This window comes from Silene latifolia, chromosome 8, assembly GCF_048544455.1.
Source record: "Silene latifolia isolate original U9 population chromosome 8, ASM4854445v1, whole genome shotgun sequence".
Classification (NCBI taxonomy): Eukaryota; Viridiplantae; Streptophyta; class Magnoliopsida; order Caryophyllales; family Caryophyllaceae; genus Silene; species Silene latifolia.
Window position 1 is genome coordinate 55,884,672 of NC_133533.1, and position 126,090 is coordinate 56,010,761.

At 36.3% G+C, this 126,090-nt stretch overlaps 3 protein-coding genes and 1 long non-coding RNA gene across 4 annotated transcripts; 3 read left to right on the forward strand and 1 right to left on the reverse strand.

Annotated features, from left to right (window-relative positions):
• Positions 1 to 436: 436 nt before the first annotated feature.
• Positions 437 to 3,851, forward strand: LOC141596872 (uncharacterized). Its single transcript, XR_012522621.1, has 3 exons — positions 437 to 552; positions 1,116 to 1,245; positions 3,763 to 3,851. It is a non-coding gene; the product is annotated as an uncharacterized LOC141596872 (long non-coding RNA).
• Positions 3,852 to 4,021: 170 nt separating this feature from the next.
• Positions 4,022 to 58,285, reverse strand: LOC141596871 (agamous-like MADS-box protein AGL12). Its single transcript, XM_074417140.1, has 5 exons — positions 57,860 to 58,285; positions 29,360 to 29,450; positions 24,257 to 24,318; positions 14,212 to 14,311; positions 4,022 to 5,468 (listed from the first exon to the last, which is right to left on the reverse strand). The coding sequence occupies exons 1-5, from the start codon at positions 58,039 to 58,041 to the stop codon at positions 5,352 to 5,354; spliced, it is 552 nt and encodes a 183-aa protein (XP_074273241.1). The 5' UTR covers positions 58,042 to 58,285; the 3' UTR covers positions 4,022 to 5,351.
• A 52,912-nt stretch (positions 58,286 to 111,197) lies between these two features.
• LOC141595214 (uncharacterized) lies at positions 111,198 to 111,956 on the forward strand. Its single transcript, XM_074415183.1, has one exon. The coding sequence runs from the start codon at positions 111,198 to 111,200 to the stop codon at positions 111,954 to 111,956; it is 759 nt and encodes a 252-aa protein (XP_074271284.1).
• Positions 111,957 to 113,172: 1,216 nt separating this feature from the next.
• Positions 113,173 to 114,211, forward strand: LOC141595215 (uncharacterized). Its single transcript, XM_074415184.1, has 2 exons — positions 113,173 to 113,471; positions 113,569 to 114,211. Exons 1-2 carry the CDS (start codon positions 113,173 to 113,175, stop codon positions 114,209 to 114,211), a joined length of 942 nt encoding a protein of 313 aa, XP_074271285.1.
• Positions 114,212 to 126,090: the final 11,879 nt, after the last annotated feature.

Consider the following 126,090-nt stretch of genomic DNA (forward strand, 5'->3'; position numbering starts at 1 on the left):
GCATCAATAGCAAACTTTGAAGTAGGTAAATGCACCTCATCATGTACTCCCCTTAGAAGTGAAAAGACACCATTCACATCTTCATCAAAAATAGGTGGTAGTTCGAGATAAAAGGAAATATTACCCTCCTCTTTAGGGTTGAGTAAAAAAAAATCGATCTAAATTTTTTCCCCGAATCCGATCCGAAATTCGAAAAAAAAAATCCGAATATACGGATACCATTTAAATTGGTTATCCAATCCGGTTTTTTCCTAATAAACTGGATCAAATGTGGATTGAGATTTTTTTATAATCGGATATCCGAATACGATCCAATTTTTAAAAAAATAAAAAAAAAAAAAAAAAAAAAAAAGGAACACGTAAAATGTAAAACCCGTCCGCTTAAAGACATCGGGCAACATATAATATATTTCACACAAACACAAATTACACAAACCCTAGCCTATATTGCATCCCTCTATCGTCTCTTTCTCAGTTTCGACTTTCACCCAGATGTCAAATTAACTTTCGCTCTATCCTATTTCTCCTCAGTCATCATCAAACATCAATAAGGTAATTTATTTCTCTTTCATGACTTTTTTTAGTTTCAGTTTTGTCCTAATTTATTACAAAACGTTTTATGGATATTTACACGAGTTCAATTGAAATCGTTTACTGATTTTTAACGAGCGGTGAGCTCTGCTATTTCTTCCTGTTGTTTCATGTTTATTGACTTAAACTTGAATATACGACATGAATCTTACTCTTTTAGTTGATTTTCTAATCATGTCGTGAAGTTAGATCTTGGTTCGTATCAGTCACGGAAGATTATGTTCATTTTTCATAGTTTATTATTTGAATTAATACTTTTAATACGCACCTTGATTTTTAATTATACTTGTGTATATTATGCTTTGGATTTGGGAGCATATTGTTTGTAGATGCAGAGATTCTCAAAGTTAGAAACTTGTACTAGTATATATGGTCCAACTCCTACCCTTCTATGTATTCACTTTGTATTTATAAAGTTCACCTCTTGTGCTTTAAAAGAATGGATGTTTTTCTATGGCAATATATTTGTAGTTTTATGCTTTTTAAATCGTCTAATTTTTTTTTTCTTTCTTCATTTTATGCAGATGAGATCAAGTTATGATGACAATAGTGATGCAAGATTCATCAATCTAGAAGATGATGATGCTGGTGAAGAGCATATTTCCACTAAGAAAGCGAGAACGAATACTCCACAATAAACGAGCAAAAAGAGAGGTAAACCACCAAAAATGTCCACATATAGCACTGTAACACAGGGAAGTAACTTCAGAAAAAATCGATCTTCTTTCTGGATCATTTTGAAAGAGCTGATGAAGGAGAAACTGCAACTTGTATATACTATGAGGAAATTATAAATTGCAAATCAACTAATGGGACTAGTACTTTGTCTGGCCATCTTAAAATGTCTTCAAGTTTGTCTGTCAATGTTGATATCAAACAAAAGTTGCTTAATTTTGAGACGATGACCATTGTTAATGAAGATGGTTCCACCCATGTTAGTGTTCCGACATTGTGGGCCTATGAATATGATAGAAGTAAAAAGTCACTTGCTAGGATGATAAATGTGGATTAGTTACCATTTCTCACTGTGGAGAAATATGGATTTAGAGGATTTTGCAAAGACATGAATCCTCATTTTACCGCTCCTTCTCGATTTACTACCACTAAATATTATTACAGTTCAATCATTAAAGAAAGGAGAAAGTTGCATGATTTCTTTGGAACTATGTCTTCTAGGGTGTGTCTTACTACTGATTTGTGGACTTTTGGTCAACACTTAGGCTATATGTGTCAGATGCTCATTTCATTGATTGTGATTGGAAGTTGCATAAAAGAGTCATTAACTTTTGTCAAGTTTCTTGTCGTACGGGAAAAATAATTGGTCAAATGATTAAAACGTTTTTTGTCGGAATGGAATTTGAAAAATATATTGACTGTGACGGTAGACAATGTTAACTCTAATGATGTTGTTGTTGATTAATTGAAGAGAAAGTTCAATATTTCTGAAAGTGATGGAATGCAAGGAAAGTATTTAAATATGAGATATGTTGCCCATATTTTATACTTAGTAGTTAAAGATAACTTACATGATCTTTTAAAAGCAGTTGAAAAAGTTCGTGCTTTAGTTAAATATGTAAGGTCCTCACCCGATAGAAACAAAAAAACATTTAAGGCATATGTATTAGAGGAAAAATAACAAGTAAAAGAAGTGTATGTTTAGACGTCGAGACTAGATGGAACTCCACTTATTTGATTCTTGAGTTTTCTTTAAAGTTTAAGAAGGTATTTGGCCTTTCATATGTAAAAAACTCCACTCTCCGAAAAGAATTGAGCTAGTTTGGTGATGATGTTACGACTAAGGAGTGGAAACAAGTGTCCTACTTGTTACCTTTTTTGAAAGTTTTCTATGATACCAAATTGAAAATTTCGGCTTCTCTTTATGTCACTAGTAGTTCCTATGTTGAGGTGATATTTGGTGTTGATGAGGTGTTCTCTAAGCATCTCACTCAGGAAGATGACGGTATTAGAAAAATGGCATCTAAAATGAAGGTCAAGTACGACAAGTATTGGGGTAAGATTGAGAACTTAAATTTGATTTTGTTTATATCATTAATACTTAACCCAAGATGGAAGTTGGTTTGTGTGGACTAGATGGTGAAAAAAGCATATGATGTAGAGAAATGCAAACTTTTAAGCTTGAATATCCCATATTTCTTCCAGTCCTTATTTGAGGAATGTGCTTCTTCTATTCCTCAATCAAAGGAGGTGACTCTTCTTCTAGTTCCACTAAAATCACCAGAGCGTTCATCCAAAAGATAAAAAACAAGATGATATTTTTAACTTTGGGGCTTTTTTTGGTAATGAGTTTGAAATGAAAATGGGTGATGGAGATGTGGGGAAAAATAGAATGGGAGAGGTACTTGGTTAATCCTCGAGAAAGTAGGGAATCATCTTTTAACATCCTACAATGGTGGAAGGATAACCAAAAAAAATATTTCGTACTTGCCATGACGCCTCGCGATGTATTCGCCATTCCGGTCTCTACGGTGGCTTCATAGACCGATTTTAGCACCGAGAGTCGGGTTCTTGATTTATTTTGTACCTGTTTGTCTCCAAGAATGGTGGAGGCTCTTTTATGTGCACAAGAAAGGCTCCGTACTTCCGGCAGTCTACTTTGCATTGAATACACATTATTTGACATGGAGAGAATTGAAAAGGGTGAGTCCATTTTGTTTCCTCTGATCTCTGGCTGGTTTTGTTTCTAGCTTCTTCTTTTTTATGAAAAATGATTTAAATTTGATTGAAAGAGAGGTGATTTAAGCAATGGAGTAAGTAGTACAGTATTATTGCATCAGTTATCCAATCGTGGGCGCGGGTGTGATGCCATATATCGTCCATTTTTTATTCTCTGATCTGAAAGTGCTGAAAAGCGTTAATGCTTGTGTTCACGTAAATAGGAAACGTGGTTGTCCTCACTTCTCACTACCATATGTCCTAAACAAAATGGTGCCAAATCTGATGAATCAGACAAAAGTTTATCACCAAGAATATAAAAAAGATAATTTTAAGAATGTCACTAGAAGAGAGTCGCCTTCTGGAAAGCTAACATTCGACATAGTGTTGCATCATTTTTTCCTTGTAGTCTTGTACATATTTTTCTCATACTTTGTCTCATTGTTCTCCTCTTCTTATGTAGTATTTATTGAAACTATATAATATATATAATGGCAGGAATGGAAACTAGTACAAAAATTGGCAGGAATGGAAGACTTGGTGTTGGAGCAACCTGAGATCGTTGTTGATGAATGATGATATTTGAATGCACATGCAGGAATTGTTAGCTCAATGCGGTTTTTAGACTTGTTTTGAAACATTATGTCTTTTAGACTTATTTTGAAATTTGTAATAAAAACTTGTAATTTATGCCACTAGGACTTGTAATTTATGCGACTAGGACTTGTAATTTATGCGACCAAGACTTGTAATTTATACGGTCGACGAAGTTACCTTTTTTAGTGGGGTGAAAAATGCGAAGTGGACGCTTTTAGTTTTAGTTTGTCCGGTGTCCATACTACTGATACCAGCCTCAATAGATCTTTTACTGTACATTTAAATTCGGATCTTCAAAACTGGTTTTCCGAATTTTGGGATTCCATATTTCCGGATATCCGAATTATTCGGATCGGATGTGGATCATGAAAATTGATGATATTAAATTCGGATATCTGATGAGGATTTGAAATGCGAATCCGATATCTGGTTTTGCTCAGCCCCACACCTCTTACAAGTCATCAAGAAATAATGAAGACTTTATTCCAAAAGGAAAGGAAAGTGTCTTTTTTTATGCAAATATATGAAGTTTAATGCCCATGTAGGACCGTCTTAGATTTAAGGAAATCAAGAGTCAAAACTCTGATACCATATGATACAAAAACGGATCCGTAATATGAACTTGCAGCGGAGACAAAAAACTTGTTTATGTGTTTTTGATATGGAACGAAATAAGTAGTGAACTGATTTGAAAAACGGAAAATAAAGGAGGATTTTACTCTGTGGTTCTACCTCGAACGCGATTCTAATAAAGATGAGATTGCAGGCCAATCCTCAATCGCCAATTCGAAGTACACTCCCAAATTTTAAAACAAATAGCTACTCCAATATCCGTCTAAAACAATAGCTGTTGTTCGATTTATAGAGGACTCCAACAAGGCTATCGTTTAGGTCACACAAACTATCTACTAAGGATATTATTTCCTAAAGACGATAGCAAAAATAATGGAAAGAAATAACAACTAATTAAATCTGATACAATGATCCGTTTTTATTTCGTATCAAACACCTTTGCCAAAACATTTGCCATCAAATAAACAAGGATCAATTAATATCAATACGAATTACACTAATTGGTTTGAATAAAGAATATTTGGCATGTGTTTAGCTAAAAGGAATCATGACCTATGCGGCTTTTTAATGTTGCTTACAAACTCCCTGTAAGGATGACTAAATTTGCTAGAGTAGTTTCATTCAAAGAATGCATGAGTAGATACGCTTGTTACCATAGGCGTCATCGTATCTAGATTGCCATTGAAAGGTGTCTTAAATTTTATTTAGTTATATTTTATCATTATATACATTAAGATCAATTTACACTATATCCGATGGTATGTAGTGGTTGTATAAGATAATGATACAAAACATGTGTACAGATAACTTTCATCTAGAAATACAAAGGCAACGGTCAATGTCAATATTATGATATAGAAGTATTTTGAAAATTACTCAAAAGGTTGGAGAAAAAAATACTTAAATTCAAAATTATCCTAATGGCTTGCGTTAATATTAGTTAAGCATCTTATATAATATGGGAATGGTACAAATTTGGAAATAGAACTAACCTTGTTCTTCAAAATTTGAATTTCTTGATACATAATATTCATCTGACAATTGACATTACAATATTAGCATCTATCTCAAAATATGAAAATCGGAATTTAAAAAAGCCATAATAGTAATATGCAATAAGCAAAAAATTGTTCTTTTGACCTAGCTATAAACATCGCGGTGTGCTGACAATAGATAATGCATCATTTCTCTCCATGTATATCATGTTTAGTTTTTTCTATTTGTTTATTTTTTTAGTCTTACAAAATAAGCCAATATTTTTCTTAGAGTGAGATTATAAAACACATGATGTAGATACGGGCTTAAAGTTATGATATCCTGTATGACCATATGTTATATTGGTTTTTATCTTGGTTCTTTTTTTGGTGAAATGGTTTTTTTCTTGGTGTGGAATAATATTAACATGTCTTTTACTACTTATCCTTTATTTACTTTTCTCACAAGATTTGTATGTTAAGTTGTTTATTTACTTCTAATGTTCTTACTTAATTATGATGTAATATGGCTAAAGGACTCTTGAGTTACTCCTCCTAATCATGACATACATTGTTAATGAATGAACAGGTTGAATTCAGTGCTTACTTGGCTTTTGATGAATGAGCTAGCGAGTGTTGTACTTACAATGATTTACCTTTCACATTGTAGTTTAGACTCGTATCTTACATTCGTAATCATGCGTTTTGAGGGGTCGGAGTCCTTTATATTCATTTACGTTATGTTTTGTATATAAATTTTCGAACCTTATGTTTTATGTTTATGATTTAGTGATTTCGTGGTTTTATTATTAAAGTTTTTAAAATCTCGCATTTCCCGCTGCAATATTCATGTTTATTTTGTTGTGTAACCACGAGATTTCACATGGTCAATTATTTTATATCCCTTTAAATCTCTTTTGTTATTGACTGTCATATTGGAAGTTTATACATGTTTCTCTAATGAGGATTAAATGTATGACACATGCATTTAACAGAGGGCTTTTTTTTTTACGTAATATTGAATTTTATGTTTGTAATAGTCACATTAAGGTGGATGTTACTATTCAATGCCCATTAATAATGTATTGAATTACTCTAATTAATCACATTTAGTATGTGATTAAGTAGTCTTTTATCTCCCTTGTAACTCCCTATGTGGAGAGATTATAAGGAGAAAAAGCTTAAAAAATGTAACTCATGGACACACACAACACACACAAACATACATACTCTAGAGGCTAAGTCCACCATCAATGTGACTTGGGATTTGGGGCGTGAACATATTTTGGGAACTCTAGTAGCCGCCGGAGGTACGATATACGGTAGTGGGCAGTTAGCAAGCACAACGATCCGATCGCTTCCACATAAAGGTTAGTCCTTATTTTCCTATAGTGGTATAAGAGCAAATGTGTTTTGCTACTATCCCCAATTATGATTAGTTCATGTCATCTATAATCCCACTCTTGTGTGAATTGTCCGCATTTGACTATATATCAAAATGTTTTGATTTTTTCCCATGTGTAATGTGGACATCTGCACATGTCAATGCTCAGATTATTTGTTAGTTAGCCATGTATACATGCTTATTGCGTGATGTGTGGGAATGAAATGCCCAAATATGATCAGTTCGTTTTAATCTTACCCTGCAAAAAACACTTGTGTGTTTTTCAATCGGCCTATGTGGCTGTCGTCTTATTCTCTGATCCGTCGTCGGACCTAAGTGAAACTGTGGTTAATGGACTGTGTGTCAGCCATGTTGGAATTACGTCGTGTCTTCGTCGACTAGTGTATGTCACTTGTCTGCGATAAAGCGGTATCCCCACTTTTAAGGCAACGGTTGAATATCGTTCATCATTCCGACATTCATACGCGGCCGATTCCATTTAGATGGCATGTGTGGTCATCTCTCTTTTCCCTATTTCTTTTATAGCGGGTGGGTCGTGACTCGTGTACACACCTGAAATTAACGCCATTGTAGTTGTGTACTGTTTGATTCGTCCATCGAAATGTCAAAGACGATTGGCGGATGGCTCGTGGGTAAGTAGCCGGAATCAAAGCGTGTCGAGGTCATTCATCGGCTACGGTGAAGGTTCATCAATCACTTTTTTTTAAATTATTATGTCTTCTTAGTGAAGATGAGAAAGCTTAAAAAATATTGGTTGGAGTTGTATAAACAAATAGAATGGGTTTTTTTAGTTTGCTTGTTTGAGTGCTGATTGATGGAGACTCATTGGTGTGAAAAGAAGATGAATAAGTTTCATTCTTCTCTTTGTTTCTTAGCATTCATTGAGGATGAAGTTTTTTTTCTCAACTGAAATGGAAAAGGAGAAAACGAGGCGGATTTTATGTCTTGTTTTTTAAATATTATTCATGCATATTGTAATTGATGCCATATAATCTTCCGTGTGAAGATAGAGGGTGATTAACATCTGAAATGGAAATGAGTTCTGTTTTAATATCTTTATTTATTTCTTTTACTAAAGTTATTTAACTATAAACTCTCGACATGGTGCTAAATCGGTTAGCTAAAATTTATAGCATATGAATATGTTTCGTATGAAAATTTTAGCATGGATCACATAAATTTGTTTTATATACGATTTTGTATTGTCCATATAAATATGTTTTATATGTATGATAAATATCTTTGTGATTTTAATTATATCCTATAACATTTTATGAATATGTCATAAAATTAATTTTTTCGCTAATTAGTTTAGCAAGTTTTATAAGTACATGAATATGTTTCGTGTAAGATTTTGTATCGATCATATAAATGTGTTTTATATGTATACAAGTGTGTGGATCATATAAATGTGTTTTATTTGTATAATTTAATTTCTTAGTGATTTTAAATTATACCCTAGTATTTTATGAATATGTTTCATATATAAAATTTATTTTACGTGTAAGTGATAAATATCTATGTGATATTTTATAAGTTACATGAAATTTATCCTTGTATGTAAATTTTGTACGTCTTAGTGACATTTTTTTTGGTTTGAGCAATTGGCTAGAAAAATTTTGAGTATGAGAAATATTAATGTTTGACTCCGTGTTCGATTTGTATATGTTACTCATAATTTTGTGTATGTTATTTTTGCGAGATACATTTAGAACTTGCGAATTCGTTTCGTTTATTTTGTCTTGTAAAAATTGTGTAATTTTGTATTACATAAAAAAAAATATCTTATTCACATTTATTGTTCATGAGATTTTATAACTTACATACAAGGCATATATCTTTGTGATATAATAGTAATCGTAAATTTGTTTTACGAAAAGATTTATATCTTTTTGATATACTTGGACATGTAAATTCGTTTTACATCTAAGACCCCATTATATCTTAGTGATATATGATATCATGTAAATTTGGTTTTTACATGAGAGATGAGAAATTTGAATACATATTAGTTGTGTATAAATAACTCATTAAAATTGTCATATGTGTTATGGTCAGGTTTTAATTAATTTTAACGATGTGCAAATTTGTTTTGCATAGTATTTGTTTAACGGTATTTGTAAGGGTGAATGACTAATTTGTTTAGTTGTTTATTAAAGATTAATGATTTCGTTTCGTTTATTCTTAAGAGTTAATTAAATTGTTGAAATTTCTCGTTTATGGTGTTTGTGATGATTATGAGCTTAGCGAAATTTTAGAACGAACAATATAAATGAAGGAATTTTGATAATTTAATTTGGAACTGTGCCTTAATCCATATACTTGTGTATGACAACAAGGGTTTTTGGTGATTTGTTCACCATAGTGAAGCGGTTAGAACTTTGATCACTAGACTGATAAGATTTAGTATCTTATTAAAATCACGATTTGAGAAATTGTGATCACTATTATATGATCGAGGTTAAATATCTTTCTAATGAGTAGGATAATGAGAATTTGTTTTTCTTTACCAGTATTTGTTCAAATATAGTAAACTTTATGCATGTAAAATTGTGTTATTTTGTATGTATACCTATTAACTAATTTTGAGACATGTCTTACCGCATGTGTAGTGTGAGACTAATGTGTAAGTCAGATTCGATTTGACGTAGGGTAAAAGATTGTGTGTCTTGACCCAGAGTATTTGAGGATTGTCACCGTGTTTTATTTATCTTACGTGAAATGATTTTTAAACACGCGATTGGCTGACGTAAGAGTTTATTTTTTTTTTTCCATGGCGAATTGTTTGCCATCCGATTCTGGGATTAGAAAAAATAGCAAACTCTTAATGGGTCATATTCAACACGCTCAATCCTTAGTAAAAGTCTCAAATTTTATCGAGACGGGAAAAGAGGGCCTTTTGGCGCTAATGTCTCTTGATATGATTGTTAATGGTTTAAGTTTTTTCTTACGATGAGTACAAATATGTGGTATTGTTTAATATGTCGGACTTAGTGTCGGCAAGAGAATAGTATAGAGATACTATAAATTTGGTTCATGTTAGTTTCGAGCCAAATGACATCCTTCTCCATCAATTCGAGTTATATGGTTGTTTCTTGCATCTCCTGCTAATTCTTGCCCTTTGTGGATTTAGAAACGGAGTGAAAATTTTTTATAACTCGTTGTTTAATCCATTGTTTGTCGATGGATAATTCAAAGAGGCTTTGTGCTACTTTGATTTGTTAAGTCTCTATGCACTTAGAGTGCGTGGTTATTTTTCAATAATTAGTTTATTGGAAATTACGAATTCTACTTATTAAACCTCTTGTTAATAGTTTGTTATGGCTATGTGTTTGGTCATAATATATATGTTCACTGTGTTATTTTTTAATTTGATTCATCTCTTTGATTACATTTTCATGTATGTTCATTGTCTCAAACTTTTATATTTCAATCTTTTTTTATTTTTAATTGTGGGTGGTTAAATGTTAAGGAGCATCATGAGACTGTTATTTTTCCTCTTCTTTTGAGATGATTCACACAATGGGTTTTGTATCCATTATTTTGTCATTTTATAAAGTGTTTGATATGTTCAAGCAGTTTATGATAAAGGCGAAAAACCGTCTTTCAACTTAGAATCAGAACTCTTAGTAAACATGTTGGTTGTGAATAACTATTTGATATGTTCAAAGTGTAAATGAGGAAAAATATGTGCGTAGATCTTACAATTCCTAATTGATAAGACAAGAGATTGTTTTAGTTGAGGAATTTACATCACTTGACATGGTTAAGTGAAGTCTAACGCTGATCAATAAGTTCTCCTTCCTTGGTTTAAAGGAGGATTCCTTAAATATGTTTTAAGGAAATTTTGCTCGTTCTTATTAATAGATTGATCATTCATACCTTAACATTTGTCAAACTTTGTGCTTACGAGACCCACAATATTTATTCACTTGGATGTGTTTCTAAGTGTTGGCGACGGCTAATAGACTTATGTATTGTGTTCGTTATAATCTAGAACTATCTATTGGTGAGTGGGAGAATTTTTTGTGAACCCCGTTGAGACACCAAGAATAGTTTTAACTTCTCTCTATGTTTTGGATAGTGGGAGTAGTTTCATGATCCAAGGTAAAGATGAGAGTTTGTCTACTAATGAGAAAATATTAACTTGTGTGTCAAGTGTTTTGCTCATTATGGAGGATATTGGGAGTTGCTCCTTCTATTCGTTTTTTGAACCACTTTTAGTAAGTGGGAGATATCACTTTTAGTAAGTGAGTTTTTTCGCCAAGTAATAAAGAATGGATTGTTATTATGAGAGTAGATAGACATTGTGACAATGAATGATACGGTTATGGCAATAAAGTTTAAGACTATTTTGAGATATGTTCTCAAATGTTGAGATTTGTTCCCATTTCTTCTAAGCTTTGATTATCTATTTGAATTTTGTTTTCAAATGGATGTAAAGACTATTTTCTCGTATCATGTTGCTCGAGAAAAGCCTATATGCATAGATTGTTCAGCTGAGTTCGTCTCAAATGATTAATATAATAGATCTTTGTGTACTTCAAGCTTATTCATATGTTGAATGATCTATATTTATTTCAAATTTCATAAACCATTTGTGTGATGATTTAATTGGAATGGTAAAATAGTTTTGGTTATGGCAAAATTATATAAGAGAATAAGTTTCTCTTTGTTAATGGATGACATATTGGTATTTAGAAGAAAAATAAAGTTTGTATGTCTAAACAAATGCTCAAAAGTAAGAAACAATTAAATTGTTTCTTATTCTGGTATAGTTGGCATTTTGACGTGTACCTTGTTTAGTACATGGTTGAAAGGCAATTTGTGATTGGTAAGTATTTGTTACCTAATCAATCCTCTACATGTACAATGATATGAATGATTTTTACTTTTACCTTTGTGGTAAGAGTAAATTAGTTCTTGTGTGGGACTAAGAGTTGTCATCAAGTAAGATTAACTAAAAAGATGGTTGGCGCATTATTTTATAAGATGTGTTCTTAATTAGTTCATTTGTTGAGCTAATTGTGCGAAAGAGTCAGCTTAAGTTTTAATCTTGTTGAGTTGTAGATGTGTTTGATGATGGACATTTTTTGGATAAAGATTTTGTATCTTTTGGAAATGTTCATATGCATTTGTTGCATGATGAGGCACAAAAGATATCACCAAGTTTTTAGATTGCCTAATCACACGGGTAATCGCCTTGACACTTGTGTAGTAGGCAAGATGAGACTGAGTCACGTTAACACTTAGTGAGTGTTAGATAAAGATTATCTTTGTACATGGGTTGTATGGGAAATATATTGACTCGTTATACAGTCGCCTTAGTAAGTCTAAGATGAGACTTTTGTAGTCGAAGTATGAGAAGACACCCTATTTTCATACTAAAACTTTTAACCGAATCACAAGTGTGGGATTGGATATTGTGTATATCAATATAGTGGCTTGGGTTAGATACTTGAGTAGTATCTAGACTTATGATTCGCACGACATAGAAGCGTGATATGTCCTTCGTAGTAGGAGCTATGTTGTGACACATATATCATACTATGTGTGTTAGTAAGTCGACGGTTAGGAGTGACAGATGGTTCCCTACTTTGTCATTGTGTGATCCTATGGACTGTGTTGTCCAACTTTGTTCGATGCCCTTTGACTTGGAGCTATGATATGAAGTTAATTATTGATGTTGCTACTTTAATATGAATGCTAAGGACATAAAAGATTAAGGTTCAATGGATCATGTTAGGAAAGCAATTAAGTTGAGATGGATTATTATTAGTGCCTAAGGAATGATCAATTCCGCTTCAGCATAATTTCCTGGCCAGGGGTTATATTATGTATATAACTAAATGATTATGATAGCATATAGGGACTGTGTATGCTAACGGTGATGTTTTGAATGATTTGGGATATTGATAATGTGAAAGTGTTATGTTAGTTTTAATGGTAGCTTAATATGGCACTACTTTGTTACGTTTTGGTCGCACACCCCATTTCCCGTATGAAGCATGCGGGTTTGTTTATGGAGTACTGTGTTGTGGTAAACTTGATTATGTTATCAAGTTGATGCGTTTCTTTATCTTTGTAATTGAGGAATAAAGTTTACTTGGTTGTGTACCAACTTACTATAATGCCTTGGTTAAGTGGCAAAGTGGGAGCATTGTTTACTCGTTTGTGTGGCCGAGTGGGAGTATTGAATTTTATGTTTGTAACGGCCACATTAAGGTGGATGTTACTATTCAATGCCCATTAATAATGTATTGAATTACTCTAATTAATCACATTTAGTATGTGATTAAGTAGCCTTTTATCTCCCTTGTAACTCCCTATGTGGAGAGATTATAAAGAGAAAAAGTTTAAAATATGTAACTCATGGACACACACAACACACACAAACATACATACTCTAGAGGCTAAGTCCACCATCAATGTGACTTGGGATTTGGGCCGTGAACATATTCCGGGACTCTAGTAGCCGCCGGAGGTACGATATACGGTAGTGGGCAGTTAGCGAGCACAACGATCTTATCGCTTCCGCATAAAGGTTAGTCTTTATTTTCCTACACGTAATATGTGCCTTAAAGCTTAAACATGCATGAACATTCATGAATTAACCTATTTGACTGTATATATAAGTTGTATTTTACATGAATTTCCATTTTTCTAGGGGAATAAAAAATAACTTCCTATATTTTGAGAGTATTAGAGTTTTTAGAAGGTATCAATTAATATAAATTGCCTGAAGAAACAACTTGCAACTTTTGTGTTTACCATGACGTATAGTTTATGTGTTTTTTTTATGGGTTAATCAAAGGGTACTTTATTAGAAGATAGTTAACATTTACACTACTTTTCACACGGATATCTTACATTTTATCCTTTCTCCAATAATACATAAAATGTACACTTTATTTGACAAAAATACCAAGTGACATTTTACCTAATAAAAGTTTGATAATTAGGAGTAACATAAAATAACTACACACTTAACTCTACATACTTTATCTTCATTGTTTAGTACCTTCCTTTAAAATAAAATAATGATGAAATAAGAGGATTAGCAACAAGGTTGTCGTTTAAGCTAATGGAATTTTTGCATAAGCTTAAATAGAACAATTACTTGGGTGTCTGTCCACTCTCACCGGTTTAAAATAAATTATGGTAAACTAACGAACTAATTATTTAATTTTAAAATAAAAACTACTCGTATCAATTGAATCATTACACATTGATTTGGAAAGCTATTAACTGCTTTTTTATTTTTCCGTCGATATATTTACTTTTCAGAACTGAGTATTTTACATAAATTTAACATTAATGCGCGATAGGATATATTTTCACTTTAACCGATAACCTATTGAAATTCCAATTTACAAAATTACTTAAATGTTGAAATACCTTGGTGGCTCGAATTTGGTAAATCCATGACTCTAGATGCTTTTCTAAAGAATGCAACTCATCCAGTGTCATTGCTCCTTCACCCCCTCCTAAAATAGACCTAAGAAAAGATTTCTTTTGTTAGTTTTACTAGACTGTAGCTAAAAAGATAACACACAAATACTATGCCATATTTCAATGTGATATCACATACAAAACAAAAAATACTCCATATAATCATCTATCCAGTAATATTAGATAATTAACAATAATGTGTAAAGTAATAATAACTTGACCTACCACAATGACTCAAAACCCATACCAATACCCTCCATAAATTAACTTCACTATAAAATAGTGTTAAATATAAAAATGGTGTCAATACAATGTAACTAGCCCAAACTACAACTCTAAATTCAAAACATAGAATAATTAAAGAATACAAACAAGTACCCTCTAAACCACCAATATAACGTGTTTACACCACCAATAACACTTCTAGACTAAGCCTATAAATTATTCTTGAGAAGACTTATTATAATACCTCAACACCACCAATAACACTTCTAGACTAAGCCTCTAAATTATTCTTGAGAGGACTTGTTATAATACCTCACACGCTTAACCACTTGAATTATTACCCGTATCCCCAGCCCTCAAATTATTTTATGTGAATATTTCACATATATCGCGTGAGATTTGCCTTATACATATACAAAACCTATTAAAAGATAGTACCAAGTAATTTTATTTTACCCTTCCCTTTACTCTTGTTTTCCAAAACCATGTAAGAGGCACATCCATATATGGCCCAAAACATTGCCGTCTTAGTAAGGAATTGCAACTTCGGAACAATACATCTTGCGCCATTATTAATATATACACCTCATGGTACTCTAACCTGTGTACGAGTGTCGGACATAAATACATATTTGAATGTCGATTTTACATAACATAGGGGACCTTCCTAATTGAGATATCATTAGCATAGCATCATCACTTTTGAATAATTAGCCAATTTGAATTTCATAGTCACCCTTTTTGGAGCTTATCAAAACTACCTTTCTTGATACAAATATGATCGCAAATATTATCTAACACTCATTATTTTTTGGAAGATGCATCGTGCACATTCGTTTTCAAAAGAAATCTTCTTAAAAAAAAAAAATTCCACCCCTCACTAAATCCGAAGTTGGTGTGTATATTAACTTTATTCGACACCCTTCTTGGGACAATTACGCCTTATATGTGCAATGTTACCAAAATAAGAACACTTCACATCAATAATATTGTAAGTGTTCTTGGATCGAGACTTGTCGTGTTTCGACTCAAAATCCATGTTAGATAATTGACCTCTCAAATTCCAAGTAAGCAAACCTGTTATGTAAATATCTCAAAAACACATGAGACTTGCCTTATATTTTGGCAAAACTATTAAAGTACAATACCAAGAAAAAAAGTAACTCATTGTGTCCCTCTAGAAAGAAACACGCCTTTTTACACACAAAGTTCTTATAACAGAACAAACAAGTAAAACAGACAAAATAAAATTAAGTGGTTCACTATAGATGTAATAGTTACGTCAACCGGCAGAAGAGAGAGATATTTTATTAGTATTGAAAAGTAATAGATTTTTAAGTTAGATTATAGAGGTTATGATATGCATAACAACGATAGTGAGGTAAAGAGAGTATATATAGAAAACTCCCTAAACCTAATCGGAATTATGGGAAGTCCATAAACATAAGCCTAGCCAAAAAATATTATTAGGAAATTCCTAAACGGTTATTGTGAAGGTTTCGGGGGCATTTCACCCTTGGACCCTGACTCACTAACCAGGCAATGAGGGATTCGTGGTAGTCGTTCAAAGTCCGCAAGGAACAGACCATGTAAGAGTCACTACCCTATACGGCTAAGACACTGTGGTCTTAGTAGGGAATTGTAACTTGAGAACAGTATATCTTGCACCATTATTATTAATATATGCACCCCATGTTACTCTTGACTTTGGTACGATTGTCAGATATGTGTACATATTTAAATGTCGCATTACATAACATGGGGGACCTTTTCCAAATTGAGAAATCTTTATTAGAGCACCCACAATAGAGAGGATGAGAGATCCTCTTAACAATCTCTTTCCTCTAAGAAGACATTCTCTCTATTGTGAAGCACATGTTACATGTTCTCTTAGCAGGAGAAAGATGCTTACTTCCTCTAGTTTTAGAGGAAACTAGAGGAAAGCGTACCTTGGCCCTAGTGTCCACCAACCAATTACTATTTGTCTTTTACACAACAATACTCTTGTTTTTTTCTTTTTTAAAATTTTAGAGATTATTTAAAATATGAGAGGTAATATAAGAGAATCCTCTCTATTGTGGGGAAAAGAAATGGAAGAGGATGGTGATGGTGAGAAATGAGATGAATGAAAGAGAAAATAAGATGTCAAAAAAATAGAAAGAAAGAGAAAAATTAAGAGAAAGATAACATACTCTCTATTGTGGATGCTCTTAGCATGACATGGTCACTTTAATTATTGACCAAATGCATTTCATGGTCACTCTTTTTGGAAATCATCGAAACTGTTGGATTAATCTCCCAAAAACTCCAACAATTAAATGGTGAAATAAAATGTATTGATGTTTCCAAATCCATATGCGTAAAGTGTGTACGTTTTGCAAGATGAAACATATAATGCATTAGAAGTTATTGAATTGTTTTAATGGGAACAATTAATAAGTTATTATAAGTTTTGAGAATGTGTAGTATAAAAGGCAATTGGTGCTAATAGTTTTAGACACACAAAATTAGAAAGACAAATTACATTATATTGGTGAGAATATTTCTTGTTCTAGAAGAGAGAAAAGAGAGTGTTCAACATCCATTAGAAATAATAAGAGTGGGGCAAAGTTCGAGAGAAAGAGACAATACTAGTGTGAGTGATTGTACTTTACAAACTTTGTAATATCTTATTAGTGAATTAATTTGTTGAGAGAGCCGTGGTTTTCCCTTAGTTGAGAAGGGTTTCCACGTGAGAAATTGCGGTGTCATTTCATTTGTTGATACTTACGTTTGTTGTTTGTGTTCCATCCTAATATCGTTGTTGGGTGAGACTTTATTCCTACACCAGGTTTACAGGACGCTTCCCCAATAGAAACTACCTTTCCATATACAAATGTGATTGAAACTACTATCTAGCACTCATTCTTCTTTGAAAGATGTACCGTGCTAATTCGTTTCTGAAAGCATTCTTTTTAATAAAGGAAAATATCAATCCTCCTCTTACTGACAACTAAGTTGGTGTCTCCATTAACTTAATTCGGCTGCTTTCTTAGGACAAGTTTGCCTTTATGTGTCTAATGTTAATTACCAAACAAAGAACACTTCACATCATTAATTTGGGAAGTGTTATTGGATCAAGATATATCATGTTTCGACTCATAATCCGCGTTAGATAATTGACTTCTCAAATTCCAAGTAATCTGAACTATTTAGAGCATCCACAATGGTAAGCTAGTTGCTACTAACTTACCTTTGCCACATCAACTTTTTAAGCCACAACAATTTCAAGCTACAATTTGCTCCAATGGTTAAGCTAATTTACTAGTAGCTTAATTGAACCCACTTAACACACCCTCTATTTTTCTATTGGTTAATTCTTCTCAGAGACCATTTGAGTTACTAGCTCCATGGAGCTACTAGCTCAATTTAAGCTAGTTTATATACATCTAAATGGTTAAAAACAAGAAATAAATCTTTTTATTTGCAGTTCGTTCTTTTGCGAACCATCGGGAGATCTTTCTTATGTCGCTTTGTTCCATGCTTGTCCTTCTTACTCCCATCAAAGAAAAATAATGTTATTTGTGCTTGCTCTCTATATTAGTGGTATCATTTCCAAACTCGTTGGTTAATGTACAAGGCAATCGTTCATCCTCCTTTGCCAATGAATCTAATTACTTTTACCATCAAATTTTGGTATTCCAAACTAAGACTCTATATTTGACATCCATCTCGATCAACACACAAAACCAATTGAACAGATATGAGGTGCCTCTAATACTAGTTGTTGAGAAATTAGGACTAATCTCCTACATCATATGGAAACACAAATCAATCAATTATGTAAAAATAAATAAACCGCTAGCATATAATCAGTTCAGATAGGATATAGAATCGGAACCCACGAAAAACCATGCTAGACTAAGGTAAAATAAACTAATAGCCCACGAGTGTAGATGAATGAACTCTAAGTAGTGCAACCATAAGTAGTGCTGGTATTACATAAACGACCCAAATTACAACACCGATTTTAGATGTTACTATTATCTAAAAATACACAGAAGTACCCTCTGAACCTCTCTAATGCAGTTGATAAAAACCACTAATAGTATTTCTAAAGTAAGTCTCTTAAATTTTGTGTGAGAATAACTATTATACTTGCCTCACACGCTTAAACTCAAGTTAAAACACTACATGTAAACTAGTTACTTTAACTTATGTAAATATATCACAAACACGTAAAATTCGCCTTGTATTTGGGCAAACCCATCAAAATAGGACACCAAGTAAAAAAAAAAAAAAAAAAAAAAAAAAAAAAAGTACTTCCTCCTTTAAAATAAATCTCATATGTAATAACAATTTCATATGTTCTTCATTTTCACGACATTACTTAACAAAATGCAGTACCATCTTACTCTAAAATTGCAACTTGACAACAAGAAATACATGGACCGATCATTGAAATAAATTGTCTACCATCACTATTCAAAAACATATGTGAACCTTGAACCAAATCGGTTGATCACAAACCACACAAAAATTGTAAAATTTTGGGTTTGTGTAAAATACTGGCGGGGAGTTTTTCAAGTTTGGAAAATACAAATTTATACGAGTTTTAGGCTAGGTTGGAGTGAAATACGGATTGAGAAAAGCTTTTAAAATTTTATTTATTTTCTTTTGTTATACATTATCATATTCGCGAAAGTGTTTATTAACTCCCATAAGTTTGCTGAATAGTAAAAGAAGCTCCTTAAGTTGAAATATAGTAATTAACCTTCGATTTGCTGTTAATTTGATCTTGGATTGCAGGTAGACCTGTCAAACGGGACGGGCGGGTCGAGTTCCGGAGTCGAGTCAAAATACGGGTCGGGTCATAAGGGTCACGGGTCGGGTTAGGGTCGAAATACGGGTCATAAAATAATCTCTAACGCCTTTTTTTTACAATTTTTTACAACAACATCTGAGCCTTAATCTCAAAATGATTTGGGGTCGGCTGACATGAATCATCCATTAGAATCGTCCAATGGTGAACGCACACCTAAAAATGCAAAAAAAATAAAACAAAAGGGAGTGAAACATTATACAAAACCCAGGTAAACTTATAGGTTTTAAAATCGAAATCCTGATTTCTTTTATAAAAACTTAGAATTTAAATCGAGAATAAAGATTAAAATGATTTTGAAAACCGAAGTAAAACTTAAGGGTCCGGAATACCTTAAAAGAGAACCAAGTATTAATATATAAGAAAGTTGTTAAAAAGATGTAATAAATCCGAAAAGAACAAATAAATTTAAAAAATTTAAATAAAAACATTAAATATTTCAAATAACGTCAAATACTAAAAATCCACATGTATCATTGCCCTCCATTGTGCCCTTTTCCTCACCATTCCCTCATCAAGCCCGAGAAATCTCATGTCGTGTTGTATCACTCTCCTTCTACCCTAGCAGCCTTTTCTGTACCGCAGGTCTCGAGCCTCCTAACTGGTGCGTCCATAGATCTCCTTCTCACATGGCCAAATCATCTTAGTCAGTTTACCATCATCTTGTCCTCTATTAGCGCCACTTTCACCTTTTCCTTAATCACCGCATTCCTTAATCAATCTTTCCTTGTACGACCGCACCTCCACCATAACATACGCATCTCTGCCATGCTCATCATTTGAATGTGACAATGTTTCACGGCCCATGTTTCAAATGTGACAATGTTTTACAATTTTTTAATCAAAAAGATTACTTTTTAAAAAAGTAAAATCTTTTTAAAATTAATAATTTAATTATATTCAATGATTACATTAGTTATATGGACATAATTATGAAAATAAAGTTTATTTAATAATTATGTTATTATTAAATATAACAAAATTTATATAAAATTGATTTTTTAATTGTGTGTGTACTTTTAAGTACTAAAAATAATATTTTTTAAATTATTATTTCAAATATAATAAAAAAAATATTAATCTTTTAATAAAATTGTTGATTTACCTTTGACCCAATGGGTCAACCCGTTCGGGTCGGGTCTCGACTCTAAAATAACGGGTCATTTTGGGTTCGGGTCGAACGAGTCAACGGGTCAAAATTTGCGGGTCTTGACCCTTGAAAAACGGGTCTGGTCGGATTTTCGGGTCGGGCCAAGTTTTGATAGGTCTAATTGCAAGGAACTATTAAGGGACTCACAATCTTTGAAGATCTTATTTGCGCCGAGGTGTATCAACGCCCTTGTCGATGCACTTGCAAAATTTTCTTCTAAAGATGGCGGTTCTATCATCGAAACTTTATTTGGAACAATGTTCCTTCTTTCGTTGAAAATCTTTGTAATTTAGAAATTTCTTAGTGTAATTTGGAATCGATGGGTTGTATCGAGCTCCCCTTCCGCCTCCCAACACCCCCCCCCCCCCCCCCCACACACAACACCCTCTCCTTAACTCGTCTTCTCATTTTGTAAACTCGGTTTTTTAATTTAAACTCCTATTTTTACCAAAAATAAACCTTTTACTTTAAATAAAAGTAAAAATGAACCTCGCTTATTATTTTTTCGACTTAAACGTAACTTCTTCGATTTCTTTAAGATGTTTCACATTGCTTATGGGGAGAATTGAAGAAGGATAAAAATATGTAAGAGAAAATAAAATGAAGGTGGAGAAAATATATGTCGACAACCGATGTCTCCTATGAACATAAATGTCTAACTTCGTGAATGAAATGGCCAGATTTGTATTTATTTAACAACAATTACTTCGTGTGTATTTTTTATGTAGTAGATAAAAAGGATAAAAAGTGGGTTAAAGTGGTAGAGTGATTAAAAAGGAAAGAGATGAAAATGAGTAAAAAATAGTAGCAAACAAAAAATTTTAAAGACTTGGAAACAGAGAAGTTACAAAGGCTGGGAAGTCATGTAAAGACAACTAAAGAGGGAAATGAGTATGGCGCGTAAATGGAGTTGGAATGGGTGACCTGCTGTAGGAGGTTTAAATTATGACAAGTGCATTTCAAGAAGACATGGCTAAAAGAAAAGATTATTATAGGAATAATGAAAGGTCGGATTATTTTGAGAAGAAATTATAAAGGTGGATTATTCCTGTCAATTAATCCTTTGACAATAGACAACATTACAATGTGAGGAAAGAAAGAGTTGTGGCTCTTCGAATAACGACATGCCTATAAAAAGGTAGAAAAAGATCACAATTAAAAATAACAATTTAAATAATGTGGCTGGATATAAAAAATGACAAAAACAGCTAAACTAAATAAAATAATAAGTAATAAAACTAATAAGTACTCCGTACTATATAAGCAAATAAAATCAAATCAAAAGGAAGTTTAACTTTACGATTATAATTAACTTATTTACTAACCCAATGGGTGTACCCTAACCCGAGCCAATTTTAACGTAAAATTTCGGGTTATTTTTTAGAACGGTCATTTTCAAGTACAACTTCAAAACTTCGGGTCTATAACGAGTTAAAGACGGTCGATTTCAAAGAATTCTCCTTGTGAAGGTCACAATTTGACGACGCAAAATGTGACCACTTTTTGATAAAATGTAACCACTCAAGTATTGTTCATAAAATGTCACCTATAAAAAAATGGTCACATTTTCTCAAAAACTCGTCACATTTGACCAATCCATGAAATGTGAACAGTGTTTGTGAATAATCACCAACAAGGAGAATTTGCGAAATTTATATTAGCCTATTTTATTTTTTAGTATATATATACCAATTTAATCTTCTTACCCATTTCTAGCTATAGTTTTTTTTTTTTTTTTTTTTTCTAAATTTACACAATGGGTATATGTTAACGATTGTTTATGTATAGATTAGTTTTTATCCTATCATTAATTTAATCAAATTTTTGAAATTGTATTGATTACAATTTTCATCTGTCCTTATTTATATCTACCCACAATTCAATTCGGCACAAAAGTTAACTTCAAAGTTGACTAGTTCTCCGTACTCTAATTTGTCATCACCCGCTAATCAGCCATTATTCCCAACCATCACCTATACCACCAATATCTCCACCATTTGAATCGCCAACAATCATTGGTCTAGTGGTCAACAACGACTATAGTGAAGGTTGTAGGGAAGGTGTTAAGGGTTTCATTTTTCGACAGCCCACCGGAAAACTCAATTCATATACTCTGTTACGGGATCATTCCCGATGGATTCGCCATAAACTCAAATTCTATACTCTGCTACAATCCAGTACACTTTTTTTGGTATGGTGTGGTTGTATATCTTTGTCAAAATAATGGAGCCTGAAAAGAATAGGCTCTTAATCAATTGGAGAATGAAGCAAGTAAAGTAAGGAAGGAGGGAGAATAAGAAGGAATGAAAAATCTTTAAGTTGAAAGAGAAAATGTTTGAGGAGAGAATAAATTAACTTGGAGTAGAGCTGATCAAATGGCCCATTGGCCCTACCCGGCCCGACCCAGTTTTTTGAAGGGCTTGGGCCTTTAGTTTTGGCCCAAAAAAGCCGATGGGCTGGCCTAAAAAGACCCAAAATATTTTGGAGCCGGGTTTGGGCCAAGCATTAGGCCCAAATTTTGGCCCGACCCGGCCCATATTTATTAATAATGAATAAAACCTATTAAAGTAGCGTTAAAATTTTATCCAACTCTTTCCAAACTCAAGTATATTTTTTTAGATTTATAAAACAAAGTATACATAACATAAATCATATCTAAGAATGTATGATTAAGCATTCTAAAGTGGCGATTTTTGTCATTATTTTATTTTAGAGAGCAATTCATATGCATTTCATCATATTTTGTGCAATTTTATACACTATGTATGTTTTAAAAGTTGTAACTGAAGGTATTACGCTAATTATTTCCTAGGGTAAATCGTAAATTTCAGGCCCTGAAAAAGGCCATTTAGGCCCAAAAGCCCGCATTAGCCCATAAGGGTCGGGTTTGGGCTTGCTAAATAAGCCCACACACATGGCCCGACCCGGCCCGCCCCACACAAATGGGCCGTTTTTGTTAGACAGGCCCGGCTCAAGCCTGCATTGACCCGGCCCATGATCACCTCTAACTTGAAGTATTACGTTGAATTTAGATAAGTTTATCATGTGACCAACGGGTACTAAAACCCATTCTGTATTTTTCGTTATATATTTCATACAAACAAATAAGATGATTCAGGGTGTGTTTGGTTGCCACAGAACATTCATGTAAAATTTAAATTTAAGTTTAGATGTTTATTTAGTAGCCAAATTAATAGAAAAACTTCCTTCTAAACTTCAATTTCTATAAAATGGATAAAACCGCTTACGTACATATACATAACCTTCATACAAGTGAAAATAACCCGTAAAATGCAATTCGCATAAATAGAACAGTAATGCAACTTAATTTTATGGAAATTTATCTTTTGATAATTAATTAAACAAAAAGTAGTCGTGTACCTGAGTTTTAATTCAGTTAATGGATTATACAATCGGTTGTATATACAACTTATTCAGTGTTGTCGAGCTTTGTTACAAAGTTGGCGAGGTCTATTAACAAAATTATCGAGTTATGATACAAAGTTGTTGAGCTTAACAGAATAATTATTAAGCTCAATAACTTCGTAAAATAGCTCAATAACTTGTAAAATAACTCAACAACTTTGTGTGAGAGCTCGATAACTTTGACGCGGTTGTACATAGCTCTTATACAACCAGTTGCAGGATAATATTTGTGGTTTTAATTTGGTTTTCACCGAATTAAATTAACTTAAGAACATGAGGGCTTGGAAAGAAATAAAACATTATCGTAGTAAGAAAGTTTTAGTTTTTACCATAGCCCTTTCTCAAGTAACTTGATCTCTTGAGCCATCATGTTGACCTCGTCTTTGCATTCCTATTAGAGAAGGAACACATAAGAAGGTTATTAGAAAATGATGATAGATACAACGTTTGCTTCTAATATTACTTTTGTTATGCATCTAAAGTTGGCATGATCAAATTCAATAAAATATGTCATATTTTGTTTTGGGTATTGATTTTCACAGTACGCATTTTACTCAACATATGAAACTTTTTACGAAATTACTCCTCACTTCCTCACCCTCTAAAAAATTGTAATGTGTGCTGTGCAAAGAAAAAAGGAAAAAAAAAAGAAGTAAAAATGCATTCACCAACCCTCCCATACCAGCAACCACAAATAAGATTATACATCCAGTTATACCAGAAGCATTGTACAACCAAGGTATAAGAATCCGAGCTTATATTTATTTTTTCTGAGCTAATTCAAAGTTCATGTTTTTAATGTGTAAATGGATGTGTTCAATACTTTCTAATAAAGTTCATAATATTTAACATAAAACTCGAATATTTTATCACAAAGCTCAGATTATACACCGTACAACATATACAACTGGTTGTATAATCCATGAATTGACCAGCAACCTCCACAACCACTCATCACACCCCCACAACCCAACTTTGCCTACTGTTAGCCACCGCCTTGCTAATCGTCGGAGACACGCCAGCCTCCGCACACCAGAGACCCCACAATCCCTCCCCAAATACCGAATCATGCGTCCTATCTCAACCACTTCTTTCTTACTTAATAATGTATACATAATTGTTATTAGCTACCTTATTTAGAAAGATGCTTTTTGGAGGGAAAATTTGTGAGGATGCTTATTCATTTAGTAGATAGGAGATTAGTTCTTTTTATTATATTACTTACAGATTTATTGACAATTCTTTTTTTTTTCATGTTTTCCCTTCTTTAAATTTTATTTAAGAAAGTAAATTGAAAATTAAAATTAATCAAGAGAATTAAGTAGTCACATGAAAATATTTTTCACATGACGCTAATGAACTAATTTTATAATTTTTCGGTAATAGTAAAATTTTTAGCCACAACCTTTTTATGATAAAATTGTAATGCATTTTCAATTCTAAAAAGTTTCAAATCTAATATTTTGGCACGACCTCCTCATATTGTGACCTTATGAATGTTACAATTTTAGCTTGGGTGTTTTTATTAGGATATTAGGCCCATTAGGGCTGACTATCATCTAGAGTTTATGCTAGTAAGTGTATTATATATACACCCCATGTATTAGAATGACATCATTCAATAATACAGTTATCATTTATGAATTCCTCCCACCTCTATAATCTTATCATATTAGGATATTAGGCCTATTAGGGCTAGCTATCATCTAGGGTTTATGCTAGTAAGTGTATTATATATACACCCCATCTATTCAGTTAGAATGATATCATCAATAATACAAATCTCTACCTTTATGAATTATCTCCGTCTAGATTTTAACATGGTATCATAGCCTCTTTTTGAGGACTCTAGAAAATCGCTTCCACTTTCTTGCCGGTGGGCGAAAATATATGCCGCTCACCGGCGAGATTTTGTCGTTTGTTAATCCAAAATAAAATACGCCTTTCTTCTTTACGGCAGAAAAGAAAACAAAAAAATACTTTTGAGTGTGTATTTGTGCAGCGAAGTGAATTAAAAATGTCTGATGTGGTGCTCATCCGTGTTATATACAAGGATTCAGACTTGTTTTGACGACTGATTCAATTCAATTGCATTGGCTACACTATTGGTTTATTTGTTTCTTTTGCAAATAAATCTACCGGAGAGATTTTTTAGCAATGAAAAAAAAAGTCCCTTTCTCTTCCGAATCTGATTTAATGTCTTCAGTACTGTACTGTTCAAGGTGGTACCTAAATTGATTCATTATTTGGAGTTCGAAAAATGTAACGTTCTCCAAATCTTGAAATTGACGGATAATTTTCCGTTTTATTAATATTTGTCAGGTTCTATTAAGGTTCCTGCAAATTAACTCATACTTTCGACAAGTCCAAATTAACGTTATTGTTCGAAGAAATTTTCTAGCGAGTTTTATACTCGTTTATCTTACCAACCAACCTTGCGGAGATGAAGAGAATTAATGAAGATTGAAGAAGATGAAATTGAAGATTTCATTTTTTTATGTCCTTTTTTCTTTATATTTCTCTAATCGTAAAGGTACTATGTATTATGTATTGCCTTTATGATTGCGGGAGTATATTAGGATATTAGTCCCATTAGGACTGGCTATCATCTAGGATTTATGCTAGTAAGTGTATATATATACGAGCCCGGATTCTTGAAAGGAACTGGTGGTCCAGTATCTGCCTTAATCTAAAGGCACGTGAATAGACAAAAAAGCAAGGGCCAGATTTTATCATCAAATGGAGGCCCACAATTAAACTACTCACGCTCACCGTCTTCTTATTTCTCCTCACCATTTTCGTTGTAAATTCCATATCTATAGCCAACTATTACTATCATCTCGCCTCGTAATTCTCGTCATTTGCATTTCTAACTTAACTTCAAGGAGGGGAATAAGGTTATGCACAGATTAATGGTGACGAATGCGACAAGGGATTATGATTTTCCCGTAATTTAAATTTTATCATTTGGTGGTGGTGGTGGTGGTGGCGGGGGTTTTGTGACGGGAGAGATGGGATAAGGCTGACTTTTCTTAGTGTGACGGTCAAGGAGAGGTGACGGTTCGATGATATTCCCGTCGATCTCAGGGGGTATTTGTGATGGTGGTAAGCTGTGTGGCTATATGATACAAATTAATGGATCACCATTGATGAATAGAGGGGGATGAAGCCTATCTAATAAAATTGGGAAATGGTGAAAGTTAATTTACTTTATCATGGAATATGGCTTGGAAATGAAGGAGATGAATTTCTGGGCTGCTAAATGGTGCTAACGGTTGTATACGATGCAGTGCATGGTGACGGAGGGACGTTGGTGGAATGGTGGTTGTCCTGGTGGCAGCCATGGATGAATTGTTGAGCTATGTAAAGTAATGGGAAATTGGGAAGAGAGAGGAAGAAGGATATGTTCTTTATCACTTTACCAGGTTGAAATATAAGAAACTCATCTCACCCATTCATTTATGCCTTGTCCATGTGTGTTCAGATAATGAGGGTATTGGACCCTCCAGTTCTTTTAAAAACTGGAGAGGATCCCAACACTATTATATATATACACCCCATTTATTCAGTTAGAATGATATCATCAATAATACAAATCTCTACCTTTATGAATTATCTCCGTCTAGATCATAACAGTTTTACACGAGAAAATTTTAGTCCAAATATATTCATTAAATAGACTAAAATGGCACAATTTTAGTCCAAATATATTCATTGAATAGACTATTAATATTTCAATTTAAAGAATAGGCCAAATATTAGTCCAAATATATTCATTGAATAGACTAAAATGGCACAATTTTAGCTTTGGTGTTTGACACGAGAAAATTTTGAGCTTTTCTCAATCTTTTACAGTAGTAGACAAGGGAGACAATTAAAAATATAATAATATGCAAAGAAATGATTAAAATAAAGGGACTACTATCTTTTATGTATCACTTTTTATAAGTTATTATCGAAACTTACTATCAATAAAAACCTTTTTTGTGTTACTAATTGCTTCCATAAACGAGTTAAGATTTGCTTTTTGTATATTTTCCAACGAAATTTGTAGTTTTTATCCAAAATATATGTAAATTCTTCTTTTCTTTCAAAAATACCTTCTTAGCATTTAAGTCCAATTCATATTTCCTTCTCCAAACAAAAATAAGTTTAGAAAGTTGAAGTCAATTTCTTTCATCCAATGTTAGTTATTATGTACTCCCTCCTATTCTTAATAACCCTCCTCTTTCATGGAGGGCACGGGAATTAAGGGAGAGGAGTATTATATGGTAAAGTATTGTAGTGGGGTATGAGATTGCAGAGAGGGAAGGTATTGTGTGATTAAAATAAGGGGACGTTTGGTACGGGAAAGGGAAAGAGAATGGAAAAAAGAAAGAGGAATAAGGGGAAAGGTATGGGTTACCCTTAGATTATATTAGTTGTTTGGAACAAGAAAGGGAAATTCAATTCCACACCGTCATACACCCTTAACCCAAACCCGAAACCAACCTAAAAACAACCTCCACAACCCACGAAACTCCCTCCCTCACCGTAGTAAACACCAGATCTGGTGTTTTATTGTGGTTGGCGGAGGCTTCGACAGTGTTGGGGTGTCGGAAAGAGAGGTTACCGGCGGGGGAGGGAGTTTCGTAGGGTGGGATAGTTATTAAAGGTGTTGGTGTGGTGTTTAGTGGTTAGGGATGTGGAGTCCGAATGAGTACGCGGTGAGTGGGCGGAATGATGAGGGACCGCCGACGTCGGCCGGTGGTGGTTGTGTCGGTGTGGTGGGTGTTGGTGATAGTGGTTGACGGTGGGTGTACGGATGTAGTGGTGGAAATAGAGTAGGAGGAAAGGGTATGGGCTTACCCTAGGGGGGGTAGGGGTATGGATGTGGATGGTTTTGGGGGTAAGAGAGGGTATGGGTTACCCTTTGTTTGTCTCAAACAAACAACAACAAAAGGAATCACCCATTTTAATTCTCTTTCCCTTTCCTAAAGGCTCCGAACCAAACGCCCCCTAAGTATTATTGTGGGGTAAGGTGATTAAATAAGATAAAGTATGAATATTGTGGGGGTATTGTTGTGGGGTGAGGTAATTAAAATAAGTATAAAAGTTTGTCAAATAAGGAAATGAGAAGAGTATTGTGAATAGACGAAAAAGAAAATATGGAGAGTTATTAGTAGGAATTTTAATAATTTAGCACATATGTTAGCACATGCTATGCCATGGGTTCATGGTAATCGGTTTTGGACGTCGGATTTGCCAGCTGAGTTTGGTATTGTAGCTCTCTCTGATGCTCGTAATATAATTTAAGGCCTTTAATGGTTTTTTACAAAAAAAAAAAAGAATAAAAAGGGTACTTTATTAATACCCGTCACAAAAAATAAAAAAAGTAAATAAATAATTAAAACAACGTAGATGACACGCTTATTTGAAATTTGTCTACGTACCAAGACTTGCTTCTCAACAGTTGACTCTGAATCTGATGCCTGAAAAGTCTTTGTGCATTTCATGTACCTTTCAATGAGCTCTTGCATAGTGCTGTTATAGAGAGATTAGACATCAATTAAAATGTTAGGAACATACTGAGCTAGCTCACTTAGAGTATTTAATGCACTCACAAAGTTGGGCATATTAGTTATATTACTCACATACTCACTCCATTCCGGTCAATTGTTGTCCTTTGATTTTGGCACAAAAATCAAGAAAAGAGAAATTTGCCAATTACCAAATGATAAGTGGAAGAAATTGAGAGTGAATGATCAAATTATTCACCAAATTCATTCTTATAAAATAAAAAGGACAACAACTCACTGACACACCCTAATATGAAAAAGGACAACAAATAACGGGGACAGAGAGATAGTACAATTTAACTTATACATGTTCTAACATATCCTCATTATTTGATATTAGAGAAAATTATCGTAGACTACCTTAGCCAGGTGGAATATTAGAACCTATGAACTATTCCAAAGTTAAAGGGTCATACTTAATATGAATGCAAAGTTTAGAAAGTTAATAAAGTTAATAATTCCTTTGTCCCCCCGGTCATTAATTTAGCTTTATTTTGACATAAAGATTAAGGAGAAAGGAGAGACTATTTATGACTTACGTGAATGATTAAATTACCCTTCATATAATATAGAGGCGGGATCTCGTGAGTTTAGTAATTAGTTCTTACGGTGAATTTGTGCTCACAAATCTCATCCATCGGATAAAATGAATAGATGGGTGAGATTGAATCTAACAAAACAAACCTGGCGATTAACAAAACCAGTACGCCCCATCCCCCCCTCCCCCCGTCTCTTCCTGAAGCCAAACAAAAAAACTCCCAAATTTTGTTGAAGAAACGATTAATAATAAAAAAAAACCCTAGAATTTCGCCCACAACGATTACAATAGCATTGATTTATTTTCTGGATTTACTTCAGGTAACGAAGATCTACCGAAGTCGGCGGTGTTGCGACAGCGAGTGCATCAGCGTCGCCCTATAAATCAGATTTTCCGTTATTCCAATTAGCGTACAAGGCGGTTAATCGACGTTTGAAGTTTTCCAAATTGATCTGGTAGGGAGTCGATTGCGGTGCTGGCGGCTGCTTCCCGTTCGCATTTCTGTCAGACATCGCAAAAATAGGGTTGATGGAGGAGATGCGACGATGTCGAGGTGTGATAGTCATGGTGATGGTGAATGGCCGAGATTGAAGGAAGTGCTACTCGTTTCCAGGTGGTGTGAATGGTGACTTCTCGGTGAATTGTTGTTGCTGGTCTGGTGGTCCGTTAATGTTGTTAGTGGAGGAAGGTGTGGTGAATGATAATGGAGGGAGATTGGTGACGGAGCTGGGGGCGGTTTCCCCCCTGCATTTAATGACTTTGAGCTAGCTTGATTCTTGATTAAATTAATTGGATGTCCCGTGATGCTCCGGCTGGTGGTACGGTAGTGGCGATGCGAGCAGTGGCGGGGTGGCAGCGCAATAGTTGTGCTCGTTTAAGTATCGGGGATTGAGAAAGCTGTTGTTGTACGACGGATGGGAAAGTTAGCTGAGTTAATGTTACTCCTTTGCTTTATTCAATATGAGGTTTTTCGAAAATATCCTTCCCCCTAGTCCACCATAGACACGAGTCTGACTCAGTTACTGCAATATAGTAGATCAGTTATTCAGTCCTTTTTAGGAAATCATGTTTTGGTATCTATGGTCAGTTTGCGCCTCATTATGAAATGTATCAGTTCACAATCAGTTCATTCAAGCCATTGAAGTTACAACACATTGTAAGTTTTGTAACTACATGACTAATACAATTGTCTTGGTCTTTATGGGCTCTCTTTGTAAGTAACCATCACGTCACGAGCCAGTGAATCTAGTGAAAAGTTATGGCCTTCAAAATCTGGTAGTCTTGAGTGTGAAAGTTTTGTGTAATTTTTTGTACAATATTTACCTGTAGTTTTAAAATACGTACATTGCTCCCAAGTTAGGTGTTGAAATTGTATACAAGTGTGGTTGCGTCCACTGTGTTGATGATAATCAAAGAATCGGAAGATGTAAAGTAGAGGTAATAAGCTGCCTATGCGAAAGAAAGCAGGTCTTTTAAAATGGACCACCCATCTGCTCTCGGGAAAGATTGAAGCTGACCTGACTCATTTTAGGTCATTAAGCTGCCTATGGAATTGTACCTGGAGCTGTCTCTGGAACTGTATGTGAGTACCGTCTTATCTTAAGACGATATTAAGCAAGAATTTGTGTGTAGCTTATAGCTTATATTGGTTAATGTTGAATTCTTATAATATACTCACTCCGTTCCAATTATAATTTTTCTTATTTTGTCATTTTAGGTTTCCTCTTATTTTCTCATTTCAGAATATTCTCCTTTTCGCCTTAAGGACAATGGTCTGCGATATGATTAACACATAAATAATAATTAGACTTGGCAAAAGCAATCCGACCCGAAAAAACTGACCCGAGATCCGAAGTGACCCGAACTACATCACCCGAAAGTGACCCGAAAACCCCAATTGACCCGACCCGACCCGAACATGACCCGAGCTTTCTCGATCCGAACTGGCCTGACCCGAAAATGATCCGATCCGAAACCACCAAACCCGAAAATGACCCGACAAAATATAACTGTAATTGAACTGAAAAGACTTGAAATGACGATTTCTCTATTTTTCATTGACCCGAAAATGACCCGACCCGAAACAACCCGACCCGCTTGACCCAGAACTGACCCGACCAATAAACCCGAAACATACCCGAAACCCGAAATGACCCGTCCCGACCCGAGTTAACCCGAAATCAATGAGAAACCCAAACTGACCCGACCCGAACCCGATCCGTTGTCCCGTTTTGCCAGGTCTAAATTAATAATGAGAAATGTAGAGTAACAATGGAATAACACCACAATAACAGTACAATAACATCAAATTAACACCACAATAATAGTACAATAACATCAAAGTAACACCACAGTAAGAGTACAATAACATTACAATAACACCAGAATAACACTAGAATAACATTGGGGGGAAAAATAGTAAAAAAAATCAAAGTGACACTGGAATAACACCAAAATAACAATATCACTAGAATAACACAATAACACGTGGTAAAAAAAGAGTAAAAAAAATCAAAGTAGTAAAAAAAAAATCAAAGTGACACCGGAATAACATCACAATAATACCAGAATGACAATAACACCAAAATAACAGCACAATAACATGTGGTAAAAAAAAAGAGTAAAAAAATCAAAGTAGTAACAAAAATCAAAGTGACACCGGAATAACATCACAATAACACCAGAATAACAATAACAGCACAATAACACATGGTAAAAAAAAAAAAGAGAAAAAAAAAATCAAAGTCGTAAAAAAATCAAAGTGAAAAGAAAAGGACAATAACAGCATAATAACACTAGGTAAAACACAGAGTAAAAAAAAATTAAAATAAAAAAAATCAAGAGTAACACAAATGGTACAAAAATAAAAATAAAAAAAGATAACATAATGAGAAAAATAGAGAAAAACATAACAACTTAAGAATAACACTACAATGAGAGTGTGAGCACAAACTCACCATAAAAACCAAACTCACAAGATTCTATATATATATATATATATATATATATATATATATATATATATATATATATATATATATATATATATATATATATATATATATATATATATATAAATTAGGATCACATGAGTCCACCCTATCTTTTTGAGTCCGTGAGTCCAACGAAACAATATCACAAGTTATACTAAACAATATCACGCGTCATATTAAACAATATCACTCTTCTTTGAACTAGATTCGCCCTCTGTTATTAACTTCTTTTCTCATACTTTTTCTTACACCCATCAGTGCTAGGGTCGGAGCTCCAACAAATACCATCATTCTCACGCACTTTCCCGCCGGTGAGTCGATTTTGGCGACGTGTTCGTCGGAGTTATTGCATATTACTTCTTTTATATTTTTTCCTCTCTTGTTCTCTTCTTTATATTCGCCTATTTTCTTCATCACCGACGATGAGACCCCTAATTTAACAGCGGCGACGTTGTTCTTTAATGGATGTTAATGGAAGAAGGATCGTTGATTGTATGTTAGTGAGGGGTGGTAGCGATGGTCGTGAGACGAACTTGTGCGCCGTGGTGGTGGTTGGTGTGGAGGTGAACGTGTGGTGGTGGGTCGTGGGTGGTGGTGAGTCGTGGGTGGTTGCCGTCGACGATTAGTGTCACTGACTATAGTTTTAAGCCTTCTTTTTACTGTTTTCGTTGTATATTTTGCGTGATATTGTTCAGTATAAGCAGTGATATTGTTTCGTATGTAGTGTTTGATATTCTTGTGTATAGGCTGTGATACATAAGTTGACTCACGGGACTCAAATATTTAGGTGGACTCACCGGATCTTGCCCCTCTCTCTCTCTCTCTCTCTCTCTCTCTTTCTCTCTCTCTCTCTCTCTCTCTCTCTCTCTCTCTCTCTCTCTCTATATATATATATATATATATATATATATATATATATAGAAAAGTAAACAAATAAATGAGATACCCATAAATTAAATAAGCAAACAAATAATCGGGATGGAAGGAGTATCATTTTGAATGATATTTTAATGGATCGTTAATATGTTAAAAGTCAGATCATGTTTTGATACCTTAAATTTAATAAACTAAACTAGTACTAGTATCAGCCTTCGCTCGGACTATCTAATTTTATCATTTAAAATTCATTTTTTGTGAAATATAATTGCGTTGACTTGTCTAATTGATCATATAGTTACCATTTATAATACATTTTTATGACAGTTCTTAAAATTATGATTAAACTAGGTACTATCCAACGCTTCGGGCGACCTGTTTGAAACTTTTATTATTATAATTGAAGAAAAATAATATAATTCATATACGGGGAAGTGACAAATAAGCCCCAAACTTTTGTCACTACGTGCAAATTAGCCTCATAACATTTTACTAGTGCGAATTAGCCCCATTAGTTATACCCGACGTGCAAATCAACCCAAGTAGAGATATCCGAGTAAAATTCTCGCCGGAAAATTGTGACATGGCACCGGAAAAATGAATAGGATGGATTAAACTAAATAATAATTAAAAAAAAACATATTGCCAGAATTTAGGTTTTCTATCTAGTTTTATTTCTTATGTCTGTTTATCTTCTTCCCATCTCAGCTCCTTCATTACTATCTTCATTCTACAATAGTTCTCCTGTAGCAGCTATGGTTATCCCCATGCCAAAAGGTAATTTTTCCAATTAATGACGGTATATAATTGTAGTGTGTATAAATTCAATTTTCCCCCAATTTCATTTTTTTTCCAGTTTTTGTGAATCTTAGTAAATTTTTAATCAAAAAATTTTTACAATAAATGTCGACACAAAAATTGAGGTGGAAAAAAATTGGTTAGAGGTGTGAGAATTGAAGGAAAAACCATAAATGAAAGAGATAAGGGAGGACGTAAGACCACATCAAACAAAATTGAGGTGGAAAAAAAAGAGAAATGGTTAACCCAATCAATTGTTCCCAATCATAATTATTATATACTTTTATTTAATTTTTTTATTATTCAACCAATAAAAAGTGTCCACTCTGAAAACCATATAAGAGGTGGTCAATTTGTTCAACAATGGTCACAAATTGACCTTTTAATGTAAAAGGTCACAAATTAACCATCAAAGGTCACCAATTATACTTACTTAATTATGTCATTAGCATGATCAAGCAAGGTCATGAGATAATAGGTGTTTGAGACGTAATTAGATAGTGACAATTCATCAATATGTTTTTTTTTAATTATTATTTAATTTAATCCATCCTATTCATTTTTTCGGTGTCATGTCACAATTTTCCGGCGAGAATTTTACTAGGATATCTCTACTTGGTTGATTTGCACGTCGGGTATAACTAATGGGGCTAATTCGCACTAGTAAAATGTTATGGGGCTAATTTGCACGTAGTGACAAACGTTTGGGGCTTATTTGCCACTTCCCCGAATTCCTATATGACATTTAATATTTTTGTTTATAAATAAAATAAAGGGTTTTCTATATAGTACCCTTGTGTTTTTTCGAATTCTACGTGGTACCCCTCGGTTTTCAAAAATATCACTGGTACCCTGAACTTAATGAAAATCTCTTAAAATACCCAAAATGTTCTAATTCACCCCTTTTAAATGTTAATTTTATGCATTTTTTATTGATTTTTTACATATACTTTGCCACACTATTAACATAAATATCATTTACTCAATCGCAAAAATGTTTTCTTTACAAAATTCAACTGTTTAAAAATTGGGGAGTGCTAGGGCGATACCCGGTGTTACCGAATTTCGGTAACACCTTAATTAAAAAAAGTAGAAAAATATAAAAAATATTAAAGTTGTTTTTGTTTTTGTGCCAACAATGTAGGGTAAGAGGGTAATTCATAATCTTTTAATTATAATAATAATAATCAAATATATCAATACTAATTAAAATTAATCTATATCTAATATAGTAATATAATAATATTATAATTACCATATCATAACAAACTATTCTTTATCTTCATCACTAACATTCAAATGTATCATCACTATATCATACAAAGTATATGTATGATATTAAGGGGCAAATTAGGTCGCGACCTGATTTTTACAATTCTTATCAATATTACGGCCATTTTTACACTACATGTCTCCATCCTCTTATAATTGTTTCAATATATGTATGAGATTGGTCTTTCTAAAGAAAGTATTGAGCAAACAATGAATTCATCATCAATTCTGAAATTTTTTATCCATTGATGCCAAATTAATGGGATGAATTTGACAAATTAAAGTGAATCAAGAAAAAGCATAAAAAACGTGAAGTTCCTAAATTTGCCAGGATATTATTGTTACAATTATTTAATTAACATTAAGTTCCTAATTTGCCCCTTAATCCTAATTAGTTTGAAATTCAAATTTTGATGGAGGGAAAGCAAAATATCTAAATAATTTACAATAATAACCCGGGTGTCGCTCAATTTGAGTCACACCCGGTGTCGTCATCTCCTTTTCCAATAAAAATTTGATTTTTAGTAGTTTGGGTATTTCACGAACTATTTACTAAGTTTAGGGGTACAAGTGATATTTTTGAAAACCAAGGGGTACCACGTAGAATTCGAAAAAATACAGGGGCACCACGTAGAAAAACCCTAAAATAAATTAATCTTTCTCAAATCTTATTTTTTTTAGGTTTAACCTCAATGTATTAAAATAAAATACATACAATTTTAATTATACGGAGTAACTAATAAGTGATAATTAGTTATGCATGATCAACGTTTTATAAATAATTTTGTAAGTAATCAAATATCATATTAATTAAAATAAAATGTATTCGAATAATGTAACAATCAACATTAAGTTCTTAAATTAGATTTATGCTCCAAATTAGTTAATATATGTTCAAAATAATGTGAATCTAATTTTAGGCACTTTTCAATTTTTTTATGTATATCGTGTGAAATTTATGGAGCAAACATATCAGTTTCAAATTAAACTTATTCGAGTGTTTGGGTTGTGTCTTGCATGTGTTATGTGTCAAACATATCTATTAGAAATTTGCACTTTTTTTTAAACAACTACGGAGTATATATAATGATGTTTAAGATTTTACCTATATATAAAATAGGGTAAACATTCTCAAATATTATTTTTTAAGGTTTAACTTCAAAGTATTTAAAAAATACGGAGTAACATATAAAATATAAAATATTTAACTAAAAGTAATATCTAGTTAGCCATAATTAATCAATATCGTTTTATACTTGACGTTATTCTCTACTCCCGTAACTACTATTCTTACTTTCACTACTCTTCACGTTATTATTACTAATACTTTTACTATTTTCGTTGTTAGTACTGTTATTTTTACTAATCCTATTGTTATTATTACTATTTCTAATACTCACCTACTACTACAGTTTTTTTTGAAGGTATACTACTATTTTTATTACTACAGTTTTTAACTACTCATGTTGATATTATTATAACATTTTTGAAATTATGATCTACAAAACTATCAACCAAATTATGAGATATATTTATTAGTTTTTCTGTAATGCTACTTTCACCGCTTGTTACTTTACTTTCACTCCATTAGCCGTTACTATTGTTACTTTCACTATCCCGCATGGCTACTGAAAATTATTCTACTATTGTTACTTTACACTTTTTAAAATATACCATTAGCCGTTAAACTCAATTTTATTGTTACTTTCATTTATTATCCCATGACATATGGACTACTAGTGTTATTTATTGAAAATAAATTAAATCATAGAGATCACAAAAGATGGATATTGAACCTAATAGATGTTATCATCTTTTTTAATCACTTAAAGAAAGTATAAAGTTTAGTAAATTTAATTTTTATGTTTTAAAAAATGTATCTTATTCCAATTTCCCCTAGAAAATAAATTAAATCATAGAGATCACAATGATGTTATCATCTTTTTTTTATTAAGGAAAGTATGTAAATTCAATTTTTTCATCTTATTCCAATTTCCCCAAAATATGACTGCACCCTAGATTATAATTGCCTTTTCTTAATCAGTTACTTTTCTAATATTATTATAAAGTATATTATGAACTTTTATACATTTAAAACTATATAGTATAATGAAATATTATATATTGTCCTTCATTAAAGTACTTAATTTTCGGTTTATATACAGTATTTTATGTATAATACTCCGTATTAAATTAGATTAGATATCAATGTGGAAACTTGATGATTTTAGATTATTTTCATTTCTTAGTTAGCATATAAAAACTGATCGACCAAAGTAGAAGATCCTTGCAAGTCGAAAGTACCTTGTTTCAATATATGTGTTTTAGCTAAACTCCTCTTCAAGCTCACTATGTTGCCATTTTTGCTTTCTAAGTTGCAACAATCGGGGTCATTGTTTTCACGTAATTTTTTTTTCCTATCAAAGTTTATAACTACAAAATTTAGCTCTACATATACTCAAATCTTGGTTTCACTCCTGTCTACAAGTTATGTTTTACATTATCTGATTCAATTTTAACACAATATTTAACAATAAGGATCAAAAGGGCAAAGTAAATAAAAACAAATTTAGCTACATTCGATTGCTTTTCAAAAGTAAAAGAATAAAGACAAAAGACCAAGAACAAAATAGTAAAGATTCATTGAAAGACAGAGAATAATAATAACTAAAGGAAATGTCTCAAATAGAAGAGTGGCATGAACAGATGTAGTTTATTGATTCCTTGCCAAATTATCACGTTCAAAGATGGATATTGAGCCTAATAGAGTCCTTATGTCATGGGATAATAAATGACAAGTTTGGTTACGCGTCCAAGTCATTACCTAACGCCTAAAACCGAGTTTAATTGATGGAAAATAAAGTTTAGGGGTACACCTAGTGATAATGACAACAATTAGGGGTACCATGTATGTTTTAAAAAGTGCAGGGGTACCATGTAGAAAGTCAAAAAATTGAGGGGTACCAAGTAGAATATCCCATCATTTTTTCTTCTAAATTTTTTAGAGTTCTTCAAGAATCAACCTCATCTTTAAAATTGGGAAAAAAAATTTAGTGTTCTCAATATTGGACAATGACACATGAATTACTTGAACAAAATTTTTTAACAAATCGGGGCCTCGTTTTACAGTTTTGCCCAGGGCCTCAAAATGTTCAGGATCGGCCCTGCTCTCATCCCAAGTAATGCATTATCTCTCTATGGACGTAATAATCATCCCTCACATCCTCTTTAATTTTCACCCTTTACAACCACCATTAACCACCAATCTTGTCCCATTTATTCTTGTTTTATCTTCCATTACTCTCTTAATAATTACTCATATCCCGAACAAGCCCTTAATATATTGCATTTTTTTATACAACATTTCTTTTCGTCTATTCCGATGTGATATCATTCTCTATTTCTCTAGTATCCAGGTCTCCAAAGACAGTGGCGTATCCACGGGGTGTGGTGGATGCACCTGCATCCCCCCTAATTTGCAAAATTTAGGTTTTAGTTTGAGTATGAGTCAAGAAATCTTCACTGGTGCAGCCAATTTCTATTCTATTGGTCATGAGTTCAAATCTCATAAGAGTGATATTTACACTTTTATATTTAGTCATAAACTTGTTTAGACCCCGTACAATAAATGCACTGTATATATAATTATTGTCTTTAAAAATAAACTACTTATAAAATAGTGATATTTAATTAATTGCCCATATTTCTCATTAATGTATTTTGCTTTGTTGACAATTAATCAAGAGAATTGGGTAATGTGCTGAAATGATGTATTTTAATAAAATATTTTTTTACCACAAATTTAATGATTTCACTTTTTTAATTCTCTCAGTTTTTTTGGTCACGAAAGTAATAATAGTGAATTACAGTTTTGTTTTATATGTACTCCGTATGTATCAAGTCATTCTGAAATAATAGTATCAATAAAAGATTTAGCAATTTATAGTATTATAAATTATATTTAAATTTTAATTAAGAGATTAAAGTTTAGAGTTAGGTGAAAATAATTTAATTTGATAAAAAGATTAATTTTAGTTAAAAAGATAATTTAGTGAAATAAAATGTAATAATTATTAGTTTCCTATTTAGGGGGTGTTTGGAAAACAGCATATTGACCGAATTTTAGCATATTCAAGGGTTTTAGCAAGTTTGACCAATCAATATGCTAACTAGTTTAGATCCCACGCAATGAATGCGCGGTATTTGTAGAGTTTTTATTTTTAGAAAAAAAAATTAACTATAAAACTATTCAAAAAATTGAGTACTGTCATAAAATGTACTTCATATTTATAAACAAAATTAATGAAATTTTTTTATTAGCATATCATTTAGATACGATTTAGCATACAAAGAACGAATTTTTTATTATAAAAATATTACGAAAAAATTTTTAAATAAGGGATTATATCAAAATAGGAAAGTAAATAAGAGGTTTTATCAAAATAGGAAATGTACTTAGGGGGAAAACTTGAAGTTTTTCCTATTCTTTTAGTAAATAGAGGATTTTAGTGTTTGGTAAACAACATATTGAAACAACATATTTGGGGTCAATATGTTGTTTTACAATATGCTGCTTACCCCAGCATATTGGTTAACATATTCTAAAATAGGAAATTTTACTCCATTTTACAAAGAAAACTTGCAATCTACTAATCGTAATCTGTCAATTACCAAACACTCAAACTAATTCTGTTGATAAAATTTGCCATTTATAATATGCTTTTGTAACCTGTTTATGTTGAAATTAATCCGCCGCTTACCAAACATGGCCTTAAAGAATACACATAATTGTAGTTACCTTCCTTATTTTAAAAGATACTTTTTGAAGGGAAAAATGTGAGAATTCCTAATCTTTTAATAGATAAGGGATGTTATCCCTTTAATGCTATTTAATGCATAGTTTTAGACTTTAATTCAACATTTTCATTGTTTCGCTACATAGTTATGTGTTTATTTTTATTTTTATTTGTTACTTATTAGGTTACAATTTTTATATAAAATTTGTTGTTAACGAAATTAATAATTAAGGTGGTAGTTCTAATGTTCCGACTTTTAAATATCCTCTTATTTATTAACTTATAAGATACAATATTATCTATTCAAATACTGTTTTTAACATAAACAATAGTATCATGTTATTGGGCTCCAATTTTTCGGATTGTCATGGTGTCCTTCTAAGGTAAAGAATTATTACTCACGATTTTTTTGTGTTTAAATTTTTGTTCTTGTCGCTGCTATCATTATTAATTTGCATCATCTGTGTTCAAGTCCTAGATACGCTATTGTCGAAAGACAACTTATTATAAACCCTTTTTTTGTATTACCCGAAAGACGTGTACCGTCACAAATATTTATAAGACCTGTAATACCCGTCCTTTTAGGGACCCGTTGACCGACGTTGACCGACCTTAGACACCTATCTTAACCTTCAGAAACCTTACAAGTGATGACTAGTGTCGATATAAGCTTTGGTTGTGTGTTACTCGATTTAGCTGAGGCTACTCGATCGAGTAACTTGGGAGCTCGATCGAGTAGGGTTCACTCGACGAGTAAGTTAGTTACTCGATCGAGTAACGAGTTTGCAGCGGGGATTTATAAATCGATAATCGTGAAACCCCAAATCATTTTCCGCACCTTCTCCCTAAACCTAGATGCCGTCACCTCTTTTCTCCTTCACCATAATCCTTGCCTTGCGGTCCTTGTGGATGATTACACCATGGGGATGGGATGATTGAGTCGGGTAGCGGTCTTGACGCCGGATTGCTATGTATAGGTATGTTATCGTCATCATAATCGTCATCGTTGTTTTCAGTTAGGTTTGTAGTGGTAGTGATGGATGGTTGTACTGTTTGTATAGGTGTGTTGCTTGGTTGATTGGTATCATGTGATCGGACACGTAATCGCCGCGGTTTGCTAAAGGTAGGTTCGCCTACTCAGTACTGCTGATTGTCTAGAGTGTCTGTTGGTGTGGTCTGGTTGATGTAATGTCAGTATTGTTGATTGAATGTGGTAGTTGGCTGGTTTTGTGTTGTTTTGATTATCGTTGTTGTGGTACAGTTGATTGTGATTATTTGTCTATGGTTCTCAAGGTGCGTCCTCGGCTGAGTGGAGTCACTTGTGGTAGTGGCTTCACGCCCATAGTTCGCCCTCCGTGGAACCCGCCACGGGAGGGGATGTGCACATTAATGGACATGGGGTTTATCGCTCGGATAGATGAGCGGGGCTTAGGTGGTAATGGCTGCGGTCCCCCATTGGCAGGGCTGGTCCAGTGGATAGTCAGTGATGGGGGTTGGTTGGAGGAGATGTGGTGTGTGTGTTGTTGTACTTGTGTTGTGTCTGTTGTTGTATGTTGTTCCCTCAGTTGCTGACCTTGTGTGGTTTTGTTTTATTGTTTGTTTCTGTTGTGTCTGCCGTGATCCACTATGGTGAGCAGTCAGTATTAGCAGGTTGTTGTTTGGATGCTAGCTGGGTGCTTGGAGGGACGAGTTTATCACGAGTCACGACAAAATTAGTTCACATAGTAGATAGTGGTTTTGAGTTGTACCTTTCATACCGTCTGTTGTTTGTAATCACTTGTAATTTAATTTAAACGTTCTTTTATCGACATTTGATTATTACTGTCCTCGGGCAACCGAGGTGGTAACGCCCTTATATGCTAAGGAAGGTTTTGTTAAGGGTCTTGAGCACATGGGAGTGTTACAAAGTGGTATCAGAGAGACGATTTTGGAACCTATCACAAATGAGCCCAATGAACGTAAAAAGTGTAATAAAATGAACCTGGTATATTGGGAGCCCCAGCTGATGCTAGATTTTGGGTGAGTAGGCGCCCTCATTTAAAAATCATGGCCCCATTATGCTTAAGCCAGTCACCGATCATGGGAATATTAAGTCGGGAGTTCTGTGCCTAGTGTGTATAATGGTTATGTTAGAAATATCTGTGATGGAGTCTCTATTAAGGTTAGTATGTGTAATTGTGATGAGAAACTGTGATGAGAAACTGTCCGTGGTTGAGTAGAAGTGTGTATGGAAGTAATGGAAGTGGTGAAATGTTTATAGTTCGTAGCAGTGTCGTGTGATGTGACGATAATAATGTTTCCTAAATCGTTCTATGCGTATTAGTTATAAAGGAATTGTGAGTCTTGCATGTGGTGATGATAGTAAGTAGTAAGTTTTGAATTAGTTGTAACGTTTGTTAAGTAGTAATTGGTAAGTGTGATGGATGAATGGTTGAATGCTTTCATGATATAGCATAGTAAGTTGAGTAATGTAGTTGATAATTCATGGTGACTTGATTGAATTATTAACAAACTCGGATAATAAATGATGGTTAAATGTTAGATGAATGCTTAGAGTGATATTATTATAAGTTGTATTATTGAAGTTGCAAATGTATGATTAGAAGTAAAATAGTGTGATGAATGTATACGTGGATAAGCTAATAGTGTGGTCAATCGTTTCTTGTAATGTCGTTATAAAAGGAAGTGATATGTATCTTGGTTGAATGAAACCGTTACGTTGCATTTGAGTAGTAGTAATACGTCATGAATGAATATAATAATCTGTGACGATTTCCAAATTTATTTTGGAATCGACACGAGTTGTTGTTTTGCAGGAACCGTTACTCAAATTCGTAACTTTTGACCTCGTTCATAATCTTGTCCGACCAAGTAAGAGTATCTACTCCATCGAGTATACCTCATTCGATCCAATTAGGAGGTTATAACATCGGAAAAGTTGGATATGCCAACGGAAACTCGACCAAGTAGCTCCCACTCGATCGAGTAACCTACTTACTCGATCGAGTAAGTGAACAGTGCCCGGGTTTATACGGGATTCATATTCCTTCTTCTCTATTCTTTTCTTCTTAATTCTTCATTCATCTAAACCCTAAGTCCCCATATCTCTCTCTTTTTCTCTCATCCTTGTGTGTTGGTGCTTGAATCTTGGTGTTTTTTTGCTTAATTCATCCTCTTTCCTTACAAATCATTCAAGGTAAGAATGTTCATCCTATTTCTATGTTTTTAATTGATTAGAAGCATGTAGGTTGTTGGTATTTGCTGAAAATTCGATCTATATGTGTGAAATATTGCTTATAATTGTTGTCACATGATTTACTTGCCTTGATTTGTTGAGTATTGATGCTAGATATACAAAAATTGGATCAATTTGGGGGTTTTGTATGCACCGAATTTTCTAGGGTTTGGAGTTATAAATTTATTTTTGATTGTCTTTTGTATATAAAAGGGGGAAAATTAAGTGAATTTTGTTATGGGTACCATGTTTAGTGTTGATTTTGATGGTTTTTACTCAAATTTTTCCTTAAAACTCCGTATTAAAAGTGCTCCAAACTGAAATCCGTCCTACATTCTTATGAAATTTGTCTATTTGTGAAACTATTTTGGAAGTGTAATCTTTAAAATTTGTAGTTGGGTTGTTAATTGATGTCATAATTGGCCATAATGTTGTAGCTGTGAGACCGTCTACCGATCTTTTAGGAAGTTATAATTGCAATTTTTGGATTGTTTGGTGAAAGTGTGTACATAGTGATTCCTTTTTCCCATGTCTACATATGAAAGTTTATATGTTTCAATTAAGTGTTGTTTGCGTATCTAAGTTATGTGTTGAAATAGATGCCGAGACCAACTGTCGGAACCCGCCAAAGTAAGAGGGGGAGGGCTTCTGAGCCCGAGGTAGGCGAGGGGAGTGGGGGACCTACGATCCCAGCGGTACCCGAGTACCCTTCTGTTGTTTTTGTGGACTTTACACAGAGAGATGCTTTCGTGGCTTTGCAGAGGCGTCGTATGAGACCCACCCGTTGCATTGATACTACTCTCTTGACTGACCTGGGGATTGAGACTAATGTGAGGCACATCTTCGAGACCTTGGGTATGACTGGGTTGTACCTTCTTCGGAAACACTCTTATGCTTTTATGACCCTTGAGTTCGTGAGTTCTTTCAAGTATGATGCGGTGGAACAAACCGTTGAGTTCCGCCTCATGAACACCAGTTTCTTTCTGACCATGGACATGTTTGCCACCCACCTCGGCCTTGCTAGACCTGCGAAGAGAGCTCTTAGGAACATCCCGACTGAGTGTGGAGCTAGTAGCCTTATGCCTTGCTTTACCGGCAAACCCGCCCCCACCTCTAGCAGCATGTTGATTAATGATGTTCAACATGTCACCCTAAAGATCTTTCTTCGTGCTTTGACCTGTTTGCTTTATGAGAGGAAAGATGTGAGTAAGCTTAACTCACACGAGGTGATGTTGCTTGCGGCGTACCTTAACCCCATCCGATCTCAGAGAGTCACCTTCAGTGCCCCGGACATAGTGTGTGCCAGCTTAGCCTTGATGGCCTCTTCTGACGCTCGTTTTCTGAGTTGTGGTGCCATTGCCACTTGGTTGGCGGAGAGGCTTACTACCTTTGTGGCCTCCTCGGCCTATACACCCTTGACCCCATCGGTGCCTACCTTGGATCGAGAGTGTAACACCCGCGAATTTCCCACTTTGACATTTAAAATTTATTAAACCATTTGATTACTTTATTTTATATTTTTGAATTATTCAATTTAATTAATTTTATTTCAAACACGATCTTTATAAAAATAATATATAAAAGCTCATTTATATAGAAATATGTATTATTAAATTATATTCTTGAGGCATAATATATATAAGAATAAATGTATACGTATTTTAGTCGGACAGTAATAATAGTGATAATAATAATAATTTCCGTCTTAAATTCCGTCTAACATTAGACCGCCATATTTCAATGGGGAATCTTATCTAAGCGCGGACCAATCGAAAAGTGACAACACGCTCACCTACCCTCTTACACTCTACCTTTAAATATCTCTTTTATACATATTTATATATTATTATTATTATTATTATATATTATTATATATATACTACAAGTACTATTATCATTATTATATTATTGTTGTTGATACCTTACTGCGTCCCCAACCCCACACCCCCCACTCTTTCTTCTTCCTTTTCCTGCGTAAAAACACAAAACAACAGCAACAACCAACAACCATTTCCCGTCTCTTTCAACCTCCATTTTCTCCCTTATTTCTCAACCAAACTCCATTATTTTTGTACCATTAGCTTCCTCGTTCCTTCCTCGTTCTTTTAAGGTAAGAAAGTCTTGATTTTGTAGTAGTTTCGAAAGTCGCCGTCTTATGAAAGTATTCGTTTTCTAGCCTCTTTATCTCGTTTTCTCGCCCTTTAATGAAGGTTTCGAAGACCCGTGTTTGGTAGAAGGTTTGCTTGAGGATTTAAAGTGTTTCCGAGGTAACGGTGATAGGTTACTCGACAATGAGTCGATATTCCACCCCCTTCAACTCGGTTTTTACACTCCTTTGTCGTAAAGTTTTATTCTTTAATTGTTTTTGATGTGTAGTTGTTGTTATTAATGAATTAGTTGTGTTTAATTTCCATCTTAACCTCGCCTGAAAAGTCGTCTTAAAATGAGTTGAAGTAGACTGTTTTGAATTGCATTTTTGGAGCTGTGCAAGACGGTTTTTGCGTTGGAATTGGACTGTTTCGGGACTCAGTTTTGGGACGGGTAGAATGGTGTTCTTCGGTCTATTTCTGGGCCGTCGGAGTAGAGACTGTGTGGACTGGTTTACTGGGTATTTCGAGTAGAGATGGCTCATCTTCGGTCTGCTTTAGGCGTGAACATGTAGTAGCTTAGGGCGTGTGATACTTTGTTTTGGGTGGGCTTTGAATGAGTATTCAGGACTGTTTTGGACAGTCGAGATGGCAGGTTGCGGGTGGGTGTCGTTGGTCGGCGTTTGTAAGTTAGTTTGGGTCATTTTAGGCGTATGAATATATGTATATATGTATCCGTCTCAAGCAAGTTTATATGTCCGTCTTTTGTTTCACATGTTGATTGACCCGCGTTTGGTCACGGTTTTGTGGCGGTTTTTCGGACTGTTTGGCAGCCGTGAAATGGGTGGTGGTGTGGTCGGTTTTGGTATCTTTTGTAGCGCGGTTTATGTGGCCATTCGAGTTAGCTTGAGCAGTCGAAATGGAGGTGTCGGGTTGTGGTCATGGTGTGGGAGTCATACCTTTCCCTTGCCCTCTTGTTTGAGTTCCTTAAACAATTTTTGTGAATATGTATTTTTTTTGGGCTTACCATACTCTTTTGTTGGGCTGACTTAAAGTTATTGGGCCACACTCATATTATGAGTACTTTCGGCGCCAATTTAGTATGTATGAATCGTTTAAATTCCCGCCTCGAATTATATAACGTAATTCGTTAATATCGTTCTTTCACATAATTATTTTGTTGGCCTCATTTGATTTAGTTTGTTGGCCTCATTTGATTTTAGTAAATGGGCTAGCTATATTTGGTAATTTGGGCTAGTCATGTTTATAAATTGTTTTGGCGCTAGTTTGGTTTATTTAAAATATGATTAAATAACCGTCTCGTATTTTATATAACGTAATTTGTTAATATCGCTCTTTTACACATTTATTTATTTGGGCTTGACTTGTTAATCTAATTGGACTTCTCATATTTATTTATTTGGTCTTGCATTGCTAATTTAATTGAAATTGTCTTATTAATTTAGTTGGACTTGTCAAGCTTGCTTGTTGGGCTAAGTTTGTTATATTCATTGGGTTTGTGATGGTTCACATGTTGGGTTCTTGTGATTTCTAGTATTGGGCCTCGCATGGTTTGACTATTGGGCTCATGAATGAGTCATGTGGGCTTGGTCACATATTATTCCGTAATTTCATATAACGTAAATTATTCGTTGTCACTCATTATATTTTGTTTAACCTGCATGATAAATTATAAAATGAAATATTCATTTGCATAAGACAAGTATGAGATATTTATTGTTAAATAATTATTTGTGAAGGGTCATATTCTTGATAATGCCTTGTATTGTTCTGTTGTGAGAGTCTTGGTCCTATCGGATACTAGGGGTGAGCTATAAGCCCTCTAGTTGCAATATGATCGTCGGGATTGATGTTCCCATCCGTACTTATGGTGAGATGCAAGCCATAAGTATGAATGCGACATTAGTAATTCCGTAATGTATGACATTCTATCGTGTTTATATTCGCATGATCTTTCCTACTCTTATTGTGACTCAAGTGTGACATTTTACATTGTGTGACGACTTGACATTCCTTATTTACCCTTTCGCACCTTTGGTTACGGATATGTGTGCCATGTTTCCGGATTGGGTTATCCTTCCGCCTCTTCAGACCTTTGGTTACGGACTGTGTCCCATGTTTTCGATTTGGGGTTACTCGACCTTTGATTAAGGTCTGTGTGCCATGTTTCGAGTCTTGTATGCGGATAGGTCACCGCATGTCGAATCGGGTGACGTCCATCCCGAGAGTCTGGATCCAGGTTTAGACTAGGACCGTATTATGATCGTCGTCCTACTAGGAGGTTGGAGTCTAGGATGTAGTCTTGTGTGTGGTATCTCGGACATGCTTTAAAGGTAGCCTCTGAGCCGGATACTCCGTCTACACTTTGTGTTGGTCTTACATTTGTGAGTCGTGTCAATATGAGTTGGTTGACTTGGTTGTTCTATGCCCTTGATTACATATTTATTCTAATATATCATGCCTATTCTATTAAGAAAGTATTATGCCTGTCTCATCATGATTATTCATTATATCTACTCGTTCTTTATTGTTCATATATGTTGCATGATTAATATGTTTAATTAAGTGTTTGTTACTTGCATTTCGACATATTGTGGCTGGGAGAACCTTGAGTCACTCCCCACTGACTGTGGCGTTCATGTTTATATGAATGACATGTGGTGAAGATGCTTACGTGGGGAAGACGTGTGGGCTAGCGAGAACTAAACCCTTGGACCTTAGTTTGCTAGTTAGAAACCCTTTATTTGTTTATTCGTGGGATATCTTTTCCCCGCTTGCTAGACTTGGGTTGTAATAACTTAAGTCTGCCTATTATTGTATTTGTTTCATTTCGTTTTTGGCACCCACGTGTTAATCTTTAACTATTAATTTAAAAGTTTTTAAAATCTCCTAAATTTCCGCTATGATTTATTAGTCATATTTTCCGCTTTATCGCGGGGTTTCAGAGAGAGTACTTTCTTGACATCAAGTGGTTGAGGACTTTGGAGGGTGGTGGGTTAGCATGGAGAGTTTGGGGGATGAGTTGGATGCGGATACCTGCTCCCCAACACCTTCCCGTGACCGAGCCTTTACCGGCGGCAGTGGTGGCTACCGATTCTGATGATGATGAGGAGGAGGCTCCTGAGAGGCAGCTTTACCTCATCGACCCGGATATCTTAGAGGTGATGCCCGAGCCGACGAAAGGGGATCGTGCTAGACTTAAGGATGCCCAGCCTAAGGTAGGGAAAGGACCACGACGAGTGAGGAAGAGGGTGGCTGAGACTCGGCCAGAGCAGCCGGTGCCCCCACAGTACCAGTTTCCCGGTTACCCTTCCTTCTTCACCCCGAAGATGAGAGTGAGCGAGCTCACGGAGAGGATGTCTGCTACCTTGACGCCCCGGAACCTCCATGAGATGGCGTATGTACAGGGCATCGGGACTGAGGCGGCGCAGCCGGTATGGTGGAGAGGCGTTGGGGATGACAATGGGGTTTTCCACTCTTTTGGGGTTGAGCGGTCTACTTGGGGAGAGCCTCAGTCATATCCCTACGGTTGCTTAGCCCCATGGCGTATGGGAGCAGATTCCGGCGTTGGTGAAGTCGCAGGTCAGGATGCAGCTGGAGCAGGCACGTCTGGAGGTGATGGTGGAGACGATGTGATGGATAAGCAGGCTATGATTTGATGTCTGTTTTGTTAGTCTTGTTTTATATATACACTTTTCTCATGGATTTGTCATATTTCGTACTCGGCTTGATGATTTGTTGTTGATCGGCACTTGGTTGGTAGTATTTTATTTGACTTTGGTTTGTTTTTCGCCCATAAGGCCGTATTTTAGATGCTTTTCAGACATTGATGCAGGATTTTATTGTCGGGAACACGTTTCCGACTCGTATATTTGTTGCCTTAGATTTTAATAGTGACGGATTGGGGAAAATATGACATGTGGCTACTCGATCGAGTGCCCCTCACTCGATCGAGTAACTGCATGGGTGATGTCTGGGAGTATTCTGATCTCAGTTTACTCGATCGAGTAACTTATGAACTCGATCGAGTAAGCCCAGCTCGATCGAGTGCCCTACGAACTCGATCGAGTAACACTGTTACAGCTGAATTTCATTTTAATATTTGGTGGCATCGTCATGGTGATAGTTGTTGTTATAATATTTCTTGCTGTGGGTATATTATCTCGTAGTATTGTCTCAACGGTGGCTATACAATGTGCATATTGGTATGATTTATACAACTTTCGGTGGTATTTATAAAATTTTGTATGCTAAATCGTTTTATCTCAGGTAACATCATGTTCAGTGGTTATAATCCGCATTGCATAGTCTAAATGAATGTGTAAGAAGTAATTGATGTCATGGCTGCTAGTTGATGATAGTATATCTCGTGGTGTGATTTCCGTTTTCGATGGTTTCGTATTTATATGAGTCAAACTTGTGTAATCTCCAGAAGTATATTGGTTAACACGAGGCAAGGCTTGCATTGCGATTTGTAAGTAATGTCAATGTGGAATAATGTATATCGGTTTTTGGGGACAGGGAAGTTGTTTGATGGCGAACTTCGGGGACGAAATTCCTTTTAAGAGGGGAAGAGTAATGTCGCAAAGGAAAAATGACGTAATTGTAACAATTTTATAGTATTTTCGTGATATTTTAGAGTATTTTGAATGATTGCATGGATAATGTTGTAGTGGTTATTGTGTAACTGGTGACAGTTTATAATTGTTGAATAGAATAGCATGTTGTTAGATCTTATTTTCTATGAGTCGTTCAGTATGTTGTCATGGGAATTGGATGTTATTAGCAGTAGTGGAGTTTCTATTAGTAGAATTGTGTTGTGTGGTTAAAGTAATAAAGTGGAATGAGTAATGTATCGTTGTGAATCAGTAGTAGGACTGTGTTTTGAGTGTTTTGTAACTGTTTGTTGTTGACAAGAAATTGATGAAGGAATACTCTGATAGTTGCGTTGGTTTACATTTGAGTAATATTATGTAGTAAGTGCAAGTGATAGTCGAATTAGTCGTTCTTGTGGACAATGTGTGTTCGGTAATTCAAAAGGAAGCTGGTGATTCGCTGAAAGTCATGTTGTGTATTGTGTGCTAAGTTGGATGATGATGATGTCTTATGAACATACATAGTGGGATGGTATTTCTAAACGAGTATGTTGACCTGTGTCGGGTAAACGGTGGTGTTGACCTTGGTTCCTTTGTCTGTGTGCCGCGGGGGAGGATGAGTCAAACTTCGGGGACGAAGTTCTTTTAAGGAGGGAAGACTGTAATACCCGTCCTTTTAGGGAGCCGTTGACCGATCTTAGACACCTATCTTGACCTTCGGAAACCTTACAAGTGATGACTGGTGTCGATGTAAGCTTTGGTTGTGTGTTACTCGATTTAGCTGAGGCTACTCGATCGAGTAACTTGGGAGCTCGATCGAGTAGGGTTCACTCGATCGAGTAAGTTAGTTACTCGATCGAGTAACGAGTTTGCAGTGGGGATTTATAAATCGATAATGGTGAAACCCCAAATCATTTTCCGCACCTTCTCCCTAAACCTAGATGTCGTCACCTCCTTTCTCCTTCACCATAATCCTTGCCTTGAGGTCCTTGAGGATGATTACACCATGGGAATGAGATGCTTGAGTCGGGTAGCGGTCTTGACGCCGGATTGCTATGTATAGGTATGTTATCGTCATCATCATCGTCATCGTTGTTTTCAGTTAGGTTTGTAGTGGTAGTGATAGATGGTTGTACTGTTTGTATAGGTGTGTTGCTTGGTTGATTGGTATCATGTGATCGGACACGGAATCGCTGCGGTTTGCTAAAGGTAGGTTCGCCTACTCAGTACTGCTGATTGTCTAGAGTGTCTGTTTGTGTGGTCTGGTTGATGTAATGTCAGTATTATTGATTGAATGTGGTAGTTGGTTGGTTTTGTGTTGTTTTGATTATTGTTGTTCTGGTACAGCTGATTGTGATTATTTGTCTATGGTTCTCGAGGTGCGTCCTCGGCTGAGTGGAGTCACTTGCGGGAGTGGCTTCACGCCCGTAGTTCGCTCTCCGTGGAACCCGCCACGGGAGCGGATGTGCACATTAATGGACATGGGGTTTATCGCTCGGATAGATGAGCGGGGCATAGGTGGGAACGACTGCGGTCCCCCACTGGCAGGGCTGGTCCATCGGACAGTCAGTGATGGGGGTTGGTTGGAGGAGATGTGGTGTGTGTGTTGTTGTACTTGTGTTGTGTCTGTTGTTGTATGTTGTTCCCTCAGTTGCTGACCTTGTGTGGTTTAGTTTTGTTGTTTGTTTCTATTGTGTCTGGCGTGATCCACTATGGTGAGCAGTCAGTCTTAGCAGGTTGTTGTTTGGATGCTAGCTGGGTGCTTGGAGGGACGAGTCTATCACGAGTCACGATAGAAGTAGTTCACATAGTAGATAGTGGTTTTGAGTTGTACCTTTCATACCGTCTGTTGTTTGTAATCACTTGTAATTTAATTTAAACGTTCTTTTATCGACATTTGATTATTACTGTCCTCGGGCAACCGAGGTAGTAACGCCCTTATATGCTAGGAAGGTCTTGTTAAGACTCCTGAGCATATGGGGGTGTTACAAGACCAATTAATGTACTAAAGAGCATATAAGTACTAGTATCATTATCTTTTCAAATTAAAAAAAGTCAACGCTTAGCCCGACTCTTTATTTTTGTAAAAGCTTTTATATAAGGGTAATGCTAAATACAACCCAGTCGGTTGTATTTAAGCATTAAATACCTTCTAATTTGGGTATTAATTTAGGAATTAAGAACTAAATTACACATTAACCAATACAATTAATGCATATATTAAGAATTTATTTCCTCTTTTGGTTTCTTAAATACAACCTACTGGATTGTATTTAGCATTACCCTTTATATAACTATATTTAATAAAGTCTAGTTTGAATGTCCGACCCCGTCTAAGTTGCCTATTCTTAATTGTTTTTTAGTAGTATTATATTTTTTAATTGAAAAGAACTAAATCATAAACTAATTTGCGTTAAGTGAAGTAAACAAAACTAAATTTAATAAGTTACACAAGACCAACTAGTGTATTATATAAGTATCATTTATTAAGTATAATTTGTTTTTCGCAAGTAAAGAAACTCAAAGCTTAGCTCAACCTTTTATTTTCTTCTTTTACAGAAGATAAAACTGCTCCAAAATAGATGTTGATTTTGTCAATGTTAAAAATAAAACCATGACACTCTCCCAATTTCTCTAAACTATCCACCACAATAATTATAGAGGGTGTATCACTACAATGAAGATCATTAGACATCAACAAAGATTGATGATTGAGGCCTAGCTTATAGGGTTTAGGATGGAAAGAGAGTTGAACTAGCTAATTTGAAGATGACTCTTAAGTGCCAAGACAAGACCTTCATACTTAAGACAAAAATGTAGACGGGATCCGCAACAACCATTTCAACGGACATGCGTCTTTTTTATTTTCCAATGGATTTTGGTGTATTTTTAAACAACTTTTAGCCCCTTACTCACCCCTTTTTTCTTGTCTTTTACGCTCATTGGATTGGTTTTTGACGCTAATCCCTTCCTCTAGTGGTATTTATTTTTCTGATGTGAGACAATTCTACTATTTATATGTAATATATATTCATCAAACTTGCATTGTTTTTCAATGTGGACAAATAACATACTCAGAATTACACCATCTTTTTTGCACTTAGTTCAACATCCAACCAGATCCCGAATACCGAATACGGACAATTGCTACTCATTATATCTAATAGTTATATTTAAATTTAATAATATGATCGAGTACTCTCCATTAATATTTGTACGTTTTTTTTCTTCAATATTTTTTTATCATAATTGAGATACGGAAATTTCCCGTGGTACCCCTTAATTTTGTCAGATTTTCCATGTTACCCCTACTTTTAAGAATCTGCCTATGGTACCCTTGAGGTTCCATTTTTGTCCCCATGGTACCCCCTAATGTAAAGGCTGTTAAATGGACGTTAAGTTTGATGGCGTGATAATAAAATAACAATTAAAAAATAATACCCCTTTTATTGTTTTATTGGTACGGATATCTCTCTCTTTTAAATGAAAATTTAATTAACTATATCATTATAATATTGGAAATTTCTCATGGTAACCTTGAACTTTGATAGATTACACATGGTACCCCTAATTTTAAGTTTCTACAAATGGTACCCTTGTGTTCACCTTTTTCTTTCCCAAAATACCATTTGACAACTTCCGTCATAACGTCATTACTCCTATGACTTGTGACGCCTTTTTCTTTTGTTATTTATTACACAAACACTTCATCATCTAATTCCTAAATCCATATTTTATTTAATAAACTAACATTTAATACCTAAATAACAAAACACAAATAGCATGACATGCTCAATTACTCATCTAGTTACTCATAGGAGTAATAGCGTTATGAAAAAAGTAAACACAAGGGTATTATATGTAGAAACTTAAAATTAGGGGTATTATGTGTAATCTACCAAAATTCGAGGGTACCATGAAAATTTTTCGTTATAATATTGACCATTTTATCGCTCTTTCTTCCACCTAAAAAATGTTACAACTTTAAAAATTTAACATTTAATTCAAGATTATGTTTAAAGTCTCTTATATAATAAGTATACTTTGAGAGATTCAATATATTTGGGGTGATACCTAAGTTCCAAGGATAAATCCTATTTATCATGGGATCACCCCACCTTATAATAATCTTCTAATGTGGGACAATTCAACTATTTATACGTAGTATATATTTATCACACCTACATTATTTTTCAATGTGAGACGAATAACATATTTAAAAGTACACCATATTTTTTGAACCTAATTCGACATCCAACCCAATTTAATAATAAGCAAATATTATATTATCTATTAATATTCATATGTTTGTTTTCTATTTTTTTTATCATAATTAAAATATGTGCAAATTATATGAACCTATACTCTAATGATAGATTTTTTAACATAATTCTAATTATATTATTTAAATGTAGTATATTTATCACACCTACATTATTTTTCAATGTGGGACAAATAAAATCTATAGGTTAAAAATATAATGATATAAACTTTTAAGAACTCTTCAAGACAATACTTAAGAGACTCAAAAGATTTAGGGTTGATACCTAAGTTCCAAGGATGCCTCATATTTATAATCATAGAATCACCCACCTTATGCTATATTTCGATGTGGAAAAAATCTATTTTTTATATGTAGTATATTTGTCACACCTATATTATTTTTCAATGTGAACATATAACATACTATGAAATACACCATCTTTAATATGTGCAAATTATATGAAATCTCTCTCTCTCTCTCTCTCTCTCTCCATATATATATATACTCTAATGATAGTATTTCTTACCATGAATCTAATAATATTATTTTCATAATTTTTTTACCGATATTTTGTTGCCAAATGAAATGTAAAAGTTTTTATATAAAAATTAGAAACATCACTTGAATATAAAATAAGAAATACAGAGTATATATTATAATAACTAAAAGATTTTCCAAAGATTAACTTAGGTTAGAAATCATTATTGTAGAGACAGTAATACACACTCTTTTAAGAGCTCTCTCTGACAATACTTAAGAGAATCTAAAGATTTTGGGTTATGACTTCTATTTATAATCATAAGACCACCCTGCCTTATGGTAATCTTCCGATGTGGGACAATTCTAATATTTATACATAGTATATTCACCACACTTACATTACTTTTCAATGTAAGACAAATAACATACTAAGTACACCATTTTTTTTCGCACCTACTTTGACATCAACCTGATTTAATAATGAGAAAATATAATACAATCTACACTCTAATGATAGCATTTTTTTGTCACAATCTAATTATATAATTTTCATACAATACTTTTTTGTCAAATGAAATATAAAGTTTTTATATCAAAATTATAAACATCACTTGAATATCACTTGAATATAATTTAGGAAATATATATTATAATAATTTAAAGATTCTCCACTTTATTTTTACATCAAAAATTATTATTTATGATACTTTCCTAAATTAATTTTTGATGACGTGGACGCTCTCAAATCGCTCGAAAAAATTCTCTTTTATATTTAGATATAGATTCTCCTATTTTGTTGGTATCTCTAATCTTCTTTGTTTCTTCATTAATTTTTATTTACTTTATCAATTGTGTAGATCAAGATTTTTATGAGTAATTTCATGTTTAATCTACATAGTTTTGTTGTGGTTGTCCTAACTATGAGTGAGTAGTATCATACTAGGATTATTGAGGGATTATGGGTGTCAATTAGGGATAATCTATATTGTTTATGGGTGGATTGATTTTGGTTCTATCTCTAGTTCTTGCACATGAAATGTTTGATTGAATAAATCCTCTATTTCATCCATTTATTACATGCTAGGTTTTAAAACTTTTAAAACAAGACTTTTTTGTTTTGTTGCGGAACATAAAATTGGAATAAAGTTTTGTGATTAAGACAATTTAAGTGTTTGGTAATCCTTAGAATTTGGAATTGGAATTGTACTCAATACGTTATCAATTCAATCTTATTAAATTCTGGAACTCTCAAATTCTTAACATATAGTAGTCATTTCAATTCCATCACCATTACGTTTTTTTTTATGAAAATTTCATCGCAATATTCTTATTTATGATATTTCTTCCGCTCACAAATATATTTCGTGACAATGTTTTTTTTTTTCAAATAGAAAAAGGTGATGACCTCGTCCCATATTCGTCCAACCCAATTCCAATTCCAATTTCAATTCCATGGATTTCCCGAACGGATTTTTGAATTTGTATTTGGATTTGTATTTAGAATTGAATTCAAACATTTTGATTTCTACAATTGAAATCATGGCAATAAAATCAATTTATGTTTTCAAACCTAAATTAATTTTAAGAGCATGTAAAAAATACTAAATTTTGTTAGACATTATTACTTAACACACTCTTAATTTTCAAAAACACCGCCTTTATGCTTCTTTTCTTACGATTCTTAAAGTTAATTCTTTTATCTTATCATCCTTCACAAAAATACTTCTTTTGTTAAAAATTGCCGAGTAGCACTTTAAAGCTTTAACCTAAAAAAAGTGCAACATTGGTTATTTTTATTTTTAAGACATACCCATCTTTTTATCTCATTTAAATTCTCGTTCCTTTTTTTATGAAAAATTCTGCAATAACTTTCAAACATCCAATTGTCATAATTATGAATAGTTGTGGTGTTGTGATGCACCGTAATACTATATATGCAGGATGATTCATCAATTTTAATAAGGCAAGAGAATATAGGGAAATTGAATTGAGAAAAAATTCATCGGCACGGATGGTTGCTTAAATAGCACCTTAGTCTAGGATAAATGTGCAATTTTCGTTAGATATTCTTAGCTAAAATAACTTAGTTAATAATTTTAGGTAAAAACATATACAGGTAATAAAAAACCAATCTTCATAGTAATAAATGTGAACACTAACCATCTAAGGTTAGCGACCCCTTAACTATAAATATAATCAATCACAAATTTTTGTATAATACGTCTTTACTTTTTATTAAATCGTGGTATTTTTATTAGTATATTCATTTTACAAAACTTGTATATAAGACGACGTTACGAAAAATAACTGAAATAGAATATTATCCTGGCAAGTCAGCAACCTAAGAAGTACACAAAACAAGCACACTAAAAAGTACTAGTCCATAAAACAGAAAGAGGACAAAAGAACAGAAGCATACCCTTTAGTGGAGAGTTCATAGAGCTTGCCTTGAGCGGACATAATAAAAACACCAACATCCGCATCACAAAGCACAGACAACTCCTTAGCCTTCTTAAGCAATCCGGTTCGCCTCTTACAAAACGTCACTTGCCTATGAACCGGGTTCTCTATCCTTTTTAGTTGCACCTTTCCTCTTGCCATTTCTTTTTTCTTCTTTCCCTTCTAAAAATGCTAAAAATAATATTCAAACAATATCTCACTTCTTATTTTATTTTTTTGTACAGAAATAACAAATCTTGCAAAAATAATCGAAGATTAGTTAATTAAATTGAGTATTGTGAGCTTAATTAGCCAACAATCCCCCACTAGTTTAAACTAGCTTCGAGATTGTAGCCTCTAATATTTTGTTTTTTGAGTTTAGTCTCTAAATTTGAGAGCTTTGTTCTTTCATTGTAACCTCTTGAAGCATCTTATATACATCGCATCTAAAGTGAACAATTAGTTTTTTTTTTAAAAAAAAATTTATGAGCTGTGTGCTTTTCACTTTATTCAGGTGTTTAATTTTTTATCGCTAATTCTCCTTTCAGACAAACTATTCGCTTTGAAGTTTTTAGACAATCTAATATGACCACTTTTTTTTTTTTGTTAAAATGCCATCATTTAACTATAAATGTTGAACCTAGTGTTTGTTGTTCAGATACTTTTTTGTTAAAAAGCGGTCATATTCGACTCTAAATAAGTCATATATGGCGCGATTGAAATTTTCAGGCAAAAGTGAGTAGCCTGAAGGGTGAACAACTGTTTTTTTTTTTAAAAAATATATATTTTTATGGTTATCTTCAGTCGTTAATGCTCTTCACTGCTGGCTAACCATGACTTAGTGTTTTATTCCGATGCTTAGGAATTACATACAGAACGTACCTAATTGTTTATTTTTCTTTTGTCGTTTACGTTTTCTAACTAATGAAACACACGATTTATATTTTGTACGATAAAGGTAGTGGCCGGTACCCAAATCACTGGGATGGAGCCTGGAGGAGTATAATTTAGGTAGCATCAAAACGGATACGGACATGTGATACAACATCTCATAAAATATAGGATATAAGACACGTTATTTTATTTAATAAAATATATACATATATTATAGTTATAAATAACATATTATCTATCTATATCTATATAATTAAAACGCTACCTTAACCCATTTAATTTTATTCCACATCATCTTAACACATTTAATTTTATTTCACATGGGATTTGTACATTCATTAATTTCTATTATTTTTATCTATGGAATAATAATTAAATTTATACAACACAATATAGTTAAAGGCTAAGTAAAGCATTGACATTCTTATAATTAATTTTAATTATTATTTGATTATATAAAGACTATATGTTAGCGATATATTAGTTAGCATAATATTAGCATAATATTTGCCTAATATCTCGAGTATTTGTTACCTAGATTAGTTGTTATTCCCCTGATTTTATGGGATTTGTTTGGTAACAATGTACTATATATGGCTATGCTCATTTACGTAATGAACAACACAAATTCTTCTACCATCTTCTTTCTCCGTTTCCCTAATTCTTCTGTCCTATTTCTTGCATTATCAACATGGTATCGAGCCGGTTCTTCCAGGTCTAAAATTTCGTATTTTTTTCTTTTCTTCTCTATTCATCGACATGCCTGGAGTCGAAGGCGTCGATCAAAACAAAACAGAATTCAAAATTGATCCTTTATCCCCATTTTACCTTGGATCTCATGATATTCCAGGGATTAAAATCTCTACTGTTTCTCTCACAAGTTCCAATTATGAGGATTGGAGTCGTGATAAGCAAGCAATTCCAATAAAGCAGCTCAAGCAATCCAAATAATTAAAGCAATCCGAAGCCGCTTATAATTTCTTCACGAATCGATCTATCATAAATATTATAAATTTTTCCATCAATTATTAATTATTACCTTTCATTATTAATTACTAATTTATAAATTATATTAATTAATCAAATTATTTATTATTATTATTATTATTATTATTAAAGGTCCACGTATTAAAACCCGATTCAAATATAACCCCGAGTCACCAAAGAAAAACCCACTTAAAACCCGTCACAACAACATCCAATACCCAAAACCCGCGTCCAAAATAAAAGTATAAACTTTACAAACACTTAGTCAAACACGGTATAACCCGTGTCTCACACACTACCCAAAACCCGTATCAAACGCCTTCCCACGGCCACCACAACCACCACCCGTCCTGACTACCTCCTCCCTACACCACCGTCCTCCCAAACACCCACTCAACACCCATCAAACAACCACCAGCAGCCCAAAAACCCGTGCCCTAACTCCCTTCTCCACTCACCATTAACAACCAACCACCCACCTCCACCGTGTATAAAACCTACCACCACGACTAATACAAAATGCCCTCTCCCACGCCCGAGGCAACTACCACAGCCACCCTTGATCCAAGGCGGTTCCAACGGTACCATCCAAACTCACTATTGGTCAGAAACTCATCCACAGTAACCGTCCCAACACAGCCACGACACTATCCCCTGTTTTTCCCTGTTTTGCGAAATTCCGGCCAACCACCACGCTAACCACCATCCCAGACCAGCCTACGACCACCACTATCACCGACTAACCCCCACGAACCCAACCAACCCAGGCCCGAGTCAAATAAGTCACGGGTAGGTGTATAAAACAGGTTTCATGCGAAAACAACAACTACCCTTTTCCCGCAACTCCGGCAAGGTAACCACCCAATTCACCGCCTTTACCCATCCCTGACCACCGACGGTGTCCTACGCAGCCTCAGGTACCATCCTAACCCAACCCACGTCCATCACGATTTGCATATGGGTTCAATACAGTATAGTAAACGTGTTAAACAACACCCGCAACCACCACATAAAACCCCCTGAAAACACCCTCTCCCGTCGGTCAACGGGGGTCTGGCCATTCCCTGATGTCCCACGGTCAAGGTCACGGTCAAAGCAAGTTATATGGTGGTCTAGTTTACGAGTTATAACATAGCAAAGTATATACATGAGACGGTCTGAGAATATTACCTTAAGACGATAAAAGACGATAAATTCCTTGCTATTCCCCTTGCTATTCTCCCTCTCTCTCTTTATAAATTATTTTCCAGAGTTGTTGAATAATAAGGACCATTGTTTGAGGTTTAATCTATTTATATTGGTAGGTTAAGGTTATAAGGAACCAATTAGGAAATATAAAATATAATAATTATTATTATTAGTAATTATCCGATCTCGACAATTAATCAACCAATTTACGCAACATATATAGTCGACCCAAACCCTATAGCGCATGACCCAACTCTAGTCCCGTCTTTCTTTATTATTTTATTTATTTAATTACCGTCGCATAACAAATATTATTACTATAAATACAATTACTATTATTATTATTATTATTATTATTACTATTCTTATTATTCTTATTATTATTATTATTATTATTATTATTATTATTATTATTATTATTATTATTATTATTATTATTATTATTATTATTACTACATAATAATCATTCACTATTACCATATAAATTATCGTATATTATTATTACCCAATTACCATTCCGACCCATTACTCTATTATTTTATTATTTTATTATATCATTCCGTCTTATTCACAATTATTAATTATAACCGTCACAATCAATTATTCGAATTACGTAAATTAGTTATATAAACTTCACTAAACTACGGGTATTACAGTCTTTCCCCTTAAAATGAACTTCGTCCGAAGTTCGCCCATAACTACTACAACAACACGTATAAACATCTACACAACTGAGCACCATCCAACTTATAGTAACATAATTATCCGTTTACGATCATTTACGATTATCAACTACATCAATCTTATCACAATATATCACAATAATAACTCGGAACATTTGTAGTATCACATCCCTTCCCCCTAAAAATAAACTTCGTCCTCGAAGTTCGGGATATCAAACAACAGAAACAATAACCCATTTATCGTAACCTCGCAAGAAATGTAATACACATTGTAAATTAAGACATCTACTATTTTTAACACAACATCAATTGATGAATAAATTATTAACAACAATCTCTGAATTACCTTTTTATTACGTGCGCGTTTATTTCTTACTAACGAGGTCTAATTTAAACATGGATGCAATTGATGTAAACATATATGTAGGCTTAAGGCAACACATTCCACATATCACTAGACATGTTATTCTATTTCACAAAATTACAACATCAAAACGCCAAGGTGAAAGAAATTAGAAACAATTCTTTAGAAATTTTAGCACAACTTATATTTTCAAAGATAAGGAAAACATGTTACAATTTAAAACAAAAAATCATAAATAATTAATAACATAATTAATTATTCAAAACTTATACTTTTTAGAAAATAAAGAGAGTTAGTAAATCATGAGCGAAAGAATCAAGTCAAAAACTCATAAGGTCAATTTAATATGCATTTTACAAATTGTTTGGTCGAAACAGAAATTTTACAGCAACTTGTCAGAAACTTAGGTCAACTTGTAAAAATCACTATTAATTTTAAATACTTTACCTTGCAATGTGGCTTATCAATTTAGAAACATATACGAATCTTTTAAACAATGGAGTTGGAATTACACTAAATCGACAGGTAGTTTTTAAACGGCAATTTTTACAAAACCATGGCGCGAAAACATCACTGTACAGGAATATTCTGACCACTGTCCACTAAAATATTTATTTCTCCTAAACGCTATATTATTTGAACACGAGACCAGTGGCATATAAAAGTTAACTCACAATAGTATCACATATAAAATTTGCGTACAAGGATTTTAAACAGGTAATAAATGGCAGCAAAAACAATCAAGGGAAAAATTTCGAGAAATCCACCAAAATTGCATTCTTCACAATTTCACGCAATTTTTTTAACACTTCACATATTAATCATACTCACACCTCCCACATACATGCCAACATACCTTCCCCATATCAAAGACATGCTTATCATAATGCTTAAAAAGAAATAATCCGCAATCATTAACAAAAAACAGTCATTCAAACAAGACAAACAAATTCCTAAGGGAAATATACTATATTCATTTTTAATCACCCCACACTGGAATATCTCTCAAGGTACCCGGTTCAAAACTGGAAGGGCCAAGGTACGAATTAGGCGCGCTTTCCTAATGGTACTAAGAGGAGCTCCTAACAGTTTCTACCCGGGGTTCATTTTATTTTGACACAACCTAAGTTCATTATTGTTCATTGGTTAGGCATGAGGATCGTTTTGCTCTGATACCACTTTGTAACACCCCCATTTATTCAGAAGCCTTTAGCTAGACATCCCAAGTAAATGAGAGCGTTACCATCTCGGTTTCCCGAGGTAGTAGATAACAAAGTCCAACTCACCAAAGTACTTTAAATAAAACTTTAATGATTACATAAGTTTTACAATTTTAATCAACTAAAACTTAATATAAAAATAAATACAACTCGCAGCGGAAAATAAATAAGTGATATAACTATATATGTGATCTAGACTTCATCTACGGTTCCAAGTTTGTCTCTCATCCCAATGCTCCCAAGTCAGCTAATCTTTGGTACCTGTCAAATCTGCTCCCCATAAAACGGTTCACTGTAGGTGTTCACGAATACACAGTCAACCACGAGGTTGAGTAGGAATAAATACTAACAACAAAAACATACGATAAATAATCCAATTTTCTTTTTCATTGCACAACCCCCTGACAACGTGCTCCTTTCTTTTACTTACTCATTACACTAATCATCCCGCCAATCCCTGGCCGGGGCAGCCTCAACCCGAAGGTGAGTAAACACACACTACATTACCAAAGGTAATGTCTGCCTCAACATATAGTTGATTAAATATCCACCAGATGGCCTGCAGACCAATCTGGGGCCTGCCTCGAGTAAATACGATAAAATATCGTCTGCCAGAATAAATCTGAAATACGTCACCCGAAGGCTTTTACACGACGTTGTGGACAGCGGGGGGCCCACGGGGGCGCTTGGGAGGAAGAGAACAAGCGTTTGCATTTTTTGTTGGAGTCGCCACCAATTTTTATGGGAAATTGGAACCGTTCGAATACCTCGTGTCATGTCAAGCCACAAAGTAGTGACATGAACACTAAGCAATCGTTACCCTTAGCATTCTATGTCTAGAATGACTCTCGTGGATGCCAATGAACACGGGTGTTCACGGAGATCTGGAGTAAGGGGTGAGGGTACGTATTAGGAAGCTCTTTTGATCGAACACCTAATCCCGCCCGCCTCGATAGCGGCCTCTACTAATGATTAGGGAAGTTATTCGTACTTGATATATCGTCGGCTATATGCATGCAATGCAACATCCAAGTTTTAATCCTAACATGTGAAAATTAGGCTAAGTCGGTAGACAATTAATTTAGCATACAATTGGGTCGAAATAAGATTTAATGCTCAATTACATGTGAAAACATACAAATGATACAAGAAATATGATAAATACAATAAAGAAAATTACAATAAAGAAAATTACAATAATTACAATGGAATAGGCGATTTATGTCGAAAATACCTTTAAAACGGATAATTTGAGAAAAAGAACAAAAAGAAAGAATTAACGAACAAATCAGTGGGCGATAATACGAATAATAGTCAATTAATACGTATGCTAATTAAACTAGGCCAAACAATAACGGAGTTCGAGAGAGGAACTCATCCTGAACAGTAGCAGAGAATCGCGCCCTCGGAAGAGGCGCAGCATTCTTTGCGTCTGTTCCAAGGGTGAGTTCTGGCTGTGAAGCCGGAACTACAAATCGTTAATATTAATTGGTGATTTTAAGGATTAATTAATATATTTACTCGGATGAAAGTGACTAACATATTATTTACATGTGATTGATGGTCATAAAAGCAATAAAACATGGATGAAACGATTAATATGAATTAATTGCAAGATTAATGAGATTAATGAGATTAATGAGCAAATTGATGAACTAATTAGGTTAAATATGATGAACCAATGATAAACTAATGATGAATATGATAATAAACAGGTGAGAATATATCAAAGGTCGAATTCCAGAAACTCAATATGAATGAATCGAATTTCTACAACCCGGTTTGACTTTAATGACGAAAACCCGCAAATATTGGTTATTAGGGATTTAAGTCGAGTCAATGATGGATAAAACGTGTTAATGATGATGAATAATATACATGTGAAATTATTAGATTATTATGTCAAAGAATTGAAGAACAAACGAAAACAAAACAACTAAAAGAACGAATTTACAGAGGACGAAGGAAGAAGAAAGGAAGCAGGAACTGCGGCAGCCTTACAAAGAGGCGCAGCAGGAACTGCGCTCCTTCGAAGAGGCGCAGCAGTTGCTGCGTCCTTTCTCGACGTCCTGTCTCACTGGAAACCGTAAAAAAAAGGGTTTTTAAACAAGGTTTTATAAATCGGTTTTAAGAGATATTTTCGACATAAACCTTACAATTGATGATACAAAAAGTAAAATACAATAAATAAAAGAGAGATTTACACCCTCAGACTTACATGTTGACGAAACGAGAAGGACTAAGATATCGATTAGTGATGCTCGACGCGAATGTAAAGAAAGTGCCCTCGTAAGAGGAATTAAAATAGATTGATTAAGTTGATTGATTGTGGAGTTGGTCAAATTGGTCGGTCATGCAAACGAGGCTAGTACTCAGAAGGATCCGAGCTTACGTGGTCGAAAGTTCAAGCACGTAGACGCCAAAAAGTAAGAACAAAGGTCTAGAATGCAAAGGGAGAAGAGAAGGGCGGACACTCGCGTGAGAAATATGAGGAGCGAAGGCTCCTATTTATTCTAATCACGTGAAGGAATTAGGGTTTCAGAGAGTCTTTGGAAGTAAATCTCGGAAAGATATGAAAAAGATACGAGAAATACGCAGAAAAGGACCTGGGAAGAGGCGCAGCAGCCACTGCGTTTCTTGGAAGAGGCGCAAAGACTGCTGCGCGTCTGTTCCCAAGTGGTTTCCTCTGCGGAAGAAAGATTTCCGTGTTTAAGTTATGGTAGGACGGAATAATTTGGTTTTCCTTAATATTTTATGTGAATATTACGGGAAATTGTTTACCAAAGGATAAAGATTATGAAATATTTATAAAATATGGAATAGAAATATCCGAAACATTGCAGAACATTCTGACTCGTTTATCAGAAAATGAAGACGGTTTTCGGACCGGACTCCAAATGTGCTCTAATTACTGTCAAAACGACCGTGTCGGCACGTACATGACAACTAAGAGGTAGACATTAGTGTTTGAGCAATCACTTGACGATAAACTTCCGAACTGTCACAAATCGTTCCGCGTAGCAAACATGCGGCCCAATCATCACCGGGTGGTTTGCGGGAGGTGCATAAACGAGGTGTCTACAGAGCCCCCACTTTGACCGAGGCTTGGACAAGGCGAAAGTTAAAGTATAGCCATCAGGTCAATCGAAGATTACAACCTGACGACTATGGCGACGCGAGGCGGCTCAAGGGGTCTGAGCCAAGGACCTGTTGTCGGGAACATTTTAGAGTCTGTCGACTATCGGGGAGGGTCGTTTAAAGTCCATTAGACTACGTAAGGAGGCTCGCAAGCCATAAGAAGAGACCATACCCGAGACTTCTTCTCGAGATGCTTCCGGAGGTGCATGGGAGCTATTGAGCGAAGGTCAAGCGTGAGGGCTAAATAAGGCGAATAGCAGGACACAGGCGGGAACTGCTGAGAGAAAACTGCTTGGGTAGTCTTCGAGAAATAATTGCGAATAGCAGGACACAGGCGGGAACTGCTGAGAGAAACAATGCTGATCTCCATGTCTTGAGAGGGAAAGTATATCCGCTTACTATCGTTGGGGAACATGATCGGGAATTAATCTCCATGTCGTGAGAGGGAAAGTATATCCTCTTACTCTCGTTATAACGAAGGCGTGTCGAAACACCTGTGAAGGAATAAATGCTCGTTGCGACAAGCAAAGGTCTTGGAAGAAATAAATAATATGCAACAGTCTGCTGCTGGCTTGGAAAATGCGGGCCAGAACGAAAGAAAATCGTCAAACGGACCAAAAGGATAAAATAGCATCGGGGAAGAGGCGCACCAAAGATGGGCCCACAAATAACGAACTCATAACGAATTTTTGATAACTCGTATGGAGGGAACACAAGGAAGAGGCGCAGCGCCTGCTGCGTCTATTCCCCAAAGTGTATTTTCTGCGTAAAAACGCGATAATCAGAGGAGTTGAAATCATTATTTCGAAACATAAATCCTCTCTTTCTCTCTCAAATCTTCACCATTTCCGCCAAGGTTTGATCCAAAAGCTTGCATTAATCATGACTAATCGAGATATGTGTCTCATTCTTGCATTAATCTTCGGTATTTGTCCAATTTTGGATCGAAAAATTAGGGTTTATGACCCAATTAATCGAAAATTTGGGGCTTTTCCCCCAAATGCATTTGCCTTGTCAAATTGACATTAGAAATGGATAATTGGTAATATAAGGAACATAACCATGTATTTGTCTCGAATTTTCATTGAGTTTTGAGCCTTTGAGTGAAATTTGAGACGGTTTCACAGCTAAACCGTAAATTGCTTCGAAAATAGCCTTAGGATTGTCCATTTGCGATGAAACTTGATATTTGGAATCCTTGAATGATGGGTAAATTTCCTACCACATCAGAATTTTGGTTTGTGACAGCTCTTTCAGGACACTTTTCTAGGGCATAATTGCCGTTATAGCGAAATGCTGCCGAAATTTTGACTTGAACCCGAAACTAGGCTTTAAATTAGGGTTTACTTGACCCAAATTACCACATGAGTGATCGGGTTGGTGAGAATGCGGCCAAAGATGGCGAGAAAAGAGTGGTTTCAGGGCTTACAAAGGGCTTTAAAATCCCTTAACCAAGGCTTGTCGTCACGTGACGCGGCCTAAATTTACTTTAATGTTGCAGGTGATGAGGCTTCTACTTCTGGGAGGACTCCCATGGAGATAGACGTCGCTGCTGTCGAGGAGGCTTTAGAGCAGGCCTTCACCGCCGCGGTGATGGCTGCTGGGGACGAGGTCCGTGAGGAGGAGGCTGTTGAGGAGGAGGAGGCCCCGAGACGCAGACCAACGTTGACGAGGAGGTCGTCACCGAGAGGAGCTCCTGCGTGGGCTGAGACCTGGGAGAGTAGGCACTTGCTGTGGGCTGCAGAGGGTCACCTGTCCTACAGGACGGTGAAGAGCTTGGTAAATAGGAATTCACTATTCATCACCCCTCTTCTTTCATTCATTCATATCTCTTCCAATTTTCATTCAAAACTAAAGAGAGCTTTTGTTTCAAATCATAACAGGAGGCCGGGAACATCAGGTCGTTCTCGGGCTACACGACAGCGATGGAGTGCTACAAGCGACTGTCGGCGGAGGAGCGCGCCATGATCGAGCGCGGAGCGTTCGGTTCTTTAGTGCAGGCCTGGAGGGGTATCGCGAAGAGGAAGTTGCGGGCTAACCTTAGCCTGGTCCGCGCTTTCTTGGACCGATTCTGGGATACGACTTCCACGTTTCACATGCCTTTTGGTGAGGTGGGAGTCACTCTGGAGGACTACGGCATGATTTCTGGTCTGCCGTGCGGGACTGAGGCTGTGGAGTGGCCGGAGACTGCCATGAGGGTGGACTCTGCCGAGGCTAGGAGGTTGATCGGCTGGAACTTGTCGCCGAGGGCTGTCACAGTGCCGAGTTTGATGCCCAGTTCCTACGTTCGAGACTACTTTGCGGGAAAGATCCCGGCGCTGGTGACGATTGACGGGAGGGAGACGACTCTTCCTCCCTGTACAGCTGAGCAGAGAGTCCGTTTGTTGCTCTGGTGGTTTCTGTCTTCGATTTACCTCGGAGACAAGGGCGAGAGGCTGTTGACGAAGCTTCTTTCCTTCCTTTCTGACCTGAGCTCCCTGGGGCGTTGGGACTGGGTCACTGCTGGTTTTGCGGTCCTCATCCGCTTCATGAGGGCCATGGTTCGTCCGGAGTTGATGGAGAAGGGGACTTCTCCTGGCGCTGTCGGACCTGGACTACTGCTGGAGGTATGAACCTTCATTTAGATCAAAATCAATTCCTTTCCTTATCAAATTACGAAAGATCGTCATTAACTATCTTGCTTCGCAGGCGTGGGTGTACTCCTACTTCCCGGGCCTCGCGCCCAAGAGGACGGAGCCGCTGGAGAAGGCCTATCCCGTGGTGAGGGATTGGGTGATGTGCAGGACGAAGAGCAAGCGTTCTTCTCACGGTGTCTACTGGCGGGACGTGAACGCTCTTCAGCTAGACAGCGTAAGCATCTCATATTCATTTGCTTCTATGTTGCTTTTAAATTGATCATAAGAATGATTCCTTTGTTTATCTTGTCCCAGTGGGTGCCCAGGCCTTGGGCGGAGTACGCTGACACGCCTCCTTTTGTGGCTGAGGTCCTTCGACCTAGGAGCTCGAGCCGACTGCTGTTGAGGATGTCGATGGGTCCTGTGTGGTACTTAGGTAAGCGCTTGGCTCGTCTGTGCTCTCGGGACGTGTTGACGGTTCCCATCGACCCTCCTAGGACGATGTTCAGGGAGCCTTCTGAGGCAGAGAGGGAGGCGGACTTGGCTGGCGCTAGTGGTGACGCCCTCCTTCTTCCTGACGAGGACTACTCGGCGTTCCTCTACGGGAGGTTGGCGTACTGGCCGGTAGTGGTAAGCATTTTTACCCTTCTTCTTTACTTGATTTTTAGAGAACTATGATAAAAGATTATCGATTAATGAGAAACACTTGGCTTTGCAGGAGGTTGAGGCGGCGGGCATCGAGCCCCTAGAGTACCCCGAGACCCTCGAGTACACTGACGCGACCGGGAGGACGACGATCTCCGAGCTGCGTGACTTTAACGTGACTGTGACGGATGCTGGCCTGGACGACTGGCAGCATCTGATTCGGAGGGTAAACCTCTAATTTTGCATAACTTTTTTGTTTTGTGTAAGAACATATTTAATTGAGTTTGTTCGATTATTGAGAACTTCTTTTTGAAAAAGCAGGTTGCGCCGTCTCGGTTCGTGGCGTTATGGAGGGTGGCCAACCGGCTGCGAGCTACTGCCGTTGAGGCACTTATCGGCGGTCGAGGCCGTCAGGTATGAACCTTGTGCCTGTTCTATTTTTGAATTTTGATTTTCCAATTTTCTTATAATTGCTTGGAATGATTGACATGAGCCAATTTTGTTGTTTACAGGGTGACCGCGAGCTGGAGCGAGAGTTGACCCAGGCTCGGGAGAAGACAACTCGCTTGTTGAGGGAGCTCGAGGTTCGAGACGCTGAGATTGCCGCTCTTGCGGCAAGAGTTGCGGAGCTGGAGGGGGACCAGCAGTAGCTTTGTGTAGTTTTTGTTTGTTTGTTGGTCGTATTTTGCACTTTTGTACATTTTGACCTTCATTTTGAACATGTTGGACTTTGTTTGGGGCTCGAGCCCCCAGTTTGATGTACATTTCCCTTGTTGGTTGTATATACGATGGCCTGAGTGCCTTTGCTGCTGGGTTGCGTTGCTTGTACCTGCAGGTTGGCTTTGAACGGGTTTGGTAGATGACGGTTTATGCCGTCATGCCGCCGAAATTTACATAGAAGTCACGCAAAACATACATTTGTACATACATATGGCCTTAATTAGCGCAAAATGAGTGACTCAGAAGAATGCAAAAAATGCAAAAAATCTGCCGGAAAATGACCGGAGGGTGGAGGGTTACCCCCTAAAAAAAAAGAAAAAATAGAAATCTATAAGTTAGAAGTGAGATGATTAAAAAAATAAATGAAATAAATGTAAATCGAAATGAGAATTATTTCCTAAAATGAATTAATAAAAATGAAAATTATTTCCTAAAATGAAAAATATTGACATGAGAACTATTTCCCAAAATGAAAATGTACAAGTGTGGTAAAATGACGAAAATATCGACGTCGTCTCGAAATGCGTGCCCGTGAATTAGGAAACCTGAAACATGGTAATTTTCACGCATTTACCAAAATAATAACCCGTAGGAATAGGAAATTATTCGTCATGGAATTAGGAAAGATCCAACGCGGAAAATTACGGAAGTTAAGCTGAGGAAGAGGCGCAGCATGAGCTGCGTCCCTTTGAAGAGGCGCAGCAGTCTTTCTTCTGTTCCCAAGTTGTTCTATTCGACGGATTTTTGGAAACAGAAATTAGTATAAATAGAAACGTCGATAGAGCTTTTATTCACACAAATCTTTCGTCTCTTCTTCGTCTTATTACATAAAATTCTCAAAATAAACTCTTTATCATGAATACTTTGGAGATTCGCTTGAAGGAATGGACCAACGAATTTTCAAACATGGAGAAATATGATATGGGCGCCTATAATCTTGGATCATTGTTGAGTTTAAAGCTCATCAAGGTTGTTAAACCGTTCTTGGATGCTTGTCTTGACTATTGGGACCCGAATTACCATGTTTTTGCGTTCCCCCGGAGACGATATTTGCCCATTTCTGAAGAAATTGCCGCTATTGGTGGGTGGGACCACAACACTTGCCCGCCATTCCTTCTACTTCGCAAGGGTACAAGAGCAAATTTAGAGACTTGCTTGGGTTGACTAGACTTGAGGTGGACCGTCTAGTGACTTCGAAGGGAGTGCGAATGTTGGACTTCATAAATCGATTCATTAACAGGGCCGACCCCACCGTTTCTTATGTTGCTAGGCGGAGGGCATTTGATTTTTGTTTGTTGCATGTGTATGTCTTCCAAGGGCATGTTGATGAAGACTTGAGAGGTGATCCCCGTCTTCTGGGCCTTGTTGAGCAAATGGAGCTGTGCAGGAGCCCAGCTTGTTTATGCTTAGGAGAGATCCTGTTTGGCTTGGATAATAGGAAAGCCAATCGTGACCTACCGTATTTGGGAAGTCCTGTCATTCTGCAGGTAAAAGACATTTCTTTCTTTTCTTTTTTTTTTCTTTTTCTTTTTTCGTTTTCGTTTTTTTTTTCTTTTTTTTTTTCGTTTTCGTTTTTTTTTTTTGTTTTTTTGTTTTTTTTTTGTTTTCGATGTCTAATACCCGCTTTTGGTAGGTTTGGCTTATGGAACGGCTCCGATTGATCGAGCCCCCAGTTCATGTTCCTTCCTATCATGCTCGTTCAATTGCAATGAGGACAAGGCTTTATATGGTGGACTTCACCCGAGTCTGCAATTATTGGGAGAACAAACTGAAGAGCGATGATGGTCCCTTGATTAGGTGGATTGTGCCGTGGTGGCATCTCAAATCTGTCACCGGAGTGTCTTCTTTGGATCCTACTCGGTCCGTGCGCATTCCTGGCTTGGAGTTTATGGTGTGCATCTTCCCGGAGAGGCTGATGAGACAGGTGGGATTAAAACAGACAATCCCGAAGCTTGATATTGTCCCGCAGACTGCTGTGGCGCTTACTACAGAAAGCCGAAGAGAGTGGGCCATTAAATGGGCTCAAAGAAATGTGTGGTTCTTGAACTCTTCTGCGAATGCCTTGTGGGTGTCGGATTCTTATCTGCGATGGGGGAAAGCTACTACTCTGGAAGAGCGCGAGAGATTGAGGTAGCGCGAGCCCGTTGACTATAAGGCGCGTGAGGTAGAGAAGGAGAAAGAAAAGCATTTGACTGAGGGAGAGGAAGAAGCCGGGTTTCGAGTCGTTCATCCTTCGAAGAAACCGAAGACCTCTCCTGTCGTAGAGATGGTGATTGGCAAGAATGGAAAGTCTAGACCTCGAGAAAGACCTTTGGTGATTAGGTTCGAAGTGGTGCAAGAGCGTCCGGCTCGAGGTCGTGACAAGAAATATGACAAGAATGACAAGGACAAAGGGAAGGTGGAGGAATAGCCCGAGCCTTTATTTATTATTTGTTAGTATTATTATTTATTGTTGTAATAAAAGGTGGGGTTTTTAAAATCCTAGCCTATTCTATTTTTATTATGTAGCGTACTATTATTATTAGAAAATGAATGAAATAAAAAAAGGTTAAATGGTTATGAAACCGTTGTGACTTTCTATTTATTATTCTTGTCGAATTCCAAATGCAATGCAAATGTCCTTCTATTTACATTTTAAATATAATGGGTTGTATCCTGTAAAGGATTGCCTACGTATTCATTAAAAAAATGAAATCAAACCCTTGAGCGTAGTTCGAGTAAATGTAAAAGAATAATTGTTCTAAGAAAGAGCTTGTAATGAACTTAGAAAATAAGCATGAGCTTTTTGCTTACTCTGAAGGTGCAACTTTAGTTTATTTGATGATATGAGGATGGCAAATTCGTCAAAATGTAAGAGCATAGTGACATTAGCTTATTTTAGCTTGGCCGGGGGCCGTTTATTTAGTGCCACAAGAGCGACACGTGGGGTTACGCGAGGCGCGTTTTTGTTCCTATTCTAGGCATAGTACCGTTTTAGTTGGTCAAGGTTTGTTGGGTTTGAAAACTCATTCCCGTCTAGGTCTGTGATTCTAACCGCACCCCCTGGAAGTATGGATTTGACTAGAAATGGTCCGGCCCAATTAGGTTTGAATTTTCCCCGTGGGTCGACAGGTAGAAGAGCTCTAACCGATTTAAGTACTAAGTCTCCTTCTTTGATGTTCCTTGGCCTAACCCTTTTATTGAAAGCTCGTTTGATACGCGCTTGATATGTTTGGACATTATGCAAGGTGCGTAGCCTACGTTCATCCAGGAGGATGAGTTCTTCATATATATCCCTCTTCCAATCGGCTTCTGGGATTTAACTTTCGAGTAAGATACGCAAGGATGGTATCTCTAGCCCGACCGGTTGTACGGCTTCCATGCCGTAGGTCAAATAGAAAGGAGTAGCCCCAGTGGGCGTCCTAACAGATGTACGATACCCCCATAAAGCAAAGGGTATCTTGCTTGGCCAATATCGATAGTTGTCAATCATTTTCTTGAGAATCATGACAACATTCTTGTTTGCCGCCTCTACCGCGCCGTTAGTCTGTGGTCTATAGGGCAAAGAGTGGTGATGCCTAATCTTGTATTTGGCTAGCAAGTGCTCAGTCTCAGCTTGGAAATATGATCCATTATTGCTAATGATCTCATGTGGGCAACCGTATCGACAGATGATGTTGTTTTGTATGAACTTTGCCACATTTTTAGCCGTGAGACTAGTGTAGGAAGCCGCTTCTACCCATTTGGTGAAATAATCGATTGCCACTAGGATGAAACAGTGACCCCCTGTTCCGGCTGGGGTTATCTTCCCGATTATGTCAATTCCCCAAGCAGAAAATGGCCAAGGAGATGTCATCGTATAGAGTAATGAAGGAGGGACATGTTGCACATTCCCGAAGATTTGGCAATTGTGGCAATGTCTTACGTATTTGATGCAATCGGATTCCATTGTTGTCCAATAATACCCCAAACGTGTGATTTTCTTTGCCATCATGGGCCCACTCATGTGAGGACCGCATTCTCCATCGTGGACCTCTTCCATCACTTTTCGCGCCTGTGAATGATCAAGGCAACGTAGGATTACACCAAGAGGTGTTCTTTTGTATAATTCTCCTTGCATGAGAACGTATTGGGAAGCTAGTAGGCGTATAGCACGTTGTCCCCTCTTGTCCATATCCGGTGGATAGGTACCGTTGAGCTTGAAATTCAGGATTGCTTGGAACCAGGGTTCCTGCGCGATCTCCTCTTCATCGGTGATTTGGTGGACATAAGCCGGCTCTGACCGTCGTTCGATGCACAAAGGCATTTCCACCATGTCATCTGGCATATTAATCAAAGACGCAAGTTTCGCAAGAGCGTCTGCAAATTGATTTTCCTCCCGAGGTAGGTGTAGATGTGTCACGTGATCAAAGAATTGGGCAACTTGGTCTATTCTGGCTTGATAAGGTGCTAGGCTTTCGCATCGAATTTTCCAAGATCCTGTAACTTGATTGATGATCAGTGATGAATCCCTATGTACTCGGAGGTTTTTGATGCCTAAGCTCACTGCTGCTTGTAGTCCAATGAGACAAGCTTCGTATTCTACAACGTTATTTGTCACCTCGAAGTCGAGTTTGACAGCAATTGGTGTATGCTCGCCTTCAGGAGAAATGAGCAACACGCCTATTCCAAATCCTCTTAAGTTTGATGCCCCATCAAAGTAAAGGTCCCAGGAGTCTACGTTGGTATGGAGTATATCCTCGTCTGGAAATGACCAAGTGTCTATCGTTTGTGTATCATCGATGGGATTTTCTGCGAAGAATTCGGCGACGGCGCGACCTTTTATAACTTTCAGAGGCACGTATTTGAGGTCGAATTCTGAGAGCATCAAGGTCCATCTTGCTAGGCGTCCGTTGAGGACGGGTTTTTCGAAGAGGTATTTGACTGGATCCATTTTGGAGTATATTTTGACGGAGTAGCTAAGCATGTAATGGCGTAGCTTCTTCGTTGCCCACACAAGAGCGAGGCATGTCTTTTCGAGTTGTGAGTATTTGCACTCGTACTCCAAGAATTTCTTACTAAGGTAGTAGATAGCTCTTTCTTCACTTCCTACGGTTTGAGCTAGCATGGCACCCATGGCGGTTTCGGTTACTGTGAGATATAAACCAAGAGGTTGATCTCGTTGAGGTGGCATGAGCACTGGTGGTTTAGCCAATATCTCTTTGATTCGGTCAAATGCCTTCTGACAATCATCATCCCACATGGTGTGGTCCGTTTCCTTGAGCTTCTTGAAGATGGGGTCGCAAATCATGGTGAGTTTCGATATGAATCGACTTATATATTGCACTTTTCCCAGGAATCCTCTGACTTCTTTTTCTGTTTGAGGTTGTGGCATTTCGATCAAAGCCTTGATCTTGGAAGGGTCTATTTCTATACCTCGTTGACTAACGACGTATCCTAGGAGTTTGCCAGAAGTTACTCCGAATGTGCATTTCTGAGGATTGAGCCCCATGTTGTACTTTCGTAGCCTTGCTAAGAATTTGACAATCATGTAGTCTACGTATACTTCAACTTCTTTGTGCATCATGTCATGTAAGAGTGTAGTTGCGGTGCGTTGATATGTAGCTCCGGCGTTGATTAATACAAATGGCATGACCGTATAGCAATAGGTTCCCCATTGAGTGACAAAGGCGGTCTTATGCATGTCTTCTATGGCCAACTTAATTTGATTATAACCCGCATACCGGTTCATGAAGGATAGTAACGCGTGGTCTGCAGTATTGTCCACCAGTATATCGATGTGTGGTAGAGGGAAGTCATCTTTGGGGCTTGCTTTGTTTAAGTCCCTAAAATCAACACAAACACGGATTCTCCCCTCCTTTTTGGGTACGGGTACTATGTTGGCTACCCAGTCAGAATACTCGGATACTTTGATGAACCCGGCTTTGAATTGCTTGTCCACTTCTTCCTTAATCTTGAGAGCCCATTCCGTTCTCATTCGTCGAAGCTTCTGCTTTACAGGTTTGAAACCTGGCTTAATCGGGATTCTATGTTCGGCGATATCCCTGTCGATCCCTGGCATGTCTTTGTAGGACCAAGCGAAAACATCTTTGAACTCGTTTAGGAGGTCTATGAAATCGACCCTTTCGGTAGAGCTCAAGGTAGTCCCTATCCTAAGTTCTTGGGGTTCTAGTTCGGTTCCTACATTGATGGGTTCGGTGTCCTCTATTACTGGTCCCCCTTCCCCTTCCCCGTAGTATTTCTTTGGCTACCTAGGAGGTATTTCGGTTGAGTCCGGTCTTGGTCATCCTCAATATCATCGTAAATGAATTGCACTCAAGATAACACAAAGAGTAAGCAGAACCTGATTTATTCATATTAAAATTTGAGTAGAGTTGAAACAAAGAAGCCAACTGATCCATGGTCAGTGGCGGCAAAGGGACAGTGGTTGGGACATTTCCCGAACTACTTTGACTACTCGAGGCTAAGCTAGGAGAAACAAAGGGATTGGGGATGACAACAGGAGGAGACTCTCTAATGACTTCTCTAGACTCCGACTCTGACTCCGACTCCGTCTCAAACTCATCGTCTTCTGGTTCTCCTTTGACAACAAGAGTCTTCCTTGATTGTTGGTCCACCTGATTGATTTTCTCCATCCTTTCTGCTGACTTGCGTTGGTTTCTGTGATTAACGCGGTGGGGTTGAAACGATCGTCTTGAAGTATCATGGTAATGATCTCATCCTGCGCGGCCCTAACAAATCGATCTTCTCCAAATAATAGGCTAACAGCTTGTTCGTCTAAGCAAGGTGCTTGACGGGTTTTGGCGGTAGGAACCGTTTCTGGAGGGATGAAGTAGCAATCGTGAAAGATCTCGATTCCGGCTAGCTTCCTTTCGAGATAATGCCAAGGCTCGGAAAAACCGTGAAAGAGTTCTAAACTTCCTTCTTCAACAAAGTACCCATTTAGGGTAGGGAGATAGGGTCGCATTTGGACTCCTACGTGCTTATGGTTTTGGACCTGAGCAAGCATTTCGAGAACCTCTTCTTCAGTGGGTTTGTACCCTAGTCCAAGTGGTATCCTTTTTGAGTTGCCTTCCTTATGTGGCGCGAAGGTGTTTCTTCGGGTAGGGTTCAAAGGCATTCCAGGGAAGTATCCCTGGGTTTTGAGTATGTGGTTGACCACCAAGTTGGAATAGGGATCATAGTATAAGGGTGCCAATTCGCTTTCTATGACACTTATGCTTTGGAAGCCCCCAAGTTCGTATACGGGATCTGCAAGGACTTGATTGTTCGACTGCTTTTCGATTATTGCCTTGATGGGTGACGAAGTGATCGTCACCACTTTGCCATTTAGTGGGATCTTGATCTTTTGATGGAGGGTGGATGTTACCGCTTTGGAAGCGTGAATCCAAGGTCTTCCTAGAAGTATGTTGAAGGAAGCTTCGATATCCACTATTTAGAAATTAACCTTTCGCTCAATTGGCCCTGTGGCTATGGTTAGGTTAACAAGTCCTACCACCTTTCGTCGTGTACCATCATATGCACGCACACCTTGATTGATAGGGGTCCAATCCGACTCTTTCATGCCTAATTTGTACGCCGTTTTGAGGGGTATGACGTTGACCTCGGAGCCATCATCTACCAAGGTCATTGACACGTTCTTCTTTAGACAAATTACAGTGATGTAAAGAGCTAAATTGTGACTAGCGCCAAAAGGTGGCAAATCTTCGTCTGAGAAAGTAATAGGATTACTTAGCTTTGGTGATTCTTGGAAGACCAAGTTGACTACATCTTCAGGTGTCGAGTTATGTGCTACATTTAGTTTGGCCAGAGCTTGCAGTAAAGCTTGGCGATGTGGGAATGAGCTTGCTATTAATTGCCAGACTGAAAGATCAGCCTTTGTCTTCTGTAATTGCTTGAGCAAATGGTCAGTGGAGTCCTCTTCGTTATCATTTGGTGTGACAACGTTGGTTGGACCATTTTGAGTAGTGTTTTGATATGGACGTCCCGAACGAGTTAGGTGGTCCACATCTTGGTCTTCACCATTTTGGACTATTTCCTTGACTAGGGAGTTCTCAATGAGGTACTCGTCCTCGTCATCGTCGGCCTAAACTCCATTGATTGTAGCTAGTTTCCTCATTCTCATGATTTCATCTTCTAGTCGTATGATTTGATCGACTAGTTTATCAATTACGGCGACTACTTCTTGCATAGTAGCATTTTGAGAGAAGGTTAGTGGCACACGCTCCTTGGGTGTTGCGTTGGGATCGCGTAAAGTTGTCACCATATTTTCTAATTCCCAAACTTGCCTATCCACACTCCTTGCCCATGTGATGAAGTCGGAGATGGTAGGGGAGATAGTAGAGTAGAACCCCTCACTCTCTATTGCGTGGATATTATTTTCAATTGGAGAAATGGGATGTGAACAATCTAAGGTAGATTCGTCACTTGATTAGGATTCTGAGTGTTGTTGGGTTTACCTCCCGGCGGTATTGGCAATCGACCATCTTCAATCATGTCTTGAAGCACATTTTTCAACTTATAGCATTTTTCTGTGTCGTGCCCCTTGCCCCTATGGTATTCACAGTACGAGTTCTCGTCCCAGAATTTGGATTTCCTTTCAGGCTCGGGAGTAGGTCCAATGGGTTGGAGTTTGCCTTGCTTCATTAACCTTTTTAGAGCGTTGGAGTAAGTGTCCCCAAGATTTGTGAATTTCCTTGGTGGGGTAGTTTTCTTGCACGGCTCGAGGAGGTTAACTTCATCTGTCTTGCTAGTGGAGCCGTATGAACGACTTGTTGAGCCTTGATATCCTCGACCTACCGTTTTGGAAAAGAGTCCTTTACGGATGTCATCTTCAATCCTTGTCCCTAGTACGGTTAAGTCCTTGAAAGTTTTGATATTTTGGTATCTCAAATGATTGGCATAGATGGGTTTGAGATTGTCCACAAACTTCTCCACAAGGGTAGCCTCATCTGGGCGTTCAACTAGTTGGGTACTAGTCTTCCTCCACCTACTTAGGAAGTCGGTGAATCCTTCTTTGTCATTTTGGGTAAGAACCTCTAGAGTGCGCATGTTAACTTGGATCTCGGCATTATCCGCATATTGTTTAGAAAACTCGATTGCGGCATCTTCCCAAGTAGCGACCTTCTTGTGTTCGAAGGAGTAGAACCATTGCTTCGGGATGGTGTTAATGTGGGAAATAATCTGTATACTTCCCTTAATTTAAAGGATTATAACGATATAATAAGGATGATCTATGGTCATAAAATAAAATACATAAGCATAAGTAAAAAGATTTAGAATTAACCTCGGGTCCTCGCAAAATTGGCCTAAGAACAATATCAAAATTGATATTCGGCTATTAGTTGCACCCAAGACGATCACAGATATACCCTTTGATTATGCTAGAAATCAATCTAAAATTTTCTGTAAAATTTTATTGTCTTTGTGTTTTGTGATGAGAAAGAGGAGGCTAGGTCAGAAAAAGAATTAGGTCAGAAATAATTCTCTACCTTTCTTTTTATATAGACCAAAATCCGAAATCAATTAGGAAAGAAATATATCTCCTAATTTTCGGCCAACATTGACCGAAATAAGGAATAGAATTTCCTTATTTTTGGTCTTTCCAAAAATATATAAAGTGTGTTAAATTGTCATCTAGTGAGGATCGAACCCATGACCTCTTGGCTTGTGTACCCTCACTATTACCACTATGACACATTCAACTTGTTGATATTAAATACAACTGATTATATTTAACTACACAGATTAATTATTTCAAACTAACCTTATATATATTTAATTAAATATAACTTATTATATTTAATTTACGAATTGACAGTTAATTCGTCTCAACTTAATATTATTTAATTTTCATTAAATAATTATCTCATCAACACATTGACTAACTTTTTAGTCATTTTGGGCATCAATGTAATTATATTTCTATAACCACATTTCTCAAATACGTCCTATAGGTGTGACCTTTAGGGACCAGTTGATCACCGCCATCTGTATGATAATAACGTCAAACTTTCTATCAAGCCAACCGTTATTAGGTAAACGTTAATGAACTGATTAAATATACGAAGTATACCCTTGTGAACCTGTAAGAGATTTACAAATGTTATCACACTAATTTGTGGAGGACACCTAGCTCCAACAAACTCCCACTTGTCCTCACAAGTGTATGTGCGATAACCGATTCTCATATCCTTTAAAATTTCTCCCACTCAATGTAAAACAATTTGCAAATCCGAATTCACAAAGGTCGTATTTTACAAGCGATCAGTATCAAGAGTGGTTTTCCCGACTAGAGAGTAACTTAACTGATAAACGAATCAACATTCGAGCATGGCCATGCATTTCAGTTACAACTCCTCGAGTGGCCCTAAGAAATAACTATACCTGATAAGGGATGGATATTTTCCTCAACTCAAATCTTGCAGATGTAAGCACAAAGTGAAATGACCCAGAAAAAATCTACTTAGCCCCAGATTACGGTGAGACTCAGAGAAAGATACCAAAGTCACCCAAAGACTACCTTAATCTCAAGAGACAGTTGATAGTCAAAAGAATCGACTCTAGGTACACAATAGATGTCCTATCCACGACCTGGCACCGAATGTTATAAAATATTTAGGACTCCATTACGTTGTCACAAATAAAAATTGTCCTACGAGGTATCGTCATAATCTCGTATCTGTGATCGATTAGTCAACCGTTTAACTTATGGCTCGTTGAACCCACCATCAATCGACTGCACAATATAATAGCCGGAGTTATCAGCTCACATTGGCGATTACGGACCAAAACAAATATAATGTAATTCAGTTCACTTTGTGCGTTCAATGTTGTCGATAATCCACATGAAAAACAAAATATTATATATATAAAACGATGAAGTTATAAATAATATATGAAAAAGATAATGTATCAAATCCATAATCAAGTACTACAACTTAGGAACATGTTTAATTCCCATGGAATTAACATGCCCTACATGCTTATCATAATTCAACGGTTTGGTGAGAGGATCTGCGATGTTATCATCCGTCGCAATCTTGTCAATCACTATCTCTTCTTGCTCCACGTAATCACGGATCAGGTGAGCCTTCCGAAGTACATGTCTAGATTTGTTGCTAGACTTTGGCTCCTTAGCCTGGAAGATAGCACCTCTATTGTCACAATAGATGGTGATCGGGTCATTCGAACTAGGAACTACCGAAAGCCCTTGTAAGAATTGACGCATCCATATCGCTTCCTTTGCTTTTTGCTCCGAAGCGGCATAGTACTCGGATTGATGTAGAATCTGCTACAACACTCTGTTTGGAACTCTTCCAGCTGACCGCAGCACCATTAAGAGTGAAGACAAACCCGGACTGAGATTTTGAATCATCTCGATCCGTTTGGAAGCTAGCATCTGCGTAATCGGTTGCGCATAGCTTAGTATCGCCTCCATAAGTCAATACCCAATCCTTAGTCCTCCGTAGGTACTTGAGGATATTTTTGACTGCTATCCAGTGTGTTTCACCTGGAGTCTTTTGGTACCGACTCGTCATACTCAATGCATATGCCACGTCTGGACGTGTGCATATCATGGCATACATGATCGATCCTATTGCAGAAGCATAAGGAACACGACTCATGCGCTCAATACCTTCAAGCGTCGTGGGTGACTGAGACTTGCTCAACTGCATCCCAGTCGTCATAGGAAGGTTCCCCTTCTTGGAGTTGGTCATGCAGAACCTCTCAAGAACCTTATCTAGATAAGACTCCTGACTAAGTGATAACGTCCGTCGTGATCTATCTCGGTAGATACGGATTCCCAAAATACGCTGTGCCTCACCCAGATCTTTCATCTGGAAATGGTTCTTCAACCATTCTTTAACCGAAAAAAGGAGAGGAATGTCATTCCCAATCAAGAGTATGTCATCGACATACAATATCAAGAATATAATCTTGCTCCCACTCGACTTGATATATAAGCATGTTTCTTCGACCGATCGAGTGAAACCATACTCTTTTATCACTTGGTCGAAACGATGATTCCAACTCCGAGAAGCTTGCTTAAGTCCATAAATGGAACGCTTAAGCTTGCATACTTTCTTAAGATGTTTAGGATCTATGAAACCTTCGGGTTGCACCATGTACAACTCTTCCTCCAAATAACCGTTTAAGAAGGCGGTTTTCACATCCATTTGCCAAATCTCATAATCATGAAATGCAGCAATCGCTAAGATTATCCGAATGGAACGTAGCATGACTACAGGTGCAAAAATCTCATCATAATGCAATCCTTGCACTTGAGTGAAACCTTTTGCCACAAGTCGTGCCTTATAGATATCTGGTTGCGCGTCTACAGAACGCTTTATTTTGTAAAGCCATTTGCACTGTAGAGGTTTTACCTTATTAGGTAAATCAACTAGATCCCATACGTTCTTCTCATACATGGAGTCCATCTCGGATTGCATGGCTTCGAGCTATAGCTTTGAGTCGGAATGTGCATAGCCAGCACCTTTATAGGTTGCGGGTTCATTACTTTCTAGAAGTAAAACATCATTCTCCTCGACCATACCAATGTATCTGTCTGGAGGATGAGAGTCTCTACCCGACCTCCTAGGTTCCTCAGGAATATTAACCGTATCATCAGTTGGAGGTACAGCTTCCTCCATTTGTTCCTCGGTTGTTGGTTCTGGAATCTCCGACAGCTCGAAGGTTCTATTACTCGACTTGTTCTCAAGAAATTCTTTCTCTAAGAACGTCGCACTAGCCGCAACAAATACTCGATGTTCGGTTGGCGAATAGAAGTAATGACCAAATGTTCCTTTTGGATAACCTATAAAGTATGTCTTGACCGATCGCGGGCCGAGCTTATCCTCTTGTCTCCACTTGACATAAGCCTCGCAGCCCCAAACCCGAATAAAGGACAAGTTAGGTACCGTTCCCTTCCACATTTCATATGGAGTCTTGTCGACAGCTTTAGACGGACTTCGGTTAAGTATAAGAGCAGCTGACAAAAGAGCATAACCCCATAATGAATCAGGCACTACGGTGTGACTCATCATGGATCGAACTATATCAAGTAAGGTTCGATTTCTCCGTTCGGACACACCATTTAATTGAGGTGTTCCAGTGGAGTTAATCGTAGAGCGATTCCACGATCTTTCGTGTGTTGATCAAACTCATTTGAAAGATATTCGCCACCCCGATCCGAACGGAGTGCTTTAATCTTTCTACCCGTTGGTTCTGTACCTATTCTGGTATTCCTTCAATTTCTCAAAGGACTCACTTTTATGCTTCATTAAGTAGACATATCCGTATCTACTCAAATCGTCCGTGAAAGTGATAAAATATCTATAGCCATCTCTAGCGGTAATTGACATAGGTCCACATACGTCCGTATGTATGAGACCTAATAGGTCACTAGCGCGCATTCCAACACCTTTGAAGGAAATTCGAGTCATCTTGCCAATGAGACATGATTCACACGTGCCATATGCAGAAAATCCGAATGAGGGAATAGTCCCATTATCGACGAGTTTCTTTACGCGTTTCTCATTTATGTGTCCCATTCGACAATGCCATATATAGGTTTGATCTTTGTCACCAACCTTTAATTTCTTATTATTCATGTGTAATACTTCCGTGGTTTGATCTAAGATATAAATTCCATTCATGGAAACTGCTTTGCCATAAATCATTTCATTAAAAGAGAAAATACAACTATTATCCTTTATTGAAAATGTAAAACCGTCTTTAGCAAGTACGGAAACAGAAATAATGTTCTTAGATAAACTTGGTACATAGTAACAGTTATTTAAAGATAACTCAAAACCACTAGGGAGTTGGATTACATATGTTCCCTTCGAGGCAGCAGCTACTCGTGCTCCATTCCCGACTCGCAGGTCCACATCACCTTTTTCGAGAGTTATGATGTTCTTTAGGCCCTACAAATGATTACACAGATGAGAACCACAACCAATATCAAGTATCCAAGTTCCGAAACTTGCATGGTTAATCTCAATCATATGAATATAAGATGACATATCAACAGGAGCGACACGGCCTGCTTTGATGTCCTCACGGTAGACGGGACAGTTCCTCCTCCAATGTCCAGTCTTGTGACAATGGTGGCACTTTATGTCACCGCCCTTGCTCTTTGTCTTGCCCTGTGAGCCACTAGTCTCACCGGGCGCACTCTTACCGTTTCATGGCTTTTTAAACTTTGGCTTACCTACAGCTAGGTCGCCATGAGCCTTGCCCTTACCTTTACTCTTGTTGTGAATCGTGAGAACATCCTGCTTCATGCTCCCACTCAATTTCATATCCTTCTCGGTCTGTACGAGAAGGAAGTGTAGCTCATGAGGACTCTTTTTCAAGTCATTCATGTAGTAGTTCGCCCTGAAAAGGGCAAAACCATCGTGAAGAGAATGAAGCATTCGGTCAATGACAATGCTCTCACTGATTCTACAATTCAGTGACTCCAGTTTCTCGACATTCTCAATCATGTGAAGAATGTGTGGGCTAACTGGTTGGCCCTTCTGGAGTTTCGCATCAAAGAAGCGACAGGTATGCTCATATGTAACGATTCTCGGCGCCTTTGAGAACTCGTTAGTGAGCGTGGTGAAAATCTTGTTTGCACCTTGGGCAATGAAGCGTCTCTGCAAATTGGTTTCCATTGCAAAGATGAGTACGTTCTTTATCGCACCCGCTTCCATAACGAAATCACTATAAGCGAGTGATTCGTTGACTCCTACATTTGGGCCTGGTTGACGGTATTGGCTCGATTAAATACCGAGCTTACCGTCGCATGGCGCATTCCGTAGTGCCGCCTCCCAGTCCGCAAAATTGGACCCATCATTCTTCAGTCGAGTGGACTGATTCATTTGGTCCATGAACATTTTAAGCCAGGACGAACGATCTAGTGTGGCACTAGGCATTGGGATTGCGTTATTTCCAGCCATTTGTTGTAACAAAGATTATTGATAATAAGCGTGTTCTACACTGCGAAAGAAGAATAAAATAATAAGCATGCATCGTTTTAATTTTAAGTCTAATGAACTTATGTTATAACGCGAAGACTCAAAAAACATTTATACAATTGACCTCCCTCAAGAATTATATAAATGACCCCAAGACTCAATTCTCTGTAAATTGATAAGCTAACCTGTTAGCTAATTCTACCGTTAGAATTCTTGGTCGATAAATTTCTGTAAATACTATCTTTAGTCCATCATAATCACGAGAAACTCTTCGGACTACAATGTTGAGGTAAACTAAGTCAACACAACTACTTACCCAACGGACAAGGGGTCATATTAGGCCTACCGACGAAGAAGGGATTCATAGATGTTTGCCCTTATAAAGACTAATCTCAATTTCCGTTTTAGAGGAAGATCCCATCAACTTTTTAATTCATTTTAAGTGAACTATAATCTAGCATGCGAGAATGATTTAAACTAAGGTGATGGCTTAAAGACTGTGACATCTGCATGTCCATGAAAACTAACATACAACCTATATGAGTCAATTTTCATGCATTTTAGTAGTAGGTGGTTTGGTTTTAGGCGGAATATGATGCAATTACTAGCATGTGAATGAAAAGCAATAAAATGAAAAACGTAAAAAAAAACAGTAAAAGTCCTAGTGTGGCCTATCCTATCAAAATGAACAATAAATACAAGTTTGGAATCCATCCTTGGACCCGAGAAGCTTGTCTTGATGTTCCATCTTGATCCATGTAGCGGGAGTGAGCTTGAATCTTCATCTTTAGTCTTCTTTGAAATTACAATAATTAAAATTACATAATTGACCTATTAATTAGATTCTAATTTTAAAACCCAAAACTAAAATAAAAGAGATTCGAGATCTCATAATTACATAAAAATCATGTTTCCTTCATTACGAAAACATGATTGACTAAGGCCACACTAAGTATTACATTATACAAATGATTGCAAAAATTAAATATGTAAATAAAATTCATTCATTCGATTCAATCAACATAATTAAAAGCATCAACTAAAATAAATAAAACATACATAATACAATAAATTAATTATGTTGATTAATTTATCCAAACCACCTATTTAAATTAAATTAAAGGACAATTCCGCAATTTAATCACATTAATTTCATTTCAATCCATATTAAACTTGTAATATGAATTCTATCCGTCAAAATTTTAAACTGCTTTAAAATAACTCGGTATATTTAAATTGTGAACCGATTCACAATAACTAATTGGCCAAAAATAAAAAAAATAAAATCTAATTCTTTAAATTTGTCTCGGCCAAAAAAAAAAACCGAATTTTTTTTTTTATTTGTCACGGCTGAAATAAAAAAAGCAACTCCTTTCCTATTCTAATTCGGTAAATAGGAAAAACAAGGGAAAAAAAACTTTCCAAAAAAATTTCTCTATTTTTTTCGGCAAAAGGCAAAAACTTTCCTAATTTTAATTATTTTTTTTCTTCTTTTTCTCGGTTTACCAAAAATAAAATTAACATAAATTTTTTTTTTTCGTAAACCCTAAAAAAAAAACGGCCTCCTTTTTTTTCTTCTTTTCTTTTTGCGGCAATATGCCCTAAAACAAGATTTGATGATCAATTGTTTACCTTTGCTACTAGAACATGATTAGCATATGAAATAATAAACATGATTAATTTATATGCCAAAAACTATATAGCAAAAACAATCTTTTTATCATAAACATGACGATTCCATTTGATTTTAACTTAATCTGCATTAAATCAAAAACTACCAATTCTTCATATGATAATTTTAACTGATTATAAACTACAATATGAAAAATAGAATGGAAAAACTATCATCAAACAGAAAAAAAAAACGGCACAAAAAACGGCATAAAAAATTTCGATCCAAAAAAAAAAGAAACCCTAATTTTTTTCTTCTCGAAAATCTTATCGTTTACATACAAATTTTATGAAAATCATCAAAATTAAAATCGTAGCCTAGTGCTCTGATACCACTTGGTGGAAATAATCTGTATACTTCCCTTAATTTAAAGGATTATAACGATATAATAAGGATAATCTATGGTCATAAAATAAAATACATAAGCATAAGTAAAAAGATCTAGAATTAACCTCGGGTCCTCGCAAAATTGGCCTAAGAACAATATCAAAATTGATATTCGCCTATTAGTTGCACCCAAGACGATCTCAGATATACCCTTTGATTATGCTAGAAATCAATCTAAAATTTTCTGTAAAATTTTATTGTCTTTGTGTTTTGTGATGAGAAAGAGGAGGCTAGGTCAGAAAAAGAATTAGGTCAGAAATAATTCTCTACCTTTCTTTTTATATAGACCAAAATCCGAAATCAATTAGGAAAGAAATATAGCTCCTAATTTTCGGCCAACATTGACCGAAATAGGGAATAGAATTTCCTTATTTTTGGTCTTTCCAAAAATATATAAAGTGTGTTAAATTGTCATCTAGTGAGGATTGAACCCATGACCTCTTGGCTTGTGTACCCTCACTATTACCACTATGACACATTCAACTTGTTGATATTAAATACAACTGATTATATTTAACTACGAATTAACAGATTAATTCTTTCAAACTAACCTGATTATATTTAATTTACGAATTGACAGTTAATTCGTCTCAACTTAATATTATTTAATTTTCATTAAATAATTATCTCATCAACACATTGACTAACTTTTTAGTCATTTTGGGCATCAATGTAATTATATTTCTATAACCACATTTATCAAATACGTCCTATAGGTGTGACCTTTAGGGACCAGTTGATCACCGCCATCTGTATGATAATAACGTCAAACTTTCTAGCAAGCCAACCGTTATTAGGTAAACGTTAATCAACTGATTAAATATACGAAGTATACCCTTGTGAACCTGTAAGAGATTTACAAATGTTATCACACTAATTTGTGGAGGACACCTAGCTCCAACAGTCAAGCGATGAAGGAAAGATCCTTAAGAACATCTCGGGTTTGATGCCTTTGATAGACATGTAATCCTTGAAGGCACGGATGTGGTTCAATGGGTTTTCGTGTCCCTTGAATTTAGGGATATCCGTCATATTGAAGTTGGTTGGCAATTTGGAATTGACGGCTTCATACTTGCGATTATTTTCCCTGTAAATGTCATCTCCCTTAAGGTATATCAATTGCTCCTCTAAGTATTGGAGTCTTTTCTCGGCTACAGTTAGTCCCATGGGAGGATTTTCATCCCTGGATTCATCCGCGTAGTCACCTATTACTTCACTTTCATGGGGAGGCAACCTTCCCTCTACGGCATAGATCCGGCCCTCGATGGTCTCAAGGCGATCATGGACTTGGTCTTGGGTAATTTGGATTTGGGCTAGCGCGGCTAGGATTCGATCATTACCATCTTGAAGTTGGTGGAGGTTTGTTTCACTGGATCCAGGCATCTTAAAAACTGGATAAGAGATCGATGGCGAATCAAAACACGATCGACCATTCTAACACACTTGCTAAAAAGAGAAATGTTTTGACTCGTGAAGTGGGTGTGTGCCACTTGTGTTGAGTGATCTTTGAAGAAAGACAAAGATTTTGAAAATGTGTATCCTAGTCAACTATAGTGTAGTTGTAGGAGTGGACTCGAAGTGAGGTTTTGAAATGGGCTTGTGGCCCGAATTTTGACTCGACAAATGGACAGAGTTTCGACTGGGTTTTGCGCTAATCAATGGCCCCTTTTTTTTTCGAAATTTTGATTAAAAGAGGGTTTTGATTTTTGCAAAATCGTCATGGTTTTGTTTAGAAATGGTGATCACGTAAGGTACAAACATTCATACAAGCATTATAACGGGATGCTGAGTGCATTTAAAAGGGTTTTGGTTTAAAGGGTGGGTGGCCATACCGAACCATCAAACCCGAAGTCTGTGGAGAGGTTCGTACCAAACAAGAGTAAGGCCGATTCCTAGTCCATTTCCTCAAGTAGTGAAGGCCCTTGATACAAACAAGAGTAAGCATCATGGTATGGATGACGTCAATCGCTATCCATCCTTAGGCCCAAATAAGAATTAGGACCGTTTAGACGGGACGATTGGTCGAATGGGTTGGGTTGGGCCTAGGAAGGCCGAATGAAACGATCTAGGAAGACCGAGTTATGAAAACCGACAATTGTCTTGTACAAATTATTCCCTAACCTTGTTCAAGTTTCACCCTTGGCTACACGTAAGTGTATTTTCCCCAGCAGAGTCGCCAAACTGTGGACATGGGCCACGGGGGCGCTTGGGAAACAAGCGTTTGCATTTTTTTTGGAGTCGCCACCAATTTTTATGGGAAATTGGAACCGTTCGAATACCTCGTGTCATGTCAAGACACAAAGTAGTGACATGAACACTAAGCAATCGTTACCCTTAGCATTCTATGTCTAGAATGACTCTCGTAGATGCCAATGAACACGGGTGTTCACGGAGATCTGGAGTAAGGGGTGAGGGTACGTATTAGGAAGCTCTTTTGATCGAACACCTAATCCCGCCCGCCTCGATAGCGGCCTCTACTAATGATTAAGGAAGTTATTCGTACTTGATATTTCGTCGGCTATATGCATGAAATGCAACATCCAAGTTTTAATCCTAACATGTGAAAATTAGGCTAAGTCGGTAGATAATTAATTTAGCATACAATTGGGTCGAAGTAGGATTTAATGCTCAATTACATGTGAAAACATACAAATGATACAAGAAATATGATAAATACAATAAAGAAAATTACAATAAAGAAAATTACAATAATTACAATGGAATAGGCGATTTATGTCGAAAATACCTTTAAAACGGATAATTTGAGAAAAAGAACAAAAAGAAAGAATTAACGAACAAATCAGTGGGCGATAATACGAATAATAGTCAATTAATACGTATGCTAATTAAACTAGGCCAAACAATAACGGAGTTCAGAGACAGAACTCATCCTGGAACAGGCGCAGCAGGAACTGCGCCCTCTGGAAGAGGCACAGCAGTTGCTGCGTTTGTTCCAAGGGTGAGTTCTGGCTGTGAAGCCGGAACTGCAAATCGTTAATATTAATTGGTGATTTTAAGGATTAATTAATATATTTACTCGGATGAAAGTGATTAACATATTATTTACATGTGATTGATGGTCATAAAAGCAATAAAACATGGATGAAACGATTAATATGAATTAATTGCAAGATTAATGAGATTAATGAGCAAATTGATGAACTAATTAGGTTAAATATGATGAACCAATGATAAACTAATGATGAATATGATAATAAACAGGTGAGAATATATCAAAGGTCGAATTCCAGAAACTCAATATGAATGAATCGAATTTCTACAACCCGGTTTGACTTTAATGACGAAAACCCGCAAATATTGGTTATTAGGGATTTAAGTCGAGTCAATGATGGATAAAACGTGTTAATGATGATGAATAATATACATGTGAAATTATTAGATTGTTATGTCAAAGAATTGAAGAACAAATGAAAACAAAACAACTAAAAGAACGAATTTACGAGAGGATTTAAGGAAGAAGAAAGGAAGCGAGAATCTGCGGCGGCCCTTCGAAGAGGCGCAGGCGCGCTCCTTCAAGAGGCGCAGCAGTTGCTGCATCCTTTCTCGACGTCTGTCTACTGGAAATCCGTAAAAAAAGGGTTTTTAAACAAGGTTTTATAAATCGGTTTTAAGAGATATTTTCGACATAAACCTTACAATTGATGATACAAAAAGTAAAATACAATAAATAAAAGAGAGATTTACACCCTCAGACTTACATGTTGACGAAACGAGAAGGACTAAGATATCGATTAGTGATGCTCGACGCGAATGTAAAGAAAGTGCCCTCGTAAGAGGAATTAAAACAGATTGATTAAGTTGATTGATTGTGGAGTTGGTCAAATTGGTCGGTCATGCAAACGAGGCTGGTACTCAGAAGGATCCGAGCTTACGTGGTCGAAAGTTCAAGCACGTAGACGCCAAAAAGTAAGAACAAAGGTCTAGAATGCAAAGGGAGAAGAGAAGGGCGGACACTCGTGTGAGAAATATGAGGAGCGAAGGCTCCTATTTATACTAATCACGTGAAGGAATTAGGGTTTCGGAGAGTCTTTGGAAGTGAATCTCGGAAAGATATGAAAAGATACGAGAAATACTCGAAAAGGACTGGGAAGAGGCGCGCAGCTGACATCGCATCTCTTGGAAGAGGCGCAGCACCGCCGCGTCGTCTTCCCAGTGGTTTCCTCCTCGCTGGAAGAAAGATTTCCGTATTTAAGTTATGGTAGGACGGAATAATTTGGTTTTCCTTAATATTTTATGTGAATATTACAGGAAATTGTTTACCAAAGGATAAAGATTATGAAATATTTATAAAATATGGAATAGAAATATCCGGAACATTCCGAACATTCGACTCGGTTATCGAGAAAATGAAGACGGTTTTGGCCCTGGACTCCAAATGTACTCTAATTATCACAAAACGACCGTGTCGGCACGTAGATGACAACTAAGAGGTAGACATTAGTGTTTGAGCAATCACTTGACGATAAACTTACGAATTATCACAAATCGTTCCGCGTAGCAAACATGCGGCCCAATCATCACCGGTGGTTTTGCGGGAGGTGCGAAACGAGGTGTCTACTGACGCGTCGCAATATAACCTCCATAATAATTTACATCACCACGAAGGGATGTCGCGATGATAAACCAATAACCGATGCAATAACAGTAACTCCATCATAACTAATCGAACCAACATTTACAATATAATTCTCCCCTCCAACAATTTCAATGATATCAACCAACACAATTCTCATATGATCAATTCACTTTAATATAAATCATCCAACAAACATTATCGAGTAAAGGTTGAGTAGGATTTATCCCTACCTGATAAGCAAGCAATTCCAATAAAGCAACTCAAGCAATCCAAATAATTAAAGCAATCCGAAGCCGCTTATAATTTCTTCACGAATCGATCTATCATAAATATTATAAATTTTTCCATCAATTATTAATTATTACCTTTAATTATTAATTACTAATTTATAAATTATATTAATTAATCAAATTAATTATTATTATTATTATTATTATTAAAGGTCCACGTATTAAATCCCGATTCAAATATAACCCCGAGTCACCAAAGAAAAACCCACTTAAAACCCGTCACAACAACATCCAATACCCAAAACCCGCGTCCAAAATAAAAGTATAAACTTTACAAACACTTAGTCAAACACGGTATAACCCGTGTCTCACACACTACCCAAAACCCGTATCAAACGCCTTCCCACGGCCACCACAACCACCACCCGTCCTGACTACCTCCTCCCTACACCACCGTCCTCCCAAACACCCACTCAACACCCATCAAACAACCACCAGCTGCCCAAAAACCCATGCCCTAAGTCCCTTCTCCACTCACCATTAACAACCAACCACCCACCTCCACCGTGTATAAAACCTAACACCACGACTAATACAACCACTCCCACACCCAGAGGCAACCACCACAGCCACCCTTGGTCCAAGGCGGTTCCAACGGTACCATCCAAACTCACTATTGGTCAGAAACTCATCCACAGTAACCGTCCCAACACACCCACGACACTATCCCCTGTTTTCCACTGTTTTGCGAAATTCCGGCCAACCACCACGCTAACCACCATCCCAGACTAGCCTACGACCACCACTATCACCGACTAACCCCCACGAACCCAACCAACCCAGGCCCATGTCAAATAAGTCACGGGTAGGTGTATAAAACAGGTTTCATGCGAAAACAACAACTACCCTTTTCCCGCAACTCCGGCAAGGTAACCACCCAATTCACCGCCTTTACCCATCCCTGACCACCGACAGTGTCCTATGCAGCCTCAGGTACCATCCTAACCCAACCCAGGTCCATCACGATTTGCATATGGGTTCAATACAGTATAGTAAACGTGTTAAACAACACTCGCAACCACCACATAAAACCCCCTGAAAACACCCTCTCCCGTCGGTCAACGGTGGGTCTGGCCATTCCCTGATGTCCCACGGTCAAGGTCACGGTCAAAGCAAGTCATATGGTGGTCTAGTTTACGAGTTATAACATAGCAAAGTATATACATGAGACGGTTTGAGAATATTACCTTAAGACGATAAAAGACGATAAATTCCTTGCTATTCCCCTTCCTATTCTCCCTCTCTCTCTTTATAAATTATTTTCCAGATTTGTTGAATAATAAGGACCATTGTTTGAGGTTTCATCTATTTATATTGGTAGGGTAAGGTTATAAGGAACCAATTAGGAAATATAAAATATAATAATAATAATTATTATTAGTAATTATCCGATCCCGACAATTAATCAACCAATTTACGCAACATATATAGTCGACCCAAGCCCTATAGCACATGACCCAACTCTAGTCCCGTCTTTCTTTATTATTTTATTTATTTAATTACCGTCGCATAACAAATATTATTACTATAAATACAATTACTATTATTATTATTATTATTATTATTATTATTATTATTATTATTATTATTATTATTATTATTATTTTTATTATTATTATTATTATTATTATTATTATTATTATTATTATTATTATTATTATTATTATTATTATTATTATTATTATTATTATTATTATTATTATTATTATTATTATTATTATTATTATTACTATTATTACTATTATTATTATTATTATTATTATTATTATTATTATTATTATTATTATTATTGTTGTTGTTGTTGTTATTATTATTATTATTATTATTATTATTATTATTATTATTATTATTATTATTATTATTATTATTATTATTATTATTATTATTATTATTATTATTATTATTATTATTATTATTATTTTTATTATTATTATCCTATTACTATTATTATTATAACATAATAATCATTCACTTTTACCATATAAATTATCGTATATTATTATTACCCAATTACCATTCCGACCCATTACTCTATTATTTTATTATTTTATTATATCATTTCGTCTTATTCACAATTATTAATTATAACCGTCACAATCAATTATTCGAATTACGTAAATTAGTTATATAAACTTCACTAAACTACGGGGTATTACAATACTGGTGCCTCTAATCATGTGACAGGTGATATTTCCTTATTTACGGAAACAATGGATATTCCTCCACGCGCGGTTGGTTTACCTAATGGGAAACGAATTTTTGCTTCAATGATGGGGACCGTACATGTTAAAAACCAAATAATTCTCCGTCGAGTTCTGTTTGTCCCTCATTTAACTTGCAATTTACTTTCTGTCTCACAATTGACGGCTGATTATGATTATGTTTTACAATTTACTAAAGATCGTTGTCTCATACAGGACCGTTCTACGAGGATGATGATTGGAGCCGGTGAACTAAATGATGGACTGTTTTTGCTTTCGTCAATAAATTCGCCTCCCATGGTTCACGCAGTTGACACGGCTGGAGGGTACACACTATGGCATCGTCGGCTTGGTCACGCATGGGACCATGCGGTTAAATTTATTCCTTTAGCTCGGACTATTTCATTTGATGATAATTTGGTTTGTGAAGTATGTCACCTTGCCAAACACTCTCGTTCTAGTTTTATTTCTAGTACGAACATTGCGTCGAATATTTTTGAATTAATACATTGCGATCTTTGGGGTCCTTATCGCACTCCTTCTACTTGCGGTGCCAAATATTTTTTGACCATTGTGGATGATCATTCTCGATTCGTATGGGTGTATTTATTGGTTGCTTAAACTGAGGTCACAAGTTTCTTTATGCAATTTTTATCGATGGTCAAGACTCAATTTTCAAAATAGGTGAAGGTGGTGCGGAGCGATAATGGGAATGAATTTAATCATATGGCCGAGTATTTTTTACATAATGGAATACATTTCCAAACCTTTTGTGTCGGGACAGCTCAACAAAATGGGCGTGTTGAAAGAAAACATCGCCACATACTTAATGTGGCCCGAGCATTGCTATTTCAGGGTGATCTTCCCAAGCGGTTTTGGGGTGAAAGTGTTCTTACAGCAGCCCATCTCATTAATCGCCCTCCTTCGTCCGTTCTTCATAACAAAACTCCATATGAAATTTTGTTTGGCGTTCAACCTTCTTATACGAATTTAAGGGTATTTGGCTGTTTGTGCTTTGTTCATAATCAAAAAACTAAAGGGGATAAATTTGAACCACGGAGTCACAAATGTATCTTTCTCGGATATCCTTACAATAAGAAAGGATGGCGAGTATATAACATCGAGTCCGACTCCATTCTCATCTCGCGTGATGTGGTTTTTTATGAGGACAATTTTCCATTCGCTAATATGAGTACAACTGATACTGTAGACTCACACATTTTGCCAAATGATGATCTATCGTTTGAGTCTCCTATTCAGCCCAGTCTAGGAGAGGATCCCTCCATTGAGCCCAGCTCTGTTGAAGATGAGCAACCCTTACCCGAGACCAGCCCAGTTGAGGTTGAACAGCCCAGTCCAGAAGATGTACATATGGGATGTGACGAGCAGCCCAATTCGGAAATTTCCATTGAGCCCAGTTCGGATACTTCCATTGAGCCCAATGTTGTTTTGGGCCGAGGCCATAGACTCAAATTCCCAAATTCTCGCTTGCAAGTTTATGTTCTCGAAACAACAAACAGTCCATCTTCGTCAAGTTCACCGGATTCTCCATCATCGCCCTCAGGTACCCTCTATACTTGAGCTAATTACGTAAATTGTGATAAATTTTCTAGTCGGCATCGCACTTTTCTTGCAGCTATAACCGCAGGGCTTGAACCTTCATCCTTTAAAATTGCGATTCGCGATGAAGGGTGGTGTCGTGCTATGCAAGAGGAAATTGACGCTCTTGAAAATAATGGGACATGGGAGCTAGCTGACTTACCTTCTGACAAGAAAGCTCTAGGATGCCGTTGGGTTTATAAAATTAAGTATAAATACGATGGTTCTGTTGAATGGCTGAAAGCACGTCTTGTTGTTGAAGAGTCTATCACACCCGAAATACTCGAGAGGGGGGGGGGGGGGGTGAATTGAGTATTTAAAAATTATGCCTACTTTTTATCTTATATCAATGGTAATTAATTACTTAAAGTTTATTGATTAAACTTTAATTAATTAACTAATTGATTATGAGCGAGTGAAATGACTGGAACGAAAGATGCAAGGACACACGATATTTGAAGTGGTTCAGCTTCACACGTCGAAGCCTACGTCCACTATTCTCGATTAATAATTTTAGTACCTTACTCCGGATTACAAAATTATCAACCCAACTCGTATAGTTAACTCTAACTATAACTCGATTTGAATATCACTAGATATTCGATTTGACTATCTTAAGTTACTAAGAAAGCACTTGATTGTTCTTCTAAGTGTTCACACAATTGAACGAGTAAGAAACAATATGAAGTACTATTATCTTATGACGTAACCTTAAGGAAAGATAAGCAATTTTAAGAGCACGACTTTTCGCAAATATTTTCCAAAACAAAACAATAAGACAATTAAGAATTAAACTCAAATATGTTTTGCAAAGTTTGTTGTATTTCGAAAAGCTTAGATAAATAAAGAATGATCAATTGTATTTATAGTAGAAGTGGGAACTAGGGTTTGCACGAAACCCTAGGACGCCGTGAGATAGGCGGCTAAGGAAATAAGAGATAAAACTTTATCTCTTTCCTTAATTTTAATCCAAGATATTATAGTTTAGGTAAATAAGATAAAAGTAAATCTTATTTAACAAGTAAAACTATATCTTTAAGATGTTAGGATAAATAAACAAATCAAATCATATATTATAAAGATAGGAAAGTATCTTATATAAATATAAGCTAGATTTGATTAGATAGTTTACTTGATCTCAACAACCTCACACGCCTCAATGGTTTGCACTCACTACTGAAACCTTAGGCCCTTGTTTACCTTGGATAAAGCCTATCTCCATGGATTAGGGTTAGATTAGATAAACTAGCAAACCCTAGGTAGCATGACGACCCATAAGTCGTTTTACTCACCAATAGGAATGTGCAAGTTACCAATAATAACAATCCATAATTCAATTCTACTATATACAAAAGATTTCGAAATATGTATAAAAGAAATTTATCTTTTGAAAAATGATTTTAAAACTATTAAAATCGTGCCTTTAAAATGCTACCTAAAGTTATAGTAGAAACAAATATATAACTTTAAGTTTGGTTAGTAAAGTTATAGGTGAAATAGCTATAACTTTACTTCCCAATATTCTTATCTTAAGATACCGTCATTAGATGAAGACCTATACTAACTAATCTTCCTGGAGATCTTCAGTAAAGGATCTTCTCTTTATCTTGACCAAAAGCTCTTCATCTCGAGCTTTGTTAAAGACTTGATCTAGCCTTTTGCTTGAATGATCATCATACTTGAAACTTGTTACAGTTGCTTATGATGCATTAAGAACTTTCAATGTTATAGCTCAAGCTGCTATAACATAACTTGAATGATGCTTCACAAATCTTCAATGTTATAGCTAGGAGAGCTATAACATTATTTGCTTAAACTTGTAAACCTAAGTTAATCTAACAAAGACTAAACAAACAATTACAAGCAAGAGTATATATAAAACGAAGCACACACTTGTCATTATCAAAACTTAATCATATATCTATATGGTCCAACAGTTGTTTTTGGTAACCACCAAGTGGAGGGACTTGATTATGGGGAAACCTTCACTTCGGTTGTCAAGATGGTCACAATACGTACTTTCCTTGCAGTCGCCGCCATTAAAAAATGAGAGCTTCATCAGATGGATGTACATAACGCTTTCTTACATGGTGATTTAACTGAAGAAGTCTATATGAAGCTTCCACCGGGTTTCACTCGTGGTCATGAAGGGAAAGTATGCCGTCTGAAGAAGTCTTTGTATGATCTCCAACAAGCTCCGCGGTGTTGGTTTGCTAAACTAGCCGGGGCTTTACGTGAATATGGCTTCCGTCACTCATACTCCGATTATTCTCTTTTCACTTACTCCAAGAATGAGGTATGCTTACACGTTTTAATCTATGTGGATGACCTCGTTATTGCGGGTAATGATAGTTCGGCAATTAGCAACTTTAAGGGCTACTTGAATCGATGTTTGAAGATGAAAGATTTGGGCCCCTTGAAATATTTTCTTGGTATTGAAGTTACGCGAAGTGTTGACGGAATTTTTATTAGCCAGCGAAAATATACCCTTGAATATATTAGTGAAGCAGGCCTCTTAGGCGCCAAACCCGCGCCTACTCCAATGGTGACTTACCACCACCTAGCTGACGATACGAGTGCGTTCTTAAGCAATCCTGAACGATATCGACGCATGGTTGGTCGCCTTGTTTATTTAGCCGTGACCAGACCTGATTTAACATTCTCGGTCCATATGCTTTCCCAATTTCTCAAGCAACCTCGCGAGGCCCATATGGCAGCTGCCCTCTGCGTGGTACGATATTTGAAAGGCAGTCCTGGTCAGGGTGTGTTGTTAAAATCTGATAGCCACTTCACGGTGTCCGGTTGGTGTGACTCCGATTGGGGTACATGTCCCTTAACTCGACGCTCTGTAACAGGTTGGTTCGTCTTCCTTGGGGACTCTCCCGTTTCTTGGAAGACAAAGAAACAACAAACGGTTTCACTCTCCTTGGCTGAAGCAGAATACAGGTCTATGGCTGCGGTTGTTTGTGAGCTCAAATGGTTGAAGGGTCTTCTTCTAAGTCTTGGTATTGATTTGACCTCTCCAATGCGGTTTTTCTGTGACAATCAGTCTGCCATACATCTAGCTCAAAACCCCGTCTTCCACGAGCGTACGAAATATATTGAGATTGATTCTCACTTTGTTCATGACGCCATTACTGCTGGCCTTGTCTCCCCGTCCCATGTTTCAACCACTGAGCAAATCGCTGATATATTTACGAAGCCTTTGGCAGTTCAACAATTTCATTATCTTCTCCGCAAACTGGGCATTCTTGACCTTCACGTTCCACTTTGAGGGGAGTGTTAGCGATATATTAGTTAGCATAATATTAGCATAATATTTGCCTAATCTCTCGAGTATTTGTTACCTAGATTAGTTGTTATTCCCCTGATTTTATGGGATTTGTTTGGTAACAATGTACTATATATGGCTATGCTCATTTACGTAATGAACAACACAAATTCTTCTACCATCTTCTTTCTCTGTTTCCCTAATTTTTCTGTCCTATTTCTTGCATTATCAACACTATAATTAAAAAAGTTAGAATAACAAAAAAACCATTTAAAATAAAAAAACGTGAAATCTCTCAAAATTTGATAATTTTAACCCTTGAAAAGCAAGCGAGGATTAAATAGGAAAACAAATAAATGGTGCTAACAATAGTCATTCATAGTACAAAGTACCGTGTTATTATGTTTAATTTTCATAATTTACATCCTATTTTTATCATTGTCCATGTTTCCAAATATTTAGTATTTATACAGGTAGTATTAACCAAAAGAAGGAAACTTATATAAGACCCGTGATTTTTTCACGGGTTTCAAAACTAGTTTTAATTTTTATAATGTATATCTGTTATTAAATTTAAATAAATGAAGATAAAATTTGACCTTTACTATAACTAATTATCATTTCTCACCCGAACTCTTTTTGTAATCAATCTCTTTTGACATCTCATTCCTCGTCTAAATAATAACATGTTTAGATCTGTGTCCGACGAGTGTCAGTATCGGACACGAGACAACTGGTTAAGAGAAGTGTCCGTTCTGTTTAAAGTATAATAGATTATATATTAGAAAACCAAATAAGCATGATTGGTGAAGTGTTGTAGAGGTTTAATAAAATGATTTTATGATACAATGTATACTTGAAGATTTTTAAGAACTATAATTTGAAGTTTGAGAGGAAATTCTACTGGGTTTTTTAAACTAATTTACTACCAATCCGCATGTCACCGCTTCAATTCGCGCACTAAGAATATAGTATACTTAATTGGGTTATTTAATGAGAATACTCTGAGCTATTGCACCTTTTCTCAAAATACTCCATACTTTAAATTAACTAGGAATACTACCAACTAATAAACTCACTCTCATGTAATGAAACAGGTAGAAGGGCTACCTCTTCTTCCGGTTGCCTTTTTTTTAATATTCAAGTTTTTTTTTATTCACTTTTACTTTTTTTTTTTCTCATTTATTAGCTTTTATTTTACCTTTTCTTCTTCATTTTTCTTCTTCCCTTCCTTCTACAGTTCTACTTGTTCATGTGTTCATCCATCATCGCCATTTTTTATCTTCATCGCCATTCATCTCTTTGCACAAATCACTGATTGAAGGCGACCTAATTTTGATTTCGCCCTCAATTGATTTCACAATGAACTGGGTAAATCAATTTTGCCCTCAATTGACTACTGATGTTATTTATTTTCTTAAGTTTGAAGTTTTCCAAGTTATTATTCTCATTTGTATTGTTTTAAGTAATTATTTGTTGTTATTTATTTGAATCTGAAAAGGTTATATTATGCTCAATTTAATTGAATTTTGGTTGTAATTTTTGTATACAGTTTTCAACTTTTTGTTGAATTAATTATTTCTAATGTCTGTGCCCTCTTTTATACACGGGTTTATTTGAAAATTTTAATTTGTGCTCAATTAAATTGATTGTGCTTGTAGTTTTTGTATCAAGTTTTCAACTTTTTGTTGAATTAATCCGTTTTCAAGGTTTGTCCCTTCATTTGTATATCGGTGTTGTTGGGTGAATCTGAAAAGTGTACAAAGGAGATTAAGAATGAGGAAGAGCATCATTACCATGATTCTTCAAGCCCGTTTCTACATATTTAGATGCATCATAATTTATAGTGGTTGGAGATATAAAGATGACAATAAGAAAAGCAATGTGATGATGTAAAGGAAAAGTACCATCTTGAAGGACATGAATCTCTTGGAAAAAATTAGAAGTGGAAATAGCATAAATGTTTTTTTGATTGTTTTTCAAGTATTTTTTTTGGGATCATATTGTGTTTAATGCATAATATTGATGTAATTAGTGAAATAACAAAATTTGAAAATTATAATTTTATTCAATTTAATTGAGATTTGGTTGCTAATTTGAAAAGTAGAATTTTGTTTAATTTTGTCGAGAATTGATTGTATAAAAAATACTGAGAAAATATAATTTGGTTTAATTTAGTCTAAAATGTAAGGGGAAGTTGATGAAGTTCTTAACAAAGAAAAAGATGGCCCGCCTATACCTGTTGTATCAGGTAACAAAAAGAGCAATTCTTAAAGGGAGGGGGTGTATTAGTTGATAATATTCCTAGTTAATTCAAAGTATAGAGTATTTTGAGAAGGGGTGAAATACTTTAGAGTATTCTCATTAATTAACCCTACTTAATTTACTGCCGTTAATACTTCTCAACTTTTTATTTGAGATTATTACATTTTGTCATGCAAAATAATATGACTAAATGTTTTTGTCAAATTTATGAACAAAAATATTACGAGCAAATTTAAGATTATTTTTAAAATAAATTATCGGGCTATGGGTCAGGTCGAGTTTGGCTACGGTAAAGACAGGTTCAGGGTTGAGTTACATGTCGGTTCAATTCAGTTCCGGTCAGATCAGCTTAGTTTGTGGTGAATTAAGTTTCGAGTCGGTTCGGGTCGCGTCATAATTCGGTTCAGGTCCTATCGTTTTGGCTTCTATCGATTTATCAGTTAACTTTCGGGTCAATTTTGGTACACAAAATTTTCAAATTCTATTGAATCGGTTTTCGAATAAGTAAGATTCGTTCTTCAGGTCGTGTCAACTTTTGCCAACTCTAATTATATGTTTAAGGGCGTGCCTTTCCGCCATCACAGTATCACACCAATATTAGATCAATTTAATTGCGTCAAACAAGAAATCGACATTTCTCGTTCCCCCATTAGCAAGGGTTTGATTTAATTGTTAACAATGGTTTTTAAACAAATAAAAATCACAAAGCGTCTTGCTTGTGACGGGCTAATCCCGTCACAAGCTGAAGATCTCTCACAAAAAAGGGAGAGGGGACAAGGTGGGACACCCCTATGTGCTTCCCACTCACCTCTCAATGGTATTTTGTGAGAGGAAACAATATCCGTCACAAGCTTCTGACGGATATCGCCCGTCTTCAATGAGATTTTGTGTAAAAATCAAGTTATCGTATAATATTTAAAAAATTAGCCGTTAACATGTTAAAACCTGAGATCCAGTCAGACTCTATTTGGTAAAATCAGTTAAAACCTGAAAAGGTAGCACTAAAGCTAAATTTAGTGTGGTATAAATAGCTGGAATTTAAAAAGATAGCTGAAACCTAATAAAACACTATCTGAATAACGAAAAAGCAATCTGAAAATCAGAAACTGACAAGATAGCTAATTTTAATAAAATTGTTCGGATAATTCACGCGGTACCTCTGAAGTTGGAAACTTTGCACAAAATAGAAAATACCCAAATTTTTTATCCGAAAAACTTATAGAGGCCATAACTTGTGTTTAAGAACTCAGAAAGTGAATTTTTTTTTTCTCAAATCGATCATCTTTCCGAGTACTACGATTTGAAAAAAAAGTTTGACGAGTTTGGAACTCGTGACCAGGAGATATGCTCACTCAAAGTTTGTTCAGTCGAAAAAATTTTGACGCACAATAACTCCTAGTAGCGAATTCAAACGTGACAATTTTTTTTTTCAAATTGTAATTCTCGGAAAGATGAGCGATTTGGAAAAAAAATTCGTCACTTTTGGAACTCGTAAACACGAGTTATGTCCTCTTTAAGATTTCCGGATCAAAAATTTGGGTATTTTGTGCAAAGTGGCAAACCTTAGGGGTACCGCGTGAATTATCTGAAAATTGTTTGACAAATTAGCTGAAAAGACAGTCGATAATTGGTTATATGGCATAAAAAGACAAGATTTATTATTAAAATATTTAATATAATAATAAATTGAAGAGGTAAAAAAGGAAGATAAAATAAAATAATTAATCTCATCACCCGAAACACCTATTCGGCCCGGGGCAGCCTCAACCCGAAGTTGAGCAACCAGGATAAACCCGAGGACACCCAGAGACAAGTCTGCAGAACCAGCCTAGGGCCTTACACCACCACGAAGGTATATAAACGGTGTCAGCCAAAATAAATCTGAAATACGTCACCCGAAGGCTCTTACCACGACGTCTGCCAAGATAACCAGAATAACCAATGCAATGCTATGCCAAAGTATGCAACCTCAATAATAATCTACATCACCACGAAGGATGTCTGCCAGTATTAAACTGAATAACCAATGCAATAACAATAATCTTCCATCATAAATAAACCAACCAGCCAAAGGCTTAAATCCATCCAACATATATTCCAACACAAAACGCCATACAAATAACATATATACAATAAGCATTCGGTTGAGTAGTTATCCTACCTCGTCAGGAAATCCCAATATCGCAATCCGAGTAAATAGAAATCCAATTAACACCGCTTCTCACAACTCCGTCACCTAGACAAGTTATTATTATAATTACTAATTATATACTTTATTCAAATAATTCCATTAGTTATAAGTTAATTAATTAATTACGTTAATTATAATCTCGTATAATTAATCCTATTTTAATTATAATACGAAAACCCATTTATTAAAGTTAAGACCCGATTACTTATTAATACCCGAGTTAACCCGTCTTAAAATAATGTTTTCCCGTGAAACAACCCCCAAACACTCCCGTATACATGGTTTAAAAACCGTGTATAGCAACCCCCTTTAACAGCCACCATACACGCCCTACCGGCCACCTAGAGACACCACACCATCAACAACCACTAGCCTGCACCACCAAGACCCCCGACGACCTCCACCCATCAGGCCCAACCGTCCCCTACAAGTTGCAACCTCACGCCCTAACAACAACAACCACGAACACCAAATACCGAAAACCCGACATCATCCCCTCACTCAACCTCACCACCTCTGGCCACCACCGCAGTCACTACTTACCCACGGCGGTTCCATAGGTAGTCTCATATCCTCCTCGTCCCCACCACACCTACCATGACATCCCACCGTACCCGACAGCAACAACCCAGCCCTAATCCCCTGTTTTCACGTGTTTCTAGCCACCCCTACTACAAACCTACATCACCGGCCACCACGACACCACCCCTGAGGTCGAATACACCACCACCATCTATGCCTACCATACCCAGGTCAAGGCAATGAGTATTTAAATGGTTCCATCGTGTTTAAACAACGATTCTGCCCTATGTCGTAATTCCGGCAACCACCGTACCAAACACCACCTTCGACCACCCCTAGAACCGCCCACTGCCGACAAGACCAACCATCCAAGTCCCAGGTCAAGTCGTCATGTATACATGGGTTAAAACCCGTCTTAACTACCCATGACAACCGCCTTTTAGACGCCCAAACCGCCACCCACGGTGGTCACACAAACAGTCTTAAGAGAATCACGGTGGTCAAAGGTAGCTACTAAGGTCAACGTCATTGTTCATGGTGATCTATACGGTGCATAAATGATGACTTAACAGATTAAGATGATATAAATATAAATTACGACGATCTTTACCTTTTATGGCTAATTGCTCCTTACGTCTTTTAAATCTCCTTCTTCTATTCTTATGAATTACTTTTCATACTTATTATGTAGTAGTTTGAAAGCCCGTACTTCGTACGGGTTAATGACCTTTATTATTTTAAAACTAAGTTATAGAACATTATCGAATAAGTATTTCGAAAAAATGAAATTTCTTAATCTCTTATGGTCTCTTGATACGTACTTGATTCTACGCATTAAGTAGCCTCTAAAGCTTTGTTATCTCGAATTCTAGCAAAATTTATTAAATATTAATCATCATAAGTGTAAGCCAATCGGGGCGCTTTGATAGTCCTTATGATTAATATAAAGATAGGTATTTCGAAGTTCAAATCCGGGTGTCACATAATTCTTAAAAAAATGAAATATCCTAATCTCTTATGGTCTCTTGATACGTACTTGATTCTAAGCATTAAGTAGCCTCTAAAGCTTTGTTATCTCGAATTCTAGCAAAATTTATTAACTACTAATCATCATAAGTGTAAGTCAATGGGGGCGCTTTGATAACCCTTATGATTAATACAAAAATAGGTGTAAAATTAATGAACAGTTTACATTTGCTATATTTTGGTAGGGAGAATAAAACAAATGTAAACTATTGATTGAGACGGAGGGAGTATATATTTTGTTTGAACCATATACCTAGCCTTCAAATATGGACAATTTACTTACACATGTCATTCTTATAAGTTAGTCATTTCAAATTTTTTTGTTCAATTAATTAGACTGTCTTACATAATAATAATAATAATAATAATAATAATAATAATAATAATAATAATAATAATAATAATAATAATAATAATAATAATAATAATAATAATAATAATAATAATAACCTTTTATTTTTATTTTAATGAAAGCTGCGCGCATCTTATAATAAAAAATAATAATAATAATAATAATAATAATAATAATAATAATAATAATAATAATAATTAATCATCTAATTACTGATACATAGAGTTCATTTTTATGTTCTTTCTTTCACAAAGCACATGTAATTTATACTCCCATGATCATCTTATTGCTATCATTCCACCGTAAATGCGTAAAAGATAAATCCGTCTATGTTTTTGGCCACTATAAGCAAACATAAGTACAATTTAGTGACAACAAAATTATAGTTTGTTAAATTTTAATTTTAACCGTTAATAATAGAAACTCTTAAGAGCTCTCTTTCACAATAGTTAAGTGACTCAAAAGATTTTGGGTTGATTCCCAACTTTCAAGGATGACTTCTATTTATAATCATAAGATCACCCTACCATATGCATGCTAATCTTTCAATGTGGGACAAATCTACTATTTATACGTAGTATATTCACAACACCTCAATTATTTTTCAATTTGCGACAAATAACATACTAATAAATACACCATCTTTTTCACACCTAGCTCGACATCCAACCCGAATTCCGAAATACGGACAATTGCTACTTATTATATCTAATAGTAGTTATATTTAATATTTAATAATATGAGCAAATACTATATGTTAATATTCATACATTCAACCTCCAATCCGATTAATAATGAGCAAATACTGACAAACTAATGTTATCTAGAGTCTAATGTTTTTCGCACGTATATAGGTAATATTTGTGCAATTTTATCTTATTGCTAACAAATTAATCTTATCTAAAGCCCAAAATTTTTCTTACGTATAAAATTAACATTTTTTCTTATAAATATTAAGTAGTTTTTAAGGGTTGAACTCTCTAGATGAAAAAAATGTTACAATTTGAAAAATTAACATTGTGTAACGTTAATTTTAAAGTCTCTTATATAATAAGAATACTACTGATGTATGTTCGTTATTTAAAAATTCAGCTTAAAAATTAAAAAATAAATAACTTATTGCTAAACTACTAAATTTGAGTAGAAAAGGAGATGATATAACAATATATAATTATATAATTGTGAAACCACCAAAATCAAAAGTATAATACAAATAAATTTCACTATTGTGGGGGTAATAATACAAACTCTTATAAGCGCTATCTAAGACAATATTTAAGAGACTCAAAAGATTTTGGGTTGATATTTAAGTTCCAAGGATGACTCATATTTATAATCATAGGATCATCCCACATTATGTTAATCTTTTGATGTGAGACAATTCTACTATTTATAATAATAGGTTCAACACGCCTTATGTTAATATTTCGATGTGGGACAATTCTACTATTTATAATAGGATGACCACACCTTATGGTAATTTTCCGATGTGGGACAATTATACTATTTATACGTAGTATGTTCACCACATCTTATTATTTTACAATGTGTGACATATAATATACTAAGAATTCATCATCTTTTTTGCACCTAGTTCGACATCCAACTTGATTTAATAACGTTCTGTTCTTTGGATTTTCCCCCTTAACTGATGTATGAACTCTTTTTGTAAGTCTTTTAATTTAAATACATATTTAAACAAAAAAAGGTTGAAGACGGATAATTCCGTCTTAAATAAAAATTCGTGGATAATAAAATACAAATAAATTTGGTATTAAGACCACATAAGCTCTTATGGCCTATGGATTTTTTAGGAAAATGTTTTTGTAGCATTTTATTATATGTGTGTTGACAATTTCTAGAGCTAATATGGTAGCTGAACCTTGAGCTCTTTGCTATACTTGGATTTCTTAAACTGTTGTCCGCTTTATTGTTTGACTAATATTCAGTTAATTGGTCCCATTGTAATGAAATCATACCTTACTCATTTTTATATTCTCATTCTCATTAAATTGAATTAATCAATATTAATCGCTTTTAAGACATATTAATTATGGAGATCATGCATACTTATTGTTACATTTATTAGTTAGTCTTATCGGTGTTCGATTGTTAAATTAAAGTATAATATAATTAGATAATTGAATTAAGAAAATCAAGGTCATTTGTATCAATTTAACTGTTAGAGCACAACAAATGTAACATATAAGACAACTGTAACATATAAGAGCTCTTTAAGACAATACTTAAGAGACTCGAAAGTTTTTGGGTTGATATTTAAGTTCAAAGGTTGACTCATATATATAATCATAAGATCATCACACCTTATGTTAATCTTTCGATGTGGGATATTTCTATTATTTATAATTGGAAGACCCCACCTTATGGGAATTTTCTGATGTGGGACGATTCTATTATTTATACGTAGTATGTTCATCACACTTATATTATTTTTCAATGCGTGGCATATAACATATTAAGAAGTACGTATTCTATTTCTCACCTAGTTCGACATCCTATACTGTCTATTAATAATCGTACTTTTTTTTTTTGCAAATGATATGAAATTCATTCTCTAATAATTTCATTTTTTTTATCCCAAATCTAATTATATAATTTTTTTACGATAGCTTTTTATCAAATGAAATGTAAAATGTTTTTATTTAAAAATTATAAACATGACTTGGATATATAATATATGAAATATATATTATAATAATTAAAAAATATTCACTTTATTTTTTATATCATATTGTGGAGATATGATACAAACTTTTAAGATCTCTTTAAGATAATACTTAAGAGATTCAAAAGATTTGGGTTAATTCCTAAGTTTCAAGGATGCCTCCTATTTATAATCATAGGATTAACCCAATTTGTTAATTTTTCGATGAGGGACAGTTCTATACGTAGTATATTCTTCACACCTACATTATTTTTCAATGTGGGACATATAATGTATTAAGAACTAAGAGGTACACTATCTTTAGTATGTGCAAATGATATAAAATTTATACTATAATGATAGCATTTTTTATCACGAATCCAATTATATTATTTTCATAATTTTTTTAACAATACTTTGTTGTCAAATGAAATGGAAAAGTTTTTATATAAAAATTGAAAATATCACTTGAATATAATTTAGAAAATATATATATTATAATAATTAAAAGATTCTACACTTTATTTTTTACACCAAAAATCATTATTTGTGATACTTTCCTAAATTGATTTTTGATGATGTGGACGCTCTAAAATCGCTCGAAAAAAGCCTCTTTTATAAATATATATAGATTTATAGTCTAGGTTTAGGGAGTATATGATGTCAATTAGGAAAATATTGCCTTATTCCGATTATTATTAGGAATTACCATATTATTATTATACTTATTATTTTATTATTAAATCCCGCTTCAAGTCCCGACTACTACTTATACTAGGCCTAATATAATCAGCCCATATCCATATCACACGGCCCAAGGCTTAATTGACTCTAAGTCCAATTCCCGACTTGCTTACTTACTTTATTATTTAATTAACGTCTTATTTGCATTTATTATTAGAAATGTCATTAATCAATTATTTAAATTACATAATTTATTCTCATAAATTATTATTAAATTACGGGTATTAGACTATCCAACTTAATCTGAAAACAGGTCAAATATACTCATGTGGGATGAATAGGACAAAAACAGAATGTATTGGAAAAGGTAAACGATTTGTGCTGTATTTCCAGGTGGGGCGATATTTGACACGTCTTAAACTTAAGACGAATAATATCTTGTTAAGCAAGATTAGCTGAATAAAAACATGTAACTTATTTTTGACATCTTACCTTAAGTAAGATTTCATTCCTATAACTTATTTGGTTAAATAGGGCTTTTACCAAATACTTAAAAAAAACTAAGCTAATTGATAATTTACCAGTTTATTCACATTTCTCTAACGAGATGGAAAGAATGAGAGAGAAAGTTAGAGAGATAAAGCTAGGTTTTTACGGTTTCTGAGCAATGGCTAAGAACAAGCATACTAATCATCCTAATAATAATAATAATAATAATAATAATAATAATAATAATAATAATAATAATAATAATAATAATAATAATTCTACTAATAACAAAATTACATCCAAAAATCAAAAAAATACACAATCTAATTCAATAATTACTAATCCTACAGATTTAGTTTTAATCAATATGAGTAATGCAAATAATGATCTGCTTACTGAGACTAGGGTGGATCCGGTACAACAGGAGATTGATAATTCTCGTCGGGAGGTGAATGATGTTTTATATAAGGATCACGTTGAGGTTACAGATGAAACGGAGGAGGAATGGCAGGAGGTCTCTCCGCGAGGTAAACGGAAAGCTTATGTGGGGTCGCTAACACCGATAGTTGAGGAGCAGGAACCAACGAAGTTGAAAATTCTTCCAGAGGATTTCAAGGAGGAGATTGATTATTGGAATCAAGCTCTTCCAGAGAGGTTTTGGATGGTTTTCTGAGACGCACCTGGCAGGATTATGAGGTATCTAAGATTTCGTTCCTTCCTAATGGATTATTTGTGGTTCGTTTTGAAAAGATGGAACACTTACAGTTGATTTTGAAAAATGGTATATTTTTGTTTGATGGAAAGCCTCTGATTCTTAGAGCATGGGATCCAAATGATAGGATTTCCAAGATTAAGATCAAATCTGTTCCGATATGGGCCAAATTGGTAGGTTTAGACCTTAAGTTTTGGGGTGCTAAGTGTTTGGAGAAACTAGCTTCATTGATTGGTAAGTTTGTGCGAATTGATGATCTGACTGTTGAACGTACTTTACTGGGATTTGCTAGAGTCTTAGTGGAAGTGGAGATTGATCAAAAATTCCCCAATAAGATTGAGTTTGAGGATGAATTGGGTAAGGATGTACATGTTGCAGTGGAATATGATTGGCTATCTATCACTTGTGCCAAGTGCAAAGGAATAAGACATGCTGCTGCAATGTGCAGGAGGAAAGAATTTTACATTCAGAAACCTGTGGTTAAAGCTAAACCTAAGCAGGCATGGGTGCCTAAGGTACCAACTGCTGAGGTCCCTACAAAGGATCCAGTTCAATTTCCAGAATTGGGAGTGCAGACTCAGGTTTAGGGGAGCACCAGTGCAACTCCAGCAGCTACCTCTATTCCTGCTTCTGTTACTCCTATTATTACCCCAATGGCTTCTATTCAGGGGCCTGTATTCACACCTGCCAGGGTGGTTACTAGACTCACCAGGCATGAATCTAGGCTTCATGGGGCTAAGGAAGGGAACTTTATGAAGGATTTCAGTAATAAATGTCAGGATGTGCTGAATTGGTTGATAAAGGGGGCGGTGGCACCTCTCTTCAACCCAATGATTAAATTTGGAACTTGGAATGTCAGGGGTCTAAATAGTAATAATAAACAGAAGGATGTGAAGTGATTTCTCCATCAACATGATCTCTGTCTATTATGGATGGGAGTATACCACTAATATTAGTTGTCATCATGGAGGTAGGATATGGTTACTCTGGAAGTCTGCAATGGTGTCTGTTGATATCATTGAAATGGATGCCCAGTATATCCATACAAAGGTCCTTAAAAAATTGAATAATAATAGTTTTTATGTCACTTTTGTGTATGGGTTCAATAAAATTGAAGACAAAGCTTCTCTTTGGCAAAATCTTATTAGACTGAATGTCCAAGATCCTTGGATTGTAATGGGGGATTTCAATGCTGTTATGTATGCTAATGAGAGACTTGGTGGATTAGTTAAGGATGAAGAAATGGTTCCTTTCCAAGATACTGTTGCTGAATGTGACCTGCAGGACCTGAAATCATATGGGGCTTTTTTTACGTGGAATAACAAGCAACCTAGTGATACTAGGGTGTTTAGCAGAATTGACCGAGCTTTGGTTAATGATAGTTGGCTTAATGTATGGACGGAGTTTTATGCTACTTTTACTGTTGAAGGAGAGTTTGATCACTGCCCTTGTATTATCTCTTCAGCAAGGAGTCTTGAGTTTCAGAAGAAACCATTTAAGTTCTTTAATATGTGGTGTAGGGCTCCTGAATATCACCAAGTTGTTCAGCATAATTGGAATATCAATGTCTATGGTACTGCTATGTTTAGGGTAGTTAAGAGGCTTAAGTTAATTAAGCCTTCCTTGAAAAATTTGAATGGGTCTCTCTTTTCAGATATTGAAAGAAACACTGATGTTTCTTATAAAGTTATGATTCATACTCAACAAGAACTTCAAAAGGATCCTTACAATAAGCAGCTAATGGATATTGAAAGATAAACTAGGGAATCTTATCATCTCCTAGATTCTGCTAGGGAGGAGTTTCTTAGTCAGAAAGCAAAATGTGCTTGGACCAAAGATGGGGATGTAAATTCTTCTATGTTCCATCGTCTGATTAAGAAGAGGCAGCTTCACAATAAGGTGTTGCAGATCCACGATGCTTCTGGTATTGTTTGTAAGGACACCAAGACATCTTAAATGCATTTATTAACTATTATAAACAACTCCTAGGTAGCAGTGCTGGTTCTGCTAATGTTATTCAGCATATTATCACTAATGGCCCTACAGTTGATAGCCAAAATTGGGAGCATATGTGTAGAATTCCTACTGAGGAGGAAATCAGATGTATTACCTTCTCTATCCCTGATGAGAAAAGTCCTGGTCCTGATGGCTTTACAAGCAAATTTTTTAAGGCAAGCTGGAGTATTATCAAGGCTGATCTCTGGGCTGCTGTGATTGACTTTTTCAGTTCTGGTCAGTTGCTGAAACAGGTTAATTCTACCAATCTTACCCTTATTCCTAAAGTAGATGAGCCAAAAAATGTTAAGGAATTCCTCCCTATTGCTTGTTGTAACACTCTATATAAGATCATTTCTAAGCTTTTGTGTGAGAGAATTGATGAGGTCCTACCATCTATTGTTAATCCTGCCCAGAGTGCTTTCATCAAAGGTAGATGTATTTTGGGTAATATCCTGATTACCCAAGATTTGGTGAGATTGTATAGTAGGAAAAGTGCCTCCCCTAGATGTTTGATGAAAATAGACCTTAGGAAGGCTTATGATTCTATTGAATGGAATTGTGTGAATCAGATCTTGGTTGGTCTCAACTTTCCACCTAAGTTAACTGAGCTTATTATGCAATGCATTAGCACCACTTCCTATTCCATCTGTTTAAATGGCCACACCTATGGATATTTTAAAGGAGAGAGAGGGCTCAGACAAGGAGATCCTATGTCTCCTTTGATTTTTACACTTTATATGGAATATTTATCCAGATTGATTGAGAAGAGTGTGAGCCTGCCTAGATTTTAATTCCACCCTCTGTGCAGAAGTTTGAAGCTAACCCATTTGATGTTTGCTGATGATTTACTCATCTTTTGCAAAGGGGATCTTAGATCTATTACTATTTTGATGTTTGCTGATGATTTACTCATCTGGGGTTTTGCATTTCTCATAAAAGATTATCCAGGATTGACTGTAATATACTTGTGGATAAGATGATTACCCGAATCAGAGGATGGAATAAGAGGAAGATTTCTTATGCTGGAAGGCTAGTGCTTGTCAAATCTGTCCTAGCTAAAGTGCATACTTATTGGTCCCAATTGTTTGTGCTACCCATGGGTGTGATGGATAGAATTCAAGCATTGTGTAGGAATTTTTTGTGGGAAGGTGAAGATACTTATTCCAAAGCTCCACTTGTTGCCTGGTCTGTGCTTTGCAAAGATAAGAAGGTTGGGGGTATGTCTCAAACTAATAGTAGAAGTTGGAACATTGCAGCAATTGGGAAGTTGGCCTGGTGGTTCCTGATCAAGAACGACCACCTCTGGATTAGGTGGGTGGATAATATATACTTAAAAGGGAGAGATTGGCTAACCTATACTCCTACTGTATAGTTCCTGGGCATGGAGGAAAGTTTGTGAGGTGAAGACAAAATTTATGGGAGCTTATGCTACTAATCAATGGCAGGATATCAGCAATCCTTATACAATAGCTAAGGGCTACAGATGGCTCACACAAAATGATGATGTAAGGGTAAATTGGTATGGAATGACTTGGAACAGATTTAATACTCCTAAGCACTGCTTTATTATTTGGTTGATGCACAAAGACAGGCTCCTCACATTAGACAGATTGTTGAAAATGGGTATCTGCCTGAAAAGTCTCTGCTACTTATGTGGTGTTAAAGATGAGTCTCTGTGGCATTTGACATCAGAATGCTCTTACACTAAGGTATGCTATCAGCTTATGCAGGACTGGATTGGGGTCAAGGTATCAGGTTTGCAGTCTGGTGTCGTCATTATGAAAGAGAGATCCCAGTCTATGCTCATTAGGTTATTGAAAAATGCTGCAATAGTAGGCATGTTTTATCATATATGGATGATAAGGAATACTTGCAGACTCCAACACTATGTCCCAAGGCCAGCAAAGGTTATACACGATGTCCAAAGAGAAGTGAAGCTTTGGTTTCAGGCTGTATTTGATGGGCAGCTGAAGCCTTATGATCTGAAGTGGTGTAGGAATCATCAGCTAATATAGACTTGATCTTGTACTGGTTGTTTTTGTATCCTTAATTAGCTAAAGTAATGGAAACAGGAATGGTTGTAATGGTGTTTGTACTTCATTTTCTGATTAATATATCTTCTCACATTTCCACCAAAAAAAAAAAAATATTTTGCTCTAACCACGTGTTTAACGCATGGTCTGATGCATCTCTTTAGAGGGACGCATAATGTATTGCGCCTTCTCTTTGGTGATTTCCGTCCGTGGTTTTTCTCTTCTGTCCAGACCTAGATATTCTTAGGTAATGTAAATTGACTAATAATTCATATTATCGTATGATGAGTTACGTATTAAGCCTTGTTATTAATATTTTGACATATTTTCATAATTCTTTTCAAATCTTTCTTTCTCTTTCATTTATTTATGGCATTTATGCGGTGTATATATATTCGTGTACATTCATATTTTTTTTTATTCGTTTGCTTCCTTTTTCATGAAATGAATGTAAATTCATGCTCTGACCTTCTAATTTGCTTGATTAATTTTCCACTAGTTAGTATAAAAGTGTTGCTTATTCTTATACCGAATTTAGTATAAATAGAGACCGAATCTCGATGTAACACCCCCACATATCAAGGTGCCTTACAAGAACCAACCTAGCATGAGAGACTGTTACCATCTCGGTTTCCCGAGGCAACTAGATCAAAAGTAACCATCCCAAAACATTCATTAAAGTATAAAGAGTTAACGATTACATGTTCCAAAATCAAATCCAAAACAATTGTTCAGTAGTACTCAAAACAAAAGAATCCTAAGCAGCTAATCTCGTGACAGTGGAAGCTAGACTCGAAGTGATGACTCCCCAATCTCGTCCCCATAGCTAAAGACCATCATCACCTGTCACAATCTGCTCACCATCCCCGAATGGATCACCACAGATTTTACAAAACAACAACGGGGTCAGTTCACTGCATAATCAAAATAAGATAAAGTACGATAAAGATAAACAGTTATTCCACAATCCACCTCCAACTCCCAATCACATCACATACATGACTACACACTAAAGTGTGTAGCCCTGCCATGGAGGACCTCAACCTTGCCCACCTAAGCCCTGCTCATCAACGAGCAATAACCCTGTTCATTAATATGCACATCCCCTCCTATGGCGGGTTCCACAGAGGACGAATCAAGAGCGTGAAGCCACTCGCACAAGTGACTCCACTCAGCCGAGGACGCACCTTGCAAATATCAACAACCATCTCAACTCCAACACCCATACTCAAATCCACCAACAACAATCAATCAACAGCATGAATCAAATCAATCAATCACAACAATGCATTAAATCAATTATACAGTAAACCGAGTAGAGAAACCCTATTTTAGCACAATCTGAAACGAGACAATCAAGCAATCTAAAACGGCTCCTCTACAAAATCTCCACCTAACAATAACCATACAATTGAATCACAAATATGCACAACAACCCCTTTCCCCCAAATCATAAAACTAGGACAAAACCCTGAAAGACAAATTAATAAAACTTGTAGAACTAGAGGCTTACCGACACAATCAACGCAAAAGAAGGATGAACAAGACTCACAAACAATCCACGAACTTGAGAGAGATTAGAGGTGAGTAGAGTTACGTTGAAAGTTTAGGTTTTTGGAAAAGTGATTAAGAAACAGTAAATGCCGTTTATATCTCTAATCCTCTCTAAATCAAACCGCGGAAATAAACATCGTCAGACCGGATACTCGGTCGAGTATAGAGTATACTCGGCCGAGTATCCCCTACTCGGTCGAGTATTCCCATACTCGGCCGAGTATTCCCGGACAGTAGCCTGACCAGAAATACACGACGCATTACTCGGCCGAGTAATAGACTTAGAAAACCGTAGTATTACAATCTTCCCTTCTTAAAAAGAACTTCGTCCCCGAAGTTCACACTAAACACAAAACCAAACCAACAACTACAACACAACTCCTCAACAACAGCGCGATAACTACTCCAAGTACCAAACAACTCCCACTATAAAAGACAAAACACCCAACTCAAACTGAAAAGATGACACAAACATAGTTAAGCTAACTCAAAAACAAAAACAAGCATGCGACCATCTCCTACGCCCCCTTAAAAGACAATGGTTACGTCCCCGTAACCAAATATACTTGTTCAAAAAGGCGAGGAAAACGCTCTCTCATCGACTCCTCTGGTTTCCATGTGGCCTCTTCCACATTGTGATTAGACCAAAGTACCTTTAGTAAGACGGTCTCAGATGTGATGGGTCATCAAACTCTATGTTCTCAACTCTATGTGCGGTCTAAGATCTCCTTAGGAACCTCTTCATAAGATAAAGACTCATCAAACTCTATGTTCTCAACCTTACGCACATGTGATGGGTCACTCACATACTTCCGGAGTTGTAAAACATGAAACACGTTGTGGACTCGATCCAACGCGGGTGGTAAAGTGAGCCGGTAGGCTACTTCACCTACACGATCTAAGATTCATACGGGCCGATAAACTTCTTATTCAACTTCCCTTTCTTGCCAAACCTCATCACCCCTCGCATAGGTGACACTTTCAAAACAACCTTGTCACCTACTGCGAACTCGATGTCCCTACGGTGCAAATCTACATAGCTCTTTTGGCGATCATGAGCTGCTTTTATCTTTTGACGAATAAGACGAACTTGCTCAATCATATCTTGCACCATCTGTGGTCCTATAACCACTGTCTCTGCACTATCGTCCCAACAAACTGGGCTCCTGCACTTCCTGCCATACAAGGCCTCAAACGGTGCCATTTCGATGCTGGTGTGATGGCTGTTGTTGTATGAAAACTCGATCAAGTCCATCTATCTTCCCAAATCCCACCAAATCCCATTAAACTCCATGGCACAAGCCCTCAACATATCCTCCAAGGTCTTGATATTCCTCTCAGTGTGACCATCTATCGCCGGATGAAAAGCTGTACTTATCTTTAAGGTCGTTCCCATCAAATCCTGCAACTCTTACCAAAACCGTGATATAAACCTCGCATCTCGGTCCGACACTATATCCTTTTGCACAGCGTGTAAACGAACCACATGCTTCCTATAACCCGAAGCTAGCTGTATCTTGGTCCAAGTATTCTTCATCGGAATAAAGTGACCTGACTTTGTTAAACGATCGACGGTCACCCAAATCATATTGTTACCTTACTGAGTCCTTAGTAACCCCACGATAAAGTCCATAGAGATCGACTCCCATTTCTACTCTGGTACCTCATGTGACTGAATCTTACCTTATGGTCTTTGTTGCTCACCCTTTACTCTATAGCAGGTTAGACACTTAGCCACGAACTCGGCCACATCCCTCTTCATATTAGGCCACCAAAACGTTTTCTTGAGGCACTTATAAAGCTTATCACCCTTTGGGTGAACTGAATAAGGAGTGCAATGATCCACCGTCATGATCACCCTTCTCAAATATGCATCATTAGGAACACACAATCTCCCATCGAAACGAACACTCCTATTTGTGTGGATAAAAAACTTGGAAACCATGCCACTCTCCACCCTTCACTTCCATTCTTGAATCTTTGGATCAAGCTCTTGTTTCCTCTTTATATCTTCATACAAGTCTGGCTCAATCGTCAAGTCCCCGATGGTATCCCCTTTTCGAATCATATGAATCCCCATCTTGGACATCTCGTCCCTCAGCTTTGTAGATACCTCATTTCTACACCTCCCGCCAACCACCCAATGATGATTGGGCCGCATGTTTGATACGCGAAACGATTTATGACAGTCCGTAAGTTCATCGACAAGTGATAGCTCAAATACTCAAGTCAACCCCTTGGTAGTAATCTACGCACCGATACGGTCGTTTTGACAGTAATTAGAGTTCATTTGGAGTCCGGGTCAAAAACCGCTTCATTTTCTAAAAACCGTTTAAGTGCCGAGTCGGAATATTCCGGAATGTTCTAGTATTCTCTGGATATTTATTCCTAACTAAAATTAATATTTTTAAGTAAATATCTTCAGTATATTGTGCTTTATGGAATAAGGAAGTGTAGATCTACCGAAATTCCATAATAAAACGCGGAAATGTTTCTTGCTGAGGAGGAAACCTCTGGGGAAATGACGCAGCAAGTGCTGCGCCTCTTCTAAGGGTCGCAGTGGCTGCTGCGCCTCTTCTCTAGCCCTCTTTTCACGATTTTCAGAATATTTCCATGATTTGTTTCCAAATCCGTGTCATTCCTAAACTCTTCCATATGTTTAGTATAAATAGAGGCCTTCGGTCTCCATATTTGGCACACGAGTGTTCCGCCCCTTCTTTCTCTCTCTTTGCATTCTAGACTATGCTATTGCTTTTGATGCCTACATGCTTGATCAATCGACCACGTAAGCTCAGATCCTTCTGAGTCCCAGTCACGTTGCATAGACCGACCAATTTGACCAACTCCACCTTTAATCAACCTAATCAATTAACTAAATCCTTTAACGAGGGCACTTTCCATGCATATTCCAGTCGAGCAATCACTAAACGATAACTTTAGTCAATCTCGTTTCGTCAAACATGTAAGTCCGAGTGTGTAAAATCCCATTTCATTTATTGTACTTTTATTTTGTATCAATTAATGTAGATCTATATCAAAAGCACGTCCAAAAATCGATTTAAAATCCATCTTTTAAAACCGTTTTTATAAAACAGTAGAGGTCAGACGTTGAGAGGAAACGCAGCAGTAGCTGCGCCTCTTCGAAGGATTGCAGTCGTGCTGCGCCTCTTCCAGAGATTGCTTGCTGCTCTTGCTTTTCTTCTTCTTCTTCCTCGACATCCTGCAAGTTTCTCTTTTCCTTATTTCTTTCATTTTTTTCTTTGTTTTCTTTGTTGTTTTAGTATATAAATCACGTTTTAACAATTCCCTTATGATTACAATGCTTAATTCGTCCTTAATCCCGAGTAATTCAATACTTGGGGGGTTTCGCCGTTTTAATTCAAATCGATTCTTCGGGGTTTCGACTTGTTCATGTCGAAATTCTGGAATGCTGACTTGATATATAAATTTTATTTTGAGTCTCATTTGTCTAATTCGGTCTTAATTTAACCTCAAGTTTATTTTTTTGTGTTTCCAACATGAGTTAATGATAATCCTGTAAACCACTGTAATTTCTCGTTTTTTAATCCGTTTTATGACTTGCCCAGATGCATATAATCAGTTAAAGCACCTCAACTTGAGTCTAATATCAATAATCGATCTTAAATTTACCAACAAACAATAACAATGTTGCGGTTCTGACTTCACAGCCAGAGCCCAGCTCTAGAACAGACGCAGGGATTGCTGCGCCTCTTCCAGAGGACGTAGCAGATGCTGCGCCTGTTCTGGGTTGGCTTCTGTCTCTGAACTCTCTCTCGCTCTGAAGTAGCTTCTAATTACGGTTTTGTAGATATCCGGTATCTGTTGAGTCTCCAACAAACACCCAATGATTATCGGACTACAACATGCTTAGGAATCGCAGCATTTGATCGACAGTTTGTGTACAACTATACGTCGGAAAACTTAAAATGATTTCGAAAATAAAACATTTCAAAACTTTTCAAAAGTACCTGGAGTGTTTAATGCATGAAGACGGGGTCGCAATGACACTAAATAGAGTAAAAACCGACATCGGACCAAAACCCGACTCAAAATTCAAATCCCGACTCCAACAATGAGTCAAACCGAGTCAAACACAAAAAAACAAACCATTCAAATGCTTCCATGTTAAGATTTCCCGGAATCCTAAATGGTCAAGTAAAAATCGTAAACACAAGCCTTACACATTGTTTGGTACCGTCATCATGCATTAAATCACTTATTTTTCTATAAATACCCCTCAAATGCCACCATTTGAGAGTTACGCGAGTGTCTGCCCCCTCTTTTCTCCCTTAAAATTCTAGACTCGACTTCTCAAGTCACCAACCGACACGTGTTTACGACTTACCGATCGTAAACACAAGCCTTACACATTGTTTGGTACCGTCATCGTCCATTAAATCACTTGACCGACCATCTCGACCACTACACAATCACTAAACTTAAAAAACACTCTTTTACTTACTAAAACGGTTTTCAAACCGAGTTTTCCGGCCAAACAAGTTGATACACTTTCGTCGATTTCTCATCTCAAGCCTAGCATGTAAGTATGAGGGTGTAAAAATCTTCTTTTATCATGTTTTCATATGTTTCATGACTATAACATGCTAAATCATGCATAACATGGTCCAAAACATGGGAAGAATGAGCCAAAACCGGATTTTTGGTTGAGGCAGGGGCTACTTATGTAGCACAAAGGCTCGCGCCTAAAGCACCCCCTCACCTTAAATCCAAACCGTGTTTGGTGTCTTCATCTCCTTCATTTTTATTTCATATTTGTAATCGGTTTTTACCATTTTAAATATTTCAAATCATTTTTTTATGATAAGTTTTTAACCATAAAACATTTTTCACCCTTGGTTCCTAATACCATGACGGTTTAATCCGTGTTTCGGTGATAATATTTGGTTACTTACATTATAAAAGGTATTTTAAAGCCTTTTATTTCATTTCTTGACATTTTCAAAACAAATGTATTAGTCACCAACACAAAGTCATCCTTGGTTCCACATACCATGTCGGATTTTAACCCGAGTACGATGATGAATGTTGAATAATTACAAACAAATGAACTTAAAACAATTAGTTCATAATCATTTTCAAAACTTTTTATGTCAAGCTTGCAAAACCGAACCCGACATCGAATATTGTCAAAACAATGACGATTATTCAAGTCTCGTTATTCAAATCAACACAAAAGCGGCCTAAACGGTCCTTCCAAATCAAGACGGGTTCAAACACCCATTTTTCAATACATTTTACAAACCTTTTCAATGGTCAGAATACGTTTTCCATCGTCTGTTGACCCGCGCCTAAACAGACCACTTATTTTTCTATTTTCAAACCAGGGCAGACCCCTTTTCATCGTCAACAGGCTCGCGCCCTTGTGGCTGCCTGATGCAGGATTTGTTCCTATTCCAGCATTCGTCCAGGACGATCCCGACTTCGGTTAACCCGAATGCATGATGGATCAGATGACGAATCTGCTCATTTTATCTCACATTTGCAAAATGCCTTACCAAGACAAATGGATCACGTTATGCACCGTAAACCTAATTTGGTAAATGGATGTTTAATTTCCGTCTTGCATGCAAATCAACATTAAATCCAACTCGAAATCAAATACTTGATACTTGGATTAAAAAACCGACATAGAAAGCTCACATGTTAGGTTCAAACTAGTGGATGCGCATTCATGCATTTACCCGTTTTATCAACTTTTGCATTTAACCAACCAAGATCGATCAATAGAGGCCGCTACCGCGGGCGGGATTGGGTGTCCGATTAAAGGGCTTCCCAATACGTACCTTCACGTCTTATTCAGAAACATTGGATAGTGGACGACCTTATCCAGGGCGTACGAGAGTCATTCCAGAGATATGATGCTAAAGAGGGACGACTCCTTATCTTTAGTACCTATGTCAAACACCGCTTTTTGCCTTGGTTGATCTAGGTATAAAGTGGATTCGAACGGGTTCCAAGCATCCCACAAATGCTTGGTGGCGACTCTGAACATCTCTTGCATTGTTTCGAGACCCTTTCCGAGACGAAATAGACCGATCTAAAATGATCCGGTCGAAAGCATTTTTACGCCGCCGAGCGTGGCTTTCAAAAAAAGACCACTGCCGTTGTCCACAGATCGGCTTGGCATATGCAGGTGAGCCATCTCCACAGATTGGCGACTCCGCTGGGGAAAACTAGGACACTTGTGTCTTTGTGATCCCTAGATGGTGAGACTCGAACGAGGTCTTGGTTGAAATGCATTAATTGATATTACGGTCATAGTCGGGTTCCTTGTCCGGGCCCATAACCTAACCCTTTTCGACCAATTGTTTCGTCTTGTCGGCGTGAGTTTTCTCATCCCCGCGTTTCGAATCCCGATTGAGTCAAGCATACCGTTGACGATACACATTTATGTTTCGTCAAAGAGCTTTCATCACCTTTGAGCACGAGGCTAGGGCACCCTCCTTACACATTTTGTTTGGATTGGTATCCCTCTCGAAAATCGGGGTTTGATTGCTTGGTGTGTAACCCACCCTTTAAGCCAAAACCCGTGTCAGCATTATGCATAATATAATGAAACTGCTAGTGCATATGTGTTATGTGATCATAAGTCCTTCCGTGTCATTTTCAAACTTTCAAAAAACACCTTTTTGCGCCGTTATAATGGGCATTTCAAACCTCGGTCTTTCGCCGACCGTTTAATTTCAACACGCCTTTCTAGGCCGTCGTAATGCCGATTTTCAAACTTGGTTTTCTACAACCATTTTAACACGCCTTTCTAGGCCGTCGTAATGACGATTTTCAAACTCTATTTTCTACAAGCATTTCAACACGCCTTTCTAGGCCGTCGTAATGACGATTTTCAAACTCGGTTTTCTCTAACCAATCCAACACGCCTTTCTAGGCCGTCATAATGACGATTTTCAAACTCGATTTTCTACAACCATTTCAAAACACCTTTTTACGCCGTTATAATCACCGCGTCAAGACACGGACTTTAACCCGTCTCGCGCCGACAATGGCCCTTTCAAAACCCGGGAAAGGCACACACCCCCTTTCTCGAGACATCTTCGAGATCCCGAGGACCAAAACCGTTCCCGAGACCTTTTCAAACGTTTCAAAACTCGATTTTCAAACATACAATTTTGAATTTCAAAAACCGTCTCTGGAAACAGTACATTGTTTTCCAAGCCGACTCAAACTCAAACCGTCTTTTGAAAACAAACTTAAGACAAACCCTTCAACTGACCGACTTTCGGAGATCCTTATTCTTCGGAAGCCGTCCATAAAGCGACAAATGAATCTTTTTGAAAATCTCTATTTTCGAAAACTTCAGTCCACCATTCCAATTCCGCCTCGTGTCTATCGAGTCAGAGCAAATGCACTTATGGGTGTTTACTTATGAGTCGTCTCACCACGAGACTTGTCCAACGGCGTCACGCCACTACGTTGGACGCGAGTCAAAGTCCGGTCAACACCGTCACGTTATAAATCCAGTCAGCACCAAGGTACCACACACGGTTATCCTCGTCTTGTTGAGTCTGATCTTTGTTCCGTCCTTTGTGTTATATGCATTCTGTCTTTGGACCGTGTCAGATTGTGACGTAATGTGAGCTGTTTTTCTGCCTCAGAACCATGGCCCCGTCTTCAACTTCGTCCAACAACAATGACAACAGAGATATTACAACTGCCCAGCTAGCCAGCCTACTCACTGCTCTCAAGGTCACCCTGGACCGTGTCGAGACCCGTATCGACACCCTGGAAAACAAGGAAACTGGCGAACACAACACTCCGCCCTTAACTGAAACTGAGAAAAGGCTTAAACTCTTGGAAGAACAACTCTTAGCCCGGGGTAACAACATCCATCTCGAGAACAATCGGAGGTTCGAACCCGTTGGGGATCAACTACCTAACAACTTTACATTGACTGATGTGCCCAAATTCAAGGGAGTGGAGGACCCGCTCAATCACATCCGAGCCTTCAAAGACTACATGACCATAAAGGGGGTCAAACAGGAACTCTTCACCCGGATCTTTCCATCATCTCTGGAACCGATCCCTCATCAATGGTACTACTCCCTTGACCCGAAGAACCTCACTACCTGGGATGAGGTCGTAGTTGAATTTTCTAAGCAATATGCCAACAGTGTCGAGATTCAGGCCAACACCCATACTCTCGAGGTCCTCACTCAAAATGATAAGGAGGGATTCACGGTATTCCTGACCCGTTGGAAGAGAGTAAGCACTCAATTGGTCAGCAAGCCAAGCGAGTCAACTTTGGTGGAAAAATTTGTCAACAATCTCCGCCCGGTATATGCCAACTTACTGAGATACCAAAACATCAAGACATTCCAAGATCTACAAATCCTTGGAACCCGCATTGAAGACGACCTCCGAAAGGGTGTCCTAGCCAAAACCACCGGTAGAGGCTACCAGGGATCCACATCAACTGGATCTCGCCCCTATGGTCAAACAAACAAAATTGATGAGGTCAACCTCCTCGAGCCAACCGCAAAAAGAGATGAACGCCCTCAAAGAGTGTTCACCAACGTAGGGTCAACTTGTACAAGCGCCCGAAAAAGGCTTATGGACCAAGGGAAATTAGAACCGATCGGACCCACTCCGAATCCATCTGAGGCTAAGAAAACCCATTTTTGGAATTCTAATGCCTACTGCCAATACCACCAAGGGAAAGGTGATGACACGAAAACTTGTTTTAAGCTCAAACACGTCATTCAGGACATGATCGAGAAAGGGGAATTACCTTTGCCTCCACCAACAAAACCAAACAACAAGACAAACCCTTTGGAAATCCATGCTATCTTCGATGATGAGCCAACCTTAGACTGCTCACATCTCATCTTACCAATTGATGACAAGGTCAATGCCTTGGAGAAGGATGCCTCGGACGGGGTATTCGTGTGTTAGAACACATTGTGTTGATGATGCCAAGTCCCTTTACTATTTGATTGTTTGCTCTTAGTTGAAATGATTAGTGATTGAAGCAATCAAATGGACTTTCAACAATGATTCAAGATGAGCAAGATAATCAAGAAAGTCAAGATAATGATATTTTCTAAGCCTTAGTCGAAAAATGTAAGAGTAAGTGCAACATTCTCATTTAAGTTAAGTAATGGCAAAACCATGCAACAGTACGTTGTACTGTGGTTTCTGGTACTACCGTATGGAGGAGGTCTTTTGACCAAAATGTTTTAAGTGTTAAAACTTTGCAAATTTCAAACCTTAAACATTTGAATTTTCAAAAGCTTGAAAATAATCTGAAATTTTGGAGTCACAAACCCACTTGACTAAACCTCTAGATTTGTGCAAACACCTTTTACTAAAATGGCAAAGAAGACTTGTCAAACTTCTAAAGTAAGAAAAGCTTTTTTGCCATTTTGGTAAAATGTCACAGGTTGAGTGTAGTAGCTTAAGTTTTCGGATTTCTTAAGCCCCAAGCCTATAGTCTAACACTTACCATCACTCAAGGCTACCATTTTAATATTGGATTTAATTTTTCTAAGCTGTACTTACCTAAGACTAAATCCACTATAAATATAGTGTCTTAGTCACATTTATTTCTTAAGACTTCCAAAGCATTTATTGTAAAAACCTTGCAAATCATTTGTGCATTTAAAGCTTTGTTCTTCAAGTGTTTGCAAAACGTTTTTCTAATTTTAAAGTCTTCAAATTGTTTTTCGAAAAAGCTGTAAAACCTCCAAGTATCGGTTCATTTGTCTTTGTGACATAATGAGTTTGTTCCATGATTCTCGTGTTAGATCTTAATTGTGATCTCCATGTTCATTTAGTGAACTCTTGAGATTCAAGATTCTGTAACACCTTGAGCTAGAACCCATAAACTCTTGAAGCGGAGTAGCTTTAAGTTTGAGTGCAACCGGAGTTGGTTGGCGAGTTATTTTCATTGTAAGGGGTTTAGTAAGTTTGAGTAAATTTCTAAACAATCAATAAAATAACGGTTGGACGTAGGCCTCGGAGTAGAGGCTGAACCAATTTTTAAAATGTTGTTTGTTTGTTCATTTACTTTTACGTTCTTCCACTTTGCTATTTCTCGCATGTACCTAATCAAGTTACTCAGTGTCACGATCACCTATCTTGTGACATAGAATCGTCAGTATCTTCTTGTGAACTTACATTTAATTAAGTTTCTCAAGTCTTGTACTTCAATATTCTTTACTTAAGTTAATTAATTAACCAAGTTAAGGATAAAATTTTAAAAGGTACACCTAATTCACCCCATCCCCCTCTTAGGTGTTTATCGTTCTTAA

Bases quoted from the DNA above. Each gene is read 5' to 3' on its own strand.
- LOC141595214 (XM_074415183.1), top strand. From the start codon at position 111,198: ATGGTGTCTGTTGATATCATTGAAATGGATGCCCAGTATATCCATACA.
- LOC141595215 (XM_074415184.1), top strand. From the start codon at position 113,173: ATGATTACCCGAATCAGAGGATGGAATAAGAGGAAGATTTCTTATGCT. The intron at 113,472-113,568 runs GTGGTTCCTGAT...CCTACTGTATAG, and splicing joins GCAATTGGGAAGTTGGCCTG to TTCCTGGGCATGGAGGAAAG.
- LOC141596871 (XM_074417140.1), bottom strand. From the start codon at position 58,041: ATGGCAAGAGGAAAGGTGCAACTAAAAAGGATAGAGAACCCGGTTCAT. The intron at 29,451-57,859 runs GTATGCTTCTGT...TCTCTATAACAG, and splicing joins TATGAACTCTCCACTAAAGG to CACTATGCAAGAGCTCATTG. The intron at 14,312-24,256 runs GTAAAAACTAAA...ATCTTTTCTTAG, and splicing joins TTACTTGAGAAAGGGCTATG to GTCTATTTTAGGAGGGGGTG.